Source organism: Stigmatopora nigra, chromosome 1 (genome assembly GCF_051989575.1).
Source record: "Stigmatopora nigra isolate UIUO_SnigA chromosome 1, RoL_Snig_1.1, whole genome shotgun sequence".
Taxonomy (NCBI): Eukaryota; Metazoa; Chordata; class Actinopteri; order Syngnathiformes; family Syngnathidae; genus Stigmatopora; species Stigmatopora nigra.
In genome coordinates this window covers 17640516-17784694 of record NC_135508.1, presented here as the reverse complement: position 1 = coordinate 17784694, position 144179 = coordinate 17640516, and the positions used below count along the sequence as shown (strand labels likewise).

At 40.9% G+C, this 144179-nt stretch overlaps 3 long non-coding RNA genes across 3 annotated transcripts; all 3 read right to left on the bottom strand.

Annotated features, from left to right (window-relative positions):
• Positions 1 to 12021: 12021 nt before the first annotated feature.
• LOC144206775 (uncharacterized) lies at positions 12022 to 29585 on the bottom strand. Its single transcript, XR_013328424.1, has 3 exons — positions 28880 to 29585; positions 22829 to 23083; positions 12022 to 12089 (listed from the first exon to the last, which is right to left on the bottom strand). It is a non-coding gene; the product is annotated as an uncharacterized LOC144206775 (long non-coding RNA).
• A 12176-nt stretch (positions 29586 to 41761) lies between these two features.
• On the bottom strand, positions 41762 to 57034 carry LOC144201037 (uncharacterized). Its single transcript, XR_013327253.1, has 4 exons — positions 56944 to 57034; positions 51538 to 51735; positions 42311 to 42430; positions 41762 to 42189 (listed from the first exon to the last, which is right to left on the bottom strand). It is a non-coding gene; the product is annotated as an uncharacterized LOC144201037 (long non-coding RNA).
• A 9255-nt stretch (positions 57035 to 66289) lies between these two features.
• On the bottom strand, positions 66290 to 138393 carry LOC144201030 (uncharacterized). The gene is made up of 5 exons (XR_013327250.1): positions 138328 to 138393; positions 119188 to 119270; positions 98928 to 98997; positions 68286 to 68382; positions 66290 to 67079 (listed from the first exon to the last, which is right to left on the bottom strand). It is a non-coding gene; the product is annotated as an uncharacterized LOC144201030 (long non-coding RNA).
• Positions 138394 to 144179: the final 5786 nt, after the last annotated feature.

Genomic DNA, 144179 nt, shown 5'->3' with positions numbered 1-144179 from the left:
AGCAATAAGACAGGTTTTGACACCTGACTACCCCCAAAATATGTTGGTTAATGGCCAAAAGGTATTTGGAACCTTAATGTGGAAAAAAATCTTAATGTAATTTAACCATTGCAGTTTTTTTTTACCAAAATGAATCTGTTAAAATGTATCCAGACTAATATAAAACTTTTGATTGGTGGTGTATATAAGCAGCAACCTTTAAGTTCTACCTCCTTGCAAGGTTTTGGCCAAAATTATAGATGAAGAAATTACAGGAAACACAGTCATTTATCAGGGTACCTTAAATTATTTAGTGTGCAATTGTGTCTGCACAATAGTTGCATTTTAGTTTGAAACATACACGAGAGATCCTGCTGTTTGTGCATCAATTATGCATAAATGCATATTTGCTATGCTTATGGATTAAATCCAAATTCTTCTCCAAGCAAATATTGTGGTGCATAGCGAATAAAGACTTTATATTGCACACGCTTGCTCCTCTTTTATGACACCTTTATTTAGTGTACCTACAATTTCTTTTGGCATGTTGGCTGATAACACAGCTGATCTTTATGTTAATATATAAGAGTGCTTACATGCGCTCACCTGTGAAGAAGTGTTGTCAGGAAATCTTTGGAAATCTTGTTGGTAAGGAATTGTGTCATCAAAGGTGAGAGTACTTACCAGCAAAAGAAATGTCAATAGACCATGCAAAACAGGTGACACAAACAAGATCACAAAATCACTGCAAACCTTAGAGGCAGGAGAATTGCTCTTCCAAGATTCAACAGTACAGTTTAATGTCTCTTCTAATGTGAATGGTGGCAGCCTGTGAAGGATGTTTTTAATTCCAAATTCGCACTAACATAAACCCTACAACGAGTCAACCCAAAACTGACATCCCATCACTGAAGGGAAATATCTTTGCCCTGCAGTAAGGGTTGCAAAGACACCACATTGCTATATGTGATGCTACAGCACATGTAGGAAAAGTAGTCCAGTGAGGTACTGTCTGGAAAAATAAGGAGAAGACAATAAAGTCAAATTGTTTATCCTTTTTGCTAAACAGCTACAATATATGAGGTGAAGAGTGTCAACTTATTTTAAAGACAGTGACACGCACTTGCAAAAATAAAACGACACGTGCCGTGAGCATAAAAGTAGGGCTCCAAAATGTTGTGGCATTCTGAAGAAATAATTTATTTGCACAAGGTATCAAGTCACATGACATGGGTCATTTTTAGGATAAGTGTTGATGCATAAATGATCACTTGCGTGTTGCAACGGCCTTGCTCTACAATCTTTTAATGGGTTCAGTTTTCACGGAGAGAAAGTCTCTTGATGTGCAACTTACTTATGTTGGTGAATGCCATGTTCCAGATTAAGAGTAATTACACACTTAGTGAAACCCAGGTCCACTGTGGGTCGGCACTATTTTATTTATCAAATGGTGAAAGAAAATTATTGGCAAAATGCTGATGTGCTGAAAGGTTCTGGCAGCTGATCTGAACCTCATTTAAGTGGAGCCCTGCTGAGGTTGCCTGGTGTTACGTCACACAGTGTGGAGATCAGAACTAGGTAGAACGCATGGCGGAACCTCTTGGAGTGATGAAACAGATCACTTGTGGAGGGAAGGGATGCTTTTAGATGTGCAACATTCTCATCAGCAGAAGTTTGATGCGCTAGTAACAGTTTCCTCACCATAAATCTAGCATTATTGGGGCCTTAGCAAGTAAATAACCACTACTCTTCATAGAACAGGTGAGCCGAATTGACCAGTTTCTCAATCAGCCTCGTTTTTAGCCGCACTCTCCATGGACTAAGCACGTGCATGCCTTTCCTCAGACCAGTGTTGACCATGTTTCCTTATTGATGATGGCTCACTAACACACTGTACAAAAAGTGTAGTGGCCATCAACATTGGAAAGGAACTCACAAGAGTCAAATTCAGGCGACAAATGTTCACACTGTTCTCTGGAGAACCATTATTCCTGGTGCAAGATCAAAGAAGCTGATCAGTCAATTGGTTTATTTTTTTCCAAAGCTGTTCTTCATTGAATTATATGGCATCAATGTTACAGCAGGAAAATGTATGAACATCCATTGCTGTCAGGCTGAGGGGCTTTGGGCTAGTGCACACCTGCATGTAATATTTAGCAGTGTCAGATATCCCAACCTACACGGTGTGAAGGTACCTGTTTGTCTCTGTTCAGGAGAAACGTCCATGCTTGGTCTGAAGCTAACCTTTAAAAGTTAATATTTTATTGGGTCGTGCTGATATGTTTTGAGAGCTCTCTGCAGAATCTAGTGTGGGTGGGCTAGGGGGGGAGTAAATCCACTCTGTAGAAGGAGTATTTCTGTACCTGTTCAAACATGCTGTGGTGAATTATTCATCTGGCCAGTAGGCATGCTTTTACCTCCAAACAGTGAAAATGCACCTTAGCGCACAAAAAGGGCGCCCCATCACTGAGGGGGGAGCAGGGGGGAATGTTCACGGGGGGGGGGCTCAACAAAAGTAACACTGCTTGTGGGAAAACATGGCTGGCACTTTGTGGCTTACCTTAGCCGAGGTCGTGATTGTTTTCAATTGTAAATAAGTGCTCTCAGACGATAGGAGTGGATGATCTATGTGCAGTGCACTTTCCCAGGTAAGCACTAAGTTTTAGATACATCTCACAAAGAAACAAAATCGAAGAACATCAACGAATTTTGATGTTCGAAGAAACTTAGTATCCCCCTCAAAGGAGCACCTTAATTACCAAATCACAAGCGAGACTTTAATGACAAGTGCTCTTCATGTTTCAATCACCTAAGAGAAGAATGATGAGAGAGGGAAAAAATCTCAAGATTGATTAAGGGGCTAGCAGAATAAATGACCAGATTGTGCATAACTTCACATTGCATGATTGTAATAATCCAAGTTTGTTTTTCAAGAGGCATGTGGTCATGGATCATAGGAAATACAATGTGGTCCACAGTGAATTTATTTTTGGGTTTGAGCAAGATCATGTAGTTATTGTGGTGAGTCACACACACACACACAACTTATTCCAGTTATCTGAACACAGTCGATTATATCAGAAGTGTCTTGTTTCAAATTTCCAACCAAAGAATGCAATTTCTTGGAAATAAACTACTAAAACAATGGCTCTCAGACTAATGAAACTAAACGTAAGAAAACGTGTATGCAAAAATCCTGTCTATTTGTCATGTCACTCAGTAGTAGTATTCTCTTGATCAGTGAAATTTGATTAAAAGTTTTTTTTGTGCACTTTTTTAGGTTAATTTTACAAAGAAAAAGACTATGGGTTGTGCATCAGCCCCCTATGTGATCAGGGGGAGCAGCGGGGAATGTTCACGGGAGGGCTCAGCAAAAGTAACACTGCTTGTGGGAAAACATGGCTGGCGCTTTTTGGCTTACCTTAGCCATGGCCGTGAATGTTACTGTAATTGTAAAAGAGTCGTGTATTTTTAGGGATTTTTAACCCATTATTGCATTGGAAGCTGGACATTTTTTTTTTTACTAATTTCAAGTCATTTCCTTCCTTCCAGCAAAATGTAACAACGATAATATGAAAGTACCTGCCACGACCTATGTGAGGATCAGAAAATGAATGGGAAAAAAACATGAATGATATCATTTTCTGAACTGCTTTATCCTCATTAGGGTCACTGGGGCTGCTGGAGCCTATCCCTGCTGACTCTGGCCCAGAGGCAGGGGACACCATGAATCAGTGGCCAGCCGATCACGGGGCAAAAGGAGATGAACAACCATGCACACTCACACCCATACCTAGGGGCAATTTAGAGTGTCTAATTAGCCTACCATCCATATTTTTGGAATGTGGGAGGAAACCAGAGTAGCCACACATGCAAATTCCACACAGGTTGACCGACCTGGATTTGAACCCAGGACCACAGAGCTGTGAGGCCTACACGCTAACCACTCGCTCCACTGGGCCTATATGAGTGATGTTTATTTATTTAATTTATTGTGTCCAGAGTAAAAATAATAAGCACTCATGAATGAAGCAAATCTTTGTGTGCTGACCAAGTACACAAAGGGTGTTCTGCTGCAATTGTGAACCCAATGCACGGCCCGTAAAATTAGGAAGAAAATGTCGCCATTTTCAGGCACACAAAAGCAATAAGGAGGTTTCTCGCTCGCCTGCATGTACCGGGGGCGGCTTTCTGCTTCAAAAGAATTCCTAGTAAATTAATGCACTACCTCTTGGGCTAATTAAATTAAAGGGGATCAAACCTACAGAGCTGCTTTTGTGGTGGACACAATGTTGTGCTTCATGCGCTTGTTGCTCCAAGGGGAATTTCTGCCATTTAGCCTTCTCACTGCCTGCAGCTCCTTGCTGGACTCGGCTAACACGGTCAAGTTTCTCTAATTTGCTTGAATGAGAAGGAATTATGAACAGATAATAAAAGAGTGAGAAAGCAATCCCAAGCTGCAGGCTGGGATGTTTGGCAAGAAGCTAAACTCTGTGGCACCTGTTTTTAACAATTATTTTTCTTTAAAAAGGCATTGATGAGTAAAATTGGAAAACACCAAAATTGATAATGGCTGTAATTTGTATTTATAAATATGTGCGGAGAGGCTTTGCTGCATAGCTTACTGGCTCAACAGCTAAAAACCAAGTGGCATTTTCACAATGCAAAGAGAGAGAGACATCAATTTATTTAAACTTCAAATGTTGTCATTTGCTCTCTAGCAGAACACATGGCAATTTATTTTCTTGTGTGAGGGTTTTTTTTTTAAGAAATAGGATTTCATCAGATCGCAGTGAAATTTAAATCATGAGGAATTAGATATTCTATGTAAATGTTTACTAGCAACATGGATTGTTATCCTTTTAAATGAATCTCTTTACCACAAAAAAAGCAAACATTTTTACATGTGCATGTCAAAATAGGTTGAGAGTAATATTAAAAATTAAAGAGAAAAAAAAGAACCACTCACCTATAGGGTGGTTCCATTGCCATTCACAAGTTGGCTCCGTAATTAGTAGCTAATCTTTGGTTTGGTTGAAGAGAGAGCAACCATGTGCTCTTTTCGGGACAATTTTGGAACCTTTAAGCAGCCTATCAATCAGTAGTTTACAATTTTTAAATTTTAGCATCCAAAAATCTTATTCAAATGTTCACTCTACATAAGTATAAATAGAAGTATGGGCCGCCCTCATTAATTTTATCATTGATAATTATAGCTCCAAACACACATATGCCTTAGTTAAGGATTTCAATATGTCATTGTGTTCAAATCTATCACAGATTTGGAATATCCCACAGACATTACAATTTGATTTGGAATGTTGAGACAAAATATTCCATCACCACATATAATAGCATGGTTTACACAAATTCTTGCCAGAGTCGGTATAACATGTAATTGTTGTGCATGTGCAGCCTACCTCCCATATGTCAGGAATTCAAGTTCCCTCGACACTAGATCAACACCTTCACATCCAAAGCTTTCACAACACCCTCATGCCGCCGCAGGAACTCTACTCCTTTACAGGTTTGGATGCCCCACGTATACAAAGACCCGGGAGACATTTTGAAACCTCACAGTCTAAAATCCCTTAAACCAGACCTGGGCACTCCGGTCCTCAAGGGCCGCTATGGGTGCAGGTTTCTGTTCCACCCGATCCAGCACAGACAGTTTAACTCAGACATGTCCAAAGTCCGGCCCGCGGGCCAATTAAGGCCCGTGGGCAAATTTTTACCGGCCCGTGGCCTCTGTCATGAAATCAATAATACACGGCCCGCCAGCACTGTTGACCACAGTATAAAATACATGAGTTGAATAAATTCTTAAATCTCAGTTCATTATTTTTTTTGTGATGGTCAAAATCACAGTTTGAATATGCAGTGATCATTGTTTTGTTTTCAGCACTGTTCCTACAGTGAGCATATAATAGTGAATAATATGTGATGTTTCACATGAACTTAGATATCCTTGATAGTTTTCTTAATTTTTTGTGGTTTGTGATTTCGGTAAAAACCTAAATGTAAAAAAAAAAAAAGTAAAAGTAAAAGTATGCCATTTGTAATTTAAAAAAATCCCAAAAGGTTAATTTGTATTTAATGTTAATGGTTCAAACAATGTCAGGCTAAATAGTCGGCCCGCACACATTTTCACCTTACCAAATCTGGCCCTCTTTGCAAAAAGTTTGGACACCCCTGGTTTAACTAATTAGATTTCTGCTGAAACAAGAAGCACCTGACTGCAATCCACTGATTGCACTTCTAGGACACCAGATTGGTGGAAAGGTTTCCTCTTATGGGTTAGAACGAAAACCTATACCCAATGCGGCCCTTTGTGAAATTAATTGCCCGGCTCTGCCTTAAACTCTCAGGATTCCCTCCATTGCATCTTAAAACTATGGTTTTCAAGCTAAATGTTGTAACTATTACTTAATAATATTTTTGTTTCAGCCAATCCGCTATAATATCGTGATTATCAGATCAAATTTCTTCCTCAGCCAATTACTTATACTACATGTTGTGGGAATCGAGACTTTATCCTATTCAGACAAGACAAGGCGAGAGCAAAATTGCTTTCTTTTTTGCTATGCTCCCACTATGGTGGGTAAGCGATGGTGTTCACAGGTTAACGCGCAAGTGTAAAGGTTCTGTGATCGGTATTTTTATTAAAATAATGCCCAAATTGGAAAATGATATTGGAAACTTTAATTAGAATTGTATTGCTCATGATGCATAATCTAGATAGCATTCCAGTTTACAATATTTTCCTTAATTTCAATATGCAAAATGTTATTGTTTTATCAAGTAGATGTATCCAAATATATATGGGTGAGCAAACAGTTCCTATAAATGTAAGATTGTGAAAAAGTGTGACAAAAAGTTAATTCCTAACACATTCTTTTGAACATATGTTAACTACATATCACACACTAAGAATTGTAGTACACTTTAATTGCACTTGGCCTGCCGTCTAAAGTTGACTCAAAATACTTCAAGCAGACATACTGTGGTGCATAGCGGTTATCTCCTGCTGCCGTAACTTCTTGAAAACCGCAAGCGTCCCAGTCTAGGAGGCCATCACGGGAAGTTCTGCTATTTACAGAGGAATTCATTTTGCTTTTGTAAAATACCGATCCAATGTACAACACAAAAAGGCTAGAAATGCAGTGAATGGCATTTTGTACAGTGACAAACAACCACAGCTTACAATTCTATGGATTGGACAAGTTTCTTGTTACAAAGGGAAAAGTTTTTATTTTTATACAGGAAACTATGATCATGTTTTAGGTTTTTTTTTATTTTCCGCTTTCAAGGCGGTTTCACACTTGCTATAATTTGAGAACCAGAAGGTGGCACAGTGTACAGTGTTAGTATTGAAATGATTATAATCCTATCTAGAAAGAAAGAAAAAATAAGTGAGCAAAAATTACTTTTACATAGCTTTAATAGAAAATAAATTGACTTTTATACAACAGGTTTCTAGTTATAAAAGTTCTACTATCAAAAGGTTTACGGACAAAACAAGAGTTTTGTTTCACATGCAGGGTGGGATTGGGAGTGTTAGTGGGTGAGTTGTCAAGGGGGAGTGGTAGAGAGATGGCAATATATGATAGAAGGGGGGGTTGATGAATATTATGTTAGTCGAGTAGTAGATTGTGTCGATATTTATTGTATGTTGGGTTCTGCATTTCAATATAGTTTACAATGCAGTTTGGGTATTTCTAATATTCATGAAAGTGCAGTGTTGTTTCCTCCATTAAAATAAATGCTAATTACTAATGTTGAGGTGCTCCTAAATGAGTTGTCTTCTGACATAAATTAATAGGATTACAATATAATGTTTTTTACAAATCTAATCCATTTTGCCCCAGCTCCTAAAATAACCTTGATCAGATTTGATGGTTTAGTCACAGACTTTGTGTTCAGTTTCTCTTTCATAAATGAACAAGAATGAACTTGTCTTACAATGTAACAAACATCAAGCTTTGTCTTGATAAGCACTCCTAAATGTATGATCCAAGAGTTGTCCCTGTTCATCATTCCACTTACTAGTCACACAATTTACCAGATTTAATTGAGACAATAAGTGTGTTGAGTCTGTTTATATCTGTGAAGTCAACACGATATGGATTAGAAAACCATGAGTCTTCCGTTCACTCGTTCAGGAAATTGTTCAGATATTAGGAGGCAGACAAACCCCACCCAGAACAACTGTCACATTCTGTAATGAACGAATACATTAGTGGCTGGTTGACATGTATGTGGATTAGCTTTCACTACAAATAGAAACACAATTTGGAGTCATGGCGACAAGAGACAATTATTGAGGTGACACCATATGATCTTATGGAGGGTTTCTCTAATGGCAGGAAAATCAGCTCCACCAAATCATATTTGATGACACAGACACGAGATCAACTCTTGTGACGGCACTGAAGGATGCTTCAGGCTGGAGGATCCTCTCCCCACTCAGAGTCGTGACCTTCTTGTTCTCACTTAAATCAGTCTACAGCTTGTGTGGCTCGCAGTATGTTGGCCTTTAGGTTTTAGAGCTTCATCCCCATCTGTGGAGGAATGTGAGTACAACAGACCACCTAAAATTAATAAATGTGCGTTCTTTGTTTGAACGTAAAGAAACATGTAAAGAACGCGGGTGAAGAAGCAATGATGACCGCGACTCCTTGTTAGAGGAAGCTGTTGGAATTATGCACCCTGAGCTTTCACAGACCAGCAGCTGTCCAAATGGCAACTTGCTGTCTAATCCGTAGAGAATTAGGCTCCTTCCTGTGTACAAGGGCCTCAGTCGGTCAGGGCCCCTGTCCTGTTTAGATGTGAGAGCCCGATAAACCTCTATGGCCAACAGGTCTGTTATGAGTGGGAAATGGCAAAGCAAGGGGTTGGGATGGGGGAGGCGCTTTCTCATAGCCAAAGTCAACCAGGGGATAATACCTCCGTCCTAATGGGGCTCAGCATGGGCATTATCGGCATCAAATGTTTTTTCCCCCCACTTCCTCTTTGCTCACGCAGAGTTTATCCAGACTCACCATTCCCTCGCTGAACATCCAAATCAACCCCCTCCAATCATCCACTCGCTCGGCTTCAGGTACAGTTCAGTAACGTGGATGGAATTGATGGCTGTGTTAAAGCTCCTTTTCCATTCCTTCTCCAAGTTGAAAGTTCTGGCCTTTTCCATGATAGCACTCCATGATCACCACTGAAACCATGTTGGCCTTTCTCCAGCGACTAAGCAATATGCTTTTAGAGTGATAAAGAAGGTAAGTTGGCAACAACATGTTGGCATGGTGCTCTGTAGCGGCAGCCTAGTACCTGTTCCAAATTAATGAATGGGTTTCAAAACATTGCCAATTTTTCCAACACAGATCACGTTATAAAAAATCATCGTCAACTGGTCTCACATATTACTGCTTTCTATCTGACTACATTGTGTGTGCTTGTAGGAATGTAGCTTAAATTAGTCAAAGTTGTAAGTTGGGAGTGTGCAATAGCAGTGCATACCTAAAAAGCAAGGTTGGTGAGTGATTACACGGTTGTTATGCAGCGTGGATGCTAATGATGTACATTTCAACTCGTCTGTCTGTCCTAAAACGAGAGATCGCACGAGGTGTTGTCACATGAAGAGAAATGTGACAAAACACACTTGTCAAAGATCTTGTATTTGTCAAACCCTCTGCACACCGATGAAGGCTATTAAAAGCAACCTAGGTCTGGAGTTATAAATGAAGACCTTACATTTATTCAATTTAGACCATAGTTGTTTGAGGTTTGGAACCCACACTACCCGCCTATATGGATGGTGGCAGTAAATAATATAAAAAAAAAGCAATGACCACGTATTTTGCATTGATAACAGAACAACGGTAGAAAGCCACATATCATTGGCTGGATGGGGAGGCACTGAAGAACCTGAGAGGGAAATGACATGTGTTTGCAATATGGTGACAGTCAGCATGATGAGTTAAAAGGAGAGCTTCATTTAAATGTGTCTAGCTAAACTGAAACGTGTCACTTGGTTGTTGGCAATGCGACGTGTGCACAGGAACATATTCTTCTCGTGAATATCAGCACTCCTTTTCTGACAATCCTACTGACCACAGACGACCTCCACCTTCTGAAATGCATATCAGTACTCCAACCACATATACATAGACTCACAAAAAGAAAGCAAACCGTCAGCTTTCATCGCACCCTATCTTTCTGTATACAGGACGCTGTCTGTCCGTTTCCTCTGTCAAATACCGTTACCCCCCTCTACGCTTGCTCTCTGTTTGCTTTACTGTAATCACTGCGCTGGCCCAGAACAGTGTGGGTGTGCTGGCAAGCGCACAAAAAGCAGGAGAAGGAGAAGTTACATGGGAACTGAGTTAAGGTTGAATATTTATTAGAAGAAGCCATCTGGCGTCACAATGTCTGCACAAAGAGGGCTCGCTCTCGCTATGTAATAGTCCCTCCTCCTTCTCCTGCCCTGACTTTATCTCGCATTCTCGCTCCCATTTTCTTCATCCAACACCCCTCTCAGCCCCCCCTTCCACCACCCGCCTCTCTGCCCAATCGTAGAGAAAATATTCCGCTTCAACCACATACTCGCAGTGCTTTCACATAATCACAGTGTTACAGCATTTCAAAGAGGCTAATCAAAGGAAGGAAGATATTTTATACTGGATGGGTTACTTTGCAACCTGCGTGTGTGCATGTGCACGTGTATAAAAGAGAGGGTGTCTGCGTATGTGTGTGCATGTGCACTGGTGCTGTGTCAGAGATGTTTACACAAGTCTCACCCCTCACCGACATGAAAATGTACAGTGGGTGATCCAACGATACATACAGTACAAAGTAGAGGGACTGAGCACATTTGTAAAACACATTTATGAAAGTAATTTCATTAAAAATCATCACAAGTATGTCTGATTAGAATGGTTTATATTAACACTTTCAATCTAAACCATACTCAAGAATATGATCACAAATCCTTTTGGCAAATTGGTTACAGCTAAGCAAGTACATACCAAGTCTACAGTTCGGATGATAATGGTCAAAAACTAGTGTTACTCTGCTCAATAGTGTAAAAATGAATATTTGAAAGTAACGCAAAGTGGAGGAGTCACGTGGAGGTGCCGAGTTGGATGGAAAATCTCACTGGTTCTGCCATAGTTGGACCGATAGCATGAATTGGCATTTGAAATTAATGTTGCTTTGAGCTTTTTTTGTGTGCAATGTATCTTTCTCTTTTAGTCTAGTGAGGTGAAAATATCATGTGCCAAAATAAACAGTTTCCACCTTCTTATCTATATACACTACTTTGGGTTGTCAATCAGAAATCAGCAGCAACGTTAGAATTGTGATAGGATGTGAGTCTGGGCTAAGTATAAAGTATGTTTGTTTAGGCTGAACTTTCTCATGAACACAAAGTCATCTTTTGCCTTCCACCTTTTAAGTTTGCTTGGGCAGACAACCACTTTATTACTTGTGTGTATGTGCGTGCGTGTTTGCAGCCAACAACAACAAGATCTCACACATTTGATATCATGTTAGGTTACAGCTAATACGTAAACACAATATTTATTAAGAGCCAAAGGAGGGAAGGGGGTGTTTTTAATGCTTCATTTAATGGTGATCAATTATGATTTATACTTTATTGCCATGGGATCAATTACGGCTTAAGGCAAAATGATGTGGAATTCTTCAAAAGTAAATAATGGAAAATATTTTTGTTGCAACAGCACTTGTTATTGATGGGAAAAAGATGAAAAGATTGATGTTTAAAATGACATTTATTTTGTATATTATGGAGAAATGTTCTTTTAACTATCTACAATCAACAAACACTACTACAGTACAACACTTGACATTGGTGACGTTGAAGCAGCTATAAAAAATAAACTCAACTATTTTGGGCTGTTTATTGCTTTTTAAAAACTTTTTAAACAAAAAAGCATACCAATGTCACAATGCTGGAACGGAGGCAGTAAAGAAAGGTTTTGAATGTTTTACCTGCCAAGTGGTCACAGTAAAATATATGTGCTTTTATTGTGTCTTCTCATTGGCAGCAGATGAATCGACTCCCACGCACTTCCTGCCTTTGCACGCAGCCTCTCCTGCAGAGAACAAACTTTTGAATTTATCACAATAATTGAGAGGATTGTTCCACATTAGGGGAGTTAACACTGCAGGAAATAAAGCACATTAGATTCAAATACATAAAGCATTTTTTTTCTGAAATGCTTGCCAGTTTGCAGGTACACACCAGGCATCCCAATTACGCTGGAATAAAGCCCAACTAAATTTCCATCTCCATTCAAGAATACTAATGCGTAGTCTTACGAGAGGGAAAAGGTGCCAAAGAGGTATAAGTACCTTGCCAGCGGCTTGACAAATGGCACCAATTAAAGCTTAACTTGCTTGTTTTCTCATAACATACATGTTTTCATAAGTGTGGAATCAAATAATTGCTGCTGCTCTTTATACCAGCAACAATAAAGGGGGAAATATGGCGGCTGCAGGATACTGTTGAATATTTTAGTGCGACAGAGAGAATGTGGCAGAGTGAGATGCATTGGTGACGTAGCTTCAACAAATTCACCTCGTACATTTTCTCGGGGTCAGGCAAGTTTGTGATTGTAAATTTGGTGGTGTTACAGATTCTCCTCCAAAAACAGTTTGCATTTAAAAAGATGAATAAATGAAATAAATCTCACATGCTGGACAGCCACCAGGCCCAGAAGGCAGGCTGTGAACAATGAAATGTTAGTCACTTAACCAATCAATACAGAGTTATTGAATTAAATTCGTCCAGCTTAAGTAAAATAGTTGCGGCAGTTGTGTAGAGATTAGGACTAGGAGAACCGCTCGCGGTGTTTAAACTTATATCATCATCTTTTAATGAAATTACTGTAAAACACATCACACAAGCGTACACCACTTCAATCAGATAACACACTCATGGTTTAGCTGAAATCAAAGCAGGCCTATCAGGTGTGATTTGAGCAGTCGCTAGGAGATTCCAACTGAGTTGTCGCCACCCCGCTAATGATTCAATCGGGCCGCCTCCAAGCTTCCGACAGCCTCACAAAATGAGGTTGAGTCTTTTTAAAAGGCCCGGGGGTTAAGTAACTCTTGCCTTGACATCTTCCTCTGCTAAATTGAAGGAAGCGCTGCGAGGTGTGAGGATTAATTGCAAATAAAGAGGTTATTCTCCAAAGAAATAGGCCACTGCTCCCTCCTCGTTTGCTCAAAATAAAAAGGTCGCAGGTGCTAATAGTAGTTTGAGTCTGTTGTGTCTATGAGCAAGTCATTTCTGGGGCCAGGCGTAAAGAATTCTCAGAGAAAAAGTGACTTGACTGCCAAATAAATGTGCGAAACATCGCTCTAATGCGAAGCGGGTTTCATTGTCTTGTTTATTCAAGGTACAACCAGCGGGCCGCTCCAAATAATTGGCCAGTTTGCGGTCACGCTCAATGCACTGTCCAGCGAGTGTGTGGTTGACACGTCGACCCGCATCTGTGCCCCTCGCAGGAAGTGGGTCGACATCAAAGTTGCTTGTGTGCTGAGAAACAATGAGGTTTCACGTGGCTGAGGGAAAGTTTGCAGTTGCAATGGAAACAAAAGATGCATAAATTTGATCCAATTTAACGTCACACTTCCTTCTTTGACTCCCAGTGAGCCAAAATGACCCGATGGCAGTACCTCTGCCGGCACATTGTGCTTGTGATCTTTGGTCAGTGTAGCACAAACAGATCAGTACGGGCCCAGGAATATGAAAAAAAATATATCATCACAGGAATTTTGCTTTAATGGGCAGATTTTGCCTAACAAATCGGAAACAAATAAAAAGGACACAGCTCTTTTTGAAGCACACAATATGAGCGGGTGTGGGTCGCTTCTCCTCTTTTGATGGAATTGATTGATCTGCAGCGCCGCCCACTTCTTCTCTTCTGCCTTTCATGCTGTTTGCGCAGCACTTGCACAGAAGTTCTACACCAGCTGTAAATTATTCATTTCATCCGTGGCAGCGCCCTGTCCTCGTCATTTGATCAACGTGCCCATTCGGCTGGGCCCCGCCACCTCGGAGATCCTCCCTCTCCTAATTACTGCCGTAATTGTTCAGGCATCTCCTCACCACTGGAACAGCGAAGAACGCTCTCACGCTGCAGCGCTGAGGCCAGAAATGAGTGCCATGTGGGGAGAGACTGCAGCCGACCACAGCAGAGAGTTTGAGGTGGCGCCTTGACGCCTGGAGCCCGCCGCTATGGCCCCGGGGCTGCCAGAACCACCAAGACTCAAGTGTTAGATTTGAGATCTGCCTCGCGGCCTCCCTTCTCTGATCCTAGCGCTGATTTATATCTGGGAAATGTTGATGACAACGTTCTGATGTTTAACAGGACGAGAAAACGCTGTGGGAATGGACCATTGTTCTACTCTTTAGCGGGGCTGCATTCTTGTGTCTCGGCGGGCATGTCATATGCTTTATCCTCAGTTCTGTGGGCCAACACGGGCCTTTTAATCACAATGTGACATTTGCCAGTCTAATGATGGAGGCGTTGGAGTCAGTAAAATCTGCTGTCTCACCCTGATTTAAAGAGTCGTAGCTTGTAAAACTGCTTTATTAGCTCATAAGGCTACAAACGTTTCCACCCTTTAAATGTGCGTGGATTCATCTGCATGACAGCAATGCTTGCATACACGTTTACTGACTTAATCATGCCTTCCTCTCTAGATCAATTACTCAAAGAAGACTAAATCGTGAGCTACAATTGTTGCTCAAAGCTTTTCAGTTCGCATGTGCTCATTACAAGAATTCTTCAAATGACTATTAATTGCGTCTCTCATTTTCTGAACCGTTTTATCCTCATTAGGGTCACGGAGGGTGCTGGAACCTATCTCAGCTGACACCGGTCCAAAGGCGGCGGACAACCATGCACACACTCATATACCTAATGGTAATTTAGAGTGTCCAATCAGCCTACCATGCATGATTTTGGAATGTGGGAGTGAACCGGATTACCTTTGAGAAAACCCACACAGGCCTGGGGAGAACATGCAAACTGCACACAGGTGGACATGATCTGGATTTAAACCCAGGAACTCAGAGATGTGAGGCCGACACGCTAACTACTCGCTCCACCGGGCAGCCATTGTAATTGGGTCATAAAATAGAAAACATTAAAAGATAAAAAAAAAAATTAATAAAAAGATTTGTGAAATATAATTGCAATTGATTGAGAGTTTTGGAATGAAAGGATCACTTGAAAGATCCTGCACTAAGACAACCGTGCACTGCGACCCAGCCAGTGACCATCGTGGAAGATCACAGTGACCTCGTGAGAAGAATGTCACCAACTTCCTGAGAGGGAGGCTGAGCTCAATCAGCTGGGCCTTTCAAGAACATCCAAATAGTCCTGACAAGCCTAATCATTGGGTTCTATCCATCTTGTTTAGATGCAATCCAGTCAACACATCGTGTTTCTTGTTCCTAGCTACAGCTTTAACACGTCGATGCAAATCAGGCGCTCCTACTGGCTTCCAATGACACATTTTGGAAAACACACTGTTCAAAAGGCAAGAAGGATTCATGTGTCACCGTAGTAAATATAGTCCACATGCAGATAATTTAATGCCATATAATTAGAAAACTATGCTCTGAAAGTGCATTTACTGCACTTATTCACGATGAAGAAGCTTAGCGACTTTATGTTTTTCATGTGAAAGTATGTCTTAAAACCAGCCACTTTGAGCCCCGAATGGTAAACAGGACATGCACATGCTCCACTTCTACCTTCCTGTTGGTGCTGCTATCCGACATAAGCCCATTTACAACAGTTTCACACCACAACCTCCATTTTCAGAGGTGCTTCACATTTTGGACTAGTGACCTTTAAGGACCAAGCGATGACTTTGCTAATGAACTCACGCTCTTAGCGAGACTGTCAGGGCTGTCAACAGATTTTGCTTTCTGACATACCCGAGAACTGAAAAGAAAGAGGAGGGAGGAAGGTGCAAAGGTGGAGCTTTCGTCTTTAACTTAGTTCAAGCATAAAATTTAATCATTACCATGCTTGACTCTAGTGGTGGTGGCAGCGTTGATGCAAAGTGCCAAAACAGACCGACGGCATTTTACATTGGATAAATTTCATCAATGTATGATGACAATAGAAAAATTCAATTCAATTCATATCAATTCAAATGTGCAATGAACCTTTTAGGAAGATGTCAATGTTCCTTGTAGGTCTTATTCAGCTGATCTAACATAACTAGTAACACTTTGGTTTAATACATGTTATAAAATTGTCATTAGAAGCATACTATATATCCATCCATCCATCTAAATACGTACATATATGTGACCCTGACTTTCAAAAACAGGATGGTCAGATGGATATAAATATACAGTTTATAAAGACTTTGTTTTGAGATTTCACCATTCAGTTCAACGAAAAAGTCTCCAAAGTTCGACCAATGATGTGTGCGCGTATAAAAATGTGTGGTTGTGTAATCATACATTTAGATTTGCATTGCCTATTAATAATACCACAGAGAGTAAATTTACATGTTGAGGCAACTGAAAATGAACTCATTCTTTTACATAATTGGTTTTCAAAACAGCAAATATAGGAAAGCACATGGAAAGGATGAGCAGGATGGGATTCAAGTTGAAGAACTGCAATGGCATGCGTGTGCTGTCTCCGTGTATGCATGCATGCGTTTGTGTTGAACATAAATGGGCCTGTTAGCAGACTTGACAAGCCACTGATGTTCCATCAAAGCAAGCGGTGCAGCAGGTACAGCATGTAAAGGCTTTGCTTTGAGAGTACCTGTCATCACCTATCAGGAGATTACCGCCCTTTCCACGCAGCCTTGGTGCTCAAAATTGCGCTTCACTACCGTCTGTTAAGTGATACATCAATGAGGTACACATCCCAAACCACAGCCCCACATAGTATTTGTAATTTTTAAACAAAGAAACATACAGAGCGGGATGCCATATATCCCAGCATCCTGATGATGACATCTGCTTCCACTAAATGGACTGACAAATGTGGTGTGTTTCAGGTGTGGTGATATTCATGTAAGATGGGGCTCCTGGTGGAATTCTAGGTTATGTCTGTGTACAAAAGGACATCACATTCATGGTTCAATCAAATCTCACTGCTTTGACACTACCATCTAGTTTATGAATAATGGTGTTTGCAAATGAACGTGCATAGTGTTATGTTAGATTTGACAGAGGGCCAACCAGAAATTGCAAGACATATTAATGCAGATGGAACAAGAATAGAATAAAAAAAAACTAAATGATGGTTGTTTCTGTAATCCTCAGTGACCCGTAAGCACGGCCCGTCTACCCTCCAGGCGAGTCTTAATGCGCTCTGGTGTCTCTTTGCACCGAGGTGACGTGTGGAACTCCATAAATGTGATTTAGAAGGTTTGTGCACGGAATGAACAAACACAAGAGCACAGATTCAGTATCACGTCAGGCAGGATGAGGAGGAAGGTTGGCCGCGCCATAAGCAATCAGAGAAAGTGGTTACTTCTGTAACCTTTGCTTGTCATGTGTGCACACAAAAATGGAGGGTGAAGTGTGAGACGGCACTCTCTACATCTACAGGTAAAACCTACAGTCAGAGGTAGTAGTAACAAATATGAGCTCAACATTGAAGATAATTGCCACTTATCTGGATGAAACAATTGTCCTGCCACATGATCAACTTTTTCTTTCTTACACAAAAGCAAGCACTTACGAGCAGTGTCTACATGCAGACTCGGCTAAATGATGACACTGATGACTTTCTACAGGCTCATGCAACCCAAATCAATGCTTCAGCCATGTCAAAAAGCAGCACAGCCTGTACTGATCCGCTCGGTAAATGAGAAAACAAAAAATGTGCCCTTTTGGCTGCCGGTTTGGACTAAATCACACAGTACTGCAAGACGGGAAGACAACTGACTTAGGCGATGGGGGAACAAAAGGCGAGATGGGATTATTGCAAGACGGTGACCCTGTTGGACAATATTATGTTCCAAGCAGATGAAGAATATAAGGCATCATCGCTGATCGGATCATGCTCGCATCAGCCGTCAGATTTCTCTAGTACATGGCACATTGCTGTCTACATTCCTATAATTACATTCCAACTTTGTTTACGTCAGAAATAAAGGCTTGCTGTATTTCATGTATGCTTCATTTATACTAATCAAAGAAGCATGAAAATCTTTCAACATCTCCCTCCCATTTAGTATATGACTTTTATTTGGCACATTAATGCCTTTAGAGGCTTAAAATATGGCATCCAGGCTGTATAAAGTCAGGATACTCATAACTCTAGTGTTTTGAAGGTAAAAGTGGAAAGCAGTTGATTCCATGCTGGCTCTATTTTTAGTCTGACATCTGAAGCATCCACGGAGTCTAAATGTGGGAAAAGCCTGTCCGCCTTCCTCCCTATGCGTCTGATGATTCCCAGCAAGCCATGTTGCAGTTTTGTGTGTTTGTGTGTGTGTGTGTGTGCGTGCACGTGCTGCTGTGTGTGGGTGTGAGAATATATGCGAGTGTGTGAATGGAGAGCAGAGGACTGTGGGAGGACTTCCTCTGTGGATCCTCTCTGTTTTCTTTTCAGAGAATGACATTCCGTAGCTGTTTCACTTTTCAGGCAGGAAGTGAAAAGCATCCCATAATGATTAAAACCAGCAACAGCAACATATCTACTCCTGCGCCACCACAGAGTTTGGAGTGTTGACACAAAGTCAAACACTGGTGAGATATTGTTTAATAAATCTGAGTTACTGGACAAATAGCATATTCAGGTCTGGGAAAGAGCATCACAGACTGATTTCGGAGAGGAAAACCTCACTCAAGTTCCAGGCCGATGCTCTCACAATAAAACACAACTTCCGTGCGGCCTATTCCAGTTTGTCAAAGCACAGTCTGGCTGTTCTTCAAGATACAATGTGAAGGAGGTGTGATGCCACTTCTGGACCTGTGTGTTGCCAAACACTGAACCGTTGGAACAGGTTTTTTGGATGCCATGTATCATCTACGGCGCTAATTAACAAAACAAGACAAAACATCTCATTTTAACTGAGTCAATATTGCATTTTGCAAAGTAATGATCCTAATGAAGTAACAGAATTTACACTCTAACTAACTGCTGCTTTACTTCTGAATGCTGTCATTGGGTGGCAACCTATTCAGGCTGGCCATAGTTGCCTACAGTTACAAGGCTGACTGCTGACAACTGATGTGTATTGTCTAAACTTGAATACTGAACTTTTTAAAATTACAATATTTTACTTGGCATTTGAAAAATAAACAAGAGTTTAACAAGAAATACGGCAATTCTCTCATTCTTCCTCTGATGCCAATCACAATTATCTGTGACTGAATACTGAATAACAAATAAATGTATTTGCAGTTGTTAATCCTGGTTGTGTCTTGTTAGTAGACCAGCTTCTACACCTTTTTATGTGCTCAATTTTTCCCATTTTTACACTCGGAAAACTTCATTAAATCAGGCCATAAATCACAAAGCAGCTAGTAACATTCTAGCAAGGAGGCAAATCATATAATTAGTGATAATGAGCAAATGCAAGAATGAAAGTAACTCCCTTTGCCAAGAGCAAAAATAATCGAGTGAGCGTTTCTCTGCAGCTGCTGCCAAGGTGTCACTCAGTAAGCCGTTCGGACCAGGCAGACATCTTCAGCTGATCTCTGACCTGCTTCTCCCTCATCTGCATATGTAGCCCGCGTGCGTAGGCTTATCTGAATGTTCATGTATAAGTGCTCCATCTCCGTGTTCTGGGTTTTTATCTCTGATTGTATGTATCCAACATTAATAGCTATCAACGGTAAAGAGGTCAAACGTCAGGAATGAAATACTTGATGGATGTCAAATATTCAAATAGACATGCAGAGAAGACTAAAACTCTCATTTGTCAAGTTTAAGAATCCAAAAGGCTAACGCACGTTGGCGTCAGTTTAACCAGGATCAACTGCAAAGGATTTGCATGTGTGTCTGTGTGTGTTTTGTTAGGTATCGAAGGGAGAGGTGGGATTGTGGGGGCTGAGGTTTTATTTTTAGGGCTGGCCACCCTTCAGCACTGCAAAGTATTCTTTTCTAAAAAATGTATGAACGTTGGAGGGTTTTCAAAACGCTGCACTCATGCATCATGAACGAGGCTCCATAACCCTTCTCATGGCTACGGATCAGGATAAGTGAAATCTATCCTTGTTTCCCAAACTCATGCTGAAACATTGCAACAATTTGTGAATTATTGAGTAGGGCACATATGTGGCCTGATGATGACTCCGTGCAAGTAAGCCTTGTTGTTGTGTTGAGAATAGAAGGTCATTAAATTAAGGTAAGGGCAGCCTCATAGTTCTTGGGTTTAGGGTTCGATCCCAGGCCGGTCCTCACTGTGTGGAGTTTGCATGTTCTCCCCGGACTTGGCAGGCTGAAAACCCTAAATTGCCCCAAAGTATGAATGTAAGCGTTAATGGTTGTCTGTCTTCTTATGCCCTGCGATTGGCTGGCCACCAATTCAAGGTGCCCCCAGATAAGCTTGATGCCTCAAATTAGCTTACAGGCTACAGAACCTTCCACGGCCATTGTGAGGATAAGTGGTTCAGGAAATGAATGAGTGAAATGAGATGTGATTTTTTTCATACTTGCCTGTGAAGATTCCGTCTTTATAAGCAATTGGATTGGATTGGATTGGATTGGATAACTTTATTCATCCCGTATTCGGGAAATTACATTGTGGCAGGTAGCAAGAGGGTGATTAGACAGAATAAACAGCATCAATCATTAAAATCATCAAATCATTAAAACATAAAAGCCGCAAAACACAAAACGAACAAGAGTGGACAAAGCTACCGTGGCCGCCGGCTGCCGCTTAAACAGCGCCATTTGGTTGCGGTAACTGAATCGGACTCAAAAAGACATTGTAGAGTTGGACAAAAACTGGAACCCCACAGAACAGCAAAGCAAAAAGCACAAAGTACAAAGCAAATCAAAGTAAATGGAATCATCAAATCATTAAAACATAAAAGCCGCAAAACACAAAACGAACAAGAGTGGACAAAGCTACCGTGGCCGCCGGCTGCTGCTTAAACAGCGCCAATTTGGTTGCGGTAGCTGAATCGGACTCAAAAACGACCTTGTAAATTGGGCAAAAACTGGAACCACACACAGGAAGTCTTCCACGAGATGGGGAACTGCTGCAGACTGTGACCAAGGTGGAGAATACGCTCTTGCAAGCTTATTTGCACAGTTACTCAGTAGTCTGAAGCTGAAGAAAACAGCACCAGGGCAGAAAATCTCGACTCCGTCGCTGTTAGGGGCCTACAACTCTTCCATCCCATCCCACGATGGAATGGTTGGTCAGAAGCGTTGCCTCTTCTCCCAGCACTTTTGTCCAGCTCCAGACCTCCGGCGGTACCGAGGTGTTGCTCCTTCTGCTGCGTATTGTGACAGATAGTTCCATGTGTGTGACAGCGTAGGCATGGCTGGCTGGTCCCCCGAACAAAAAAGAAGTGGCCGAAAAATGCCAGGCTAACAGAACAAGGAAAGTTGTAAAAACATTTAAGTAAAAAGTATAAAGTACAAAGTAAAGTAAAAAAGAATGCTTTAGGAAATATTAAAATGTCATTTAAAAAAAGATAGAAGAGCTGTAAAACATGAAAAACATAAGAGTCTGACACCCTTGGTGCAGAGCTACTGCCACAGGCTTCCGCTTGAACGGCGCCATCTTGGGTATAATTCAAAACATTGTCCACCTCCACAGTGCAAAGTGTCAATGATGCTCCACTCAGTATGTTTGGCTGTTGGAATGATTTTAACGATGATGTTAGGACGAGACTGGGTGAAGGTTTACAATTTGGACACTTTGTATGTATTATCAGTTGTGGATTTTAGAGGTGTATCTTGGATCTAGAGTGTAGAGCACCATTCAAAGAAACGAAAAAATGAAAAGTAAAAACTGATAAGATTGTTTTTGATACATTAAAAATGGTCTGTTTTCCATTAATTATAATGAAGTAAAAATTATATTTTAGTTACTACATCCCAAACATGAAAAATGTTTCCTCCATAAGTCTACAGTCAGCATGGAAACTGTTTGTGGGTATGACTATGACACAAGTCGAGGTCTGCCGGTTGAGTACATATTTAAACTGGATCTTTACTTGGTGGGGGCAATGAGCCACCCAGCATCATTCACGAGCCAGTTACAAAACGACAGGCCTTTACAGGTGCTTCGTCACTGTCCATCAAATTCCACTGTACAGTAAAAAAATCAATTTAAAGGTCTGAAGCTGAGGATGGGTCAGCTGTTTTTTGGATGGTTTGTTAAAATGCAGCACATTGTAACATTGTCTTGCCCCAAAAAATACCCACTCCATTTTCCTATCAACCAAAATAGACAATAGAGCTTACCATAATTGTAATTAAGTGTAAGTTATTCAAAATTCATATATAGTTCTCCCCTTACCTTTAAACAGAGTGTGATAAAGTGAATCCAACACTGTTCAAACAACCCCCTTTTTTTGGTCATAGACAACCATAAAATTATACTTCTTGGACATATAATTTTATACTTGATGGACCGAGGGAGACAAAACCTAACTATCTATATAGTTCCACACAATTAAAAAGTAGTTTCTCATGTGTACCATGGAATAGTTAAGTTTGCCCAAGTATGTTAATATCCTAAGGGACCATATGACAACATCAAATCATATTTTGATGAGTCGTGTCGCCTGCCAAGTTGTAGTTTCGAATGGCTCTCATTAAAGAAAAAAGAGAGGGCAGCTAAAATGAGGCCACCATGATGGACCGTCACTCACCTTCTGACAGCAACCTCCTCTGCCACTTGTGCTCGGAGGAGTCCAATTGATTACACAAGTGCGTCGTTGTCACAACGTGGCAGGGGCTCGCTTTAAACGCACTCCTGGAACTGTCGGATAAATCATGTCAAACACCACTTTGCCGTCCCTCCTTTGCGGGTAATTGCGGCATTCCTGTCCTCCTGTGGACGTTCAATCCCTCCATTCGTCAACCAATTGGCTCCGCCGGCAGCAGGGAGGCACTTCCTGTCAGAGCTGCAAAAGGGATCTGATATTTAAGAGGCACGGGAGATCAGATATCTATCAGCGCTTCTACAAGCGCACATCAATTGCAAAGAGGGCTTGATCAAGATTGAAAGGAAAGTTATGACTCTGCCGTGATGAGTACATCCTTCTTTGTTGCTAGAAAGGAACCTGACAGGATGAAAGGTAGGCTATGCGAGGCAGAACCTGAGGGGGGTCTGGAAGTGATGAAGGATAAGATTAAATATTCATTCCAACAGCATTGCTCTTTGTCAAAACCTTTTTAACATCTACGGTATGAGCTCAGGGGGAAACAGGAGAAAAGGTAGGTCCTTAAACTGGTTCTGCGCAAAATATAACAGTAAGAAGTTATATCTTACCTGAACTAAGTTGGCCTTAACCAGAGTACTTCTGCCATTTGATTCCCGTAGCAGATTCCACAAAAGACTCTGCCGATTACCAGGCCATTGACTGTAGAGGGCCGAGCTAAATGCTGGAATTAGGTTCAATCTATATTATTCTCAGAGGGCTATTTGATCATAGCCAAGAATGGTATACTCAGGTTACATAGAGTAAATAATATACTTTACATTAAACCGGAAACGGGCAGCCCGGCGGCTTGAGTGGTTAGCATGTCGGCCTCACAGCTCTCGGATCCTGGATTGAAATTCAGATCGGTCCTCCTATATGGAGTTTGCATGTTCTAGGGGGGTTTGCGTAGGTTTTCTCCGGGTACTCCGGTTTCCTCCCACATTACAACAACAACTGAAGTCAGCTGGGATAGGCTACAGCACAGCGTGTTTTTTTTTTAATGTTTATGTTTTTCAAACGAAAAAGTCACTGAACCCACAAAACGTACTGCAACACATCAATGGGTCAATATATTGGCTCATGCAGTAATGCAAGGTATAATTGACATACATAACTGCATAGATTTGTCATTGGCCTAAAAAAATGCAGATGACAGGAACTAAAAAAGTAGATCATGGATCAAAAAAGTTTGCTCACTCCAGGTTTAAATGATTTGGCAATGCTGATAAAAGAAGTGTTGATGATGGACCATGCATCAACCCTCCCTCTGTCGAACAACAGCACTAGGGCCAAATGTCGAGGAGGTAACATACTAAATCAAAGGGGCAACAGGAGAACAAGGGTAGGGAGGGGACTGTGACGAGTACATAATGTGACCAGTAAATCCTAAAATCAAAACTCAGCATCCTATGCTTTCCAAATGCACTGCTGTCATAAAAGCATTCCCATCGACAAATGAGTCTGCGGGAAAGGTCAATAGTTAATTGAATAATCTATCACCTTGGGATGGACAGAGCGCAGCATGGCACGCAATCAATGACAGGCGCATTAAAAGGTCAGCCACATACTGCCATGATAAGTCACCTGGCTAATGTTTTCTGTGGTTGAACACGGCAAATGCTTAACTACATTGAACAAGTACGTCCTAAATAAAATACTTTGTGAAAAAGTATGTAAATGTAACAGGTGCATGTGTATCGGTGAAACTCAGCACACATATTATGTTCACTTAATGGTCACCAGAATTGTTACCCGTGTATGTGGAAATAGAATATATTTGAACTTCCCCACAATGGCAGTTTTTATTGGTGCACCCTGTTATTATCTGTTCCTTTAAAGAATCACATGCAGTTAAAGTTAAAAGATAGTGTTCCTCCAAATAATAGATGGAAATGTTTGAACAGAGCTTGCTAGTTGCTATAGCTATTTTCGTTTCTCTTGCGACGCAACTGTAATACCACGGGGATGTGAACTAAATCAAGGGGTAGGTTACTAAATTGGACTGTGCAAGTTTTGTTGTTGGTGGTAAGAAGTGCTGTTTAGTAGCACCACCTGTCAGTGGTTTCATGATAAAAAGGCTTTTTTTTTTCTTGAACACCGAAACTGGCAATTATTTAAGGAATCCTATCTATCAGAGTAAAGGACACAATTTGAGGATGAAGTTATTGCAGGCACTTTTTAGAGCGAAAATACTGTATGTACACCATGGCCCCTTACACATCAAAGTGAAAAAAAAAAACACCAGGAATTTTAAAGCATTCTCATCTGACTCAAACTCTCATTAAGTTTTATTTTTAAATGAGGGAAAAATAATCATAAACTCATCACTTGTTTATACTTTAGCATGTGTTTGTGCTTTTTGCAGTAATGCATCATAAACACTTGTTAAGAAGCAAAGGTGGTGCAAAGTCGTAATGTGACATGTGACCTCTTTATTAAACACAGATGAATTACATATCCTTATAATGCCACTTTTCTGTCGCATGCACGCGAGCACGAAGTGTCGGTCACTGCAATGTAAACACGCAGCTTCCAAGAAAAACACAATAATTATGCAAATCTGCGAGGGAATAATTATGGCCGTATTCATTATTTATAGCGCCGACTACGAGCTGAATGTAGCTTTCTGCTTTAATTGTGTGTGCGTAGAATTATGTCATTTATTTCAACCATTTCCAGCACAATTTCATTAGAACGGCAGGCGAGAAGGACGGAGATTGCCAATTTGCTTCTGGCACAAGCGTCATCTTGTGTGTGTGCACGTCTAAATGTTTACTTTCCGGGCATATTGCTTCATGAGACCCACAGAAATGAGTGAAATGAAGGAGAATTTCATTGATGTCGTCACAGAACCACACAAAGCGCCTCATTTTTGCCAGTAATTGGACTCACACTTGCATGTTTGTTTCAAGCGGTTATGACAAAGAGAAAAGTAGAAAAAATGAGCAGATAGTAACATTTCTCATTATTGCCCAGGAAGTTAGAAACTTTTCCATATAAAGACGCTATGAAGTACAGCAGGACAGCCGTATCACATCAATTTTTTTGTGATTGGATCCATCTCAGAAACAAGTTATCCTTTGTGACAACTGTTTGTCATCCCGTGAACTGCGACTGTCACCCTGAGCAGCTTTCTTCCCGATGAGGCTTTAGACAAACAATTAACCATGGTCCGAGTAACGTAACCTACGATGGGGATGCTTTTACTAGCACACGCAGTATTGAGAAAGTCAGAAACTGATTATACTACTCAGCAACTATTTTTATCATTAATTCGCCAAGGCACATGAAGGCCAGTGTGGTGTTTCAATGGGTTAAATGGAAATTAGTTAAAACTTTCCATCTCTGGCTAGCCTATTTGACCAATGAACAGAAGTGATTTCCAGTTATAAACTATACGATACCAAATTAGATAATATTCTGGAGCATGAGCATGAATTTGTATTGATTTTTTTGCCCATTTTTTTTATATTAACATTGGTAAACTTGGAGTGTTGTTGGCTCACAATATATGATATAGTGGGGAAGTTTTGATACTGCAGGGTAACGGTCCTGAGTTTTGAGATGTTATTGCTGCATCTATTGAAGTTTCTAGTTGTATCTTTGGTTTGCTTCTGGCCGGCCATAAACAAGCAGCAGGTTATGCAGGGGAATCCCAAGACATTGCAGCAGTAGCATATTATTTTGGTCAATGATAGAATGATGACATCATTTTGTCCTTTAGCCTTAGCCAACGAACGACATTTGTCCGAGTTCTCTGCTCTGTTGCCGAGTTTTTCTGTTGATCCCAAAGGGGGTTACTATGATTGTTAGCAAGAGTCCACTGGTTCGTCGACACATCAAAACTCATCGTAGCCTTAATAAATGTGCCTATCTATACTATGTTGCAACAGAAACAACCCTGCCTAAAAAGAGAACTCCATAAATGGTCTGGGAAAAAGATGAATATTTGAGGTAAGGGCTTTACTCCAACAAGCAGTTGTTGTTTGGGCTTGGTGGTAGAACAGCTCCTAATCCATCACCTTTCCGATTTAACATTCTTTACAGCAGAAACATACAGAAGGAAAAACAAACACTTAAAGATATAAAAAGGCTGATTTCACCCATCGCCCTACCTCAACTAAGTCTTTGAGCTGGGATCTAGGATCCTCTCACTGTTTTAGAATTGCCTCAGAGCTCATTCATAACGGTAGGTTGCTCCCGGTCCGTGTAAGCCGGGGAATTGAATGAGGAAAAGGTAGACAGAGAAACGAAATGCCTCCTTGGAGGTCAGGCCAGCAAAATTGAAAGTCTCAGGTATAGTGGAGGTTTAATAAAATGGATAGAATTTCAATTTGTCCTCACCCGGTCCCCTCACACTTAATGTATTGTTCTTGTAGCTGATGTTGCGATCGAGTCGGTAGCTCAGGAATACGCTTTATAGGCACAAATAATCGTAAATTGAGAATGTCACCTTTAAGTCAGGGCATTTTTATTATTGTTAGCTGTGCTGTTGAGTGGCTCTGATGCTTTATTCTCACTGGGATACTGCACACGCTGCCGGTCTCTCCTTTCATGTTGTTTTTTTGCCATCTTTATCAGCCTCTTGGCAAAAAAGGAGCAGGGAGACTTTAAGCTAATTCTCCGCTTCTCTGCCAGATGCTATTGGGTGATTGATGGAGGATGGTACACTTTGAAATAAAGCCATCTATTAAGGGTGCACTTACATTATGCAATTGGTAAAAAGATTTTGGCATGGCAGTTCGTTTGACTTCCATGACTACCTGAATCTTGAATAAAGCACAGTACATTTTTTTGGGGGAAAAATACCAACATGGATTGATACGTTTGGTTTATTGAAAGGGTTTTGGGCCCGCAGGGTTTTAAATGTTTCTAGGAATCTTCACTGTAGATGATGTACGTTGATGAACTTGTTTCTTATTTTGGATATGAATTTCTAGACATCTGTACACAGTTCGAGGATCCAAGACAGACCTCGTTACCACACATCTACCGTAAGCTGTTTATTTAGCTGTTATTTGAAAATTACACAGACCCTGTGTCATTTATGGTGGAGGCTTTATAGATATTTGCACAACAATATTAACTGCTTCTCCTATATGTGAGAGAAGAATGGCTCCTGGGAGATATTACAATGCAATCAGCATCCAGGTACGTGTCTAATTAAAATCTTGGTACCTTTGAATATTGACACATCTTTCTGCCCTTTTTCCAACACGCGTTTGCGACAAAACCGAGTTGAGGGACAAAACATTCATATATTTAAATGAGATTTGCAACACTTGAGTGACTTCACCGTGCGCATGTGCTTGTGAGATGGACCTGTTTATTCCCGATCTTATTTTCATTATAGGAGAGCACAAATTAACGAAGGAGGCCCTCTGTATTTGCGTCTCCATGTTAATTGAGAGGAGTAATTTTAAGAGTGCGCGATGCTCATGCCTAGGAATATTGCATTCTAATAAATTGAGCAACATTAGCAAGTAACACAGCTTATTACGAAGAGCAAGGTGGCGATAGATTTAACTGCAATATACCTAATCCTGAATATATTATATATTTGCATGCAAAAGCTACACACTAGATTTGAATATTAATTGAAATATGCAGATGGAAGTTGTGTAATTATTGCTGATTTAGAAGTATAATTGGATGAAAACTTTTTTTTATTGGACTGAGCCGTGCCTAGGTTTAAATGTGTATTCATGGCTGAATATGCTCAGCCCAAATTAAACACATTTGGAAGCTTTACCGGCGAGGCGACGACGACAACAGCAAATGACCCACAGAGCAAGAGGGCTGAATGACATGAATGAAAAAACTCAAGTCTCAACTTTTGAGCTCTTTTACAGGATATGATCTCATATAAAGAACAAATCACAGTTCCTCATCTGACAAAAGAATGCCAAGACGCATCAGAGGATCACAAGTTTTGACACTATCCACTTGCTTTTACAAAATCAACTGCATGTTGGGTCACACAGGACGTTAATTCACCTGCTTTGAGTTGGGGACCCATGTCCTATGTTGCTTGATCCACCTCCATCTTCTGTTGTCAAAACTCCATGAATCTTGACAGGCTGAGGCTGGTGTTCAAAGTGACCTGCTGGAAGCCACTACGGCTCCACACTGAGTATCCCCACCATTCCTGTCACACTGAGGGGAGATGCAAGAGGACCTTAGCTAACGCCTGTCAGAACCGTCACACCACTTGACAAGTGGCTGGTAGAAGTATGTGGCAAGACCTGTCACAGTGAGTCCCCCTTCCATCACCAACCCCTACCCCAACACTTGGCGGAAACCATCCATAAGTCCTTTTTCCATGCTTGTTCACACTGCTCACCTTCTTGAAAACTCAGTGCAGGCCACATCAAAGTCCAAAACTTGAAATGACAAGATATTTTAGCAATGAGATGTTTCTACCTCACCTGACCCATATCCATATTCAAGCCTGGCGTAGACACGATGGATTGCTTTGGTTCACTAAATGTGAATTATAATAATAAAATAAAATCTATTATTAACTGGCCTGACCTTAGTGCAGGCAGTATGGGACTAATGCTAATTGTTGATCTCTTTATTTGTCCTCTGACTTACTGGCGACCAGTTCAGGATGTAATTCATCCTTCTTTTGCCCAGAGGAGAACTAAGTTATGCTCCACCACCCTATAAACTTGAATAGCTGCTGTTTCAATTTGTTTATTGAAACAAATCCTCCTGCTGGACAATCCTTGCTGGAATGGACGGGTCGTACAAACGTAACAAGGGAAAATACATTAAGATTTTCCTTCAATTTTCAATTGACTTTTAAAAGAATGTTATGTTGCAGTTTGAGGTCATGAAAACAAAAATTTGACTTTTGCTGGGTGGTCGAAGACCAATATACTTACACGTGGAGGGAGGGGATCCGACACAGACAACGACAGACGTGGAAGAGTAGGAAGTGAGAGTTCCTTATTGTATTCAGTAATCTCTCCAGCGAAAGGGTGAGATAGCAATGAAGATCCCCCTGGGGAAGACGGGTTCCCTGATAGTTTTCTGTTGTTGTTAATACTGGCTTCACCTTGACAACAATAATACAGAAACACACCCACACAATCCACCCGCAGGACACTGGTAACGCCCCAAAATGTCCTCCCTGCGAGTGAGAGAATCACCTTGATTAAACTGGTAAATCTCACTTCATTCTTGCTGTTGAATATGAATATGCAAATTATGTGGAAATATAATAAAGCCTCACCCTTTCCACATTCTCAATGACTGACAGAGCAGATGAGAATTGAGTACATATAGATAAATTGATATTTCAGGAAGCCCTTGTTTTCTTAAATAAAAAAATAATAATAAATAGGCCTTAAAGAAATGCAGGCAAACCCTCCATAAAAAACAATTTCAACTGCAGATTAAGCTAATTATTTATTATGCAGGTGTCAGACTGAATGAAAAGGGCTGTTGTGTAATAAGGAGGAAACTCCATTTACACTTCATGCTGTCAGCAATGGCACCAGAGAGATGAGAAATGTCTAAAGATCTCAGAAGAAATAAAATATTTACACATAATAGGTGAGGGCTTCAAGATTAGCAAAAAAATGTCTTGCCTGAGTGTGTATTGAAATACTTAATTGTGTAATCTAGTTAGTCCTGACATTGCATTAGATGTACATTGATTCTATTCATCTTTTCATATCTTGATGAGCTTTTAGAAAATGGAAAAAATAGGTACTACTAGTTATAGTGGCCATTGTATTTTCTGAACAGGGAATTGGGCCTCGCAAACACCTATGAGCCGTCGTTTGGACACCCTTGCTTCCGTGAATAGTTTCATAAAAACTCATAGCACACAAAGAAGAGAGCATTTTTTTTAACTTACTGCTTGTTTGAAACATTTAACAGCTAGGCAGCTTGTGATAAATTTGTATTCACAACACTGACCAATTTTGTTTCTTTTGTGCATTTGAAGCTTTTAAGACATGGGTTTGCATGTGTGTGTGCTTGTGTGTGTGTGTGTGTGTGTTGGCCCACATGTGCACATCCATGATAGCCGCTACACGACATTTGGGAAAATAAACACCTCTAGAGGCTAGTACACATCCACTGAGAAGGAAGTTTGTTAAAGCAGGCCACAGTGCACTGGTCAACCCACGCCTGCATAAGATTACAAGGTGTCCAAACTCTGCCAAGAATCCTTGAGGTGCAACACATTGGGAGTGTGTGTGAGAAAACAGTTTGAGGGTGCGGGGGCGGTTGAGGGGCCTGGTGGGATGGGAGGGGGAGCTGGGGGCCCTTGCGGGTGCTGAGGCCGGAAATGTTGAGCGAGACCAAGGAACAGTGGGAGAGTGACCTTTCACAAGACAGCTGTTCTCTCTCAGGTGCTTGTTCTCAGCCCAAGTGCTTCAGCCATTATTGGGCCCCACGGGACCAGAGGGAGGCCCTAAAAGGCTGGGAAACTACACTAGCATAATCCATTAAAGCATACTCATGGCGGGTTTTTATTTGTGTTATTTTAATGGAGACACAACGTCAGAGATGCAGAATCATGTTAAATAGCATTTTACCTATAGGAACCCATTGATATAGGCAACCTTGTATCTGTCTATTCCAGGGGTCTGGAACCTTTTTGACAGAGAGAGCCATAACCAATTCACATGTTATAATGTTATTTCTTGAGAGCCATTCTCAGAATTGAATATATATGACAATGTGTGATTTTTTGGGGTCATTTCACCACTTTTAAAGTACAAAAAGTCTCTGAATTATTTTAACAACATTGTTATGCTGTTGCTAACCAATCAGTATCAATGACATTTTGCATGCAGAAGAGTAATGAAAAACTACATCTTGATTAAATTGGTGCTAGAGGTAGATCAACGCCAGTGTCGACGTGACGCCCCTATTGGTGCGTTTGGGACTCAGTTCTCTCAACAGTGATTTCCATATTTTACCTCACAGGTTAGTGGAGAGCCATATGCACTCATTGAGTGAGCCATAGGTTCCCTACCCCTGGTCTATTCTATACCACTAAAATATGTATATTAGGGTCACAGGTAATCCTGCAGTCTGTCCCTCTCAACTCGCAGAAGCAGCCTTAATTGTTTAACTGTTGATCACACTGACAAGTAACACTCACATTCACACTTGTGGGCAATTTACAGAAAGGATTTTGGCAGTTCTGCAAATATATAAAGGCTAGCATGCTGCTGTGGCAAATGAGGAGGTCAGGAAATTTTGAAAGAGGACAGTACACAGTTTTGAATACCATGATACCATTAAATAACAATACCAATCAAACTGATATTATTATCTATTTTAAAGATGGAAAACTCACATCATGCATGGAGACATTTCGGTACAGAAAAGTACACAAACATCTGTATGTGACTATGTTCTCGGGTAGTATGGCAACTGACAAAAGTGACCATTTGTCAACCACAAACTATGTATAATCACTATCTATCTATCCTTAATTCATGTTATTTTTTCAATTTATGATAATTACTATATATACTTATAGTTTTCATAAAAGTGTATTATAATGTAAATGAGGCTAAGTCGTGTTCATTAATAAATGTTGCTGTGTTAAAACAATCAATTCAAGTTCCGTGTGATCATTCTAAAATCCCTGGCTCTGATGTGTTGATTGAACAGTAAGTCAAAAGCTCCTTTTATTTCGTTATGTTAGGCTACAATGAAGATGTTTTTGAAAAGGCCAACAGCTTTAGGTGAGAGCTTGCCAGGTTACAAGAGATTTTCTTTTTTTCTCCTTGCAAAAGTATTCAATCTTCCGTAGCCTGAGGGCTGAGTAGGTGTTCAATTATTAAAGGTGTTTGAACAAAAGGCTTTTCTAAGCCTGCTGGAGCCACCAACTGGACATTCCCCTTAGTATTTGCTCGATGTTATTGTCACAAATTTGTTTGTTTCCCTCCCTGTTTTTGTGCTAAATTACCCCCAAAGACCAGAAAAAGGCTTGTTTTTAAATGTATGACTGAAACAAAGCCCACACAAGTTTGCATATGCATACCAGCACATGTAACCACTATTCAAAGGAAGTTGGGACATGGTTTAAACCAAATAAAAATAGAATACAGAGATTTTTTTTATTATTGTTATTTTGTTTAATCAAAGCTCAAATTGAGAAAACGTGATAAGCATGACTCTATCGCACCTCTCCAGGAATGCCATATAATTCTAAGTAAATTAATATATAATAATTATAATAATTCATTAAGTTAATCAGTTTGAAAATTAGATACGCCTTTGTTGTGTAAACTACCAGGTAGATATTGAACATGATTCGCTAATCATTGCAAATGATCACTTATCCCCACAAGGCTTGTGGGGGGTGTTGTAGCCTATCCCAGCTGACTTCAGGCACAAGGTGGGGGGACACACTAAATTGGTGGCTACCGAATCACACGGCACAAGGGGACAGACAACCATTAAAGCTCACAGTCATGTTTAAGGGGAATTTTGAGTGTTCAACCAACCTACCTTACAGTGCCTTACAAATGCCTGTTTTTTTTTTTTGTTTTTTTTAGCGGGGCCTTCAAAATGGGGAAATGTATTAAATACTTTCTACTCATGCACCACCAAAAGACTCTGCATCTGGAGCAACCAGTCCCTTACTCAAGGAGACTTTGGTGATGGTTACACAACTCTATCAGATTAGTACATATCAATATGTATCCCACGAAAACCTATATGACAACTGCCTGTGAGTGAATTGGCATCTCCTGGCATCATCATCCTGTGAAAGACTGCAAAAGCTTTGACCTGGTGAGATCAGCGCTCACAGCTTATTCCCCAGAGAGAACCTGGCGTCAAATTACCTCTCTGCCTTGCATCTCCCCTTTCTCTCTTTCTCTTAGCCAGTTTTGCTTGGAGGTTGGAGACAGTGTTAGGTTATTGGGCTTGTACTTGCCTTGACCACAGACTGACAGCTTGCCCTGGGCCCCTTGCGGCAGAGTCAGGGAGAGGTGAATGCTACTATCTTTACTTGCAAATCTATCCCTGGGGACTACAGAGCCCTCACACTATCCCCACCTCCTGAAAGAAAAATTCAAAAGGCCATTTTAGTGGGGGGCCTCTTCTACAGTGTCCCTTTTCCTCACTTTTCTCGCCATGCAAAAGGATGGTGAAGTGCGACAACACCACTGAACTTTTACTCTTCGAGGATCTTGCTTAAGAAGAGGTAGGCCTGAATATGCGAGGCTTCTCAAAGCACATGCCTCTCTTAAGTGCTAATTTAGGTAGGAATTAGAGGATAATGTGCATTTTAAAAGAGGAAATCCTTTGACTTTCCTCTAGCTATGCTGTACATTGGGTAATTGGAGCCAGATGTTGCTCCATGCAGAAGCACAAGAAATGTGTTTCTTTCCTCGGAGAGAGGCGAAACACACTGAAATTCTGTCATCATGCCGTCTTTTGTGCGCTCGCACAAACTCCTGCGTCTTCACCGCTTAATCACATTAGATTTAATCGAAGAGGAGGCACATTATGCGCTTTTCCCATCAAATTTAGTGGCGTGACGAGTGGCGTGCAGAATCGGCGGGTACAAGCTATCCCAGAGTGCTTTGCAGCAATGGCACAGGACCGGGAGAGGAGACAGCGAAGGATGAAAGGGAAACACTAATAATGTCTCACATGTGTACTGGCAAATTGTCTGCCAACACCGGCAAGCGAGGCATTGACAGTAATAAGCAGCATGCACTATTTATGATCACAAAGACGGGCCGGGGAGGGTGAGCGCTGTCAAAATAAAAAAACATGTCAATCTGTTGCCTGTCTGCTAACGTACTTTTCTTCATGTTTGCATGTGATGTACAAAGGCAGGGAAAAACCACATCAAACTGGAATATTTCTTAAAGTTCCACACTTCTTTAAAGGGAGGGGATCGGAATCAAAGGGAATATCAAAGTGGGCAGAAGTGCGCCAATGTGGCAAAGTAAATATTTGCGCCTAATGGTTTGCGAGTGCACGTGACGTGCTGGTGCAATCGTGCGGAACGCAAGGTGGGGAAAACGGTTAGGTAGGAAAGAAAATGAGGCCAAGTTATGTTTTAATACTTCATGGAGCATTGAAAATTCCCTATGAATTTCCCCAACTTCTACCCGCTCTGCACAATTATGCATGTTTATTCATTTTGATTAGTAGCGATGAAAAGTCATGTTCGCCAGGCGCCCAAGAGAAGAATATTTGTGTCACTCACTGAGTGACAGTCCATCAGACACACATGAAAGACTCAACTTTCTTCTTGTTTCCGCTTTGTACCTACTGGAACAGCAGGTAACGGGAATATGTTGAATATTTCACTAGTCTCACAGGATGTCATTCAAAGGAAGCAAAGGAAGAGTTGATTTAACTGTCTGTGACACTGGTATGAGCTGCCTTGAGCCTTCATCAATTGCAGAGCCATTACTTTTAGCCGGGTCTTGCCTCGGAATTTAGCAACGACCACTAGACGGCGCGACCCTACAACCCCGACAAACCAAAATTTGGATGTCATGGCACATTATGAACATGCCCACACATTTCAAGAGCATACCAAACAGGTGGGTAAATCAAAGAATGAAAGAATAGTCCCGTTGCTAAAAAAAAAAACATGTGGGGGGAAAACTCTGAGGGGGAAGAAAACCAACAACAATGTAAGCGGAAGTGTCAGTATAAAAACACCCCCTGGTGTACTTCTGAAACTGAAAAATAGACAAAAATGTATATTTTCATATCTTAAGTGTATTGTATCATTCCTCTGTCCTTTCAAAATTTGTCAGCATTCAGTATCGCAAACAAACTGCTTAAATGGAGGGTCCACAAAGCCACTGTATGATAACAAACAAATGATGCTAGTTCATGAGAATAAAACAATGTTTTGGATCCATTTCTTGTTCAATGACGTGAAATAAAAGAATTGCGATGTCAACAAAGTTTATTCGATAACATTTGACATTTTGTGTCACCAATGATATTGAGAGTGGTTGACAATCAAAGCGACATGATCCACATCATTGAAATTCTTTGGAATGTTTACACATCCCCACAGTGGGAATAAGGCCACTTAAAGGTGAGGATAAGTTCCAAAAAAAGTGATGTAACAGGCTGCAGCGTGGGATACAAAAGGGGAGGGTGAGTGTGCTGGGGGGTAGAAGAAGGGGTGATTGGTGCTAAAGATGGTGGGGGGCAGGGGGGGGGGGGTTCTGAGTTTGAAGCAATGCTGTTGGAGAGCAAGGCAGCTTTGGAGCATAATAATAATAAAAAAGAAACACCAATTTCCTTCCCACAGCTGAGCACCTACAGGTCATTATTTCCTCTGTTGGGCTGTAATGTGAAAATCCCGAAGCCCTGGCTTGGAATACTTCCCGCCACTGGATCAACAGTAAATAATGACTCCATTCCACCGCTATGACCTCTGGCAAAAAGAACAACAGTCCACAAGTTGACATGGGGAAGTCAGCGAACATGAGACACGCATGTTTCATGTGTTGTTTCCATGAATCTCTTCAAGCGACCCGGCTGTGAGGAACGAGAAGAGCATGTAAACACTGCAACTCCTGAGGCCGGGCTAATGAACGTGGTAGGACAGGAATAGTTCGTGAACTAGCCAGGGCCGTGTTCCAAAATATCTACTCCCACACAGGTCAGTGGACTTGGCTGCATCCAAAGTGGTGCTGGGGAGGGAGGGAGCTGCATAAATGCCTGGGATCTGAGGAAAGAATTTGACGGGGCATGGGAATGGCAGTGTCACAGCGGTCGCCAGAGAACACTCTTAAATACGCAGCAGCCGCCGCAGCCCAATCGCTCCTGTAACATAACAGTGGTGCTCCTGTACAGCATCAAACTTGAGGAGTTTGTTTTGGAAGTACGAAAAGTGTTACTCTAAACAAACGCAGTGCCAAACCAGAAGACTGTTTACTAGTGTCAGATAACAAATATCTTCTGGGAAGCTACTAATCACAATGGACTATATAACCACGGTTCCCCTTGACCTTTGTCAGGTACTTTGACCTCGCGTGGAATTGAACGGAGCACCGGAAAAAGGTTGAGAGAAAGGAAAATCATTGTTCATTTCTGTGTGCACGCCCCCACCAAACCACCACCACCACCCAAGTCATAATTGAATTCAAGCATTTCCTGACAAGGAGGGAGGTGCCTCTAACTAAGCACAGATAATGCGCTTATAATTTATTTCAATTACTGGCGTCTCAAGGAGGACGGAGCAGTTAAAGGGAGAAGGCGGGCAACATTGGGAAGAGGTCAACTAAGAGTCTAGTGCACCAAAACTACCCTTGTCAGCTAAGAAATGTCAGAAACTTGGAAATCATATTTTTGGTTAAACTTCCACTTCATTCAACATCTGTTCTCACAAGCCGAGTGACCATCTCATTTTATGGTCATTTAATAGACGATATTCCTCATAAAGTCGTCCTGAACTTGGTGATTTTGCAGTGATTAGTCTGCAATTAGAGCACAACTATCTGGCAGCTTTGCAATTAATTATCATAGAAAATATGCAAATTCACACTGATTTCATGGCCCAGTTTAAGGAAATAAATCTGTAGATGTGTGTCACGGTGAAGAGTGACAAAAAAAGAGGGAGACTAATCACAAAGTGTTAATTGAAAAGTGGGCTTCCAAACAGACACACCCTGGTTATTGGCCTTTTTGTTGCACCTATCAGCTGCTCAATATGCTAATGAGATCGGCGCTCACCTTGAAACATGTCACTACCTCTTAAAATCTTTTGACATGTTTTTAAAAAGAATCTCATAGAAATGGGGATGGTGGCTAATTAATGTTTGATGACGCCGTCTGTGTGTTTTTGAGGCTGAGCTCGTCTCACAGTTTAAACAGCAGGAAAAGTGGAGGCGTGAGCGCACAAGGGGAGGAAATGGTTTTCCACGCAATAAGATTAAAGAAGTTGTGAATTCAAGAATTCAATTTGGAAACTTTAGTGTGTTTAAAATGCTCTTTTGTCAAGAAAAGAAACTTTTCTCGCCACATTTCCTCACAAAACCCACCCCTCTCTCATAAATACAACTACAGCCCATCCCATCTCCCATTTTGCGTTTCCTGTGTTCTGGATTTTTTTTTCCTGCAGAAGGCGGGCTTCTTCATGGTGGGGGCAGCGAGACAGAGACCCTGAGGTAAGGGTGCAACCACCCATGAACATGTCTGCATTATTAAAACCGGACAGCGAATCAAAGTCTGGATCAGGATTAAAACCTGCCCTGAGGCAATGAGGGTGATCAAAAAGACAAATTATAAATCTTTAGAAAATGGGGAGAAACCCGAACAGAGTGAAAGGAAATACATGAAACAAACGTTCTGAATAAAGCGTTTTAAAAAACGTTAATACATTTACAACAGCATATTCCTTACTGTCATCCCCCCAAAAGTTAAAAAAAAATATATTTATATATATATATATATATATATATATATATATATATATATATATATATATATATATATATATATATATATATATATATATATATATATATATATATATATATATATATATATATATATATATATATATATATATATATATATATATATATATATATATATATATATATATATATATATATATATATATATATATATATATATATATATATATATCTATATCTATATATATATATATATATATATATATATATATATATATATATATATATATATATATATATATATATATATATATATATATATATATATATATATATATATTTATATTTTTTTGTTTTGTTTTTTTTTTTAAAACTTTTCCACTGTTTTGGCTCACCAATTCAAATTCCTAATCCTAGTGTCCAGCGACCAGGTCTCGTCTTTGCAATGTGTCCTCATGTCCTTGTTGGATAATATCATCGTAGGTGAACATGACAGATTGTGCTTACCTACCAAATCCGGCATTAGAACCATTTTTTTTAAAGCCTCTTACATGGCAAAAATCAAATCTGTCCCGTACTGAGTGAGCGCCAGATCGACTCAGGTAATGGGAGCAGGAAGCTGACTACATGGATCTGCCACTGGCTGCGCCTTTCTCATCGCCACTTTATTTCTCCATCATCTATCATTTGCAAAACACACTTTGACATGTGAAGTCATTAATTAGAGAGACAAACAGATGAGAGCGAGGGAGGTTTTATGCTGATGCCAGGTTTCTGAGGTTGAAATGGACCATTGGGCTTAAACATGTTGATAGTGACGTTGGGATAAGCTCTCTCTCTCTCTCTCTCTCTCTCTCTCTCTCTCTCTCTCTCTCTCTCTCTCTCTCTCTCTCTCTTTCTCTCTTTCTCTCTATCTCTCTCACTCAGTAATTCCTCTGGTCACTGCGGTCAAACTCTGGCTCTATCTCATATCCTCAGTTTCTCCTGCACATGCTGGATAGAGCTAATGTGTTTTAATGCCCTGGCAAGGATTTTCCACTCAAAATAATAAGGAAAGCCTCCTTATGGTCAGCGATGCAGGTGCCTAATAATATATATCCCAGCTGACTTCGGGCACGAGGATAACCATTCACGCTCACAATCATACCTTATTTCCTGCTTTCACCTAAATTCCTTTGAAATCTCAATTCTGTGAATTTTGCAATGCTACCTGAAACAACCTGTCTAAATTGTACACTTCTGTCACAATCAAGCATTCTATTACATGCTTGGCAGTGCAAAAATGCCATTTTTTTAACAACATGACGCACCTTGTAGACTCCCAACAGGTGCCTCTTGGATGTGAAGGCAGTTAATGGGATGCCAGCTGGCGGCACTGAACTCTTTTCATGACCGCAACATGAGTCAGCGAGCTGTGAGGAGCGAGCTGAGCATGAGGGGCAGACAGCGATCCGAGGACCAGAACCTGATTGGGTTTCAAAGAGTTTGGCAGGGCCTGCTACATAAGGAAACCTGCCAAGAGATAGTTCCTGTGTACTTCCACAACGGAAAACGGGAAGTTTAATCAGTGCTATATTGAAATGGTGATTTCCTGTAGATGCATGCACACACACAATCGCTCTGATTTGCAGGTTTAAAATTTCCTCTGCACATATTATGTATAACCCTAAAAATGTAATCCATCAGGGATCCCAATTACTTATTTTTCATGTCACCGTAAAAAAAGTATGCTTGCTGGCTTTCACATCCAGGTACGTACGTATGCAACAGAGAGAACATAAATGAGCCGTTAGTGAAAAGGTGAAAAAAGGGATAGGGCGTCAAATGTCATCAACAATCAAATGATGATTCAATGCCTGTGCATTGAACAGTTAAAAGGGATTGTCAGGTTGAAATCTAAAAGGAAAACAAAGAGGTCCTTTATGAACTGTGGATCATAAAACTATCATTTTTTTGTTTCACGTATGTTTGAAATTTGGGTATCAATTGGATATGCATCCGATGTGACACCAGCATGGCTGCAAACAGCACATCTACCAGACCGATGTGGAATTTAAGAGCAAAAGACGTCTTAATTGTTTGACAAAATCAATAGACACAAAAGGAGTCAAATTACAAGTTAGTGGAAAAAAGACAATGCAGAAAATCATGAGATATTGTAAAATTACTGTGTACTGGTTCCTCCATGTGGGGCCATCTTTATTTCTTTAGTGTTTTGTGGACATGCCTGCCACTCAACATCAAATTTAGCGATGTCACTTTGTAGAAGAGGTACTTTAAAATCAAGACAAAAACCTAGTTATTATTTAATGTATTAAGTTCCTTGAGAACTTTCGAGGAACACTAAGATGCTAAAGTCAAACCTGCAATGACAAATTACATCTTGCCATCAATATTCATCATTTCTGCCTCTACAGTCTGACTTCATTTCCAGGCAAAGCAGCGATTATGTCCTTGTAAGAATAAGGATTAATATGCCTGGTTTTAGCGATTTACCTAACTAAACCTGCCTTCTCCCCCACAGGAGGATAATGTGTCCGTTCTGGCCGTCACTTGCTCCAGACTTGCCCTCAATTTGCTCAGATTTGATCTCCAGAATTATAGCTTACTAACAGTGGCTAACAGCTGCAACAAGGAGGGCTTGTACTGCATATTTAATGGCATGAATTAAAGATAACCAGGAGCCTGCCTCCTGAGGGCATACAGAAGTGGATAGGTGACGTACGATACAAGAGGGTCAAGGCCTTCCACTGCCCCTCACATCTATCGGTGTACAGAAACAATGCACCAACCATCCTAATCGCTTCACAATGCGCTACAAATGGGAATTAAAAGGTCAGGCTGTCATTTAAATTTTTTTATTTTTATATTTTTTTTGCGAGCCAATGTAATTCTTTATTTCCTTTTGTCTCCAAATCAATAACTAATCGTTGTGTCGGAAATGCGGTGCAAGTTAGAGCGGAAATTATTGTTGGGACTTTATAACGACCCACCCATTAAGTATTTTCCCATGAGGCAATACAGTCCATCAGTTGCCATTACATGTATCTTTGTTTGATGTCACACACAAACTGTCAAAATTATTTAAAGGATAGAAAGTTTCAAATTACATATTCCAGTTAACAGCTCAAGTTTCACATGAGATTTGGTATTAACATTTCTATTTGTGTGATTTTAGAAGCTCGATTTGAACTGGCAGCTCTGTCTCATCCCAACACAATCAGCACAGGCCAGTTTAATCGTATGTCACAGTGTGTGTTTTCACTTTGTCCAAAGAGGGTGGCTTTCTTCAAACATGCAAAGACTAAACTTTATGCCACCAATTGTGCCATGAAACCCTTTAGGTCTCTTTGAAGCCAACAGTGGAGCATGGCCAAGCTGGTGAGTCTCAGGTGCAGTGGTTTTTAGCCAGACAACAGATGTATAGAGAGCTCCCACAGCACTGATCCCTATTAGATCGCTGCAATTACTCCCCACAACCCTCACGGCTAACTCTGCTTCAAATTAGCATCTGGCCCCCCTGAGGCAAGTGGCACCTCCCGTTAGTGCAGACCAAGGTTAATGCCAGGTAAGCAGGTCAACAGGCGATTGGGTGATAATTATGTTTTGACTGTCTGACCTGGACCATTTAGCACTGGGGGCGGGAGAGGGGGGTTCTGTTTGTGTAAGGTACAGGAAACCACCATATCCTTTTCCTCAGCCGGCCCTACTAGGACCACAAGCACATTCTTTAGATCTCCATGACGATGAGGGAGGCACTATACATCCTCTTGTTAATGACACTGATGACAAGCACATACCAACGAAAGTGCTCAGGTTTAACTTCTGATTGTGGATTCTATTACAGTAACCTCATTGGATGACCTAGGATACAATCCCCTCCATTTCTTAGACACTGTTTACTTGGAGACGCTAAAACTAAATGAACAAAAAAGGCCTTATTACTATTGTGTTTACACGACAATGTTCTACATTCAAAAGAGACCACAGTCCCACATGAAAATCATAGGGTATTCATGCCATGACAGCCAAAACAAACCTTTCCTTGGCAACGCTCTCCTCAGGTCGAGTTGTGTGTACAGGCGGCCCAGCGACCGAGGGGTTAACACGCTGGCTTCACAGTTTTGGGGTCGAGGGTTCGATCCCACGTTGTTCTTCACTGTGTTCGGAAAATCAATGAATTAATATCAGTAAAATGGCAAGGGCACCTTGCCCCTTTTCTCTTTGGACGGACGACAAATTATAACCGCTACATTGAATTGATAAGGACTATAAAACATAACGTCAATTAGGAGCCACGCTAATCTAATGGCAAATATATCCAAGAAAGTCGTTTGAATTGTTTTTTATTTATGCATAAGTTTTAAGTGCAGTGTTACAAGTCATAATTTGCCATTTAAACATGTTTATTTATTTGTGTAAAAGGAGAAGAAAACCATATATTTTTTTTAAATTTACCAAAGAATCTCAAAGAAACATAAAAACTGTCAATAAAATGAAGACATTTCTTTGTTTGTTGACAATGCACCCTATAGTCACTAAAAAGTCCACAGACATTAAATTGCTTTTGCCCTCATCATTTTTTATTCATTTACAGTTATCCCAGGGCCCGTCATTGACGTTCAAATTTGGATATTTGATTCGAAAAGTGGTTAAAAGAGGCCATGGAAATTAAGCCAATGCAACTGTGGAGGAAAGACAAGCAAAATTAGGGAGAGGAGAACTCTCGCAAGATGAGTATCAGCCCACGCCACACTCCGAATGAGTCATATGGCCAAATGAGCAATGAGCGTCGGCAACCGACTATGCCGATGGCAATAGTCTCCATAAAGTCTTCGGGATCGTGTGAACCAAACCACTATAGTGGTTTTCCACCTTACTTGCACTGTTACACTCTTCTTAATATGACATGTGATATAATTTATTCATGCAGTGTTTAATTTATAGAATTTCAATTTTTACTCAGTTTTTGGATGTCTTCTTAAATGGGCCAAGAGCTGTAAAGAGGTGTCATTGTGTAATGCATGCTGACAATAAAGATCCCTATTCCTTAAAAGTTTGGGTATTTCTGCTTGCATACCATAATTCTGCACCAATACAAAAGAAAGCAACCTTTTTTTTCCAGTCATTCCAGATTTTTGTTGCAGCGTCTCTGTTTATAAAGCCCCTTATTGACTCTTCGGTGCCTGGTCAATGGTGGAGAATGGGAAAAAATAAAACTGAAAATTACCAGTGAAGAAAAACCTCCATAATTGCAGTATTGTTTACAATGTCGTACAGGTGGCCTGGCGGCTGAGTAGTTAGCGGCTCGGACTCACAGTGGGAGTCCTGGGTTCAAAACCTGGTCGGTCCACCTGTGTGGACTTCATATGTACGTGCTTTTCCTGTGGAAACCCTGGTTTCTTCCCATATTCCAAAGACATGCATGGTAGGCTGATTGAACACTCTAAATTGTCCCTAGTTATGAGTGTGAATGTGAATGGTTGTCCATGTCATTGTACCCTATGATCAATGCCACCGATTCAGGGTGTCGCCCGCCTCTGGCCCGAAGTCACCTGCGATGGGCTCCAGCTCCCCCGCGACCCTAGTGAGGATGATGCAGTTCAGAAAATGAGAAATCCCACAAACAAGCCCAGGTAGTGCCACCCTGAGATAGCAAAGTCTTTAATTGCATGACAATCCTCTTTTCTTTTCTTTTTCCTTACTTTCCTGTGGCATCAGCTTGCAAGGAAAAAAAGAGACATGGAAAGAAAAAGAAAACCGACAGCTAAAAGAAATCTGGTCGGTCACACAAAGAAGCAGCTGAGTTTTTTTGTTTACTGTGTAAAGAGAAACCCCTGCCCTGCTTGAATTTGGACCCTAATTACTTTTCTTCCAGCCTTTACCTGACTCAAATTCCCTTCTCTCACCCTCATCCTCTCAACAGTCTTCTACATATTTTACTTTGATTCTTCTCATCACTTAAGTTGCATGTTCGACACTTTAAACACTGGAAAGTCTGTTTGGCCCACATAAGCTGCCAAGTGTTAGAATATTTCTCTGTGTGTTCTATGCCGCCCTCACCAGTTGGCCCAACCTGGATCATGTATACAGCCCTTCCTGGAGCTACAGTGAGTATCTCGTTAAGGAAACTATGTTGGCTGCAGAGGGTTGAGCCAAGCGTGCTGGCTTATCATACAAAGGTGTTTAAGGCAACCCTCAGGTTTGCCTTGGAGGAAAACTGCAACTAAGCCTCTGATCTATTTCCCCTCCATCTCTTTTCTTGCTGCCTCTGTGGTTAGCCGCCACGCTCCGCTGAGCCGTGTTTGTTCCCCTCTGAGAAAATTTGTAAGCATACTGTACACAAACTTCGGACAAATAAATGAAGAGAAGAGAGCCAGCCAGATAATTGAGAAGAAAGCGGGCAAGAGTGGGGGCAGACTACCGGAGGAAATTATGTGAGGATGGGGGCGAGCCAGGCTCCAAACAGGTATGTCTAATTATGCACACAAAATGCTACCTTAAAACAATGTGTACCTTGCATCTTGCCTGAGCTCTGGGTCTCTTGCACCAATTATAAATGACTCAGCAATCTATTTTTGTGTTTCAGTTCAAATGCTAACATATTTTTTGCATCTTTGAACATTGTCAAAATGTAACTCTTGCCCAGTTTGTACCACGCAGTTCAGCTTGGTATTTTATATTTTTATATGACTCATTAATACTTTTCTCAGTTATGTTTCTTTGTTCTTATTTGGAACAAAATCCAAAAAAAAGGTACAAAATGTTCATGCATTCCTATGTTAATGTGAAAAATTCATTTTTTTCCGTTGCATTAATTGTGGACTACTATGTATCACGCTATTACTATACCCACAATTTGCCCCGAAAGCATTTGAACTGCTTAACATTGGCAGAGCTGTTAGATGCAAATAATTTAGAAGTGTTTTGCTTTAAAATTCCCACAAGACACCTCAGGTACAGGAGTTCCACTTTAATGACTTTAGCTTTGATGGGATTTTCTGGTCTCTGTCATATTGACGTGCATCTGGGCAAAAGGCAGTCATGCAAATAATTAAATTGGAAATACTCTGTATTGGGGAGTAAAAATCAATGGCACTCATTGTGAAAGACAAAGAGTCAGCTTGTCGGGCAGGTAAAACAATCTCTCATCGACAGGAAAAAAATGCAGGAAGAAATGTAGTTGGGTGTGAACTCGAATAACACAAAGCCTGCATGTGCTATAACAATATCTGCATGCCATTAAAATCTGATTGGACTCAGGTGGCTTATATTAACCTGGGAAAATCGAGGGAACATATTGTCCCCTTTAAGCACTGCTGCATGCCAGTGATGACGGTGGCAACAGTCGTGGGGTAATTGAATTCCAGGCCGTCACACCTACGAGCTTCATTGAGATTAATTACTTGCCTCGACCCCACGCATGCCTCCGAGATCGTTTAAGCTCAGAAGCGTGCAGGACAGCTAACCCATAGAAAGAGTGGGTGGCCGCATAAAAGCTGAAAAAAAGGACTGATGGTATCACTTGCATTGTTGTGTTACAATTAATTAATTTCAAGGTGATTACACATTACCGTGGAAGCGGTGAGTTTACCCCTGCAGACGACAAACGAAATATCATTGGGTTGCGGTGGTGCAGATAAGCAAAACAATGCTTGAGGAAACATTCTAATGTTTTCCGGACAGACTAATAATAAAGGCTAGTAATCTAGATATTCATTTAGCAACATATGTGTTTAATATACCTTGTAGTCAGCCACACACAACAATTGCATATTGCCCTTAGCTGTGTTTGCAGCTGTGACCTATAAATCCCGAACATGTTACCATGTCAACGTTAAGAAAAGGAGTGATGCACTGCAACATTAGTAGTGTTGCAACCAACTTTAGCGCAAAAGAATGAATCAAAACAAGGTATAAAATGAGAAGCATTCCTTGTAGAAGTTGCAGTTGGCCACATAAACAAATTGCAAAAAAAACAAATAAATAAGTAAATAACTAAATAAAAAACTGCTGACAACATTTGAGATTTACCACTAGATCTTTGTAAACTCAAGCAGATGTTTGATGGAATTATGAATGTATTTAATTTGATGAAGTGACTCACTAAAATAAAATAAAATCATGCACAAATATTTTAAAATAATCATTAGTAGCAGCCCTATTTGGAGTTCGGGTAGAATAAGATGGCAAATAAAATCCTTAAATCTATTATTTGCTACCTAAAATTGTCTGCAGTCACACAAGTCATGACACTATGGGTACTTCCAGTTGAGTAATTTTAGTGTATAATTAATTGAACATATCTACGAAAATCTACTTGCTGAAAATCTGCACCAACAGAAGATGTGGCTGTGTGCAGAAATGACCAATAACATTTCAACTTCTGTTGAATAGTCATCATTATAAACATGATCCAAACTAAATATTTACCACAAAAAAAACTGGTTTATGTCTTTGGGAGGATTTTCCAGAAATGTCCTTATTGGCTAAGCCGCCATACAGTGAGGACCTAGCTGGAGTAGAACCCTCAGCCCCAAAACAGTGAGGCCAACACACTAACCACTTGTTCACTATGCCGCCCTTATCAGAGCAATCTAATTATAAAAAGGCTTCAGACCACAGATGAATACAAACAAATTTCAACTTCATTCAATAATAAAGAGAAAGGGAAGTCCAGGGCTTTCGGCTTTGGCTGACATCCTGCGGTTAAGTGGATGGAGATAGATAGATGGACACCGTGAACTGGGCTTTTATCCAAAATAGATGAAAAGACAGATAGAGGAGGAATTTCTGACAGGTACAAGCTGTGAGAAAAATATCTTGTATTCTTCATGTGTGCGGACTATGGGCACAATTGTAAGATGGAAGCTTTTTTTCATGCAAAGACGAACTTTCTTTTTTTCTAAGTAAGAGAAAAGTGGTTTCACTTTACATTCTTGAGGCCATTTTGCTCTCTCCGCTGACTAAGAAGCAGCAGCTTGATAAGGGCGTTAACTACACGCAGGCTAATTGCATGCAATCACAGGCGGGAATTGACAAAGGGGAATTCAAAGGCATCCGGTTAGAGATACCTTTCAACCTCCCTCACTTTAAGGATCACTTTCACACAAATCAGCAGTTGTGACATAGTTCATAAGATGGGAGGGGCTGATGAGCTGTGTCGGGATGCTTTCATCTAGAAATTCAATGATATTAGTATTGTAAATGCTATCTAACTCCACAGTAAGAAATTCCATAAATTGTAGCACTTTTTCGAATGTACATTCTATACCACTGATATATTTAGTTTACTTTATGCAATTTGTTTTTATTTGTTGAGCAATGTTAAGCTTTATGATATCCACGGTACCAAAAACAGCATTGATGGGTAGACAAGAAATGTTGCAGTCATGTGTGTATGCCCTCTACGATATCCTACAAATGTTGCACATATTAGTAGCTGAAGTAGCAGTTCAATCTTTATTTGTTATTAGTGTGTTGGTACGTATCGGACCTCCAAAACAAGGAGATAAGACCTGCAGGAGTGTAACTGATTTCACGTGCAAACTGCTCACTCAGTCATCTTATATTCGTATCTCACCCTGCTTGTTTCCCGCCTCAGAGCCCCTTGGGTTCGCCTAGATAACCTGAGACGACAATGAGAATGCAAGAATGAGCGGAGCAGCCGTCCAGGTCTTTAGCGCTACTGTTAACGCGAGCCAGGTTCTCTGTTTTCCCCACTAAATCAATAAGAGCCGTCCACTGGGGTCCCTTGGCAAGCCATCTGGACTCAGATCCGAGAGCTCAGGTTGTCCCATGGGCCTCCCCCCACCCGCCACCCAACCCTGTACCTACAACGACCTGGCACGGAGTTAATGGTCCTACCAACCCAGACTCCCCCCATCATCTTCGTACTGCCTTCTGTCTCCTCAGCCACCTTCAATCTAATCTGTCCGGCTGTGACTCAAATGTCAAGCCACCTGGGAAAGGCAGCTGGTCTCATGCAATGAGAACCATCTAAAATAGTCCCAGCATGTTCTGCTTTGAGGCCCATTGCAGATTTAAGTTTTCTACAAGTTTCACAGAGTGGGAGGGTGGCATTGAGGTTGCGTTCAGGCAAACAATGAAAATAATAAAGTGAAGGGTAGGAGGCAAGGTATGTAAGTCAGAAGGGCATAATTCCAAAAATGGTTTTGTAATTTGAAAAGAAAATGGTTACCACATTGGAGCATTACTCTTGGTAACAGTCACATTCGAAAAGATCTCCTATAAAACCCAGAAAAGTCACACTGATTGTGTTGACAGTTGACCCAAAGCGGACTATTTTGGGGCACTATTAAAGATGAACGATACACATCAGGTATACAACCCAAACATTTGGTTATTGGAGGAAGGAACGCAAGCCAGTGAAAGCGGGGGAGAGATTTGCATCAATACATTAGCAGATAAAGATCCATCTGGATCCACTGAAATGGGGTGGGGGTAGTGGGTACGTTTGGCATCAATGCAGAGCCATTGATTGTGCGTCCCATTACCAGTATATGATCCAATCTAAAGGAGAAGAAGAGATGTGAGGCTTAGAGCAGGTCTGCCATCACATAAGCAAGACATTCTCCTCTATAACCACTCGGGGACAATTTGGGAGTAATCCAAACAAGAACACAGTGCACCGCTTGGGAGAAAAGCCCAGATTTGTTTGGAGGTATTTAGAGAAGAAAAGACAAGAAAAAAAAAACACAGATTGCCTTCTTACAAAGATATTCGGGCCCCCACGGGGAAATACCAGCATAAAGGTAGCAATCAATATTGAAACACAAAAATTAAGCATTTAAATTTGTAATTAGGGAGCAAGCACGTTTGTTCACACCTGTACGCCGTTGAGGCTGCCAAAGCCGGCGCATCTGGTCGGTTCCACCTGCCAGGCACCTGCTGCCGTCTCAATGGCGCCTGATTGCATTCAAAGGCAGAAGACTCTTTTAAGCTTCTTAGTGAGCAGCCCCCTTCATCCTCTCTCCCACACACTGCATTATTTTCTATTTATTTGTATCTGCTCATTCCAGTGCAGGTGCCTCGCAGTAATACTCAAGTGTGCCATACATGAGTGAGTCTTTTATGCCTCACTTCCTGCGTTTGTCATTTTGGCAAAAGCAAGAGGATTAAGGGTTAGGATGTGTACCTCCTTCTTCTTCCTTCTACTTGGTTCCCTCACTTTTAACAGCATCCTTCGAAATTATTTGCATACCAAATTCTTTAAACCTACAGTGGTTAGAAAGAACGGTCAGTTCAGGTTTTTGTTCGAGGAATAAATGAAAACTATTTTAATCATCTACTGTTGAACAGACCATGACAGACCGCCGACAAACTGAGATCAAATGCACAAATTCACATTTGACGAAGACTGACTCAACTCAACTTTTTTTTCCAAAAGCGCTGACATTGTACCACACTCAGACTTCGAATAAACGAACGTAGGTATGCTTTTGAGTGATAAATGAGCAAGTCGAGTACATTTTGCCAGAGGATCTCAAAAAATGTTCAATTCAGTACTTGATGACTACTCTGGAACCAACTAGTGTCTCATACTGTGAGATGATAAAAAACACATCCAGTGAAGAGCCTGCTCTCATGTTCAAAATACTTGAATACATCACCTGTTCTAAAAATTGAATGCAATGTATATTTTGTGCTGAGTTTCATCGGCCTCACAGTTATAGGGCGAGGATTCATTCCCAGGTCGGTCCTCACTGTGTGGAGTTTGCATGTTCTCCGCGGGTTTGCATGGGTTTTGTCCGGGTACTCTGGTTTCCTCCCACATTCCAAGAACATGCATGGTAGGTTGTTGGTTGATCACTCTAAATTGGCCAAAGTTGTGGCTTTTCCTCTTCTTGTGCTCTGTGATAGGCTGGCCAATAATTCAGAGTGTGCCCTGCCTGGTGCCCGAAGTCAGCTGGGATAGGTTCCAGCAGCCCTTGGGAACCTTGTGAAGATAAGCAGTTGAGAAAGTAAATGAATGAATGTTTTTTTTAATTACAGGTTTTTAATAACATTGTGCCTGACTGACAAATCTTTTAGTTGAATGACCTCAGAACCCTGCTTCCTTCAACCAGTGTTGTGCCCCTTACGACACTCTCGGCTTTAAGGCCACGAACACACACAAAAACAATTATTTGAGAAAACTTGCTCGCTGGTTGCAAGTGTAGCAAATTTTATAAATTCAACAGAGTACACAACCCCCCTTCCCCACCCCCACGTTGGAAACTAATGGTTTCATTCCGATGTTGTTATGGAGATTCAACAGTTAGAGGGCCGCCATAAGGGTTTGCGTGAACCTGAGTCAGATGTAGCCCGGCACCACTGCAAGGTACAGCAGCTTGCTTAATGATTCTTAATCTTTTCTTTAATTAAATTGTGCAGCCAACCTGAAAAATCAATCTTAATGCAAATGAGAACTCCTTTTTTGGCATTTGCTTACCGTAATGCACTAATAAGGTTAATTTAATAAAAATCAGTTCCAGTTTTTAGAGATAATTGGGTCCCACCCGATCTGTTTTGTAGAAATGTTTGTTTGTTGGAAAGGAGACAAAAAGGCTGATGAGATGAGTCACCTGCCATGGATTAACGGTGCATGTGCTTGATTATGTATGTGTGTACTCAATGCCATCAGAATAAAATCACTCGAGCCAAAGGCCAAAGTTCGGAAGGGAAAACTGCTTTCTGAGCAGACCAACTGAAACGATACATTTAATTATATGTGCAGAGCAAAGATAAAGTAGGATGAAGCTTTAATAAATGCGCCAGTATTTCGAATGGTTTTTGGTGGTCGTAAAATTGTCGGTTCAGGTTGAGGTTTACAGCAGCATTGGAAAAAAAAAACATTAATTAGATTATATTAGCTGCAAGGCTTAGTGCGGATTAATGTGGTAAAACGTGCACAGTCAAAAGAGAAAGCTAGTGTACCTGTATGCTTCAAACCTGATTAGCTCCCATGGTATCCAGAAGTGAGTGGCTTGACAGCTCGTGTTTGTTGTCTACCTGGCGGTTCAAGAGTAATCTCTCCATTGTGAGAAGATTTAGATGTCGGTGTGGGTTTCTCACAGCTGTCAGCACACACAGACACAAGCACGTGCTGTCTGCCCTCGTCCCCGCCCCCCTCTCATGTCTCCCTGGCTGCCTTGTACAACTCCTTGGTGCAAACAAGGCTGTCCCGCTCCACTGTTTCTGACATTATGTGTGTATAACAGTCTAGGTAAATAAGCGAATATTAACTGTTGATAATAGTTGTACCTTATTCACATCATTCTCCCCGGTGGCCATTCATATTGGTATTGTTGACAAGAGAGGCAGGAATTAGAGTGGAGCATGTCAGAGGCCCGCTGTCATTGCTGGCGTTGTCCAGGGCGACAGTTCCCTTGTGGATGTTGAAGACATCAGTCAGTGTCTTTTTGCCGCATAATTCCCAGTTTGCTGAGAATATGAATGTGCCTGCAAAGCAAAAGTCAATTATTCAGAGGAAGTTTTCTTAAGGTGAGGGAAATATAAGAATATTACTCGAGAACACACCAGGAGATCCAACAAAAACTGATAACATGAATGTTGCAACCCAAGTCTCAGACCTGGAACCTGGATATCTGTTCCAAAATAGCCTTATCAAATCCAAAGTTTCTTTGTCAACTTCTAAACATGTGCCGTCCCATTCGTAGTCACTAATTCACAATTCCAAAATGCTTGTGAGGATATACATTACAAACAATAAACAAATAAATCAATGAACTATGCTGATTTAGTAAGAAGAAGCCCTGAGTCAAAGATAAGTGAGACCGCCAGGGTACATCACACGCCATTTTGATCGCATAGGTTTAAGCTTCAAAACAAATCAGTTCATTTGACACTTCTTTTGTTGTTTTAGCTCTAAAGAATTCCAGGATAGCTCACCACACTCACATAGAGAAAAATACAACTCGTATGCCTGATTCACCTTGATTTATTACCACCCTTCGGATAAACTATATGCAAAACACAGATAGAAAAATGTGTTCATTCCTACTGCAAAACACTAAAAGCGTTATCAAAAACCTGAAACTAAAGTACCTCAGGTTTGTTCAGCAGCTGACAAAAAGATCACTCTTCCTGTTAATATTAATCCAGGAATACCTGCTCCCAGCATGTGTAATCTCTTTACGATTGCATTTGGGCGGGAGATGTTGCAGCTTTGACAGGTGTTCCAGCATTAGCATCCATTAAAAACAGATTAGGCATTTGCTCCAGTTTTTACCACTCACACGAAGCAAAACGGCTCAGAAGCAGTGTGAATTGCTTGTAGCATACTACTTACTGACGTTGTTTAGAACCTTTATGAGCTTGGCTGTGTTGCATATTTTCTCTATGAAATATTTAGTGTGCAAATAAACTTTAACAAATCATGCATGGCTTTCCCCAAATTTCCTCTTTACTCACATACGACTGATTACTTCTGACCAAACACTGTAAATTGGGTTAACATGTTCGAGTCTAGAGAAGGGTTAAAACCAAAAAAAAAAAAGGAACGTCACACATCGAAGCAAATTTCACTGTGATTTTTACAAGCGGCCCAGCGGCTGAGTGGTTAGCGCACCGGCCTCACAGTGGGGGACCCGAATTAAAATCCAGGTCGGTCCACTTGTGTGGAGTTTGCATGTTTTTCCAGGTACTCTGATTTCCTCTCACTTTCCAAAAGACATGCATGGTAGGCTGATAGGACATTCTAAATTGCCCCTAGTTTTGAGTGTGAGTCTGAATGGTTGTTTGTCTCTTTGTGCCCTGCGATTGGCTGGCCACCAATTCAGGAGGTCCCCTGCCTCTGGCCCGAAGTCAGCTGGGATAGGCTCGAGCACCCTGTGCGAGGGTAGTGAAGATAAAGCAGTTCAGAAAATAAGATAAGATATTTACCAATAAACCGTAAGTGCCTGGACTGTGATGCCTTGAAACTCTTTGGATGAATACATAATCGAATGAAAGATCAAGTCAAATTATAATTGCACACCCACCTCTTCCTCCAGCTGTGGTAATAGCTGGCAGGTCACAAGCGGGCAAAGCGGAAGCACTAACATTAGGTCACAGATGCAAGCGCCTATAATGAGGCCCAGTAAGGAGACGCCATAATACCCTTGCTAATAAGGTATAATTGTCTCATTGTAATCAAGTTAGGTGCAATTTAGGAGGGTTAGCGGGTGGGCCTTTTGGACTGATGCTTTTTTTTCCCCCCTTCCCTCCGGATGCACCTCCGCAGGGCTGAGAGCAAGCTCTGTACCACAGAAAGCATCCGCACATCAGTGGGGCTACAATTCTTTGTCCAGATGACTATTAATTAGACAGATGAGTAGGTGATGAGTGGCACAAGAGGATAGAAGGAGAAAAAAACAACAGGGTATAAAACACAACAAAAAACGAAATTGGTCCGACTAATACATTTTCAGCCTGCCACATTAAAAGTGTTAGAGGGAAAAAAAAAATCGAATTTTACCATAACCATGGTGATCTTCTATATCATTAAAGTGTTTACGTAAATTGTAAAAGAAAAAAGTTGTTAATTTCATTATAGAACAGCCTGAAACCTGCAATCCATTTAACAATATAACCTATGGCAATATTAGAAGGGAAATAAAACACTGTGGTATAATTTGACGCTACTCCACAACAGGGAAGATCAACCGACACATTTAGATAAAGTAAGAAAGACAAAGAGAGGTGGCATGCTGCGATGACCCATCAATCAGCCATGACAACACGCCACCCACCTACTTACTTGTGAGTGCACGGTGGGACACTGCGAGCGTAAGATTCACCAAACCTATATTCTCCTTTTAATTCGGGCAAAAAATATTGATTGCGTGAAAGCTTGGTGCGGGTAGAGTAAAGCAGAGGTGTCGTGAGCAGGGAGGGGTGGCTTTAAGGGACCTGTGAATGCAGCTCCAACAGGGGAGTTCAAGTGCCTCTTCTTTTAAGCTCCTCTCCACACCGTCTTCACAAGACAGTTATGAGCGATCAATAAAGTTGATTAAACTGAGCATATCAATACTACACATGCTTTGTTCAGGAGAAGCCAGATATCAGTGATAAGACTTTTACCTGTATTACATTTTTTCTAAACCTGAAATTAGTGCGTTTGGCCTCCAGTTTCAGTTAAAGACGCCAATATGCTCATTGGTGAAACGGATTGTAATAAAAAAAACCCGGAGTGTAGGTTGTTTGGCTTGGAATTGGTAGTAATAAGTCTAGGCTGGGAGAAGCTTATTTTCACTTGAATTTCACTTGAGTATATTACATTTTAACTTGAATGGAGGGTGTCACTAGTCTGTGTTGAAGTGAAGAAAATGTCAGCTCTTTTAAAAGTTTGGAAGTTTAAGGAAAATTTGAGCTTGGAATTCTCCTCTATTGAATAAACATTTTTACATCCTAGAATATGGACGACTGCATGTCATCGAAGAGGTGACGGAGCACGCACACAGCGATGCAGTCAATATCACTGCTGCATAATAATCGATCACCATTTGTACAAGTGGGGCAGGCGGAGGCGTCCGATCAGTGCAAATTATTGTCACTACGCACCGCCGTGCTGTGCAGTCAGCCGGACGCCATGGTGCTGCAAGATAAATGACAAAAGATTCACAGGAGCAAGATAGCAGTTAGTCATACCTGGTAGTGGAGAAAAATCTGCAGGGGCTGGGGATTGGGAGGTGGGGGGTATACATCAATAGAGGAAGGAAGGGAGAGGTGAGTGAATTTGTGTGGAATGTTAGTAACCTGTAAAGAAATCCCCACAAACCATTTGAAATATAGTACAAAGTTACAAAGAAAAATAGAACAAGGAAAAAAACGGTTAGAGAAAAAAAGCATTGTCTGTGACTATTGGCTGGTTGTCCACCCCGTTACAAGTAGCTAGGCTCACCTGAAGGCTTCAGTTGGTAAATAAAAATGTCTGGTGCAAAGTGAAAGTGCATGTCTTCTGAATTGGACAGTTTTTTTGTTGAACTGATGAGTAATGAATATAACAAAGAATTGTATGCAAAATGAGGTTTCATTATCATTGTTGGGTGTTCACTACATGCTTTGAGAAGGGCTGGGGATCTGATAAAACAAGAAGCAACAATAATACCTAATCTCGATTATAGTGACCTTTTTTATTTGACTTCTATTGATGATTGGCTATTGTCCCCTTTTTTATTCGAGGAAATAACGACGATGACGAAGATTACTGACATTAAGCTATTTTCAATATAGTTCAAAATATATGTGAACACATACAAGACGCCGTGTGTTATGCTTTTGGTTGAGTTAAAAGTAAAGTGCTTTGTGCTGCATTTTGTGTGCCTGGAAATTATTATATAATTGAATGTGTTTTAATGGATTGAAATAATGGAATATACCAACATATCCTTTAAGAAACAAAAACCTTCTGTAATACAAAAATGTTATTTTCCTAAGTGCACAAATGACCCTGCTAAATGTGAATGCATAATTTATTTAGTTTTTTGGTTTTGGTTTAATCATTTTTTGGTTTTCAATTTTCATTGTGGTGCTTCGCTATTACTTTGCAACACAAAAGTACTCAGAGCAATTCCAGGCAGTTTCAGCGATCAAGATACATCTCCAGAAGTCTGTGCGGTATTGTATCAAATGCTCTCATTGATCTTAAAAGAGCCAAATGGATGGTTCCCATTGATTGGAGATGCTCTGGGTCTTATTAAACAACTGTGAATGTCCCTAAAGCAAACGACAGGGACAACTTACCTAACATCTGACTAGACTCCATTGATTTCTTTTCTTCTTTCTTGGTTGTGTTTGCATGCCCTCTGTCCCCCAGCACCACATCCCTCCCTGATGCTTTTGCAGCATCACATAGGCTACAGCGCCGCCACAGCTGCTATAATTTGCGACAGCCCATCTCGCTTCCCTCCGGCTCGATACTGCATCGTATGTGCAGGCTGGCTAATAGGAATAAACATTTCACCTTTGTCTAAACAATTGAGTCGTGCCAAATCCCCACTGTGTCGCTGGGTCAATGGGTGACATGACAGGCCTTCTACATGCACAAATGACCATGAGCAATCAATAGCACCTCATATTTACTAATGAGGTAACTCAGGTGCAGCGGTAATTGTTGCAATAGTCACATCAAGCTATAACTAATAAACTGTCAATCAGTCTTCTTGTTTTGCAAACAGTGGCATACGTGCATTTCAATTAAAGGGTTCCATATAAAAACTTCATCCCACCTTATAAATGCTACCTGGGTATTGTGTTCCCACCAAGCAGCTTTTGTTCGGGTGAGAAAATCAGTTAGTGGTCAGGCATCCACTGTAATCACGGTGGATCATTTTAACTCATCCTGTTGTCCCCAAGGCCCTCCTTTCAAAATTACTAAGCCCCGGATGTGCTTTAAAACACTAGAGTTCCAGACATCGGCAAAGGGTCTGACCCCAAAAGAGAGCAGTTAAATATGACACACTACTCTAAACTGCCTGAGCAACCATAACTTATCGCCAAATTGAAATATAAAAATACTATATTGGCTGAAAATGCATATAAAGCTAATGATTATTCTGTTTAGTGCACTTGATTCAACTCATATTTTTCATAACAGACAACATAATTCATTTCACAGAACTTTGTATTTGCTTGTACCTGGTTAATAAATTCCTTCCATTTTTATACCTGGGAGTATTTTGAGATCTTGAACAAGAAGTCCGCGACAAAGGTAAGGGAAGTTCTTCTGCGGAATAAACTGAACAGAATTCACAATCTGTGGGCAAAAGGGAAGCCAGCGGAAGAGAGAGAGAGAGAGAGAGACAGAGAGAGACAGAGAAAAACAGAACAGAAGGCTTGAGTGACTGGGGGATGGATGACAACAATAGCTCTACATAAGCAATCATATTTCATGATGAAATTGATTGCTCTGCTCCAGCTGATAAAAAACTAAATGCAACAACCACAGTGAGAATGACAAATAGACATACCTTATTACCATCCCAACTGATGATAAAAAGACAGTAAAATGTAGATCCGTGAAGTTTTAACCAGCTGTTCATTGCAAAGCCTTGCACACTTAAAATTGTTTAGTGCTGCTCATTCATTTTTGAGTGGGTCAGGTCGACGCTACCAAAAGGTTAAAGTTGTTGGTTTGATTTTCAGCTTGCTGAACATAATTGAAATCCTTGTCGCTGTTATTTCAGACTTACAAGCAGATTGCTGCATTTCCTTCAGCACCTGTGCAGCGCGTGCAGCAGATGACACCATATTGGTCCGGCATGCTCCACTTGCCCCGATGCTGCGAAGGTACCGCGAGGACAAACGACTAAACACGCATATTCATCTCCACCCGAGCACGCCGACAGACGCAGCTGTGCCGTCCGGCGAGCTTATGGCAGCGTCATCATACTTCAATTACGAAAGGAAACATGGAAATTGAGTTAAATTGAAAGTAAGAATGCTTGAGGTTATTTGGATATACTTCAAAAGCTCAGGCAACAGGAAAACTGTGTGCAGCTAATGCAGAAGCAGGTGATGCATCCAAGACAGCAGGCAAGGTCTTGTTTGAGTTTCAGGGCTTGGCAGTCAGGTGAGAAGGAAGTCATTGGGTAGCACAGCCTTATAAATCAAGCATTCCTGCAGATCTAAATTATACAGCAGGAAGCTGTTGCAATAGTGAGTTAGAGACAGCATGTCAACAACATTTGTGGAGTCAGGATCTGTTTTATCCACATCTGATGGGGCTGGCCAAATAATGGGCTTGTCTTTATTTGATAAGTCATTTCAATCATATCATAAATTATTCAAAATTTCCGGATTTTAGGAAACAAGATGAAAATACAACGAATCGTGAAACTGGATGAAATATAAAACCTAAATATTAATAATACTAATCACTTCTACCGCTTCCATTAAGATAAACACAGTCTTGTAAAAATTACCTCATTATGATGGAGATGCCATAGATGGAAGAATAACTCCACCTGGAGAAAATCTCCATCCTTGTGGTGACTTACTATTCCTGGAAGAAAAATAGACTCAGCGTATTTTCTAGACTACACATAAGCCACACTTTTTTTTTCATATTTTAGCTTGTAATACTCAGGTGGGACTTATAGATGTTTTTTTCTTTCTCTCTGTGACCAACGACAAAAACAACAAACAGGCTCAATTTAATGGAACATTCTTAATATTCATCTAAAAAAAATTGATACATGATATAAAATCCAGGACGCCATGACCCTTCCGCATGGCCTACAAGATGCAAATGGTAGGAGGTAAGCTTATGGCAAGTCTAATGTCAACAGGGGCTCACTTGAACCTGACCAGCCACTTCCTGCTTACCATACATGAAAAAATTGTAACTCCTCTAGTTACACAGCTCCAAATGGAGAGCCAGGTCAAAGGATCAATCAGCATCATGGGAAGCTTTTAAAGACTTAACTCCTCTTGCAGATTCAAAAATAGGGTTGACCCATCTACTCGCTAGGACGCCACAGCGCTCCAAATTCTCTAAAGACATTTCAAGTGCTCTCGAAACAACTGGATCCTTTTCAAATGAGGAAACTCCTGTATCCACTTGACCTTTGCTCACATTCTTTATAAAAATTTAGTGGATGTGGCGATTAAAAAAAAAGAAAAAGCTGCATCCACAAGTGTTATGCCTAAAACCAGCACTCACCAAGACTAGAAAGATCAAGGCAATCCAAGTCCAAAAAAAAGCCTGGGTTCTGAGAAGATGCCAAGTATGTGACAATACCAGGACCAAGACAAGGAGAAACTGCTACTTGATAAAGTTTTTTTCTTTAAATAAAAAGTTTAGATAATAGACAACAATCAGAGAGTTGTGAACTAAGTATAGTTTATTTTTTTGCATATTTTTGCACGGCAATAATTGCTTTGTGAAACATCATAGCAGAACTCTGAGCATTTACAATTTAGGTTTTGATGTGGCAAGTGGATAGAGAGGTACCTCAATTAGAGGCACTTTGCTTCCTCCTCTTTGGTCAAATGCCTCCGTTTGAAAGACCCTTTGACAGGAATCCCCCTACTCCCTTCCTCTAAATACACAATGGGATTGTCGAAGTCTACGAAGCAACCAGCCGGTACCTAGATAAAATGTGCGTTCCGCAGCGTGTGTGTAAAGGCCTGGGGTTTGTGGATATAATGAGAGGAAATTGTGTCAGCTTAAAGTAACAATGTCACATAACATCGAGCTTCAGAGCAGCAGAGGAAAGCAAAAATGCTGGAGATGCAAAATAATTTGATCCCTCTCAGTTTTAACATATCAAAATATTGTAATTTAGGGAAATGTCACAGGCAACATGAGATGTTATCTTGACAAAGACATGAAGAAGAAGCAACTTGTTCAGGTATCACTAGCACGTGGCCCCCGCCAACGCTGCCGCCTCGGCTCCGAGAGACAATTAGCTGACACCTGTGTGCGGCAGATTGCACTGGCACATATCTGCTTCTCCTGTCGCCTTCAACACCGCCATCTGGTCTGCATAGGGAAGGTGCCGCAGTCGATATGTGGAAGACTGACATTCATTTTGACCTTTTTCAAGCATCTGTTGTTTGAGACTTCTGTATAAATGACTTCTTTAAAAAATATCTACAGTACGTTAATTTTTATTGCTTTTGTCCAAATATGTATTTTGTAATATAATGTGCTCTCTTAACCTCAATAAGACATGACATCTCAGATATGACTTTGAGGGGAAGATATAGAAATATATTCCACACAATTTGATGTTGAAGTCATTAATTCATTCATTTTCCGAATCGCTTATCTTCACAAGGGCTCTGGTGGTCCTGGAGCCTAAACCAACGAACTACAGGCAAACAGCGGGGGACACCCTGAATTGTTCGCCAGCCAATCGCATGGCACAAGGACACAGACAACCATACATGTTCACACTCATACCTAGGGCAATTTCAAGTGTTCAGGTTTAACTTTGTCAATTCAGCCTTTTACATATGTTGTTTTGTCCTTATCCATTTTGGATTTTTGTTTTGTTTTGCTGTGTTTGAACAATTCACAATAAAATGAAATATTCTTTCCACTTTGTTCATAAAGGCATTAAACATTTTGCCAGACTAATTGATTCTGGCTATTTCCAAATGGTAATATTTGTCACCAGGGAAAGCCTCACAACATTGACACATTTTCCCTTGATTGGCCTGCAGGGAGCTGGCATCTCTGGCTGGCCAGAGGACGCGTGGGGGTGGAGCACCGATGCCTTATGTCATTGTTATCGAGTCACCCTGGATGCGAGCGTCACCTAAATGCCGAGTAAATGCTCCTACTCTCAGCTACTGCATAAACGCAAAGTGACCAGCAGATCGTGGAGGATTACAAACATGACATATTAACTTGATCCTAATGTGCTTAATATTCATGTCTGATTGCAGCACGGGACATGAAAGAAACTGATTTATTTGATCATCTCACTTGTACACACTCCACTTCCCTTTCCAATAGGATTCAGGTTCCATTGGAAGACGGGATAGCTCCAGGCATAGCTCACCACACCGGATCCAGTGATGTGTTCGAGCACGTGTTTATGCGCATGCAGCTCAAAAGAAAAACATGTGAGGCATGGTCATGGATCGGACACCAGCCACCGTACGAGGCCCAATTTTACCAGCCAAACAAGAAATTGAAAACAGTCACCCTAAAAAAACACTCAATTTTCATTTTACGATATACTAGTTGGGCGGTCTTGTGGAAGAGTGATTAGCAATTCGGCCTAACAGTTGTGGACCTGGGTTCAAATCCAACTCGGTCTGTGGAGTTTGCATGTTCTCCCTGTGCCTGCGTGCCAGTTTCCTCCTACATTCCAAATACATGCATTGTAGGCTGATTGGACATTCTAAATTGCCCCTAGATATGAGTGTGAGCATGAATGGTTGTTTGTCTCCTTGTTCCCTGTGATTGGCTGTCCACCAATTCAGGGTATCTCTCTGGCTCGAAGTCAGCTAGGATAGGCTGGCAGGATATCTGTCCATATTTATTTTATTTTATTTGTTTTCCATGAGCGGGAGGGGTGATTTCACATGTGGACTCAACAATACTGTGGCATTTTTTTTAAATATTTGCAGCATACATATCCAACAATAGCCAGATGCTAATATCTTCAATAGAACCTGAATATATCAATCCACTGGCACCATGTACAGCTGTCCTTACTGGTAGCATAGTGCACTTAATACTTGTCTCAAAGATACACACTATGCGCAAGCTTTATTTGCTCATGTGTGTCATCTGCCTATACACGGGCCCGTTTGTGCATTCGTGCACAGGTCAGGTCTTGGCGATGGGCTCGCTGGATGCTTTTCTGTGTGTAAGATTTCAGGCCGGAGGACCCCGCGTGTACAGACTGGAACAGGTAGTGGGGGCGTCATGCATTATGCATGTTAGATTGAAGGCGGGGTAAGCGAGGAAGCTGGGTCAGAGGTGTACAGTATCGTCTGTGGGCTGGCTGGTCAATGTCGACTTTCATTTCCTGGCAGTGCAGCTTGGGGAGATGCTGCGCTTGAAGAGCGCTTGCTGTGTAAGTGCATGTTAAAGTCAATCCTCTGGTGTGCTTAGAAAAGATAAATACGGCACATTATAGCACAGAGCGATACTGTGCGTTATATTCTATGATATTTTATATTTGTCAACAATCTTGTAGTCTAACAGAGTATGAATATAAACAAAATGTATTTAAGCAGAAATTCTACTTATATATATATATATATATATATATATATATATATATATATATATATATATATATATATATATATATATATATATATATATATATATATATATATATATATATATATATATATATATATAAATATATATATAAATATATATATATATATATATATATATATATATATATATATATATATATATATATATATATATATATATATATATACACACACACCTGTGAGGGTAAGTGGTTTAGAAAATGAATGAATGAATGAATTAATGAATGAATGGAATGCCCTTCTGATGCCAAAGTACGGTATTATACAAAGGTATTTCAACTGCGTCTATGATCATTTCCTGAAGATACCCCTATACATAAGATAGTACTACCCCACTGTTTGTTGCAATAGAAGTTGCAAGCTTTTTTGTTATTCTAAATGTAAAATGCAAAGAAGCACTTGAGATAAATAAATAAATTTTAAAAAACCAATAAAATTCAGCATAAAGTAAAAAAACAATTCAATGATGCCTGATTATGTAACTAACACTGTCAGTCACACAAAGCGTATGGGCCTACTCAGCCAGAAAACAATGAGCAGATGGTAAATTCGTGAACATAGACGTGGTGCACGCGGCAGCCATAGTCTTGCTTTAGTTTTACATTCACATAATTTTTTTTCATGATTCAAGTTTTGCTAAAGCGAGCGAGTCTAAAACCCAAATCTATTCTAGTGGAGGTACATGGGGAAGATTTAAGGGCTGAACAATGAGTACTAAAAAGAGCGTATCATGGTTGTGGTGTGAGACGAACACAAAAGCAGAAAAGCACTGCCTCCACACAACATCGAGCAGTCACCTGGAAAAGATGACCATTTTTCTACTTGAGCATACTGGGGAGCTTGAAGGGCGGGCACCTAAGGACACTACACCTGGCACTGTATGATGATGTACAACAATACTTGTACTCACCCTACCTGTGCAGGCTCGTGTATGCGTCAGTGATTGTGTCAAAGATTGTGTTTACATGCATGTGCCTTGATGGGCAAAGATGCAATAAGAGGTGCGAAGAAGAGGCAGCAGACAGTACAGGAACAGACCTGCATAATGAAAAACTGATCCCCCATTGATTCTCTTTCAACACCTCCATGTAATTTGACTGGAAAAAGACATCAGCCAGACAAAGAAACTTGTTACTGAGCAGTTGCATTCAAAAACTTTTCAAAAGTTGTCTCTCAGCAAAGTCTTTCATTCAATCTCTGCTTGTTTTGGCTGGCCTGACACGATTACTTTTCAAGCTCGGGGGGTATTGATTCCAAGTTGTGTAAAAATGTTAGAACTTCACACAAACTCTGGAGATGGGGGGGCTGGTGAAGAAGTGCCACCTTTAGTACCTTCAGTGCTGTCTGCCTCCCTCATCCTTCTACGGTGAGACAGAGGGTGGGCCAAATCTACAAAGTAGAATGGTGCTTTGAAAAGACTGAAATTCAAGTCGGTTTAGGGCAGGAGGGGGATTGAACAGTCTGTTTCTTTATTATAGGGTGAAGGGCAGAGAGAATCAATGTTGACACAAAAAGCCCACGATTTATTACTGGAATTCAACATGGATGTTTGAACTTAAGATATGCCAAAGTAGTAAGGACAAAATGTACATAAAACATTTGCCTGTTAATCAAAGTGATCCCATCTTGGTGACAACTTGACCAAGAGAAAAGAATCAGCAAAAGCAGAGAATCTGAGCCATGCTGAATGCAGAAGAGAGGCAACTCTCTTAGTTGTTCTGAAATTAAAATCAATCATTGCTCTCTCTAACAGGATGGCTCCAAATATGTTAGCTTCAACCACATGAAAGCCTGAAGGAGGGATTTAGCTGATGCAGAAAGACATTAAATGATAGAAAATAGTCATCTAATACCTCAGCAACGTAGAAATGCTGTCTATTTATCTCTTTAGCATGGGAAACACTGCAGGTCCGCAGGCAGAACTGCATCTTTAGACACATTTTGGCCTAATTAAAGCATCTCAAATCAGCGGCCACGTGGGACGGTGCCAAGCCCTGGGTTAGGGAGATGCTCTCTGATGCTAAATGGATAAAGGATTTGTGACTCCAGTCTGCTCACATCAAAGCTAAAACACAAGGGGAAGATGGTGGAAGGAGGCGGGAAATTTGCCTCAAACCCGTCCATGTCCGGTAAACTCTCAGATGAGACAGACTCGAAGAAAGACAGAAGTTTGACTTCAGACTGTTATACTGTCTTCTGCTCCCTCTAACAGGTGGTAGCTAGAAGGTTTGGAAGTTCTGATCAGAAGAAAAGGAGTGGGTTGGCCACGAGGTAAAGCCCAAACTCTAGAATCTCCAGCTCTGTGATCTCACTCCAAGCTGGCATCCATACTATCAACAACGGAGACTGCAGATGTTCCTGGGCTACCCGTTGCCTCAAAAATGGCCCTCAGCTTTCTTGGCTCCCCTTCCTGCCTGAATCTGTATTTGAACGTGTGTATGTGTGTTTGTTTGCTGAGTGGGAGGTCCTGTGAGCAAATCCTTATCAAGGCCTCTGTGACTGTAAGACGCCATGTCAAGTCTGATTTCTGAGTGGTTATTTCTTTTTCTTGGCTGGTTAGACTAGGGAAGCGGTGTCAATGTTGGATTTGAGCATCCCTCCTTCCCAGTTCCAAAGTGACGCCCTGGGTCACGACTCGCTGACGTGATCAAGCATGAAACATCGACATTTTTGGTGACATTCTAAATTGTATAAACAATATTAAATGCTAACATATTGGAAGGTAACAGTGGAGACTTGGAATTTCATTGTTGTAAAGATTTGGACCTTAGCAAAGAAATCATTGATGGGGAACCGTCATCAGAAGTGATGCCATTTCATGTTTTTTTCTTTGTTTACGATTTTTACATTTGAGGTTTTATTTAATCCTGACGATCGCACAAGAGTCACTTTTCAATTGCTTCACGGTGTGCCGATGCTTCACCAGGTGAATAATCCCTAATAAAACATTCTATAGAGCAGATGTGTCTGGTTTGATGTTTTGCACTGTTAACTGCGAAAATTACCAAAGCTACCTGAAGTTTAAAAAAATAATAATTTAGATAATATTTACATGGACTAGACAGACGTGTCCTATGCTACTCTACTGCGTGTCAGGACAATTTAAATACCTAAAACGTTGTAAGGACACCAATTCAATGGTCAATTGTAATTCAAAATCAAAGACCACTCCTCCCATTTATAAAAGCTGTCATCTTCCCTGCATAAACCAAACAACGACAGAGCAAACACCACCTGTTCCTCAATGTGTGATGGTTTTAGATAGACAGGTGTCAGGCCACCAGTTCACTACATAGCAAGCAATGTGGCAGGAGAAGTGAGAATTTATTGCAAAAAGTTAAAGTGGTTTATCTGTCATTCCTCCAAGTTGGTGGTAGCAACCCCAATCACAAACTTTCCAGTTGTAAAAGACGTCATTTCATTGTGCTCTGTGCTCCATCCCAGATTAAACTTGGTGTCTTAAGCTCTTTGCACAGGTCTACGCCTGGGAGTGCTAAAAAAGACCTTGGCTCGTAAATTAATTAGCAAGTAAATCTGGCTTTTGAGATTTCCCACCTCAAGGCGGGAGGAGAGATATTTGTCAGCCGTTAATTACTGTCATATGATGACGACACCTTCCCTCCATATTGTTGACAAAAAGTAGAAGGTGGCGATGGGTTGATTTGCAAGTTACCTGGTGTACAAGTCCATAAAAATGAGTGACATGTTGCGACTGGCCTTTGCCTATACTGATTTAATTTTTAACTATGTAATGTATGTAGTGTCCCATTTGGGGATATACTGAAAAGGGTGACAAGCATAAAACGAGACAGTATAGAAGAAATGAATAAAAAGATACATCTGGCATTTTGGGTCACTATTTAAGCACGGTGACATTATTGTCATATTGATGTGGTATATATGCACTGCAGTTTATATTAATAATATTTTTCGTTAGTGAAGCAGTGGCTGTAGTATATCTTATTAATGGAGAATATAGTTGAGCTCTGAGGACATTTGATGAGAGGTTGCCATGCAAATGCCCATATGTTTTCAATTGCTTAACTTCAATAAATTAAGGTTACATAAATAAATGCTTGACGTATAAAATAGTTTTTAATTTGTCCTTGAACCATGCAGTGTAAATTCAAATAGCAAATACATTTAGAAAAATAATGTTGACGCTCCAAATGTTCACCTGCATATAGTTATAGAAAACATTGCCTGTCAGAGTGCAAAATATCTCTGCATAGGCAAGAGTAAAGCTTGCTGTAGATGAAGAATTCTGGGGTTTTAAGAAAAGAATTTGACAACAAAGTACAGTGAAGAAAATGAAGTGTCACACTAATCCAAAAGTGTTACCTCTTATGCATTTGTTTCAATGAGCATGCATGAATAAACAACAATAGAAAAAAATGTCCAAAAAGCTTTCTAGTGATTTTTTTCTTTTCTTCATGGAAAAATGAAATGAGCTGTCTTTAGGTTGTTCAACTCTCATTTATATGTATGATATTTTGTGAATACGTGTTGAAGCTATACGAAAACTGACCTCCAAATTATACCTTAAATTAAAAGGGGTATTCAAAAGGGGCGAACTTTGTAATCTCTAACTCTTTTACTTTTCTTCAGACGACAAACGGTTTAAGCGCATATGACACTCAATAACCGGTGAGCATCTACTTCACACATGTCCGGGCCAAAGGACGGAAGGCTGCTTGGTGCCTAGCTGATATCCGTCTCCATTTCTTGGTTGAGTGCTCTAGCAACTGCCACAGAGGAGGGCTGTGCCGTTGCTCCTCCTGCCGCTCCCCCTCAAACCATGGCCCAGGAAATGCTAACCTTTTTTCACCCCTCCAAAATTGAATCAATAACACTTTGGCCGCAAACGTGGAAACACTGCGTTGACATTAATCTGACGCCCTTCCATGCTTGACGCTGTGTTTGCCGCTTGGCGTCTGGCATCCGTTCAGCAGGGAGGAAACGGTTAGCTGACTGTGATGGATTGACTGGTCGGCCTGCTGCCTCTCCAGTGTTTTCTTGACATTGTGCATCTGCCAGTGGCTCTGTGTTCCCTACAAAGCAAAGATGTTGATTCCTCCAAATGAAATGTGCAACATTGGTTACAGTCTGTTCCAGAAATGTTCTTTGAATCCCATTGAAAAAAGCTGCTCAATCACTAATATCTCGGCCATTCTTTTGTAGACTGTTGCACACCTTATGTCATTACAAAGCATCTAGACTAAAAACAAACACTGATGACTAATTGTCCAATTCGCACTCAGGCTTCTGGGAAATGTATGCCAATCGTCATCATCTGGAGTGTTTCGGGGTCAAAAGATTTCCTTTTTGAGCAATGCCTTTTGAAAATCCTACATCCTGACTTGATTCGAGCATTTTCATCCTACCGTTGGCTCGCTGCGTACTTGTCAAGTGCTCCCTGTCCTTCCTGTGCTTGCATTAGCAACACTTGCTATCAACGCAGCAGGCCTATCCGCACAAACACAGTGTAAGCACATACAGGTGCAGCTATAGAAGGCCTTGCTGGCACTGGCAGGAAACAGGTGTCTGTCTATTGATAGCTGCTTGGCGGGGTGGTGGGCTGCATCGAATGCCTGCTATGAAAATCAGGTGGCTTGATGTGTGGTCCCCTAGCACACAAACTACTAATTGTTATCAACACTCGTGAGTCTATTTTTGCTACCCAGGACCAGATGGTTGCAGCTTCACTATACAAAGAAAAGAAAGGGAAGGTGCTTTGGCATTTACAGTGGGTTGTTTATTCCTGATGAAACACAACCTCTGGGACCTCACAACACCTGGCTAATAGGCACAGGATGTGGGTTAACACTTTGGCTTGAGTATGCATGCCATTGAAATCTAATGATAGGTCCACATTATTGCAGATATATGTGAGCATGTGCATGATTATCACCGGCATTTACTGTTAACACATAAAGAGTCATCACCATATTCCCCCTGTGGTTCTCAGATACCATAAACCAGTTTTGGTAAAGAGCAGTCTTAGAATACTTCAAAGTAACCGAGCATGGGTATCTCTAGCTAAAGTAAAAGGTTAAAACAAGGCATGTGATGTACGGAACATAGCACACACCACGTGAAACTGACCCAACCAAACTGGCCGCCAATTTCTGGATGCCCAAGAAAGCGTGAACAGGAGGAGCTGGATACAGTGACAAAATAATTTTCCCACACAAAAGTCCCACACATATTATCCAAGAGTATGATAACTGTCTTGTGTAGATATTTCATTTATTCACCTGCATCCTTGTAAAGGTTGTAGGTGTTGCTGGAGCCTATTCCAGCTAACGTCGGGCAAAAGCCAGACTGGAGCCTCGACTGGTTTCTCAATCAGACCTGGGGCACAAAGAGAGACGATTCAAACTCACAATCATGTCGCCACCGGCGGAGATCGAACCGAAGTCAGGCGAGTGAAGTACTAAATCATCAGACCCCTCTTCATTCATTTCACAATGCACTACACTATATTACCAGAAGAAATATCATACGCTGTTAATTTGCAAATTATTAACATAATAATAACAATAATAATATTAATATATATATTTTAATACTTTGAGAATCACTCTTTTACCGAACACAGTCGTACGACTTCACAAATAACGTAAGACAGAGCCCCCAAAGGTAGATAGGCATCACTACATTCTAGGGCAGATAAAAGTAAACAGCGAGGGCATGAAATCAATAGCTAAAGCCCCCTAATCTTCCAATTAAAGCTCTTAAGTGGCTGCGGTGACTTTGTAACTGCGATAAGTGCAGGTTGCAGTGAAGAGCAAGAGAAGGGGGAGGGCAGGGTGAAACCTACACAGGTACATCTGTTACGGGTAATTAACCTTTCAGCGGTCTCCACGCTCTAAGCAGCTACGTGTCTGTCTGTCTGACGGTTGGACAGATCAGTTTACCCGTGTGTTTTCCCACTGATGAAATGAGCAACAAGGAGATAATTTGTCTGAACAAGCATGCAGGTGTGGAAATAAGAGTGCACCTTTAATTGGAAAATAAGTACTTGTGTGCGGCAAGGTGAAGTGAGTATGTGCGCCTGCTGTGTTTACACACCAGTCAGAGTGGGTTAAGTGCACCTTTCACACTTGTGGGAAGTGAAAAGGTGACGGAGGCCAAGAGGAGGAATTGTTGTGCATACAGACCCACGTGGCGGCTGCAAGCAGGTAATAGAGCAGATATAATGGGAGCTAAGTACCTGTAACCCTGAGAGACATCACAGTACACAACACTGAGTAATTCCCCCTGTTCCATGGAGCTGGTCCCTCAATAACTTGGAGTATGTCTGCTCAGGGGGGCTTGGTGTTTAGAAATATCAGGTGCAAAAGGGTGTCAGCTGCACTGAGTGCCTCTTATTGATCCACCAGAGGGGGCGTATCTGGGTGCGGGTGTGTGCAGGTGGGAGTACATGTGTGTGCAAAATGGAGTGGCAGGTAAAAGACAACTACCTGATTCACCAGTAGCTGAGGTTGAATCTTCAGGGTAACCACAGATACTTCTGTCATCCCACAATAAGGGAAATTTGATATTGGATAGTTATTCCTGTTTTGAATAAATACTTTGGCATGTTCTTGTAGCATGTACAGCATTTACGATTGGTTTCAAAGTATTAATGCATACTTTAAAAACATTTATAATTCATTTAGAGAGATATATTGAGACGGAAAGAGCAAATCAAAGATTTTGGGGGAAAAAACAGCAGTACTAAAAGCAGACTCCAAAAGAACTGGAGCGCTAAATTGTGTGGGTTTTCTATATGCTTAAAAACTGAAACACCACCGTTATTCAAAAAGAAGAAAAAAAGTGTGTTGTCTGTAGTGTGAAAATTGGGAGTGTCAAAAAAGTGGAAACTAACACCTTCATAGCCATCTACGACTGTATTTTCTAGACTATAAGGTGCATTTAATCCTTTATTTCTTACCAAAATTGGGAGGGCATATATATATATATATATATATATATATATATATATATATATATATATATATATATATATATATATATATATATATATATATATATATATATATATATATATATATATATATATATATATATATATATATATATATATATATATATATATATATATATATATATATATATATATATATATATATATATATATATATATATATATGAATTCTTGTTTAATGACCTTGAACCAATTTTATTGGAGTGTTACAGTTTTATATTGCAGCAGCTGCATGCTTAAGGCACAGTCAGCGTTTATCAAACCCCAAATAAAAGTAATGATAAATAAAAAACAATAATTATAATGTTAAAAGATAAGTAGGAAAGGTAACAAGCAATAGAGTGATGTGCCCCATAGTCCCTAAAATAGAATAATCCGAAATTACATGAAAATTATGCGAAGAAAAATTATTTACCCTAAAATATTTACCTACAATGCAATAGTCATAATAATGTGCATGTAGTCTAAATCCACAATCACTTTCACAACTACAGACAAATTAGAGTCCACACAATGTACTCTCACAGAAAACTAAAACAAATTAAGGTAAGAAGTTCGGACTAAGAACCTGAACCCCAAACCTATGAACTTCGAGGTAAATATGCTCTATTCAGATTCAGGAAAAGAAGAAGGAAAAAAAAAACAAGTGGGTAAAAAAGTATCCCATATGATGATAAACCTGTATTGCAAACTTTTTTGAAAAATTTAAATCATTTCACATATTGAATTGATTCACCAAATAAACAGAGTGAAATAAAATTAAAATTCTTAAGTGACATCTCTGATTGTATTTCTAGAGTATTTGTACCCCTGAGCTGTTCAGGCAAACGTCATGTCGATGAGAACACATGATTCAATTAGCGCGCGTGTGTGTTTGTAAGCACGCGCGCACACACACACACACACACACACACACACACACACACACACACACGAGTTCACACATGCATGCACTCCTTGCTCATGAGAGTGTCCCATTTCTTCTGGATATCTGCTAATTGTGCATTTCATTTATGCTCAAGTGCCTCTTTTAAGGCAAAACAGATAGTGAGGGTTGGGGCGCCGAAAGCAAAATGCCAGCATGAGGAGAAGAGACAGCAAGACGGGGGGAAAAGTAGCGTAGATAAGAAACAGGAAAGACAGCTGCTCTTTTCCCTCTCATTTCATCCACTTATTGGTTAACACAGTGGAAAGAAAGTAAACGTTCAAGGGATTTCAGGTCTTCCGCTAAGGTAGATGTCTAATTCAACTCTTGTGTAGTATTGATTGTGTCGGCTGCCACCAGGGAACCACTGGTGCTAGGTAGACAATGCTGAGAGTAAAACGCCTGGTAAAAGGCCGTGCTCCATCATCACTCCCCAGCTGCTGATTTCTTTACCCTTTAGAGTGCATCCCCCTCAGGTTCTTCACAGTGTGATGGAACACCTTTGGAAATGCACCACGGTGTTGGCACACTGCTCACAAGGAAATGTAGCAAGTAGGTAAGCTCTGGCCGAGCGCTGATTCAGCCACACTTGGACAGCGGGCTGCAAGCAAATGAGGGTGAGATGGGATGTGGGCGAGCATTTGAGGCAGGGGGATGGGCCACATGGAAGAAGTTGTACATGGAATGAGAAAAATATGGATTTTAGTCGCCATGACAAATTGACCTACACTGAGTGGGAGGAGTCAAGAAGCTTCTGAGGAGAAATGTGCTGAGATGGAAGGAAACCAGTGCTCACCATTAGACGCACAATTCCTGAACCTTTACAAACCTACGGCTCGTTAGATAGAAATTCAGCTCTGCAAGCAGGAAATCACGAAGCCAGGCAAACCGTCAAACTTAAATTGAGGTAGTCTGAACTTAAGTGGAGAAGGTTCCAAATACACATTCCTAAACACACCAAGCAAAATATTTTTTTTTAAACTTAGGATCTCCAAATAACCAATTGTGTTGAGGTTTCATGAATATTAACACAAGGGTTCTCTAACTTTCATGAACTGAAGCAAGGACACATCCTCCTAACACTGCAGTAATGCCTTGACATACAAGTGCCCCAACATACAAGGAATTTGAGATACGACTAAAATGTTTCAGCACCACGAGCAATTGGCTGGCCATTAATTCAGGGTGTCGGCACCACCTTTGCGAGAATAAGCTGTTCAGAAAATGAATTAAATAATTTTCTGGTGCAACGGGCTCCTACACTCCTAGCGATCAGCAGCTAAGAAAATGAATAAAACAACTAATATTGTGATGATACAATAAGCGATGCAGCAAGCCCTGGCTGTGTGATATTGACCGATGCTGATATTGTACTGGTACAATTTTTCTTTTTAATTATTAATTACTGGATACTAATTTTAAAGACAATTCTTTGCTATCAGGTCAGGCACTCCTTGACCCATTGGCTGCCTTCGACAGTGCTGGACTTCCACTCCATTTTCAATGGGAGGGCTGGCAGGGAATGAATGAACATTTCAATTCACAGCACAAAGGCTCATTGGAAGCAGCACAATTGGATGTCTATCACCATTTTGGGAGGGCCAACAACCAATCCTTTTTTTAAGCGGCATGCATCGCATCGCTGGGTGCTATCTTGGGAAGGTCAACAACCAGATGGAAACGAAATCACAAAGAGTACAAATTGCGCATAATCAGCATGTCATCTTTTACAATACTGATGACTGTGCCTATTTACCTCATACCACTGCCTGAATATCTAAATGTCAACCTGTGTAATGAGGCATACCTGAAAAAACATAACCAATTTTATGTCCGAGAAAGTATCTACCCCTCTGTGCCGTGTCTACGATCAGCTGATTCTGTTGGTTGTTATTGAGACATCCTACACGTAAACACATTTGCACATTTTGTTAAAAGGTACTTGTTAGCTGCCAATAAATAATCATTACATACAAAGGTAAGAACATCAGGAGGTGAATGTGTGGCATTGTAACCACAGAAGCATAAGTACAGAATGTCACAATCATCACCAGCTTGTGCACAAACTGCGTGACAGGAAGGTAAATGTCACCCAAAGACTACGAAAACGGAAAATCCCCAGCCAAGCGTTAAACAGGTTATCACTTCCACTCAGAACCCATAAATCAAGTCCAAAGTGTGCAGGAGTCAAACAAATGCATCATTGTTATTGCCACACAAGCTCAAGTGTTTGGCATATGTAAAGGTGGCTGCTGAGGTCCCCTCTAAGCGCCGCCTGGGTGACACCGTTATCGCCCTAGTGCCACAGATTGGCACCTGTCACGCCGCATTCAAACCTCTGTGAGTAACACTGACAGGCGGGTCAGCATGACCGACCTGAGGTACTACCCGTGGGTCCCCTTGGCAGCTCTGTCTGGCTTGGCGCAAGGAGGATAACAAAACACAGAATGCAACTCATATTTAGATTTATTTTTGCCTTACATTTCCTGATGTTTTTCTTCTTCTTTATTGTAATATAAAGTTTAGATGCAATAGGTTTGTAGAACAAAATGCCTATTCTTGGAAAACCCATTTTAATGATGAATTTTAATAACAGAGCTGAGCTGGTGTATATGGTAAAGGCATCAAATTCGGACGTATTACCTTTATGTTGAGCTCTCCTTATTGGGATTTTTTTTGTTAAGGAGTTAAAATTCTGACTAATTTTCTTTCTGCTTTAATGCAATGTATCCACAGTATATAAACTTTTCCAAATTGGATTCAAAATACTCCCTCCTGGGCTTGTTGATTCATTAAAGGATTTAAGGATTTTTCAGAAAAATGCCATTGTTGCTTGTTTTATTTGTCTAACTCCAAGTGGCGGACCCAGCGTGTCCTTATGGAAAAAGACAAGAGCGATGATCGATGCCAATTGCGTAATCAGGCGTTATTTGAAGGGGGTCGTTGATTCTCAGTCCATCAAGGTTATGAGAGAGGCACACTTGTCACCGCATGATTTATTATTGCCACGAGCAGAGCGACCACGTCACGCAGAAAATAGGGGATGGGGCGATCAGGCCGAGGTCCCGCCGTTTGTATTAATAAGTCCAGACGGTACGTGTGAGCCACATTTTGGAAATTAGCCTTGAAAAATTACCATGTCATGATCAATGGTCATCAAATGAGTCTATGGTTGGAGCCTGCCTTTTGATTTAAATGGTATTCATGGCCACGTTGGAGAAACAAGTGGACTGCTACACCAAACATTTTCATCTTCGCCACTGTGCAGTCGAGTGCGTTGAACACGTCTAAGCACCTTTGATGGGTGAGGATGAGCCCCCTGGTTTTGTTGTTGAATTGATGGATTGTACAAATTTAACACAAAAAGAATCACTTTGAATGCTTATAGAGGAGCAGTGCAGCTGCTTTGGCGAAGCAAAGCCCACAGTGACTGATGTCTATTTACAAACAAAGGTGCACGGGGACAATGGTGTCAGCCTACGAGAGCACACTGCTATATGGGAGACGAATGGAGCAGAAACCGCATTTTTCATCCGATTGCCGTCTGTTTGTGGTCCACTTACACACACTACACAACAGCGAACACATGTAATGCATCACGGCTGGATTTGTGACAGCGAGGTAGAGGTAATAACTTTAGGAAGCCGCGTGCACCTCTCAGTGTGCTCATGTCAGCCATTGATCTGGCAGCTCCTGACAACTCATTTCATTGCCATGACACACCATAATGGAGCGGCACGCTCCAGACCCCTCGACTTATTCCGGGCCTCGTGCTCCAGCACGCAGCTGTCAGAGAAGCTAGTGTGTTGGCCGCTCTATCGATCTGCCACGGGCGGGCAGTCAGAGAGGCACTGAGGCCATTTACTTGTAGCCATTCATGCTTCCTGTAGGACTTGCGTGACAATTCATTCATGGAATCCAACCTCACAGCAGTTTAGTTTTCTACATATATGCATTGTACACAAGCCATACTTTGCCCTTTCGCAGTCAAAATGTGAAAGGACAACACGCCATCAATCATGCTGACGTGGACTCAAGCTATTGAAACTGACCCTGCAGGTCATCGTGATTCCAGACAGTTTCTTACTTTTTTCGACAGGAAAATGTTTCTTTTGTGTTAAATGCTCCACCTCTCATTTAGCGAAGACTTTCTTCCCTGTGCTTGGCAAAACTACCTTAACTGCTCAAAAAGAAATGAAAAATGTGGCTAATGTTTGGCAACATATCATGAACCTTTTTTATATCAGGTGCTGTAGGATGGAGTATATTTTCATAATTAGTGTTAATTTATCTGGTTCAGTAATTATTGGATATTTTCTGCCTTGTTCAGATTCAGACATCCTTGTTTTACCGGTTTTGTTTGTATGTGGTTGAACTCTTGGAAGTGCTTTCCAATGTGATGCTTCCACATGTGCCAAATATACTAATTTTGACTTTTTGTAGTTTCTGCCTGTGCTTGTAGGAATTTATCTTTGTCTCTGGCCTCCTCCCACATTCCAAGAATGTATACAAGAATAAATTAAGAATACAAAATTTCACACGAGTATGAATGCATGTTTGTCAACATTTGCCCGGCAATTGATTGGCTCGCGACCAGTTTTGGGTATAACCCCAGTACTGCCCAAAGCTTGTGATGATAGCCTCCTTGTCTATTGTGTTGCTAATGAGGATGAATGAAATTTATAAAAGGATAAACTTGGCAATACTCCAATTAACAAATTTATTCAAAATGTACAGTAATCCATATTCAATTTGAACTTACATTTTGTTGCCAAATAATTCATGTTAATTCTTTAACAATAAAGGAACATGGTAATTATATTGGTGTTTGGAAGTTGACACAATTAGAGCTACCCATGATTCCGCTGGATAAGTGCCCCGCCTCCGTCTGTGTGTTGTGTTTGGTGTTGCCGCCCGGAGGCAGTACAGGTCATTCTGATTTCTGCGCAAGTGTTGAACCTAACACCTGACCCCCAGGCTTAAGCACAGATCCAAACCCGACATGACACATGAATCCAAACGGGCATAAACACAAACACTTCCCCCATTTTGCTGCCATATACAACTTTAGGTGAAAGAAAAATAACAACTCAGCTGCATGCTCAGTGTGACAGAGAACACCTGAGAGGTAAAAACAACATAGGAGGAAGAACGTGCTGATGATGAAATGCATGTGTTTGTCTGTGTGAATTGAAGTGGAGGTCAGTAATGCAAATTGCCCTGTCACTTCATGTACTGCAAGATGGTGAGATGTGCATGCCTGCGCGAGGTGAGCGGTTTTTTTTGTGTGTGTGTGGGGGGGGGGGGGGGGTTGTCTTCACAGTACACAGTCATGCACAAACACACACATTGCTGGGTCTCACCCCACGGCTATGCTGAGCCTCAACCTGAACTTGCGGAGTTCGTTTGTTCCTCTGCATCTGCAGCAAAAAGAAATAGCCTCAGGATATGTCAAGTGTTTTTGTCTTCTTTCCTGCCTGCCTGTTCACTTCCAGTATAAACCTCTTCCTTAACATGCAGAAAGGTAATTCTCAAGAAAGGAAGAGCTTCTGACAGCCAAGCTTGCTTTTGAGGTCTTCCCTTTAGTTTTTGTATGTGGAGGCAATGAATGGCAAAAGACCGGGCAAATACGAGAACAAAAGGACCAGCATTATGCCTTGCAGGCAGCAATAAAACACTTTGCGGTTTAATTTTTCAGTAATATATTTTTAGGTTTTTTTATGTCATAAAAAACAGAGAGACATAGGATTTTAGGACCTAGTGACTGACCGGATTACAACATTTGTTCTGTTTAGTTGTGTCTCATAGACAAATCTATTAGAAGATTATTTTCCTCATTTTATTCATAAAGTAATTAAAAGAGAAAATACTGAATGTATGAGTATAGATTGCCACATGCCTCTTTTTTAATTAATAATAATAATTACAACAATAATAACTGTTGATTCAACAGTATTCAGTTGTGCCATAGTGCCATGATCACATTGTTATACTGGAGTACCACTCGGTCCATACAATTTTCTATAGACAAGAATGTAACATGCGTGAAATTAGTGAAGTAGAAACGGTCCAAAGTCTGAGCTGACGAGCGCATCTGATCCATTAGCCCAGGAGCTTTAAGAGAGCAAGTTCATTAACCACGTCGGGGATTACCCGCTAGAGTCGAGGCCATATCTTTTCAGCAACATTTAAACCTTTTACACCTTTTCCCTCCCTGAACCGACATTCTGTTTCTTCCTTCTCCTTCATGAAAGACACAATTTTTTCACCTGAATGGTAATGAAATCAGCCAATTTGGCCTGAAAGTTAGGGGGCTTGGACAGATGGCATCGAAGCATGCACTCCTTCAAAAGGAGCGTGCGGCTCCCAAGCAAGGCGGCGTGAAGGGAGGAAGTTCCGCAGGGCTGGGCAAATCTGTAAAAGTGCTGGAGCTGAGCGGGAGAGCAAGTCACCTCATCACGCATAGATTTTACAACCTCTGTTGCCCTAATCCTGACAAGCCGTCTGCTATTAGGGTAGCTGCTCTGCCGACCTTCCCACCTCCCTTCCTTTCTGAGTGAGCCTGACTCTGTAGCAGGAATCTCTTCTGTCTGTCAAGAAGGATGCAAAATGTTCATTTGCTTGAGCGTAATCAAAACAGCAACGGGACACTGTTAAAATGGTGGGATTTAGTTTCTCTTTGTTTTCCAAGTTCAATTAAAATCAATTTTACGATTTCGGCAGCCGTTAAAGGGAGCCCAACGTAGCTGAGTGAAGACGCTGGGATCGAAGTACAAGCACAAAGACAATAAATATGATTAGGGAGGCGCAGATGAACACAACGCATCCATTCATGTTTGCTTTTAATTAATTGCTTAATGCCAATATTATTGCCTTAATGTGATACTAATTAAAGGCTAATTATGTAAACGATGGCTAACTATAATCATCACGCTCACATTAGCATCGAAACATACAAGAGAAGGGCCCACCTCTAATAATTACCTTAAAATGTTTACATTGCTTTGAAATGCAAACAGTCACAGTTTTCTTTAAATTAAATTTACAAATAAATAAAAGAACAGTTGCCCTTCTCCTCCCCTGCACACATCAACACACACCCTGCCTATCCTCTACCTCTGTACTTTCAAAAAGAAACATCTGTTGAGTAGGAGCAAATGTCAGCTAATTATTTCACCAAAGCATGTTTTTAATTGATCAACAGGGGAACAGCTGTAGAGTGGATCCTAGCTTCGGCAATAGGGAAAGAAAAAGAGGCGGGGGAAGTTTGGAGGATGAGAGCAGGGGGGCTGGAGGGCAGTGTGTTGGGAGGACCTTTCAACCATCTTCATCCTGAGAAGAGCTTTTGCCTGCTGCTGCTATTATAAACTGAAGCAACAGCAGCAAAGTGGCAACCTGCTCGCGGACTCAATTGAGAAACTCCCCAGTTAAACCACTGTCCATATGTTGAAAGGTTCATTCTGCACAACTAGTCGTGTATTATACTTTAACCGAAGGTCAGGTGTATTCATTAAGCCATCTCGACACTCTCTCTCGGTTTGCTTATCCTCTTTATTATTTGGCTCAAACAAGACAAAAAAATACCTTGGGGTTCATAGTCAGAGGTGCCAAAAGACATATGCTTTTTTTATGCCATTCCTTCCAGGTAGCTCAGTTTTATCGGTGGAAAAAGCCAAACGGCTTCAGGGGTGTGATTCATCCTGAGTGCTTTTGTGTTCCTGTCACATCCAGGTACGAGCAATGTAGGAAAGTCAGAGCTGAGAGAGACATACAAATCTGGGTTAAGCTCCACCAATGCCATTCCCTGGGGCTTGTAAGGAGTCTGTTACAGAGAAGCCAAAGCGCATCGCCATGTAACTGTGAGACTTAAAAACACCAAATAGACATAGCCGTGGGCCATTCCATAGTGTCCTAAATAAACCAACACAAAAAGAATCAGGGCAAAGGTTTGCACTGTTCCAAATGCAATATTTCCAAGTATTTTGGGGCACAGGTGCACGCAGCAACGCTATAAAGTCCCGTGTACACTTGAAGAAAGGAACTACTTCAGAGGAAAGTGGAGGAGAAGCTGGCAACCGTATGGACTGCGGGAAGCTCAAGCATGACTAAAAAGTACATTCAGCGCTAGTCAGTGAATTCTGCTCCCTATTTGTCACTGCCACCTTGGAGAGCACCAAGCATTAATAATACATGGAGGGCCAGAGAATCTATTAGAGCTACCCTTGCGGAGAGGAAGCGGCAAGAGCTGCAGTGGTGAGGGACACAATATCGGTGTGCTTCCTGGGTCCTGGCGTGAGTGTCAGGTGTGCAAAATAGAGGTTTAAGTGCATGAAGGGCAAACAAAATAGTTATTGTTTCAGATGAGGGACTACTTTTTCTTTACTTCAAAGATGGCAAAAGAAAAGTGTTTTGCAACAGAATGTAAAATGTGATTTCACGCGAGTTGTAACATTCCATTTTACTAGTCTAGACTTGCTCTGTGATGACCCTATACATGCTAGCAACTATTGGTCTCAATCTGTCCAGTATTTTTGACATTTTGATATCTGAAGTGCGGCTACAAGACACTTCTGGATCAGAATGTAACATCACCCTAGGTGTCCCAAGGCCATACTTAATTACACCCCATATTATTTTATTTATGAGTGATCAGGGTGTTGCAAATGTATACACAGGCATTTTTTATGACTAAGTCAATAATTGCCTGGAAGCAATTTGCCAAGAGCATGCCAGCTCAATGGAGAGGACCGTTGAAAAAGTGTTGCTTCTGCAGTGAATATTTAGCTGCAAATGGCTATCGTTACAAATGGGTCATGTGTCAAGGATGTTTGAGTTGAACCTGTTAGCTGTGCCAACAACATGCCCCGAAGGCCTTTTTCCGACCTCAGTTACAATTATCATTAGCTGAGCAAGTAGCCTATAATCTCCCTGTCCCCACACCTTCATCCCAACACAGTATCTTGAAATGTTAATCATTCTCCACATAGGAACGCTCCCTACCATTCAAAGATGAACATATTTATATATTACTCATTTTGGTAGGTAGACTCTCAGAATTGTAAGGTTGATGAGCTAAACGCCTCTATGCCACCGTGATTGAGTTGAGAATGCTTCAATGAAGAGGGTTTTTATTTTTTCTTCTATAGAAGACATGCCTGGCAGCCTTGCTCGATTTTGGCCAGGTTGAGGCTAATGGAAAAAAGGGAGAAAGAGTACCATTTGTTGCTTCAGATGTGCTGCTAATCCTCAGATCGAAGCTCTCTTGCTCTCCAAACTTGTGAACGCAGCCAAGACACTAATGAAAGTGGGAGGCCGGTAGTCGCCAGGCCTCAAGCCGTAGTGTGACAGAGCAGGTCCATCTGGTGCGTGAAAGTCCGCAACACACTCACAGCGCTCCACGTGACCGTACCCTACCCAAGCGTGCTCACACCTGATAGTTGCAACTTTTAACCAACATTCAAGAGTCGCACACCATTGCCGCCAGCACGTCGGACAGTCACTATGCAGGCCATTTTCTACCAAGAGCCACCTGCTCAGACTTGGAGGAAAACCCGTCACAGTGCTTTACTGCACAAAAATGGGCAGGGGGAGGGTGGGGGCGCTATGACAGCAGATGGTGGAAGGACTGAACGGCTTCCGACATCCTGTTTAGCCAAAGGAGCAGAAAGATACAAGTGATTGATGTCAATATCTTCTAAGCTGAAACAAAGTCAAGAAGCTTGGAAGGTGTCACTTTTCAATAGGCTTACAGTGAATCCAGTGAAAGTCATTCATTGTAAATGATGTGTTGTGATACATTGTTAACTTCATTTAACGCATCCTACTAAACATCATCAGATGACGTGCTTCAAACTGTTTTAGACAAGAGGCAAAATAGTTATTAATACATTTATGTATGGGCAAACCTGAGAATTCAGAAGTATTAGGTCTTAATTTGTGAACCCAATGAGTCTGAAGGAAACCATTGTAATGTAACTAGAATTATGTGATTTGAAATTTAACTTCTGAGTGTGTTTTTGTCTAATTCTATTGCTCTTTTGCAAGCTAAATTCCAAAGATGGAAAACTTATTCAGACATCATAGTGGTTTAATCAAAGTTCAAGCTTATGAACATGAAAAACATTATCAGAAAATCTTATTCAAAACATTTTTAAAAAGGCAAACATCTCTTTTTGAGCAAGCGATAGTTGCCAGTACATCAGCCTTGCCACCACATGTCTCAGCAGTTAAGCAAAACTGACCCAAACTGGGCTCTATTGTTAAAAATCCTTACATACTTAGTCATTAGTCAGCACAGTTTAACTGGTCAAAAGAAAAGAATGATAAATGCAACCAACTAATTTACATATGGGATTCTAGAGTCTAGACACAACCAGGGGAAAAAAACAAGTATATGTTTTGTGGTTTTCAATCACCAAACCCCACGAAACATTTTGAAACCGACCTGAGATATAACTGATAGGTAGGTGGACCTTAAGTTTTTGATTTTTTCTCTCCATTTTTTTTTCTCTCAACCACATTGGTAATGGCAGAGTGCCGATATAGTGAACGATTGGGTGTAAAGGCAGCAGAAAATGCATGCATGATTTTGACGCTCATTCTTTTCATTGAATTCTGTCTTCTTCCCAAATAGGCTCAGACCTTCACATTTCACAACAGGGTTTTTGAAAGCTAATTCACTATAGAATCAAAAGTCCCAATTTAGATCTGTTTAATCTTGTTAGTTTTGGTGAGAGATGGCAAGCAATGCTTTAATTTGCATTAAGGTGTGGAGGAAAGGATCAGAGAGATGTCACAGATAACACCGTGAATGTATTCTTAGAATAAAACAAAAGGAATGACTAATCGTGTGAAACTGTGCTAAAGCAAATAAAGATGCATACAAGCCACTTTTCACCTGCAGCAGAACAATATAATGACAACTCAATTAAATTTGTTCTTAAAGATGCTTGACCTTGCTTTCAAATAGCTATAAAGAAAAAAGTTATCACTTTTTTAAACTCTTTAAAAGTAAATTTGTCAAATGATCACATGCCGGCTGTAGAGGAAGTTGTCGCCTTCAAATGTGTCATGACGGCCGATGTGTATGACACGGCGAGTACTGCTCATCACTGAACGTGAAGACCACTTGCAACACTCTGACAAGCTACATTATTCTTCGAGTGTTGCACTGTCACGTCCTGTGACATCTATGCACCACTGCGACCCAATTTGGGGCAACTAGATCCTTTTCATACGCAACGTCAAGCGACATTGATAAGTCACAAACTGCACACTTTGAGAGTGCTGTGGAAAAATGGACACTTTGGCTTTTTTTATGTCAATCACACATGCAGTTTAAAGGCAGTGTTTCAATGCAGGAAAGAAATCGACAATAGTTTGAAATTTCTTTCAAAATACACAAAAAAACAAGCACCCTAACATAATAACAAACATTTTTGTAAATAAAATATAAGTGGAAGAGTGTTTTTATTTTTATTTTTTTTTCCAAGTCTATGATCGTGAGTGTGTGAGAAGCAGAGAAGCAAGGAAGGAGAGCAGGAGTGTAAGAGAGAGAGAGAATCATACAACTTAATCATGCATGACTGCAACCAGCGACGCCTGGCCACAGTTTAAGGCCGCAAGTGTAAACAAGGCGGCACAGGCAGGAAGGTGTAACGACGGGGATGTTGTGGATGTAAGATGCAGGTCGTAGATAAAAGGCGTAATGACAACAAATGAGCCGGTATTATTACAGATGTGGAGGATAACGTGCTAAACGTGGGAGAGCGCCCGAGGGGGAGAGAGGCCTCGGCGGCGCTAGTTTGTTTCCCTCAGCAACAGGAAAAAGAAAAAGGAAAACAGCAGCTTGTAAATGGGATGGCGCCCATGCTGTTCGCAGGTTACCTCAGCTTGAACGAGTCATGCCGTGCAGTGCAAAGCAATGCGTTACCTTCATGTCAACTTTACGATTTTAAAGAGGATTACTGTAGGGCAACCCAGCGGCCGAATGGTTAGCACGTTGGCCTCACAGTTCTGGGGTCGAGGGTTGGAGCCCAGGTGGGTACTCGCGGTGTGGAGTTTGCATGTTCTCCCCGGGCTTGCATGTTTTTTTTTTCTTCTCGAGGTACTCCGATTTTCCCCCAAATCCCTAAAACATGCATGGTAGGCTGGTTGAAGACTCTAAAGTCTGAGTGTGACAGTGACTGTGGGTGATGGATCTGGCATTGGTCAAAAAGATACTCGGAAGCGGTGCCCGGTGTGGTTGCTCCCTTCGCTTAGCAGCGAGGCCCACCCGGCATCCGGCATTTGCTTCCTTTCCTTTCGCCGCCTAAGACGTACTCTGAGTGGGCTGGCTATCCACGGAAGATCCCGGAGGTCTCGAGATGTCCTCGGGGATATCGTAGGTCCGCGGGTAGGTCTGTTGTCACGAATATATTGCTTCTTCTTCCGAGAGTAATTAAATCTCGGCGACTGTAGAATAACGAACGACACCAAACTGGAGAGCCGCTGCACCCGTGCACGCCACCATCTTGGATCCAATGATTGGTTGTCCATCTCCTCCTGCCCTGCGATTGGCTGGCCACCAATTCAGGGTGCCCCATGCCTCCAGCAGCCCCACAATTCTTGTGGGGATAACCAGTTCAGAAAATGAATGAATGCCACTGTCTCATGTGAACATCCCATGGTTCAGCTGGAGGAGACATGTCTCCACTAGAGGTGGATTCATATGAGAGGGGAAAGAATCTTGAAAGAGTTGTTGTATCCAAAGATACGAGGTCTGACTCCTAAGCCCAAGAAAAATAAAGCCAGCAAAGGAGGAAATGTTGGCTTATCGCAGCTCAGGAACACACCAGTCTTCTTGCAGCCTCCCACACAGTTCCCCTGCTCCCATAGGCAAGTTCAGCAGCGCGTTATTATGCATTCTTTTGAAGCCAGGAAGAAATCTGATCAGATTTTCCCATGTTTAAGTGTAGCTTACCTTATTAGTGCACATTATTATGTCACATGTTGGCAGGCTGACCAAAGAGCCAAACAGCGAGAGCCATGTGGGTCGAGAGGCAGAGGACCAACAGGAAGTGTTCTATTTCTGAAGATTGCAAGTCTGAGCAAATGTCAACTTTGACTTCTGCTCATATCTTCCTTCCGCTCAGCTAGACCTGGCCAACCACGTGTGCTGCCAATCAGATCTGAAGAGAGGCCCACGCCAAGCTTGTAGTCACCCAGAGGCAAGCTCTCAGGTTACTGTAAACCAACTGGTTTGTGAAAATTTAATTGAGAGTTTGTTTATGAATGTAATTCACTCAAGAACAACAAGAGCTGACAGGAAGGCCTAGAAGCACGTTCTGCTTTATTATCTTATACACATCATTTTGTGCTACTGTGATCAAGTTGAACACGCTCGTGACGCTGAAAAAAGGCCAAAAAACTTTAATTTCAAGTGTGGCAAGGAATTGGGGAATGCTTTAACCCCATCCACGTTTGAAAAATAGTTCACAGCCGAGTGAGAGTTTGCTCAAATGGGGTCATGAACTCAGAGAGGATAGGGCACCTAGCCTACAAGGGTCATTAGTCTGCCCCCAACCATTCTATTATACAGAATTGTATTTAATGAGTCCACATTAGAGTGGAAATTAGAATTATTTAGCCAAAACCCGATAACATCCATACTAACATGCCTGTCCTTTTTTCATTTTTTTTTAATCATAAATGCTCAGTTTGAACTTCAGTAGGTTGTCTTGAGCATGTCTCCATTCCTATGAGCATTGAGTTCCTGCCATAAGATTGAATATTAGAAATTTGCATTAAATGAAGAGTTGGACATTCATTCATTCAGCTTCTGTACCGTGCATCCTCATAGGGGTTGTGGGGGTTACTGGAGTTTGTCCCAGTGGACTTTGGGTGGAAGGCCGAGTTGGGTGGCACAGTTGGACAATTGTGCGTGATAAAGTGACTGGTGAATGAATATAAATAATAGTATGTGTGGGTGGTGGGGGTGTATACTGTCTCAATAATAATGTAGTAATGTCATAATAATTCAATTCCAATGCAGTGTTCTGCCAAGACGATTCAAACTGCCTCTGGCCACAGCTGCCAGCTCTTATTCCTAGATAGATCACAAACCACATCAATCTTTCCGGAGGAGTTCATTTGTGGGCAGCCTAAGATGGCTAGCCAGGGTAAACAGGGTTTGATGAATGGGAGTCAAGGTGTGCAGTCACCTGGAGCCACTGGGCTCGTCTGTGTTTTCACAGCTGTGGGCCGCCTTTTTATGTTGGTCTGATATGTCCGCCTGCTGCGAGTAACAGCTGGAAAATACACCTTCAAACACAAGCGTTGGTGGAAGTAGTCCAGGGGTGGCACAGGCCACCTCCAAGGTAGGAAACTCGAGACAGTGGAAAATGATTACAAAAAAGGGGAAAGCCTAACAAATATCAAAACAAAATATATCAAGTTTTTCCTGAGTTCTTTGATTACAATTGTGGTTTAATACCCCAAGCTTTAAGGTACATACAGGTGTGCAAATTATTTAGCAGCTAAAGTGTGTGGTTGTAAAAAAGAATTGCAATAAATGAGCTCTTTTGAACTGTGGGTGGCACCCGTGATGTGAGAGTAATTTCATGATTTGAAGAAGAAAAAAAAATCTTGTCGACGCAAGAGTACAATCAGGCTCTGACCTTCCTGAGTTGCCAAGAGGGCGGGTGAGAGGGTGGGTGGTATGGAGAGACATGGTGATGAAGTGTAGTCCGAGGTCTCAACAGCACCATAAGAAGGTATTGAGCATTGAGCCGCAAGATCATTTCTGTACTTTAATTTACTGAAGAATATTCAAGTTCCCAAGGTCAGCTTATTAAAAGGACAATAACATTTGACTTTAACAGGTGTTAAAAAACAAATATAATTGTATTACATTTAACGACAGGAAAAGTAACCTTTTCTAGTTGAGACAATTAACTGGAGCCCCTACACTAACACACACAGACACACACAAAAGTCACCCCTTTCCCATTGACACCCATCTGTAGCCAAAGTAAGGTCTGCTGTGAGTTATGTCAGCTGGAGCGATTACTAGCGATGAGGCCAGCAGGATAATGAGCAACAGATGTAGGTCGATTACTCTTATGCTGCCTTTCATTTCATCTTTTAACATTTGTCGTGCTCCTCCATCTCTCTCTGTGTTATTTAGCTGTCCTTCCTTTCATTCGGCACACCTCACTTTCTCTCTGCCTTCGTTGACCACACACAGCTGTCTGGAATATGATGCAACAAAAGTACTACATGCTAAAGTAGAGTTGCGCTCAATTATTATGTAAAGTCATGTCAGTAACTTTGTAATTCTCAAGTATACTTTGACACCCAAAGTATAGACATGTGATTTATTATTCGAACAGGTGCGGGAATAAAGGAACTTGTTTGGAGAAAACTGTGACATATCATATATCTCAGAGGTGTAACATTGCTCACTTTTTGCAACAGAGTAATACACTAATTGATATACAAAGGACATTGTTTAAACATAGAAAGAAATGTTGACAAGCACCTACAGGCAGTATTAGATGGGTACAGCAACATGCAAGAGTCTGGCCATAAGCTCCCATCCCAAGAGTATTTCCAGGGTTCATCCAAATGGATTCAGAGGCCTTTCCAAATAAGCATGAGTGTTGTGCCAAAGCAGCTGGAAAAGCTGGCAAACCTGTTGCCAAAATGTGTTTGGGTCCTTTCCCAAATGGAGCCATCCAACAGCATCAAGTATGACACTACAACAGCACAAGCTCTGGGAACGTGTGGACACAAAACGAAAGGTATGGAAAAAGAAGGTCCTCTTCCTCAGCGAGTTTCACCCTTGATCTGATTGTTGGTGCACCGGCAGCTCAACTGATTCTCTTCACCATCCTCATCATCTCCATTATCACCTTCATGACAAGTACTGTTTCAGCATCCATCAGTTGCCAATCAACCAATTTGAATGCAAGTTAAAACAATAGATGAAATGAGCGTTATGTAGCCCAAAAAAATCAATTAATCATCAGCAGACAGTAACATTACCAAAAAGATACGGACTTTGCAAATGCAGGTTTAATATGTACATAGAAAATTGCATTTAAAAAATTAATTGCTACTGGCCTTTTGAATTTGGCAGATGAAACAGCATCGCTTGTTCTAATGCGTCTGTCTGAATGAACACAGAGCCAACTCAGCAGAGCAAGGAAGTGTCATGCTGCGGCTGCAATTCACATTAAAAAATAAAAATGAAGGAAGCTATCTATTCGGTTCGAGAATTGACGAGTTCATTGAGCACTACCTCTTTCTCAAACCACAATCAGGAGAAACTTCAATGTATTGTATATAGATAATAGAAAAGGTGTTTCCACCAAAGCGTTGAATAGACACAACCGTTTGAAAGAGTGGTAAGTAGTAAGATATCCAGCAGCACAGCTGAGCTTGTGGTTGGCAAGCTTGCCATTGTTGTGACATAAGCGGATACCTGAAGAGGACGTTAAGTTACCCTCCAATGCAATAACAGCAAAAACACACAAAGATAAAGTATTGCCCATTCACACTAGTTGCTCACCAATGCAGATTTCTGAACTGTATTTACCATATGAAGTAATATAGTTGAATCCAATAGTATCATACTGCTCTGTCCTCATAACTTTAGTGAGTAACTCGGCTAACCTTTTGTGAGGCATAGTGTAGATTCTGAAATTGTCCACATATTTAATATTATAATGGAATTAATGACAATAATAATCAATTACCATAACAATTAAACAATGTCCAAGTATATTTTAAGACTCAGTTTTAAATGTAAAAAGTTATGGGGTTATGTTATCTTCTATTGCTTTAATCACCCTTCAGGCAAGAAAATCCAGCAACCACAAAGGGTCAAAAAGTGCTCTATTGTATAAGATGACCTTGTAATAAATAAATTGGATGATATTCAGCGTTGTGGGGTACTCATGACACACATGACTGAACCAACCAAATGTGAGGCACAATCAAATTATTGTAATTTATTTATCATTGGGAAATTGCAGTGATTGCGTATTAAATCATGCTCCATTGCTAAAATGATTGCAGTCTGTCTTTTTCAAAATATTAAATCATGAATAAGACAACAATTTGATCTAATAATTCCTGTTTAAAAAATGTCCAATTACAAATAAGCTATTTCCACCTTTGTTTTAATTGGGACTATTTTAAACTGCCCCCAAAAATGAATAAATAATAGAAATAGAGGTTCAGATCCCACCCGTGAAATGTCTACGTACGACTGACTGGCAACCAGTGTCTAGACTGCCTTTTGTCCGAAGCTCCAGGATAGGCAACTTGGCCACGGCCCTGGTGTGGGTAAGTGCTATATAAAATGGAAGTCTGGTAATACAAAACAAATACTGTGACAAGAGTTTCTGCCTCCACTCTTCCTCAGACTGAAGAAAAAGACAGGTCCAAGGTTAACCCAGGATAATCGAAATTATAGTAATGTTTAATTCAGAGTTTTGAGTAAATTTGAATAACCCAAATCAGTTCAATTATTTGTCAAAAGTGTTTTTGGCAAAAGCACAAATTGCCAAGGTCCAAACACGCCACAGTGGCACCAAATGAGCATAGTAGGAGTGACCAAGATGAAATCTGGCACGCAGACTTTGGCTGATGCGGGAAAGGTCAACGGCGGTTGCGTCTTTGGAGTGGAGAGGGGCGTATGTGTCAGTGGCTTTGACGCTTCACTGACACATTGCTCAAAGTGCAGCGTCCACATCACGTTAACTATTCCTCTTTCTTTCTCCCCTCTGCTGTGATAAAGACGTTTGTGAGTGAGGCGAGTGACTAAGTGGCCAGTTTTTATGGCGAGCAGAGAAAGCATCCCTGTTATCGTAGGATGCTCAAAAGGAAAAAGGACTCTCCGGTGAGAACTAAAATTCTCAGTCAGGCGAGCGAGATCAAGAGGCGGCCAAGGGACCCGGTTGCGCGGTTTCTACCTCCAGCAGAAGATCCCTCTCGCTCCAGATGCTTCATATGTGAAGCTATTATGTAGCGGCGTGGCATGACGCTCGGGGTGCATGTTAAAGGCACCCATAATAAGCAGTGGAGCACAAGTGGGTGAATAAGGCACCATAATGGGCTCGGACACTTGTCACGTTGCCTCTTACTCACACAGAATAGGGTGAGTTGCCAAATGACCCGCTGCTTTTTCTTATTTATGTAACGCAATTACGCGGTGGCTATTTGCATTCACGCAAAGATTCACATTCTGAACAGAGTGAGGTGAACCTTGACAGAGTGTCAAGTGAAGTGTAACACAGTCAGGTAGACGTGGCACCTCGTGCTCTTTGGTGTGAGTGAAGTCTCAACACCTCTGGAATAGACTTCCCATATTAGGGTGTTTGCACTACATTTCTGTGCACTAATTAGTGACACTGAAAGCAAATGCACATAGATTACCCCGAGGGTGAAACCTTTGCCAACGAGTTTCTTATTGCAGAGGCTGAACAACCATTTTACGTCTCTAAATGTTAGAAAGGAAAATTGTCTTTGAAGGGAAACGCTGCTTTTTGTAACTTCCTGTGTGTATGTGCAGTTTTCATCCGCTTAAACCCCAGCGTAATATCTCAGTTCAGCGGACTCTACTTTACATATTTTATAAATAACCAGGAGAGCAATATTAATTATCCTTGTACAATTTAATGCACCGGCTGCTTTAACCTTTCAGCTTGGTGTTAAACACCGACATAACAAGGCATATCCATAGCAGCAAACATGATTTGTGACAGGAATACCTAATTCTTGTATTTAAATAGCTTTGGATGGCAATCTGCACATATTTAAATGCGACCACCCCCACCTCTTCTCCTTCTTGCCTGTCTCGGGGCCGTTGTTTAATATTCAGGGATGATTTTTTTTTTTTTTCGTCCACATACATTTTGGTTTGTGTCACCTTAGATTAAATTATTACCGTTTTGCAGTCTTTCGGCACCAGCCCGGGGCCCTTATTTACTGGAATCAATGGAACAGTAATGAAAATCCATTTTTCATCGTATCAGCCACCACTGTCTTCTATTTAGTTAGCTGTGTCTAAGCAAGCAATTCATTGTGCGTAAATGCCATCCTGAGAAGAGGGCTGAACCATGCAAAGGGTCAATTTATCCGCCAAAAGTGACATGAGACCTGATTATTGTGTCAGTTTAATCAGGAATATTGAGATACGGGACACAAGTATGGATAAGTCAGACAGCATAAAATAACATCATTGTGCCATGCTAGAAAAAGGTACACTATTTCCGTGTAAAGGGGATTTGCTGGCACCTAGCTTTCATATGTAGGGTGTGAGGAGGCGGAACCAGAATGTAGAGTTCATTCTCCAGGTCACAGTATATAACAACGGGATAATATTGCACACTTGCAATTTTGCATATTGAAATATATCCATCTCAGGAGCGCAGGGCGGCTGCCATACATATTTAAATGGCCTTGTTTATTGGCTCAGTTTGCAGCAGTGTGATGAAACAAGGCGAGGAAAGAAAATGGGGAAAATGGGTGGGGTCATTTGAGGATGTGTCACTTCTGTCAACCTGGCCGACATACGCGAGGAAGAGTTTGTTTCATGTAAACTGTTTCGAGTGGAAAATTGTCTATAAAATAATGTTAACCTCTGCAGCGTACGTATTTTAGTTTATAATATGAATAATGATCTCAGTGAATTAGCATTCCCGTCGGCTCTGCATGGTGCAACGCAGAAAATGCTATTTTATGGATGTTAACCTTGTGGACATTTCGATAAACGACCAACCAGAAGATTAAATTTACTAGCCCTCATCAGTATGCTAGCTTTTGTCACAAGTACTGTGCTGCCATTCTTAAAGCAAATAGAGCAAAATGAGTTTAATGTGCTACGTGTAAATGGTACTGAATGACTACTGGCATTGTTTATTATAAGAGAGTGTTCCAACACGTGTCTTTTTGTATCCGCTACAGAGGATCAAGAGGAGCCCAACATGTCACATGATCCTATAGGTTCTTTCAATGCCAGATTAAATGTCTCTACGACTGCATGGCTCTGTATGTGTATGTGTGTGCATGTGAAACCCTCTCAACCTTCTGTCTTACAATAAAATTTAATAACTGAATAAAAATGTAAATAAAGATTTGTTTAAAATGAGTTATCCATGAAATAATTCACTAGTTGGCCTCCTCCTCTCCATCTTCGAGCTAATATTGGGTGGGGAGGACTAACATCAAGCTATCCTGATGTGGCATGTGACCTTTTGAGAGACGCTTTGAGAGGGTTGATTAAAGACGTATTAAATTTGTTTAAATAAACCTCCTTGTAATGGCACATCATTTGTAAGAAGCTATTAGTGGAGGACTGGTGACAAAAATGCTGGGGTGTGCCATTATTTGCATCAAAAAGGGTCACAAGGATCTTTTCGGAATGAGCTGCATCAAGAGAGGCTTGACACTTCCATAATTTCAGGAACTACTCAGCACTGTCATACCATGCTGATCAAATTTACAGGGATGGTGGTGGAAGCAGGGTCATCTAAAAAATAAAAAAATAAACTGTACTTTTGACAGAGAGCTCTTGTGAACAGAATGCAGGCATTGACGCCTTTGATGCGAGCGATTAGTAGCAACAAAGCACTGCAAACAGTTATTGTTGCATTTGTTTACATCGATAAGAGACAAACAAGTGAAAGAGCACTTTACAACAATGAAAAAAAAGTTTACGCTGCTGCTATGTCTTTTTAAACCTCATTAAATCGGTTCCTATTTGCAGAAAAAGATATGCAGTCTCTATTCCCTTACTGCCCAAGTTACATACTAAGGCTAAACAAAGTTTTGTTTTGAACATGATAGGTGAAGCATCAGTAAAAGAAAAATAAATCAATGAATTCCAGATTTGAAGAAAGTATGTCTACAAACAACTTGGCTCATTTAGAGTTTTTTGTTCTTTTGGACTTCTGTTGGTTTGATCCAGGAGGAGTTTGACTGCACTCACCCAGGGGGGGAGTAAAGTGAAGCAAAATCAGCCTCTTTAGACGAATGTCCGAGACTACCATAAAGTGGGAGGATGCTCAGCAGACCGTGAGGCTGAAGCTTAATGCACTGACAGGCAAACAATTTGGTGAGAATTTGGAAGAGTTAAAAAGAAAAACTTTTCAAGGCGGATAAAATATGGGCCAGGTAACTTTCTCCTCTAAATAACACCTTTTTTAGTATACAGAGGGAAATGTTCATATAAAACGAGAGCACAGAAGAGAAACAGAAATCTGCTAATGATGAAATAAAAGACCAGGTTGAATTCCCATCCTATGTATTCTAAATGCAGGTTCTCACTGTGGGACCTCAGTTCTGATGCGGAGCCAAATATTTCAACAAAAGGTCACTCTTAGGTCACAAGCACCAAGATATACATTAGGCAGGGCATTAAGAATAACTTATTATTTGACAGTGGTTAACTTTAAAATTGTAAGATGCATGAGAATCATTTATAATGGCACTCATCACCATTTAATTGCCATTTACGTTGTTAACTAGAGGCTAAAATCAGTAATAGTTGTTAATTCTGCTAGTTGAAACCTAGGCAAGCAGATATTATACATTGGTCAAACAGTCTCTCCGTATGTTTGTGTTCAAGAGAACAAAGAAATAGACGTAGATGATATGTTCTTGATATGAATCGGAGAAGTTGATTAATTTTAGGTCATGTGGTCAAAGGGCCAAATTGAATTTGGCTGGATAGACAGAGAACTGCATGCTCAGAGTGCTCCTCCAGTTTTATCATTTGAAACTAAAAGTAAACTAAAATGAGCCACAGAAAACATATCAGTGGTACGGATTAATTGGTTATGAATTTTAAATAGAGGTTTCATTCTATTTTGTCATATAGATGGACAGACGGGCAGAGAGAATCATAACACATGTAATTCAAAGTTACCTTCTAGTGATTATTATTATTATCATTATTATTATTCTAATAAATTAAACATTTTTATTTGGTTTCATGACAAAAAAATGTTCGGACAGTACTAGTTTTTCTATCACCTTTTTAAAAAATATTTACAGTAATTAAATCTACAATACCCAATGTTAGAGCGAATCATTTACAGAATTTTTTATTGTGTGGCCACTGAACCCGAGAACTCAAAGGATCCAAAAGTAATGAAAAGGTGTGTTAAAAAGAAAAAAATGTAAAGACAAGGATGAAATGACTGAGAAAACTCAATTCCAAAGCATTCCACCACACAGGAAAAATACTCAGGTTGGGTCAAGGTTGGACTACAATGCTAAAAGGAAGTATATATGGATGAACTTCCTTCGCACTGACACAGTCTGAGAACTACGATCAAATAGAGCTCTGAGATTTGAAAAAAAGAAGGTAAGATTAATGAAGACAGAAATAAACTGTAGGTGATGAGATGCATTCGTGCATGTGCGGCATGTCTCTTCAAACAGATACATGAACACAAACCTGGCCTGGAGCTACACATTTTTAAAACTGCACTAATTCATGCACACATAATTCCTTGGCAACAGTGGTGGTAGAATATTAAAGCAATGCATTTCCTGTCGATGGTGATGCTACGCTACTAATCTTAAATGTGCAGTTCAGTCGAACATGAAATGAACATTTTCCTCAAACTATGTTTCTCAACGAGTATCGTCTGCAAAATGAGCTTAGTTAAATTCATCCTCAGTGACCCACACACCTAAGATGCAACACGAGGTGTGCGCGCATACAGTATCTTAATATTTGCATTCAATACACACTTTGTCCAGGGTAAATGCATGTAATGACCAATTGGTCACACAGTAGAATAAACATGAACATACTTTTCTATTTGCATTTGTTGTACTTTATCTCGGTGTCTCAACGTGCAAATATCGGCCAGTTGCCAAAAGCCTTCCGCTCACATCACAGACACACACAAGAAAGGTGGATTGAAAAGAAATTGATTGATAAACTGTTTCTTCTAAACGAAGAACCCAACTATCATTAGAAATGTCACTATGGTGCCACCCAGTAAGTGAGGCCAAAGGTAACATTTCCTGCTTTATTGGACTCGCAGGCATATGGACCGTTTATATCACACAGAACAAGAAGGAAGTGATGCGTTTATATTGTGTAAACCTCTCTTAAGCATATAGGACACTCCAGCTGTTTCAAGTTTACCTGATAGATATAAACCATGTCCAAACATACTTTGACAGTTAAAACATGCTTTCTGGAAATAGTTGAGAGATGTTTCTCAATGGTTACGATGAATTTGTCCCATTTGAACAGTTGATCATCAGATATAATACATTGATTTATATTTAATATTAATATTTGAGTCTTTTGAGTTCATTAAGGCCGTTGTTCAAAAACTAAATGAATTGTCAAAAAGACAACTTGCCTATTCGGCACTCCTTGTATTATTTCCAGTATATGTACTGTTGAGCCATATTACTCCGTGACGTGTAATGATTCCCATGTTGTGCTGAATCATATTTCTAGTGTTATGGTTGTCAAAAGAAAAATCACTTTGCCATGTATGATAGCATGACAAAAGAAAATCTATAAGTAAAGAGTAGTTTAAATATTTAAAACTAGGTATTATGCACAACTTTAGAGTTGTATTTGACCCCACAAAGTGTGATTGAAAACATTTTAGAATGCAGGGTATGTTTTCGTATTGAATTCTCCTAGTCTAAAGACAATTAGGGTAAACTCTAAATAATATAAGGATGAAATTCAAGTGTAAATACAGAACATCAGTAATCCTGCTTTTAAAAACAACATATTGCCATCTTATAATGGCATGTCTAATTCAGTTGTAATCAGCGGACACACCTGAATAAGGAAAAGGAACCAAGCCTTTATACTGTATAATCTGTAATAGAAGTCTAATTGTTTGTGAGGAGAACAATGCATCCATTGTGAATGTTTGGAGGATGAGAAAGGGAGAGAACAGTAGAGGGGAGCTCCACCTACAGGCAGAGGAATCTGCCCTTGTCTTTCTCTTTTGTATACATTGACCCCCTCTCTCCACACACACAAACACATTTAGCATAGTAGATTCACACCAGCCACTAATTCAACAGTATTTCTTTGCCCTTTTGGTTTACTGGTAACACAATTACTATGTATTTTAAACAACCATTTGAAAACAAATTGAATGTATGTGTCGAATGTTGAAAGGATGTGCATATATCATCTGAAACATAAGCAAAAGAACATATTGACAGAGCTTACGAGGTATGAAATGATGTTAAAGTCAGTGTACATTCATTTTTTGCTAAGTAAAAATAAGACTTTCCGTTCCAAATGCAGAAAACAATTGGGTTGTGTTTATCAGTACAATAAAATCACAGCATCATTTCACATTACTGTGGCTCTTCTATTTTATTATAAACAAAAATGTGCTAGAAAAGTCAAGTTACGATCAGCGTTTAAAGTCCTATTTTTTTTGGTTATATATTTATCGATTTATAGCCCAAAGCTGTATGGTAAAATTAAATGAAGTCCTAATTATTTAAAAATTGACTAATAAGCTGCACCTGACGAACTGAACCCTTCATTACCCAGTGAGTACAACAGCATAGCGAACAGTTAAATTTGAAGAGCAGAGAACCCAACTTTTAGCCTGGTTCTCCTCCACATTTAAAATGTTTCAGGCAGGAGGCCAATTGGTGCACTGTCAGAAGTCAGTACAAGAGTCTGATAGCAGACATTTAGATACGTTAGGAAACATACAGAGTGAACCAAGTTCGTCATGATCTACTGACTTGTTTGCAGTGCTCCATTTGATCTGTTAGCACAAGCAAGCAACAGAGAAGGCAGCATGTGTATCACCTTTAACTTCAAAAATCCTCAAAAGATCAGGCTCTCATAGCCAGTATCTACTGTGTGTGCTACATCGCTCTCGCAAGTAAGTCAGCTGTGATGTCGTCAGCTGATCCTCCCTGGCAGAAAGTGAAGCCAACATTGCAGGACAGAGCAGTAATTAGAGGCCGGGCCTCTGCCTGACAGAAAATCAATGCTATTTTTCCGTGTTATCAATTAAAGATGTGTAATTACAAGCATGGAGAATTGCCAGAATCACATGCACCTCCGGCTCACTTTGACCCTGGCACCTGCACTGACGAATGGAGGTGTGGCCAGCTGTACTACAGCATCCTCCGCCCCGCAGCCTGCCATCAGCACCTGCAAAAATGGATTTGAAACAAGGGCAGCTCCATCTCCAGCTCGCCTAAATGAGCAGATGGAGGCTTCTGCAACGATAATTGCCACATTACCTGCGACTGCTATGACAATCAGGAACAATACAGACGCTGCTAGCCAAACCCAATGAAACATGACGCCCCGCTAATGCGTCTCAATTCTTTGTCCCTTACCTAACACAGCAAGGCATTATTCACTTTTCATCAAGTGCTCTGTGAAACTGCAAACTCACTGTCCTTGTCCTCTTGTTTCTTTCTTTTAAGTGCCTGTGCTCAGTGATGTCTCTCTGGGACTTTAACTCTGCATGCCTCCGTCTTTGTTTAACCAAAGAAGTTTGACTCGGGCTGATGTGCCTGTTATTGGCCAAATACATCTCAAGAACAAAAAGATTTTCTTCCCACAACTTGGATGCTTGCCAGAACTCCGACTTTGCTAAGAAAAATGAATACAATTTGGAGCTTTCTATTGTCTGTTGTATTGTCGTCATTGTAGAAGATATACGTTTACAGATGCATGTGCTGACGCAGAATGAAACTTGATCTAATTGGCTAAGCAAACGCCCCGAGGGCAGAGTAGATAATGGTAGCTCGTTAATTAAAAAACACATTTATCATAACCATGTGTTTTACAAGCATGTACAGATAAATAATAATTTATTATTATAATATATTTAAAATATTTCAAATAACATTTGAACACTTCTCTAGCTTTTTATTTGTATATTTTCCTTTTCATGTCTTTTTAATGTGTTTGTTTTCTCTGTCAAAGACAAAAGTGGGACAGTAAATTGACACCATCCTGAGACCTGATTATTAACACTGAGTTTACAATTACTAAAGTCCCCCCGAAGGGTTTCTTCAATATCTCTACAAATATTTTAAGGTCTTCAATGAGGAATATGTTTACTTAATATTGTGTGCTGGCGCTTCCGCTTCCTTAGCTGTGGGGTCTCCACTGCGGTCCTCTCTTAACGTGCTTATAAGTGGGAGGAAACCTATAACTTCCCAGACAAATTCTCTCAGGAATTCCTGAACGGTATGGAGAAAATTGGATTGGTGGGAGGCCTGGACACATGCAGGGGGTCAACGTGGTTGTTAAAGTGCATCTTTGCTCACAACATAAAGCTACAAATTTATAGACAAATGAGCAAACGTGAACGCACGCTAGGCCTTTGAAGACGAAGCTTGTGTTGTCTTACAAGAGGATTTGTCTCCCTGTCTCATCAGCTCGTGTTTCCCAGGTGGAGAAGAGGCTTTATGTCTTTTATCACACGCCATAAACCTCTGCAAACAAAATGTGATTTGTTCTTTATTCTCCAAAGCGCCTGGAGTGTTTTTCTTTCTCTCTCCTGATACTTTGATTATCCTCTAGTCTGTAAGACATCAGAATGGATTGGCTCGTTGCTCACCAAAGAAAAATAAGGTGAAATGTTCTCAGATCTAAGTTGAATGGATGAATGGCTTTTTATAAAAGTCCACAACATGTTTATTTTCAAAGCATCCGCCACAGTAGGTTGTGTTTGACACTGATCGAGCATAATCATCAGAGATCTCACACACAGAAACGGGCAAACACACACTCACACAGAACGCACCACCCCAACCCCCTCCAGTGCAAGTGGAGCTAACCACTCCAGGGAGCTGGAGACTCAATTAATGACATACAGTACATGCAGCACTTGAAAGATGTCAGGAAGAAAGAAAAACACAAGTGCACAAATGCACATTAAAGGGCCGGCCAAAAACACAAACTACTATAAGTACAATATATGCTTTTGCCTCCACCTCTGGGAACATTCAAACTTTTTTAGATTCTTCACCAATGTGGACGCAACACAAAATGCCCTTTGCAAACTACAGACAAAAGATTTTGCTAGTTAGCCGAAAACTGGATGATGGCCAACTGGATATGTATTTTTTTCCCTTTTATGCACATAATCATTGCATCATTTCAGTTCACACCAAATGTTATCTATCACAAGTAATATGAACACCTACTATGAATGTGTGACATTAAAAACAATGCTTTTATCTCATCTCATCTGATTTTCTGAACCACTTTATCCCTATTAGGCTAGCAGGGGGTGCTGGAGCCAATCCTAGCTGTCTACAGGCCAGAGTCGAAGGACACACTGAATCGGTGGCCAGCCGATCACATGGCACGAGGAGGCGTACAACAAAGCACATTCGCAACCATACCTAGGGACAATTTAGTGTCCAATCAGCCTACCATGCAAGTTTTTGGAATATGGGAGGAAACCCGAGTACCCGGAGGAAACCCACGCAGGCACGGGGAGAATGTGCAAACTCCACACAGGTGGACGTGACCTAGATTTGAACACAAGACCCCAGACCAGTGAGGCCGAAGCCCTATGCTTTTATACGGTTGATATAATATGTACAACAAATCACTCTTTTTAAAATCAAAGAAAGCAGGAATGTATTAGTTTGGGAATTTTATGGTTTAGATTTATTTGCCCCCTTATTCAGTTTGTAATTCGTTTTAGGGTGATTTGATGGTTTGTAGTAGTTTTTTTTTTATACTTTTCTAAAAAAATTCAGTTAAGTATTAGTTTTAGATGTATTAAGTTCATTCTTATATTGTATGTGTAGGATTCAAAAAGAAAGAATGAAAATCGATTTAGTTCTTTTGAATTTTGGATTTTGATGTAATTTTTTTGATTTTTCTGATTCAATTAAACGAAAAAAAATGTTTTCAATTCTCGCTTTCATCATTTTGATTTATATTTTTTCCTCGACACAATGTTAAAATGTGATCCCTCACTCATTGACACTCACCCGCTTTAGCTGTTCCTCCATGGATGGTGGTTACTTGCACATCCAGAGCTCAAAGGTCACCATTTTCTTCCTGGCAAAAGGGGAGAAGAGTAAAACATGGATCAGGGGGGCTAAAATCTCATTTAAGAGGTTGACCCTCGTGCGTACGTGTGGAGGGGGCTTGAAACGGTGGCAACACCACAGATGATGTATAGTGTTTCTCCCGAAAGAAACCAAGACTTGTTCTTGTACACACACCCGGGTCACCAAGCACGGGCACAGTGAGTGCCCAAGCAGTGAACACATCATAGATAAGCTGAAACTAACATGAAATAATAACAAAGAGAGGTCAGATCATTCCCACATATTGCGCAGGTCAGAAAGGGAAGCTCTCAGCTTGGTTTCTATTAGAAAGCACCGATTTCTATCTTTTCCTTCTCCCCTCCGAATGCAAAGCACCAATGCTGCACTGCTCAGTGACTGCGAGGAGAAGCTGTGTTGTCAGGAACAGAAGGGACCAAAACAGGCACAATGAAGCCGTGGCTGATTTAAAAGCTCAGAACATCTGCAACAGTCCTTAGGCAATTGTTAAGCAAATGAAGTTGCTGTTAGTTTTAGAACTCATGTGCTAAACTTTCACCTCCAACAGCTGGAACTTTGAATGCATACATTATTAATTAAAGTAGAAGTCTTCACAGAAAAGTAACAAGTCTACTTTAGAGAGCAGTTCGTCTCCTGGTGAGGATCGAAAATATCGAAGACTGTAACAAAATCCTAGTTCATTTGGCTGCCAGGTTCTGGTGCTTTGTGGTACGTCTGTAATCAAATAAATGCCTCGACTGCGCTCTGGGACGATGTTGAGATCAAACGTCAGGGGCCCCTTTGGAAACCTGGCGTAATTACAATGGGAGGAGGGCTGTGGTTCAAATATTTATCATACTGTGATCCTTCCACAAGATCCGTTTCACACAAGACCAAAGCTCTGACGGGCCTGACGAGCTCCCTCACCTCCATGCATGAGACAGGAGCGCCAGAAGCCTGAATGCAACCATGTGGGGCTGATTACGTGGGGCGGAGTGTTTATGAGTGACCCAGATGTGAGCTGTTTAACACGGCGTGGGCCACACGGCACATTTTTACAACTCAAAGTGAAGACCGACCCACACGTTGCCTATCAGGCTGTTGAGACGTTATTATTAAACACATAATGAAATCTAGTCATCACTAAAAACTGTTTCTGAGGCTTTTTAGAGAAAGTAACAGTGGAAAAAAAAGAATAAATTAAGATATTCATTTATTTTTGTAACGGGTTCAATAGTGACCAGAAGGTATATGATCACATGGTCAGTTTAGCAACATACATATTACCTTATTGTTTAACAAAAAGAAGATGCATTTAGCAAGGTGGTTGGAGCCCTGTGAGTATCTGCGAGCCTGAGGCCAATCACACATCTCAGAATATGCTGCTGTCAATTTAATAGTGTTGCCCTATGAAAGGGTGAGAGATCAGGTGACAGCGGTATAAATAGGCCATCCGCCATCACCTCGTGGCAGCCAACTCCTTGACAGCATCAGAGTGACTGACGAGGGCCTCCGATGTCACTCACAATCAGGACATTGTCGGCTGAAGGACCTCCGAGGACGATGCTGAGGTTCACGTCTGCATGCTTTGAGGCGAAAGGGGTAGGGTTCGTGAGTAAACGTACCTGAACATAATGTAACTGCCAGCTTTCTGAATATGTCAGACCACGGGCAAATCTATTTGGTGTTTTAGAAAAGCTCTGCAGATATATTTAAGTCAACTTGAGAACAACATATCGCTGCATCACATATGTATGCATGAAATGTACACAATATATGCACACGATGCAGTAAATATAAACATGGTATACGCACACTATACAGGAAATAAACTCATGAAAACACTGCAAACGGAGTGCAAATTTAAAACCAAAGAGTCACACACCGCCCATGCCCCATTCTATTCAAAGCAATTATGGCTATCTAATCAACTGACTGCGAAATTACAATGGCTGTGTGAATGAAACTTCAAAAACAGAAATGTCCCACTTTGGTGAGTTATGTATGAAGGACAAGTAAATAAATGTTGGCTCGAATATACCAATTTACCAGGAAAGCAGCATGAAAGCAGCTTTTGTTTTCACACACAACACACAATGCATCAAAATGTGGTTATCACCAATCCATTCATTGCCTACCGCTCATCCCTTTCATGACCTATCCGAGTTGATTCTGGGAAAAAGGCAGTGTGCAGAGTGAATTGGTTGCTGTCAATCACGGGGCATACAGTACAGTACCACAACTGATAATCATTCACACTTGGGTACATTCTGGAGAGTCTGTAATCAACTTAAAATGGAAGATTTCAAATGTTCCCAGAAATGATCCACCATGTCATAAGAAAGCAAATGGATTATGAATGAATTCATTGGTAGAAAAGGGGACTTCAAATGATATAGAGTTGTAAAAGCCTCAGCTTGCCTAACTTGAATTTGGTGAGTACGTGATTGTGACTCACTTGTAACAACCATGACGAGGCAAGCAGGTGCATCTGATAAACTGGTAATTAGTGTGCTAATCTGCCACTAAACTGCTAATTTAGGACATCACCAGCAATTTCTACAGCCTTTCTGTTTAGCGTTGTGACAATCGCAGTGTGCTTCCTGAGTAGAGTTCAGTCATGTTCCTGTCTCATTTTACTTCATCTTAGTTTATAAATTGTTAGTGCTTACTCCATTATGCCATTCTCCTGAAATCCCTAGCATATTCAATGCACCATTTATAATTACTGCACCAACTGGCGGCTGACAAGCCTCATCTGCCTCCACAGGAGGAGGTTGTCTCTTTGCTGAGGTACCTCCGCTGTGGCGACGCCCTCCCCTTGTCACTACAAATTCCTGTCTTTACCTACGCAGCCGGTGGCGCAATCAAATATGGATACATGAGGTGCTTAAGGAGAGCGCTGTCAAGACAAACAGCAAGTGGGATCTCTCATGCCTAAGTGAACTTGCCGGGAGAAACATTGCTGCGCGATAGGTAGGCCAGGTTACGTTGTCAGATATGTGATGCCTGGGAAGAACATTAGCCTTCTACTAATGTCACTTTGATGAGTTGACATTGTGGCAAACATTCATTCATGTATTAAAAAACTCCCTGGTGGATACTGGTGTATGTGATTTAGGCTATTGTACCTTGTTCAAGTCTGTAAACTAGAAATCATGGTTTCATTCATTCCCCATTTAAATAGAAGTTACTTCTTGGTTCTATTCATATAGAGGTTACGGACTCCAGTTTTTACAATGAAAAATTTTAAGGCCCAATTGGGCCCAACATTGACAACAGTGCAGAAATTAACAGTGGACAAACAAACAAGACAATTTAACTTCATGGTGATGGCAGTTATAAAAAAAAAGTTCATTTTAAAATGGCTATTTTCCCCCCAAATGGACAGTGCATCTTACAGTACAGTGACCCTGTGTGCATCACGATCCAAAATCTGTAAATGTCATGTGACTTTGATGAGCTCTGCGCTCAAGTGACTGGGAACATTTTTTGACCAACATGCGGACAACATTGGTTTGGATAAAGACTCAAAAAATGTCATCTACAAAGAGATCGTTTAATTTGCTATCAGTTTTGTTGAAGCAACGCGGACATCGAGCAACTGCGAGAGAATTCACAACCAGCAAATCCGAAGTTCACAAGAAAGAAGCAGAAAAATTAGAATCACCAAGTGAAAATGACGAAGCTGTTTCCTTGGAAACAAGATGAGGTGACCCATGTTATGCTAGCATGTTTTCTTTTACTGTTACAAGGCATCAAAACTGACTGACACTGATGACAGAGAACCCGGCGCGTGCAAATTTGCCTCGTTGGTGGGAAATTTTAACTAGTTGGAGTGATCTGGCCTGTATCCTGATACTAGATGAGATCGGCCCCTTCCCCAGTTCACCATGATGTATAAATTTTCTATAGTATTTGGCAGTCCTGTGTATTTATACTGTCCTTGTCAACTGAGGTTTGTTGACAGATGGCTCCAGCAGGCAGGTAGCTGGTTGCAGTGGAGTGATATCTTTATCAAGGGCCCTGTTGTCTTCATTTACCCCGCATCACCGAATCCAGGATGTCTTCTTGTCCGAATGTCTTAACATCCTTTCCTTCTGTCTCGCAAAAGTGAGCACATGGTTCATGCATAAATCAGCAGCACGGTGATCGCAGGTTGTCCCTGGTGCACCGCCTCCGGTGATCTGACTACTGGAGCCGTGCCATTATGCTGCCGCGACGAACCAGTCACTACTAAACAAATATGAAACCGCGCCACTTTGTGTCACAAATTTTTATATTCAACTGTGCTCACGTGGAAGCGAGTGAACCTTTGTTACCCATCTGTGCGCTAAAAAGGTGGAGGAGCCTCATGGGACAGGGAGCATGTAAGTCATTTCAGCCATGCACATCACACTGCTACCCAAGATGCATTATCTCTGTGCTTGGTTCAATCTCAGTTTCAAAAAAGCAACCATGAGATGCAGCCTCAATTCATCAAGTATGACTTGAATCATTGCTTGTTAACTTGATACTCTCAATTGCGATCAAATTTGATCATATTTAGTTAGCCCATCAAACAATAAAGCTGTTCACTTTCAGTGGGCCTTTTTGTGCATCACATTTGTAAACTGAAAGTGGGTCAACTTTGAACTGGAGTCGGTGATGGCTGTAAGGCAAACACACACTAATATAAAGAAGAATATATGAATATGTTTGCAGGGTAACAGTTCCTTTAGACCCGTTGTTGGTCCACCCTACATCAGCCTGACACAACTTCCAGATACATAAACAAAAGGATTTCAGATCATAAATAATGTAACGGCAGCACCAGGCTGCTTTGGCAAACACATTTGCATATTTGCAACAAAAAAAGGCACCAAGTGATCAGATGGAAACAAAGTATGTGTTGCATTTAGAAGGTGAAGAAGCTCTGGTTTATTATTTGTCCACACTTACTGGTCTTTGCGTTTGGATTTGTCAGCTTGAAATGATTCTGCATCTTATTTGCTTCATTTTCTTATTATTTTACATGGTAGAGCCAGATCACAGAGCAAGTATCCCACTGTAGCCCACTTATAGTGTTTCTGTACACAAATAGAGATAATCAGACTTCATTCGAGCCCTGCAGCTTTTCAGATCAACGCCACAGTTATCCTGAGTGATTGTGTGCGTGTCCTTTTTCCTTTATAATCAGCTTAGAGAATCTTCTTAACAACAATCGTACATTTTTAACACTTATATTCAACACTGATGTTGGGCAGAAGAAACATTACTGTGGAATAGGTGGTTAAGCTGTGAAATATATCAATTCAACCAATGAATAAGCAACACAAAGCTTACACTTTTTAGACGCTGATAGAGAAGCAACTGGTTGTGTCAAGTAAGTTTGATGCGTCCTCAGCAGGTTAGAAATAATAAGAAGGCTTTGCAAACCATGACAGATAAACAGTAAGCCTAGCTTTTATACTGCTACTTCTTTGGAATGTCACATTCCCTCATATTATTGGTGTATGAGGTACAAATAATATAGTTATTTTGTCCATTGAAATGGAGCTGTCACTATCGCAAAGGAAATCTAATATAGTATGAACATGCGTCTTCACATTCTTCTTGTCATGTAGTATTGCTTGCATTTCATAAGGGAAGGGACATACGTGCGGGTATGACGTGTGCCAGCCCGTCACTGAAAACCCGACTTACCACCAGCAGCCATGAGGGAATAGTACACACATGCATACAAACTCTTCTTTCATCTTGTTAATGGATATTCCTTTGCAAATGCTAGGGAGGCTACCTGACTGCAATCCTTTAAAGTTTAATTCACTCTACATTTAGCCATGGTCATAAATACCATATTAGGGAGCGTGCAGCAGCGTGTTTTATGTGTTCCCTATGGCCGTGCTTTTCTTTTAATGAAGTCATTTGCAACTTATGAGCAAAAAAAAAGGCAGATAAAGTCATATATTGGATGGACTAGATCAGTCAGACTTATTTGCAATGTGATTGTACATTTTCTAACAATGAGCATACTGCCAATCAGTTGGGTGAAAGATCCAAATGTTTTGCCATTTTTGCTTTGTGCCATTAGCTAGTAGTTTACTTTTTAATTATTGACTTAGTGAAGTCGCTCACCTTAAATCAGGCTTTAATTTATTGATTGATCATTGTGCCTTCAAAAATACTTGATATTATATCCTCAACAACATTAATAGTTATCTTTTGATGAATATGTTTAGAATGGGACAAAAAAATTAAAGAGAGGAAAGATTTAGGAAATTATTACATTAGAAGCTATTTGAAAATCATTTCAATCCACATACTCTCTAGCAAGAGATATATTCACATATTTCCATTGAAATCTTATTTTTCCTTACCACTATATTTTATACTTCTCGTATTATTTTAGTAATGATGGTGTAGTGGTGGCTCGACAGTGGCAAATGCTCGAGTCCCGCTGATATCGGTATGAATGTGAGTGTGAATGGTCGTTTGTCTCTCTGTGTGCTCTGCATCAGGGATTATTATAGCTGCTATGGCCATGATAAACACTTCTTATCAAGGACATTTGGGATTGGGAATAACTAGATGTTCCTACCAAAGACATTGGACAACTTATGATATTCCTAAATATTGCGTCATACGGTTTGTGTGTTCATCGCTGTACACTGTAAACTTTTTTCTCATTGAATCTGTGACAAGAGAGCATAATAGTTGCATACACTATAGCACATCTTAAGAGGCAGTGCTTAGCCTTTATGTTAAAGTCAGGCATAGCAGATGCAAATTTATGGAGCAATTGTCACCTCTCTTTAAATGTACAGAAGTCCTCCAGAACACATGGTGCCATACCCCATCCGCTTTTTATTCACAGTGAGTCTCTCATCAAAGTTATCATGAAGAGCTTTGAACTACACTGTGACGCCACCTCTTTTGTTTCCTCTAATATCCCTGGAAAATCTGGTTAAAATTTGAAGATAGAAGAGCGAGCCATTTTCTCTTGAACAGATTCCACACTGTTTTCACAGCTGTCTCACTCTTGGGATGCCACTGAAGGCAGGAGTGGGCGGAGTTAGACAAGCTGCCGCAATGTGTAAAGATGAGAAGGGATAAAGCAATAGATTGGGCGCTAAACACAAAAGCATGCTGGAAAAGAAAAGTGCTTGAAAAGTGAGATGCTATGCCACGCTCTGGACGCAATAAAACCGCTGAGCGCTCAAATCATTGTTAGTGTCTCACTCAATGTTTAATGCAGAATGTTGCATCACGCGGGAGGATGCCAGCTGCTCCCAGGTAATGTCCCTCTCATGCTGTTATGCCTCTGGTCAGCAGCCAAACATAGCAGCTGTCCGTCCAACAGCAACCAATAAACCCTGCCACCCCGTCCAAACTGTGCTTCTGTTCATAAATAACAATATGCGAGCTAACATGGTGGCCAATGTCAGACATGGTCAGATAAACACAACAGAGGTCACCGTTGCCAACTCATCTTCACTTCAATGTAATCTACACTGTTGGTCTACATTACCAGCCGTGTGGGAGGAAGCGGACACACCTTTTGCTGCCCCGAATCACCGGCGGACGCAGACCTAACGTGATGTGACATCTCAAACAGCCATCACAGGTTTCTGACTATAAATGATTCAGTGCATCAACTTTAGAGACGTAGAGTTAATGCCATGTCGGGGGCAGAGATCTACAACTATGACTGCCCCTCAAGGGGATCGACAAATGGGCCCCCTTGTCACTCTTGCAACCCAGTCACCATTAGGAAGGAGGTAAAAGAACAACGTAATGACTCCGTGTCCAAAGGCAAAGTGCTACACGGTAGCTTTTATGTGCACAGCAAACTTATGATACTTTGCACTGCCACAAAGCATTCAGTGCACTAACAGCATCTCCGTGTCCCTCAGAGAGACCTAATGTGATTTTAATGACCCGATGCTAGCGAGTGGAGTGCACAAGGTGAAGGTGACAACACTGTTGTCCAATTTCATGATTTTTGTCCCCCTTTCAACTCTTGCCTCTCCCTTGGAAACCTGAAGTGAGGTTGTGTCAAGTATCCATACCTGCCCCACACCAACATTTTAGATGTAGTTTAAAGCACTGAGTTAAACACTGGTAAATTAAGTGGAAAGAAATTATTCATATGTTCTTCAGATAATCTGAAGTGGTCAGTAAGCCAATCGAATCTCCTAAAAAATGACACTCACAAGGAACTCATTTATGTAGCTAATGTGTTTTAATGATTACAGAGAGGATGGTCTTCTAGTGGACATTCTCTACTGTGGCTATTTGACCACTCGTTACCATTCAATGGCGACCTCAGACAAATGTCCAACAGGGATAGCAACAGAAGCACAAAGTGCATGCTTGGTCACACAACGCTGCAATCACTATAATGTTCTCCCTGTGGCACAAACACATTAACAGCCTACAAATACTCTTTTCATACTTCAGCGTATTCAGTATTGGTAATGGGGCTCAAATCAGATCAATACTTGAAGCAATTACAACTTCCTCCAATTAAAGCCAATTACCAGGTTAAGAGCCTTAATTTATCTCCCTCAGTTGTTTCTCATGACGTATTTTTATGTTTGGGAACGCTCGACTTGACTCTGGCAATTCTCGGTCATGTCCCGCCCCACCCAGACTGCCAACCTGTAAAGGAAACATGCAAGTGTGATTGTAGAAATGACACTGTGATCTAAGCTTTTAATTAAGAAACAGAGCCAGAGTGTTTTGCAAGTCGAATCACTCAACCAGTAATGCCCGCGTTGTCTCAATTACAATTTCCATGATGTAGAATAACAACATTATGCCAGAGCAAGACATGCATTCATATACTAGTAATTAAATAAAAGCCAAATCAGGATCAAAGCTGCTGCATTCATTCAGACGGATGGCGACAGCATTGACCTCTTGGCTGACACTCAAAGAGACAGATCCCAAAGGTCGCTGTCAGAGAAAACATTTGTCACTTTTCTTTATGTAGTGGTCCCTTTAGGAGGCAGTTCCATCAGTTAAGTTGATCTTCTTTTGGTTGCCTTCAATTGTCACATGTTTTATTTTGCAAAAAAAAGGCTGAAATTGCACTTTGCAATGCGCACAGGAAAGACTAGAAGAAAAACCGACTTGACCAAAGATATGCAAACAAATATAACATTCTCTAACTTTAAACTATTAGTGCCTCCCATATTGTTCATCATTTTTAATGGAAATTTACCCATGGTAAGTAGTTGGGGGGGGGGGGGGGGTAATTAAGTCTTGAACAGACAACTGTCTGAGATGTCTCATAAATCTACGCCTCTTCTTTTATTCTCTGGAATCCCTGCAGCCTTATATTGCCTAAAGATTGAAACTCTGGATGAAATTAATGCAATCAAGTTTGAGCATTCTAATGTTGTCGTATATTTGAGTAAGCCTGTTTTGAAAGTCGCACAGGTATATTTGCGTGCCGATTCGTTCCCTCCTCCGTAATGAGACCAAATATTTTTATACATGAAATTATTACTTATATTATTCCAAACAGTGGGGATATGGTAGATGCAGGGAAACATAAGACTTGAGACAAAAAAGAAATGTTACGTAATTCGACATGCCTGAGCCCTTCCACCCATGCTGGAGATACTTTTCTTTAAGTACAACAGCATTTGCAAATTGAACCAAAAATGTTATGTGTTATATAAAGAGTTTGAATTCCTTTCTACAGAGGTGTGAGCATGGATGGCATTAGGGAGCACCCTGCCTCTCGCGCAAAGTCAGCTGGGATAGTCTCCAACTTCCCAGCGACCCTACTGAGGACAAAAAGTAAATGGTTGGATTAATTGAATTGATAGAGTGCATTCCAGCACACATCATGAGTGAGACCTTCATGTAGCGCATCAATTTCTGAGGTCTCTATTTCATGCGTAAATCAATTGTTGATGTTCTCCCCACAGGCAGCTCACAGAGGTCAGCCAGATGGAGATGCATCCTCCCACATGCTGCCAAGCCATTTACCTGCATGGGCCCCTGCCCTGGATAGAGGCTGCACTAGCAGGGGGTGTGGCAAGGGCACTTGTGTGTCGCAGCGTGCCGCGCCAACGTTAATGGACCCGCACACCAGTCCAGGATGGATTGCTTATTTTTGCCCAAGTTGAGTCATTAAAGTTTCATTAATGCGTTGTCCTGGCGCTAGCCTGCGCCACGGCCTACGGGCTGCAACACACTGATGAATATAGCAAACTGGCACCTCTTGGATGTCTTCTGTCAAATACTGCAAACTCTATGCACTCCTAAGTGCAATAAAATAATATATGATTTTAGTTAAAATCGGGTTTGTATTTTTGAGAAATTGTGACTTGCAACACAGATCTCTATAATACTGAACAAGGCTAAATACACAAACACTACTGGCAGTTTTGACTGAATTCCTTAAGATTTTATTTCGGACGGCAGGAGAAAAAAAATCATTGCAGTTACAATTTGCAGTGGTGTGGCAGGGCCAATAAACAGAGGCAGCAATAAAAGTCCATCTGTCATACCCTCTCTGAATTTGAGGGTGATTCCTTAATTTAATTTACAGTGGTATGAAAACGTTTGCCCCCCTTGAACATTTTCAACATTTCCCTTACCAGATGATTTGTTGTATGGATCAGCAATTTAAGGTAAAGGTTTTTAGAAATTGTGAAAAGAAATTAAAATGACAGCTCTAATTCGATTTTACATGTACAAAAAATTTGGCAATAAAAACGTACTGTCTTTTACCATTTCCATCCAAATAACACACCAGGGAACGCCTACTTTTTGCAGTATTTCTATCTGTGAGAACAACTCAAAATAGCACTTACATGCCTGTCATAGATTTCAGCTGTCAGTTTCCACTCTGCGGAACATTCATTCATTTTCAGAACCGCTTATCCTCACAATGGTGCTGGAGCCTATCCCAGCTAACTACGGGCACTCCGGGTAATTCTGTTTTCTCCCAAATCCCCAAAACGTGTTGGCCCAACACTCTAAATTTCCCCTAGGTATGAGTTTGAATGCGTATGGTTGTCCGTCTCCTTGTGACCTGTGATTGGCTGGCCACTATATCAGTGTTCCCCGACTGGTGCCCATAGTTAGCAGGGTAGGCCCCAGATACCCTCGTGACCCTTATGAGAATAAGTGGTTCCGAAAATGAAAATGACATCTAACACATTTCTTACCTTTATTTTTATTTGAATGAAACTCATTAATTTTTGGTTGTTGCAAACGTTAACTTCAAGGAACATTTGTCCATGCACATACATTGGACTGTTCTGTTCCAGGAATTGGAGCTGCCAAGGTATTGCCATGATTGTGCATACATGTCTACACAAGTCTGACACAATATTCTAATTAGAGGCATGAAATAGACATAGATGTTTATTTATTGCATCCTGAGTAAATTGCTGATGTGAAATTAGAGCTAATTAAGTGCTGTATTAATATGTGATGCATAATGGCAGCCTGTGTGTTGGCATACACAGACGTGTACATACTGTAGGTAATCATCATATCTGTGTCATTTATAAAGCTTTTGATCTGCATGATAATATATGCTGTGTGCTCAAGCTGCTGCATATTAAAATCAGTAATCTTTTACAGAAATTCCACTGCCTCCAAATAGATATAATCAAGCATCAAAATGTAACTTTTAATATAGTGAAATCTTACGTGTAAATAATAAAGAAGAGACAATTCATCTCTAATTACTGGACCAATAATTTTTTAGGTAGTATGTTCATCTGTCATTGCTTAACCGCTATTGCAATGGGAGGAAAGCTCAAAGTAGTACAGAAGTGATGAAAATGAGGCTTCATCTGATGTGTATGTGACATATGAAATGGTTTAATAATAGACACTTAGTTGTGCCATATGGTCAGACCCACCTGCCAAGGTACAAGGACTCCTAACACGGAGGTAAGTGCTCAGACATGACAGAGAAATCTCCTGACCAATGAAAGAGAAGATAGCTCTGGTTTAAAATAATGGCCTGAGTGCCTGTTTTGTATGCATTAGAAAACCCAAGTAATTGTGATGGTGATGCACCTGATACCTGGAAAACAAACTGGCCCAACTCACTCAAATTCAATGGCATCATCGTTCAGGTTCTTCTATGACTCAGCAGCACTTATACAACAACACCACATTCCCAAAGCAAATATAGGTTTAACTTAATTACATTTATTGCATAACATGTTTTACTTTTCATTTACTCTAGTTTTCCTGAGCATATTTGTTCATCATGACGGACTTTTTTAGTCATTTGACCATTTTTAAAGTACAAAAAGTCTCTGAATTCTTTTGACAACACTGTTACGCTAATCAATGAGTATCAATGGGAGTATGCATCCGGAGGAGTCTAATGAAAAAACTAGATTATGATTAGAGCAGCGCTAGAGGTAGAGTCGACCATATTTTTCACACAAAATAGCAAAGAGCCATATGCGCCCATCAAAAGAGACACATTTGGCTCCTGAGCCATAGGTTCCCTACCCCTGACCTAACCCACAGGTTGATAAACAGGAAAGCTTCAAGGGAACAAGGGTATATTGGCATTAAAAAAATCCTATATTCCTTTAGTTTTACGTCCAATACTGATATTTTTATTTATCCAATTATAATAATAATTATGCCATTGTTTCCCCAACCCCACACATGTATAGTGGTACTTTTACGAAACGTATATTCCTGAGGTTGGTTAATGACCAGAATATTGCCCCTTTAAATAGAAATGAGAAAAGGCTTATTTTTTCATATTTTTCATGTGACTCAAATGGAAAAAAAAAGTATTTCCGGTCTCCTGATGTTTTCAAGACAGCCGCTGGCATTGATCAGAGCTGTACTGTCGGATTCAAGCAGGATCTGTCTTTGTTGGCTTATTATTCCAATAATTACAACCGTCTAATGTAGAGCAATAAACAGTCCGTCAGTGCAAGCAAAGTCTTCCAGAATAAATCCATACACTGGGTTCTGTCAGCCTACACTCGGTGGGGAGTTCGGGAGTGGGGGAGTCTACCGATCGACCCGATGGATCTCAGATGGACAGGAAGTGTGGGCTTTGAGGGATGTGTGGTTCCAGGTGGCCAAAGGAGTGTTTTGGCAGCCCGACCTGCGCAAAGCGAGCGGGGACCTGGAGTAGGTGGAATGTTAATCACGGAGAAAGGAGAACATGTGTGACAAAGGGAGCGGATGGAAAACACATGTCCCATTTCACACTTATTTACCTTCAAGAGGCAAGCCCCCGCCAGATTAGAGCGGGAGGAGATGGAGGAGCGGCCGCGGCAAAGGTGCAAGCCTTTAAAGTTTCCCACTTTGATGGCCACGCCAGCTCTTTGATAGCGTTTCAAACATTTGGGAGAGGGAAGACGAGACCTTGAGAGACAGGATGGCCGGCAACTGTAAAAACAACGACCTGCAGAGCGAAACGTTTCGTTCTTTGCTTAGCTTTCCTGCTTATGGGATGTCATCACGCCTGTTGATATCTCTAAACTGTTTAATCAACGTGCAGCGAAAAGCAACAGTACTCATCTCGTACGTTGTTTGAAGCATATCCTCTGTTCTATTTTTAATGGATGCAGCCGGCGAGTTTCCCCTGAAGGGACAATAAAGGCAAGCAAATATTCTGTGAACATCTTTCATCCAATCCTGCTGAGGCTGGAAGTCCTACTTACAAACTAATTTTCCACCACAACTAACAGAAATCCGCGATAATGTCATACATATTGTTTTGAAATTTAATGATGAATTGACCTGTTCGAGCTGCCCCTCAAGTGGACCGGTCACTTTTCACCATCACAAAACGTCATTGAAAAATTACATTAGCAACTCCATATCACAATACCACATCATTATCCAAATCGTACTAAGGGTAAGCAGATGAAAGTAAATTTCTCTCCCGGTAAATTTCTCTTATATATGAAAGAAACTTCAGGCATATCCAAAAAAAGTGGTATCTGTTTCTATCATTCTCTTTTGTTTGGCCTCAACAGAGGTCGGAGCTAAATTCGCAATTGGCCAGGAACGGCAATTTCACAGCAGATTTTTGTACAGTTTTGCATCATCTGAAGCAAGATTAATCAGTCTATTATTAGAAGCAGGAGTGAACAAGAACTAAAAATATTATCATACTTTTCATATGTGAGTACAAACAAAGCATTGTCGCCAATCATCTTGCTGAGTGTGAACCCGCCATACTTCTACTCTCATGGAAACTTCTCTACTCCTGCAAGTGATGAACAAAATGCAGAGCAGAATAATCTGTCACAATTTAAAGAACCACAGGATTTTTAATTCAACTACACTTGAGCCTGTGGATGCTCCTAAAGGATACACACCCAACTCTCCTTTTCTTAGTGGGTATGATGTGTGGATGAAGACTCTCTTCCTGCCATAATGACTGTACACACAAGATTTTCAAGGGCCCGCTCATGACAATCCCATTTTCTGTGTAATTTCATGGTTGTCTTCTTGAATGAAGATATTGGCTGCTCTGAAGCACGAGGTCAGACTCTGCCTGCTCTGTTTTCTGGATTGTTCCGGAGTATGTTTCCCCTCACTTGATGAAAAGTAATTCATCATTTACACCCCTGAATTCTGCCACTTTTTATTTCCCCCTCCCCTCCCCACAGTGCTTTCCATTAGCAACTTCTTTCACGTCGCCATCCTTTTTAGTTTCCAATGGGACTGAAGATAGATGCCTTCAATACGATAGCACAGGTTAACACGCTCCTGGCCCATAATACTGTTTGTCACCTTGCTACCTCGGGTAGGCAAATTCTGTCACAGCCAGCATCCTTCAGTCTTCCTAGAATGGAGTTGGCACCCACTGGAGCTTGCGAGCTTAAAATTGATTCTGCTTTTTCTCCTTGAGTCCTGCCAGGTTGTCTTTAGGGGAGTTCTTGGCCTCCAGCCAATCACAACTTTGGGGAAAGAAACACCTTAGGAAATTTTCTCCATGCTGCCAGAAGGGGGCAAAGGTTTCTGAAAAATCAAGAGAAGAAGGGGGGGTCTGTTGCTAAGAGACTGTCTCCAGTTCTCTGCCAGAGTGAAATTAATTGACTCAAGGGCCTCCTAAACTCACTTTTAATTGTTTTCATGTCACTGACGGCCTTTGTGGACTAAAAAAGTACACACATGCTCTTTGTGTCCCTCTTGCTTCCTCCACAGAACGTGAGATTTAGATTCCTTTTATCATCGCAGCCGCGGTGAAATAATTGGACCCACACATATGTAGATTCCTTTACATCTTAATGGTTAAACATATGTAGACTGGTGCATGCAGGCGCCCACATTTATTAGCAAGCAAAATAAGGACTCACATGCCATCTCATTGGGCCAGATGCTAACATCTGCAGGGTGTCCAGAGGCCAATCAGTGAATCTTTAAGGCAGAGGAAAGTATAACCCTTGAGACTGGATAGAAGACAGAACTAGGTTCTCTCGGGTCTGACTCTCCCGCAACCTTTTCTGAGCAATGAAAAATCCTCACATGAATCTCGGAGAACTAATTCCAGAACAAAAAAAACTTGAAACAAAAAGACATGCCAACAGGGGCTGAAGGTGGAAGATCATTTGTGACAGTCAGGGTGTGTCATAGGGGCCTCTTCATCATCGTAATGTTTAAACTTGCGACAGGTGACCTTTTTTTACATGCACATTAAATATATGATAGTACCTGGACTTAGTTTGAATTTGTGGCATGACCTAAATTGACACCTTAGTCATATCCTCATTCCTCATTGAAATGAATCAAATTTGAAATAATCTGTTTGAGGCATCTAAAAGCCTCCTCATTTTGTTTCATTCTGAGCTTTTATAAAGGGAGATACCACTAGAATATGTAAAAACAATTACATATATGTGTGTGTGTGCTAGATATTACAAAGTTTAATCATGATTAATCGCATGTTTTGATAGTTAGCTTGCAATTATATTTTTAAATCAAATGCAAAAATGATCATACATTTTGAGTTTTGAATACCTTACATATTAGAAATTTAACCCACAACTCAACAGAGTTGGGCAACTTTACATTTGTAAAGATGAATTAAACCCCTAAATTAAATTAATTTCCCTAAATAACTAAGAGTGTCAAGGAGGAAGAATGATCTACACGTCTGCTCACAGTTCTAAGATCAAGGGTTCAAGCCTCCGTAGTAGATCACATCAGACCAGCAGCATTTCCTGAGTGTCTGAACTCATCTGGGACAACCTAAAATCTGCTTTTTAAAGGCTCTGGACCCTTTTGCATGTGTTCTTGCTTGTCATGTTACCTGAATGTACCTCATTTCTGACATTAAAACCCCAAATTAAGATTTACCTGCATCAAGCCAGCATTATGATTCTCTTTTGGCAGTCTGAATGCCAGTAAGTGAAGATCTTAAGTGACACCTAAGACAAGTCGTCATGCTGTTCGTATTTTTGTGCACATTTGTGAAACAAATTTTGCCTAAAAAAAAGTCTCATTTAGATTTCACTGTCTCAGTAGTCCGATACTCTAAGCTTATAGCTGCAGTACAGGCCTGCTAGCACGCATAGAAAAAGCTCAGTGTGCATGCTTGCCTCAAGATGTGCTTTTTTTCTCACGGCTGATGAAAATATGGCTCATGCCCTAAGACAAAAAAAAAATGATGTGCACATCATCACCTTGCAGCCACAAGAGTACCCAGGTGGCACTTGGGAGGCAAAGCACTGCATCAAGGGAAGGAAAGTATCCCCCGATCTGTGCGTGTTTACGATGGCTTGAGTAAATTAAGGAATAGAAAAGAAATACACGGACAGATGGATGTTTGGCTTGAGGCAGGGTGTGTCCCTTAGCTATGTTGTCATGTCAGAATGACAGCAGCTGCAGGCCAGGTGGCACTCAGGTGAAAGTAAAGACAGTTTGTCAGATAGGCTGCGGTTGTATCAAAAAAAAAAAGTCAAATTCATTCCATAACCAAGTTTTTAAACAAAATTTACCTATTAAGGAAATCTTTGTCTCACTATTGAATTAATTTCAAATGCCATCTGTTTCACCTCCCTATAACGACTGCCATTGTTATGCTTTTCATACATACTATATATAAATCAAGTGAAGACGTTATAAAATGTAAACCAAAAGACATTTGAAAACACAGCACAAAAGCTGTAGATATACATATAAAAAAATAAAGAAGGCAAGATCAAATATATACATAAGAGTTCATGGGGGTTCCAGCTCTGGGAAAGAAACCTTCTCTCGGCCTGTTCTTGCTTTGAGACACCTGTATATAAACATAAAGACAGGGGTCCTGTTTCTTGTGTACTTTGTCAAAGACAAAAAAAGAAGATACAATGTGCGACCATTGATAGGAGGAAAAAAAGAGAATCTTGTACATTGTTGCTGGAAATGAGATGCCTCAATGAGAAGAATCATCGATACTTTTAATCATTGTTCTGGTAGGCACCCATTCAGTCAGCTCACCATAAAAATCAGGCCGCTCACCCTATGTCTACGGAGATTCCAACTACAAACTAAAATGGAGAACCTTGATAACATGTTGACCGTACCCCATGTGGTGTGGATTTAACCAAGGAAGGAGGAGTTCAATCATTTCAAAAAGTGTCCAAACTTCAACTTTAAATAAGCCGTTTGTAGGGACACACATAGTAGACAGATTTACCTTGCACCAACACCCCCATGCCCAAGGGATATAAACCAGTGACTGATTCAAAGTGCAAGGGGTTTGAAAATCTGAGGTTATATTTGGTGGGCCACCTGAACAGTCCTGGATCTTGTCAGGAGCTTGAAATTTGCTTTCCGATGTGTCAAAGCTATTTATTAGTCATTGCAAACAGTGCCCTAACCCAGCATCGGTCGCGCCTGGGTGGGGACCATTTCATCCCCAGCCACGTTTGTGTCCCTCCATGCTTTTGCGGAAGATTTGTTCCAGAAGCTTTGCTTGTACCTGCTAGGAGTGGGTGCAGGTGATTTCTAGGGTCTTGCTCTACTAGGGCAAAGGCAGGTTTCACAGTGTCTCAGTTGCCATTAGCATCTCATTTCATACTATTAGCTATTATAAGCCACACTACTCTCACCTCATGTTCATGTTTTTCCACCACTAACAAGCCTGTCCAGCAGTCGCAACCGATAAGACATATGTGCAGGTGGAGAATCATCCTCATCCAGTTAGTACTTTCTCAGAAGGCAAAGCTCCCCCAGTGAGGGGCTGATGTGATGCATACGAGACATACATGCGATAAGCTAAAGCTCATGGGATGATGAACTTGTTCGCCGTGGTACACCACCATCCCACAGCCGCTGATGAGCCATTGATACATTTAATTAGGGAGGTCCATTTCCCCCCCTTCCCACCACTCTCCAGATTCACTCCATGTCATTTACACCAGAACTGTGACTGAAGGCGGGTGGGGTGGGGGGTAAAGATCCCCCTACAAAACAGAGATAAAGAAAAAATGTAATACTTCCACATTTTCCAGTGGCCCTTTCATCATTATTCAAAAATTAGTTTTTAATGCAATGGAGTAGCTCCAATCATGTTAAGGTCTCTGTGATCCAGATAGTATCATAATTACAATTAGATTACATTACTGCAATCAGAGAAAGGGGGATCGTTAAGGGAAGAAATATAAATTGCTTTAGTTTTACAAGTACTGAGCAAGCAAAAATTGGAATTAATCTCCACTTATACATCTTCCCCCTTACAAAACTGCAAAGTACGCTGAATTCTTCTGGGCCATCAATACAAATTAAGACAGAAGTAGGAAGCCTCTCCACACTCTTTTTCTTGAGAAAGTTAAGATTGAAAGTTTTAGCCACAGAGCAAATTTTCACAGGAAAGGGGATTTTCGTCACATCGTTTTACACCCTATCTGTGAATTTTCCAAAAATAAAAGATACGTGCAGAGAACTCGATAACCATTGCATCCCACTAAAGCTAGAGCAAATCGTACATTTTGACAGACGTTTTGGAAAAATCTGAACTTCTGTTGTAGGGATACATCTCCTGTTCCACAATTAATAGTGTGCAAGACATGGATCCTGATCAAAGAATTTTAGGCGGACTCACAACATTGGTTGTGGACAGTGACCCAAGACCTATTATACACTGATCTGAATTACACAATTTTCAAATACATAGGTATTCCAGAAGAAGTTTTGGGACGTGTCCCAAAACTCTAGTATATTTTAAATTATTGTTCATTAGCGTGGAGGGAAGTGAATCCGATGTCCTGACCGTCCTCTGCAGCGGTCACATTGTGTCGGATTATCCCAAAGTGCAGGATAGAATAAAATACAAATCACCCACAGACACAACTATGAAGCATCAGTGAAGCGATTAAGATTGAAGTTGGCAAATCCCTGAGCTGCTAATGAATCAAGACTTTTCTTGATGACAGCTGACTATTTCTCCACACAACAACAGTTTTGCTTAATTGTACTTGAATGAAGACTTAAAGCGCTTTTTCTGTCCTGGTCTGCTTGCATGCAGCAGCTTGTGCAATTAATAATGCAGATGATCGCCTTAGTTTGCATCCGCAGAACTTTTTCAGGGGTTCTGCCCATTTGGCCACATATCAATTACCTATTTATTCCCTTCTTAGGCCACGACTGGAGATTAATGTGTGCCTCTAAATTAGCTCACATGCCAGCCATTTATCAGCTCTCAGAACAATCCTGCAGATTCATCCCAAGACTAAGTGGCAGAATATTCATGAAATGGTGAAAAAAGGGTAATTTTGTTCACGCTTTGATGAAATAAAAAGAGAAATTTCTTCTTTCGCTCATTTACTTTGTGAGTTTGTGTCATTGTTTTGCTCATTGTCCTGGCAAATCCTTCTTAATTTAGCTCAACACACAGACTTATATTTACGGCGAGAAAACAGGGCGATACATTACGCTCCAACAATGTGATAATGGTGATAGTGCGGCGCATTGTGCTTGTTTGTAAAGCCGTGGTTCAGAGGACCATAATGGACCAGCATTCAATGGGTGACTTCAGTAATGAGTTCGGTAAACAAAATGAGTTTCTGAATTTGTGCATGAGGGGTATACAGAGGGGCTTCTGGTCCTTAACACTGCAGTTTTAATCAGGCATTGGGAAACGGGAGTGAAGATGTTATGAAAATGCGCTGCTGGCCTTTGTTCGGCGTCTGTCATGGCATTGACTTTGCTGACACAATGCTACAATGCATGACGGATCAAAGTAATTAAAGTTCCAATAATTTACCTTCCGCTGTTGTGTGTCAAGTCTGCCAGACCGGCGACTCTTGGGCCTATCATTGATTTCCTGGCCGCTGTCTGAGCGCCGTCCTGAAAAAAAAAGGGGCAGCTTTAATAACACAGTGATACAATGCCAACGCTTCACGTTTAACCACTGATGATTATGGACAGATGATGGAGATGGGGACACAAGAGCGTCGGATAACCACCAATCTTCAAAAGCTCAGTGAGGTCAAATCACAGAACGCTTCTTCACCTTGTTACACTTTTCAATCCAGGGGGAAAAAACGGCTTTACGTAAATCCGCAGGAGCTTCAGGCTCCGGTACACGACAAGTGTAACACCGTGGCTCTGTCTCAAGCCCTGATTGACAAACTCCTGACGTGGTCACGGCAGTGTCACTTCAGCGCTACATCGCCCTCTTTCCGCCCTTCAACAGTGACAATGTGTCATTGTGGTCCTCTAGCAGGTTCTTGAGGTGTATGGTACGCATGGAAGAGGGTGCTTGTGTGGCTTTGAGAATTTTATGAAGGCTTACTTCCTGAGCACATCTCTCCTCCCTTGATGAAAGTTAAATGGTTGAAGTATTCCTGTTCTGAGACATGATTAGCGTGTCACACATTAAAATGCCACATTTAATAATCCCATCCTTCAGGCTTTACTTCCTCACCAGGTATTAGCTCCGATGGAGAATAATCCTAAGCTAGTTGGAAGTGGGGAATCCAAAGAAAGATCTTGGCACTCTGCTGTTTGAATTTTCGATCTGCATCAGTCTTACAACGCAGACGGCGGCAGAGGAAGCAGAGCTCCGGCGCTTAGAGCTCACCGAGGCGCCGCCAGGTTCTCTTCCTAATCTCTTTTCTCTGCAGACATAAGTGATGGTGATTCTTTTCTGCAAACAACTTGTTTTCTATCACATTCTGAGGTTGAAAGTTTGTTAGCCTTTTATCCTTACCGAAACTCACAAATTCTCACCTCCGCCCAGAAAGTAGCGTTTGCGTTGCTTCTTTAAAACTATTTGTTATAAAGGAGGATTATGCAAAATTGACTGAATCGATTTGTACAAAATGTGCGAGAAGTGTGGGGCTCAGCGAACAATGCATAAATGCTAATGACAAAACTTTGAAGTAGGTGTCTATGAAGGATTTGGTGCTGATCCAGATCGGCACAGTTTAGCCCACTGACCGGCATTGCAGTTATTTAAACATTGGATATCATGAATTCATTATATGTATAATAGTTGTATATTACTTAATAACCTTTTATGACCAACACTAGTGAAATTGTACGTTGCTACAATTTTATGTTTTGTTTTTAGGGGACAGGGGTAATGCTGATAAGGGATGCAGGATTTTAAAGCAACACAACATTTGCATACAATTCAAACCTAGTTACACCTGAAGTCCAAGCGTTGGTAGGCCGACACAACAAATACCAGACACCCCAACTACAGAAAACTTAGTGTATGCAGTCAAGTGCAGTGAGGAATACGCATACAAATATCAAGAGGTGGAAAAAGTAGGGATACGGATACAATTATGGAAGGTTTTAAAAACAATAATTAAATGGCCATGGCATTGGAGCCTATCCATTCCTCTATTAGTTTCATATGTAAAGTGTGAGTGGAGACATTCATGGTTTGGTTTTAACAACGGAAAGTTGTCCATGCACTGTGTAGTGAACAGTGCAAGGGGCAAAATAAAACACCATTCTGTCAGACCACACTTTAAATGTGATGTCAAATTTTTCTCTTGCATGAATCTTTGGATTTGTTTCTATCTTGGGGCAGAGGTCAGTGCCCTGTAGCTGTGGCTAATTGCCATCGTGCAGATGGAACACAGTTGTCATTATCTCTGGTCATGTGACTATGTTTATGAGACATGTTTTTATCATTTGCGACACTTCACAACAATGGTCCTACAGTGATAGGGGAACTCCTCTGAATGTCGCCTGCAGCTGAAGATTGTCAACAAAAGTATTCTTTGTTTCAGAAATATATTTAGCACAAATAATTGGACATCATGCTGTTTGTTGGCTAAAAATATACATCATGCATTCCCGGGATTTAGAATTAGTGACATCTTCTTTTGATGTGTTTGAAAGAAATAAATAATTCCAACTCTAATCTTTGTAAAGGAGATACGGTCATTTACACACACACACAAAGTCTAGTGACAACAACTTTTTTTCATGAAAAAGTCTGTTAGTAATTGGTGAAAGATTCCATATTGACTGGGAAAGATAGCCAAGCAAACATTGAAATTGACAATTATTACCATAAACCTCTTAAGATGTATACCATTAAAAAAAGTTATCTAGCAAAAGCCTTTCATTTAGTTTTTATCAGCATTCAAATAAACTAACAAGCATTTCAAAGGAGTCGAAGTATCAATTCAAAAAAATGGCAAATGTGTTTGTATTAAATCTTCAGCCCAAATTAATTTTGTATGTCATTTTAAGACTAAAAATGCCAACTTATATTATCATTCGCCACAAATACATGAAACTGACTTATGATGTTAAATCAATAGCCATTAGATTAAAATACTCCAAATATCAATTGGGAATAAGCAAGAAAACCCCTAAACAAAATTGCCAAATTCTAAAACGATTTGCTCCTGACTGTGAACTCCAGTTAAGCCAGCGCAACAACGGGCCCTTCATACAAAGGACAATATGGTGGATTGATGTCAGATGATGAGTTAAATGCAGCTGTTGTTGTGCATGTGAATGAAAAATGGTTCTAAGGCCAAAGTAGAGACAGTGAGGCTTCTTTTAGTTTGGACTGTCCAAAGGCAGCAGTCATGACAGGATGTGAGTGCACCACTCACGAATGCCGCTTCTGTTCTGCCTGGATAATAAACAAACAGAGTTGTAAGTGTGGTGAGTCCGAAAGAAACATGACTGCACAGTTCATCAGAAGCCAGGTGGCAGATGACGCTGGGAGGAGAGCAAATCTGTTTGTTGCATCGATGAACATTGTCCATGCACGCCGGGTCTGGCTTGATGTGACCTCAGGGCACCAAAAGTGCAGAAAGACTCCATGTGTTCCGTCCGTGTGTCCCTTCACGTTTTTCCTGCAGGCCAACATGTTGGGCTTTGAGAACATTCAAAATGTAAGCACCACTGAAGCAGTTTATTTGGGAAAAGTAGAAAGGAAACAAAGCATTTCTTCCACTCATCATTTGTGACAAAGCACTAGTGGATTACGCCCAGTAACCATGAGTTATTCAATTTCCACCTGGAGGAGATTACCGCTCACATTTTGCATATTAGGAGCGTATCTGCTCGATTGGACATAATTCACACCTCAACGGAAGCTTACACCTGCTTGAGGGAATTAGGGCTGAGGCCTTCAATAAACGTTTAAACCTGTCTGACAAATGAGATAAGTGCATTCATGACCTGTTCCCCCTCTTCAATGCCTTAATTCCATCTGAGGGATCCCTCCTCATACCTGCGTAAAACAGCGCTGCACCATGCTCTGATGGGGGCCCTTCGGGCCTGCCGGGGCGTCGTTTCACCGTCAGAAGCAATTAAAGAATACTTCTGATGAAGGTCGCCAATCGTCGCACACGGTAGCAAGACAGACGGTGTTTGAGTGGAGGAGGAGCGTGAGGTAAATGCTTTCCATCATCATCTAATTAATGTGTGTGTACAAGGGAGGAGGGCTCGCAAAAAGAAATGATCTCAAAAAATCCAATAAAATACAGTCAGCGCTTACTTCCACTGAGAGAATTTCTCCAGGTCAAATGCAAAATGTAACTGACTAATCATCCGCACCGTGCAAACGCCAGCTGCGACCTGTGCTAGGATTATCAGTCTCATGGACCTCGTAGCAAGCAAGCAAGCTAAATGAAAAATCTGCTCAGAGCCGGAAGGAGGACGTGTACAGATAAGAAGGGAGACTGTTTACTAAGAGCTGGGAGAGAGCTAGAATCATTATGTGCGGCAAAACTAGACAGGAAGCGTAGACAAGACCAATGAATTTACATAATTCATTTGTGACAAAACCTCTGGGCTAATTCATGTCATTGTTCCGTGTACCTTCTGTCCCGGGGTAAAGTGGGGTAAAATGTATTCCCGGTTATCGTGGTATTCCTGATCCGGTAGAGAACAATCACATCAATGCTGGTCCTAAAGCCACCTTCGGGCATGATGGAATGATATAAAGTGCTTTGGTGGGAACAGAGGTCAACTGCGACTGTCGTAATCCTGTGAGCTTCACCAGCAAGCAAAGGCTAATAGATCTCTATTAGCACTCTATTACCAACATCTGTAACAGTGCAGCCGCCCGCCAAACATGGCTAACAAGGGCAATGTATTTGGAAGTCACTGGCTGGCTCCCTCCGGACGCCGCCTCTCATTACGGAGCTATCAGGACCGTTCTGTTTGCCCGGACAGCGCAGGGGCGGGGGATTGGGGAGAAGATGCCGCGTGGGGTTGAAATAACAATTAAAGGCCTCAGTGGCAGGTCTGCCACAAAGCTGCTGGGGATTTTTGGCTGATCCCCAGAGGTCCCTGCAGGGCCAGTTGCTCTCGACCCTCATCCTGTGATCTGACAGGAGACAATGCCTGAGTTGAAGGTTAGTTTATTATTACGAGGCCTAATTCACTCTTGACTCTGAGATTTAGAGTCAAACGTGAGTGGGAAAATGCATGAATGATTTACAAGGCAGGGGATTGGTATAAATATTACTGAGGAATGCCAGCGAAGTCTCCTTGCCTGATTTCTCAAGCTCAACTCTGGTCTTAATCAAATAAACCTCGGAGTCTTAAAGGAAACCAAACCAATTCTGCTTGCAAAATAAAGTGCCTTTCTGCGAACTAGTTCAAAGTGATTACTCTGATTACAGTTGAGTGCAGCAGCATTAGACACGCTCTCTGTCAGTGATATTTTCATCTTGACACGGGTCTTTCTGAACCGGGGGATCAGGGTGACAAGAGTGCTGATATTAAAAGACATAGCTCGAGGGCGAGAAGACGGGCCCTATCTTTGGAATAAAAGGTTACAATCACTCCCTGTGTTTTGATGGAGAGAGTTAGAGGTGGTGGTCTAAAGAACTCTGTCTCCATAAAAAAAAAAAGCTCAACGCTGAAGACACTGGCGCCCGCAATGCCTTAAGATATACACATAAAAAAGGCGGAATTCAGTCCATCACAGCCTGATGCTGACCGCATGTCGACTGTCAAACAATGTGGAAGTACTCTCAGCATGATGAATCCTAATCCAATTGGCACTGGAGCCAAACTTGTAAACTAATCTATGTATTAGCCAAGATGGCACAGAGCGCCTAAATGCTCCTCTGGAACCTGGAGCTGTTTGTCGCCCGCCAGCGATAAGAGCCGGCAAACGCAACGCATCATAGAAAGCGGGCTTAGCTTCTATTCTTCTTCACTGGAATCACTTGAGTCCATTTATCACTCTACCTGTGTCTGAGACCTATTTAAGATTAAGGTCAGAGGGGGGGGGGGGCGACTCCCCCTTCTTGGATACTTTTAAAATTCCTAAGTCGAGAGGCTTAGCCTTTCTCAGCGCAAGTCTTCATAACAATGAATACTCGAATATTTTATGTAAGAATAGCTGACAGGAGATTTTTTTCCCTCTTGCTATACTTGCTCCCAGAATAAAAATACACTCGTTTTGACTGCTGCTGATGGACATAAATCCCACCCAATCACATAACATGCATATTCCATATTTGCATTCTTCACTCACGTCTTCCAAATTAAAGAAGAAATAAACCTTTTCAATATGCAGCCAGATTCTCCTGCTTTTCTAAAGTCCTTGATTCTGTTATGATCCACCCGGCCAAGTTGCACAATATTCGACGTCCGTCTCGCACTACTGCAGTAGCTGCCACATCCTCTCTTGTAATTCTGACTGTTTTGTCTTCTTCTTAAAACAGTTGAATTATTTATATGTGTGCACTAAATCACACTGCAAAGATACAGCCTTGCGTGAAGTGACACAAATCATGAAGAAGCCTCGTTTCTGTAATGAGTAGTTTGTGTTAGTCTCACATTGTGATTCATTCACTGTGCGATTCTTTCACAATAAAAAAAAAGGATGTCGTTCCTCATTTAGAGATAATAATATTGCACCAATAGTAATTGCTCACTAAAAATAATTTACGGTAACCTAAATGCAGGCACGCAGATGTAACTTGTACCTTAAATATGTGAATGAATTGTTGCAAATGTAGTGAAATGGTCATCCATTACATAGTAGGACAAACAGGCTCTATAGTAAAAGATTTCATTGTGGAAAAAAGGTTGAAAATAATGAGGCGACTCCAAGACGTTTCTCACCAACAATCGACATTGCAGAATACACAAAAAAGTCACAATAGATTGGAGGTTAGCGTCACGAGCCTCCACGTACAAATCATATGCCTTGCAGTCTTGGCTGCTCACCACAAGCTGGTGCTCCAGTAAGCTGTAGGTACAAACAACGCTTTATATAATATATAGCTAAACACACCTTTTGGACCATTGTGCGATTCCTCCCTAAATTTTACACAATCTCGGATTGCGTCCCGGATGGCAGCAGCTTTTCAAGTCAAAGCCACTACGGATGGAAAAGCATCCAGTGCATTTGGTCCGATAATTAAATGGTTTTCTCTCCTATATTCATCACCAATTGTTTTTAATTATTTTTCATTCAGCATGATCTTTTTTTTAAAGTTCAGTCTAAATTTAAATCAAGAGTGACGAAGAAGCTTAAGACGGGGAGGCCAAACGGCTGTATTTGGGTCATTGTATCTGTATCGGGGACTCAGGGTGATGAGAAGAGGGGGGGCGCAATTTGTAGGGGCGAGTGGGGGTCGGGTGTTCAATGAAACACAGCAATAAATATGCCAAACGGCTTTCTTCTGAAGGAAGGAAAAAGGAGAGATTTACATTGAGCATATAATACTCCTGTGTCTAAGTGATATTTAGGCTAGTGTGGAGGAACAAGCTTCTGAGATAAATTGAATAACAGACTGCCCCCTATTGAAGCTCAATATTAAGAGCGCAAATATAGAATTAATTTCCCCTCACTTCCATTTTTGTCAACGAGGGGGAGAAAAAGAGAATCGCTGTTAACCTTATTTAACAATCATTTTATTAGCAATGCAAAAATTTTCATATCTTTTTTATCATTATTATTATTACATACGTTCACTACTTCAGACTGACTTTAATGTCTCGGTTTGATTGTGGGCCAAAAGTTGATTCATATTACACATGTCAATCCTCACGGTACTTCATTAGCAAAGTTCACATGTAATTTCACTCCGATTTCATGTTTAATGGTCGCTATTGTCACAGGTTTCAAACAAGGCAGTTCCCGCTCCAGTTCTTAACCATGGCTTCACCGTAATATATGTCCGTGTAATGAAAGCCACTTCAATTAACGCAATCACTTCATGTTCAAAATGGAAGTGCTCAGTAGCAAATGACAGCCTAATCTCTGCCGTGTTGGATTTTGCCTCATGCCGCAGGAAAATGGGGAGAAAAGTTCATTTGGGTACAGTAGTTAACAATACCTCCTCATCACCTTCAGGCCTTATTTAAATTCCCTATTGAAACATAAACCCCTATTTTTTTTGTTCTTTGTCACCCCGTCTTTCCAGCCTCCATCAAAATGAGGCAACCTAGAAGCCTGGCTAATTAAGTGTGTGAATATCTGGACCCTAATTAACATATTTGTGAGACAGGGAGGGCCCAGCCAGAGCTGCCATGTTTGCTCACAGCTTGAGCTGCGACGCTCTCTCAGCGACGCACATGGAAGACAGGGAGGCTCCAGGTCTGCGGGCCCCTCCAAACCAGGGAGAAAATGCCAGTAATTGCATGACCATCTTATTATCCCATTTTGGTTGCAATTCACTGATTAGCATTTTGGAATATTTTAAATTATAATCCAAGAATTAAGGGATTTTACTTTATTTTTTTACCCCCTCTCCCTGTCCAATTAGTCCTAGTGATATACAGGAGTCTGCCGAGGGTTTGTGCATGAGCAGCCAGGTATAAACTCGTACACGCTTGTATATCTATTTTTCACAAGTAATATATATAAATCTAACATTTGACCTGCATTCAAAAATGTTTCTGAAATATTTGACATATTTCCTCTGACTGATTTGAAAGCTACAGCGCATTTGTACATAGCGTGCAGCCAAATGAAATGTCACGACATTTTATTCAGATCTGCTTCAGACATGAGTAGTTTGATATGAAAAAAAATATATTTAACATTACAAGTCATCAATCAGATGCTGTTTAACTATTCTCCAACACAAAGTATATGATTTCTTTGACGATGTTAGAAATGCAGAAAACTCATAAAGCAATGACACTAAGTACACGTGCATGGTTATAAAAAAAGCAGACAACCCCCTTGCCAGAAAAAAGTGAAATATTCACCCACTGATTGTTATCTGAGACAAATATGTTCCACTTCCTTTAATTGAAGATTGATATTTTAATGTCAGCTTTGCCACTCTGTAAAAATGGGCTTGTCTCACAACCATTATTGACAAGCTTATGGGCATTTTCCATGCTGCGTTTTACAAGAAAACCATTCAAAATGCTTGGCTATTTTTTGAATAATCGACGCCTGGAGGAAAGGTTGCGACTGCATGATACATTCAATCATGCGCTTATTGCAAGGAAATAGAAGGCAGTGCCCTCTGCAAAGAAACTTTCACCAAAGTTTTTTTATGACAAACAACAAGGGCACGTTTGTGATCAGGACGTGTCAGTTAATATGAGAAGATGTCGTTCTTTCCAATAGGGATAATATCACCAGTCGCACACCACATTGTGGGCCACGGCGTCTTTGGTTTCGTTCTCAATGCCACCCGACATTTGTTCATTCTGTCTTATATTTCTATGAAAAGTTAAAGATGTCACGGGCATAATCTGACAGCAGAGGTTTTAGTTAAAGCAAACGTGTCATATTGTACTTCTATTAGTAGGTCGCCATTGCACTATTGGTGACATGAGAGTCAGTGGCGTGTCACCTTAATTTAAAGTTAAGTACTGTGACAGTTTAATATGCCAGCGAGATGAAAGCCGCTTCTGTTTCGGCGCCTCGTCAAACCATTTTCAAATGGGCGATAAATAGGGCTTATTGTTTCAGCAATCAAGAGGAACTGTCTGTCTAATGTGCTTTTATTCCAACACAGAATAGCAGCCAACACCCCCCATCCGCTGCCACCTTCTTTCTCTCATATGGAGATACGGTGTTCAAGCTTGAGCGGCGCTACCTAGAGGTTGAAGATTATGCTTTGAACACAGACTGAGTCCCTGTCAGCCAAGGGTTGGGCAGAGCTCTGCCGAGCCAAGAAAAGGGTGGCTGGGGGGAGGGGGACTTTGGAAGGTCGAGTCTGAATCCAGAAGACAAATCGTTGCATCATTTCTAAGCTTCTTGTCCCTCTGTCGAGCCACAATCTCAAACCAGGGCATTGAACTGTAGCCGTTTATTGGAGCAGGTGAGTCAAAAAAAAAAAAAAAAAACACTTCTTCGCATTTATCAGCTTCATTATTTTAACCACTTGCCCTGGACATTTTTTCCCCAAGTCCTGTGAGGGCCACTGCCTTCGCTTGTGACTACCCAACCATCCTCACATTTCCTAATTCCACCGTTGCCGACGGACAGCAACGGCTTCTGGAACCCATGGGTGTCCTCTGACACATCATTAGCAGTAAAGGAGGTGGGAGGGACACAGGTTGCTTGCTCAACAGAAACCCATTAAAAATAAAACGTACTCCTGTGTCTGCCAGCTACAGGTGGGCAATTTTGACGGCTGTACAAAAAGGTGCCGAGGGGATGCTGGTGTTGAGATAAGGACTATTAGGCCTGCGTCGGTGGTGGTGTCGGGTCTGCGCTTGTTTTTCAACAGCCTTTTCTTTCTTTTAGACGAGGTGGAGGAAAAACGAGGTGCCGTGAAGCTTGAAAGTGTGCCTGACATCTGAAGTCTTCTGATAGCTCCCCGCCATGCTCAGGAAAAAAAATTAACTCTGACATGCGGATCGAGCCTCAGGAGCTTAATTACATCAAAGAGAAAAGGATCCTTGTTAGATTCCACCCAAACAAAAAAGAAAGAAAATGATCAGGACTTTTCAAGGCTTTGTTTGACATTGAGCAGACACGACTCTAGTGTGGGAATCAAAAGTGTACAGCGGGAGGAAGTTTGTCATGCGGAGAGGCTCGGAGGAAGGAGAGCCGGGATTATCAAAAGACGACGAGTTGTTCGAGGGTGACACGTCACTATGCGGCGATGACTTCGAATAACACGGCCCGATGTCTGGGCAAGAAGCTGCAGTGGCTCCTTGATGGCTACAAAAGAAGGTAGAATGCTCCCCACCCGTGCTTCCCCCACAGCCATCCTATTGACAGGGATGACAATAGTCCCTTGACACACCATTATTCTTGACCGTCAAGCCGACATCAAACAGGCAGGGAGCTGTCCCTGTCAAGGCAGCGAGACCGGCCGCTCTACATGTACAGTGTGGCAAGAGAGTAGCTTGTTACAAACGCTGCTCTCCACCTTGCTTATTGGGCCAGTGCACTAGCCTCTAAGGAGTACTCCCCTGAAGAAAGGGCTAGAAATAGGATAGAAGATCAAGACGTGAATTGTGTAACTACTTTGAAGGGAGCGGGCAATAGTCCCCATGTTTGAAGAAACCTTGACTTCACACGAGTCAATTGAGGCCTACCAGATAATATCTTATGACCCCCTACTTGACATCAACGTTTAGTGTTTCTCGCAGAGTTGTTGCTCCTGTTGTTGTTGTTTTTTTCCTGTTTTTTGGACATAGTACAAGTATAAGCTCAGGCCCATGAGAGTTTTGAGCAAGTTTGTTAAAAAGCTTGGCAAAGTGAATTTGCAAGGTTACTAGGAAGATATTTCATCACGAAGTGACCCCAAAATGAAGAAAATGTTTTAATTGATTCAACAATTATCTCAAACTTTTTAATAGATCTTGGTTTTCATCAAAATGACCCCATTTATTCATGTATCACAAATTATTTTGCAGTTCCCTCGGAATCCAAAGACCATGTTCATAGTTCTACTCCGCAATGCATTTGAGAAATGATCTCACCTTTAATATGAAGGCATCAATTGATACATTGCTGCTTATAATTCTAAAAGGAACTGCCACAAATTTGAAGTACAACTAATCAGTCCCACATGAGCAAATTAGCTCATGCCAAACCCTCATGCACCTAAGGTTGAGCCGATGAGGTTTATTACTACACAGCACTGCTCCAATCAAAAGACTCTTAACTGGCTCCAGGCAGCCACTTCAGAGCCGTAACCAATCACCTTTCCAAATATTTGCACTGGTTCTGAAAGCAAGAAGTGGAGGCGAGATGAGAGGCTTATATAAGCATGGTGATGTGTGTTCTGGATACATTCACGCCGAAGGCCTAAGGCTACTGTGGCATGAAGACAAGGAATAAAAACATGAAATAATTTGCTTTAATTTACTGTATAAATTCTCTTGTTCCTCTAATTCCACCAAGTGTGTACATTAGATTTGGGAGGTATATTTTATTCATTTGCTCTGGCAATAGAAATGATAGACGAACACCCTGATGACATTAAAATGTATAAATTGAGACGCATTCGAAAGAATTCAGAAAAAAACAGCAATCCTCTTTGATGGGAGTCTTGCTAATAGTGCTCTGTACCTGTGATATCGAGCAATTATCCAGTTGGATAGTAGTGCAGTGAGAGATGGCAAAAAATTTGAAACAATTTAAGCGTATAGTCCAATGAAAAATGCTGTTCTACTTGACAGCAGAGGGTACAATTAACCTATTTCTCCTGCTGTATCTCAAATTTATGTAAATGAATGTGTTCATATTTTACATCAAATATGGAAACTTATGATATTATTGAGTGCTCATGTTTTTGTGATATTTTCTTGGGTGGTGTACCGTAAAATCTGACATAAAATCGATTTTTTTGCCACAATAAAGGTGGAGGTACATGGTGATTGACAGTGGCAACAAACAAAATATACAGTGTGTGACTCGTGACTTGTATGGTTTCTACACTGTTCACACTTTCACTCTTAAAAAGAGACAGCAGCAGTAGGTTTCAGGGGAAAATAATAATAGCTAGCTCCCTTAACCTTCGAACTACGCGCAGACAAACATCAGTCCTAGCTTTGTTTGTCACACCGAGGCCTCAATAATGCCATTGCCTCTTGCGATCAGTAGCCGTTTGGGGGGAAACATGTGAACTTCCCAGCTCTGGTCTTGTTTTGGTAACCGATGTCACATGGTTTCTACAACAGAGCATTTTTTCACAGAAAGTATAGTTCTTTCTTATATACATTATTTCAGAAATTACTGTTCTCCTGATCGCTGATGGTAAAAAAAAAGGCCCTGACGCAAATGAATTGATTTTTGGTTGAGTTGAAGGTTAGTGTTAGTGCTCTCGGTTAGCCATTGCACATTGTGTAACTTCTGAAGTTTTTAGAGACAAAACATTTGAAGTTTATCTTAGGCCTGATAACGGATGCCATGACATTAAGCGCCAAGTTTAACATCCAATAGAAAAAGATAAGAAAAGCCAGTTATATTTGTGGTCTCGTTGGTCGATCTGCCATTTACAATGATAGATGTACAATTCATTTCAATTGCAGTGATTGGCTGTAAATGCAGAAGCTCATTAAGGTCAAACGTTTATCAATACATCGTGTATTATATACTGTATGCTATAACAACAAAGTTAACTGTGTTTTCCTGCATCATAGGGTGCAAAGCCTTTATGTACAGTTTTAAGATCTACACAATAAATTTAAAATGAAATGAAGTGCTATTTTCCAAGAGGACCCAACTCCTCTCGGTCATAAAACATAGTCTAATTGGATTTTCATGCCATTGCAAAGCTTGCTAGAATCAAAGAGATTCAAAGATTCATCTCATCTCATTTTCTGAAACGCTTTATCTTAGTTAGGGTCGCAGGGGGTGCTGAAGCCAATCCCAGCTGTCTACAGGCCACAGTCGGCAGAGACACCCTGAATCGGTGGCCAGCCGATTAGCGGGTACAGGGAGATGGCCAACCATGCTCACTCACACCCTTACCTAGGGGCAATTTAGTCCAATCGGCCTACCATGCATGCTTTTGGAATGTGGGAGGAAACCCATTCAGGCTCGGATGAAAACTCCACACAGGTGGACCGAACTGGACTGGAACCCAGGACCACAGAGCAATGAGGCTGAAACCACTCACCCTACCAGGCCACTTGAAAGTTTCAGTTAATATAATTATCTTTTTATGTTTTGTTTACAGATGCAATATATCATATAACTAGTGTCTGAAATTGCTACGTTCTGGATTATTGTGAAAATTTAGACTTGATACTTTATTTGTGCAGACAGCCAGGCTCTTCTTAATGTTTCCATTAAAAAGGAAGAGAAAGAAGCTCTATTCATTGGTCTGAGCAATGAGTTTTCTCCTTACAACATGCCGTTTAACTGACCACACAAACATCACTCAGTGCATCTTGTGGATCAGTGTTATTGGTGTGCCAGGAATTAGGGTACAGTGGAAGGTCTTGTATTTCCCGTTGTCAGAGCTATCATTATTGTAATTTTTTTCAACACATTTTTAAAAATAAATTTCTATGGTGTGAAAACAAACTAACTCTATGTTGGGCTTAAAGAAATCATCTTTAACAGCGTGGTTATGGCTATAAAAATGTAATCAAAACATCCCAAAGTCCACTGAGTGATACATATATTAATATCTAACTTTAACTTTTACTTTTTTTTTATTGTCATAAATTAAATGGCACTTTAAGCATATCCCAGCTAATTATGGGTACCAAAGGGGGGAAACCCTGAATTGGTGGCCAGCCAATCACAGGGCACAAGGAGACGGACAGCCTTTCATGCTCACACTCATACCACACTCAAGATGCATGATTTTGGGATGTGGGAGGAACCAGGAGTATCCAGAGAAAACCCATGTAAGCCCGGGGAGAACATGCAAACTCCACACAGTGAAGACCCTCGACCTGAGAACTGTGAACCTGATACGCTGACCACTCAACCACAGAGCCGTCACTTTAACTGCTTCTCCATAAAATTTAAACCAGAAACAAGGCATTATGGTGAGTTGTAAAACCCTTCAAACTTTTGTTCAATCAATTTTCAACTTTGAAATCCCATTTCTCAATAAAAGAATCAAGCATTTGCACTAGAAAGTTGACAGAAGAAACAATACATAGATGGTTGTATTGTGTTTGGCCATGTGCCATAGTTATGGAACCATACGAAGTACAGCGTTTTCATGGATCCTCACTTTCAATCATTTAAGTAAAATATCTTCAAGCGCTCCTAATTGCATTCCGGTTTGAGTTGTCCGGGTTGTTTTGAGGAAATCCTTAATTTAAAAACATGTACAAGTTCATGTAAGCAAGTGATCGAGAGTTACCTTTTACATATGAACATCTTTTTAATTGGCGGGAAATGGAACGAGAGTGTCAGGAAGTTTGATGCAAGATCAGCGTCATTTGGCGACCTCCTCCTTTGAAATCCAATAAAAAACAAGTAGCTGCAGGCAAATGGACCAGATCGGATTGTTTACACTCAGAGGTCACACACTATAGTGCATCATCTCCAGACAGCCACGAGCAAATCTTATTTTTCTTCCCGTACATGTTTGAAACGCTCCTTTTGTTTACCCTTCAGCAGCTTCGACCCAAAAGTGCAACGTCTTGCAATTACTGGTGAACTTTTTAAAGTATTCATAATTGGATTGGGCTCAGAATAAAGTTTTCTTTATTTTTTTTCTTTTAAATAATGTTCATGGCTTGTGAAGAAGTATTTGGCAGCCAACGGTCATTAAGAGGAGTCCCGCCAAGTGAAAAGTTGCACTCTTTACCAGAATACACACAAACTCAAGACATAAATACTCAGCAGGGAAATGTTGCTTGCTCGCCTGAACTATCTCCAGCTCTCTATCATAATTTCATTAATTGCCCCGGCAGTCTATGATATCACAGGATATGCACTAACCATGAAGACGGCAAACTTATGGAGCCAAATGTGCAAGAAAACATTTTGTTTTCTACAGTCCCTGTCATATTCTATCTGTTAATGAGAAAAAAACTAATAACCAGAAGCAAAATGTCACTGCTTTGAGGCAAAAAATGGTGTTTTCAAGTAAATTGAATGTGACTTTATTTATTTAAAAACTAAAACTTTTAAATGTATTAATTTCAAATTTGCAGCATCGCCTTCATTGGGTGTGATCAGTGTGGTGTCTCATGCAGGCTTTCACACCCAGGGTTTGAAGAATGTACATTTAAGAATAAAACCTTGCGTCAGAAGTGAATGCCGACTCCGGCTTCAATTTGCTTTGTTACCTGCCACTGCCATCAGACGGTGAGCCACTGGGGGCCATATCATGGCCATCTTGGCCCTCGCGGGCCCTCTTGCACCACAGCCTTTAAAGCGGTACGAAGCCATGTGCGTGGCCTTGATGTTCGCCTTCTACCCTACATGCAAAGCTATCATTATCCATGCCTCTTGACAATCGGCAAGCCTGTCTTTGTTACATCTGCAGCTCATTGCCGTGGGCTATGACATGACTGCACGGTTGATCTCGCCTCCTTTACATATTGCACCCAGTATCTCTCTTTCTCACCCAGATTGTGAGCCCATTTGAACCCCCTCCATTCGACAACTTGTAAAATATTGTCTCGTACCTCGACACTTATATCCAACCTGAAGCTGTGAGGCGTTTGCTTTGAGGCTTAAGAATCAATCAAATGTGATAACCTGGACAGTCAAATACAAATTGCTATTCACTTAAAGCTTGATACTATGGCCAAAATCCAATCATTGAACTGGCAAAGTTAATTTGGAAGACAACTTCCAATTTTATGTCAAATGTTGTGATCTATCAATTAAGCGCAAACCTTTTTCTAGCATGCGGTCACTCCCATTTATATTTCAGTAACGTGGAAAGCTTTTAATTAGCTTCATCAACACTGCCAAAACTCCTGACCTTCAATCTGCAGCTCTGCTTGATGTCTGCTTTGGATTTATGTTCCTCAGAGTTTCCTCTCCAGTATGTGGATCTCTTAAAATTCTTCAGCATAAATAACCAATTAATGCACATTTGAGAAAACGAACTGATTAACTCTGAAATCCAGGATGTTATCATTTCTTATTTCTAAAATTAACTTGCAGAAGGAAACGTTAAGCCACAAAACGAAGCTGCAAGTCCGATGCTACAGCCACACAAAGAGTGTCCCTGATGGAAAACAACATGCCGCGCTCATTAATTTACATTGTCTTACAATGGAGCGGCAGTTAAGGCGAGCCGACACCAGAGGGCCTGCAACGCTTTGGCCTCATGTCTGCTTCTCCAACCCCAGAAATGAATAATGGATGTGCTCTGTCCGTTTTAATTTGGTGCTAATTAGGTCAGGAAAGTTTTGGGAGAGAAAGGTACAGTCCAGGCCACGTGGTCGGGTCTCTCAGCAGGCAGCCACTTTCATGTGGAGAGTGAAAGTGGAGTGCCGAACAGAGCGGGCCGAGGCCGATGCCAGCAGCGGCAGCAGTGTGGGGATGAAGGGCCAAGGCTGGAGACAAAGATAATAAACCCAAGAAGTGTCAGCCTCTGAAACAGCCACCACCAGGGGGATTTCAACTGCGGGCCGTTACCGGGCGCAAAGAAGAGAAAAAAAAGAAAGAGAGCTGTCAGTCTGTTTGTTTGGACAGCAGCCGCTGAGAAATAATTATTCAATTTTAATTACAATTGGGGTAGAAAATATACAGCAGTGTGGCTCGGATGGTCTCCACCAACAGATTGGGGACAAACAATGCAGTCCACAATGCACCGGAGCAATGTTATCATGCTTTGCACACTACGAAAGTAAAGACCACATGACTTTGATCAGACACAAAGTGCACTTTGGAAAACTTAGGTGGCTCTAGTTGAAGTCGTCTGGCGGGAGCAGTTGAAGAGAAGGGAGGGTTGCGGGGGACAGATGAAGGTGACAGCTATGGAGGTTAACCTCAATTTCAAGTCTCAATAGGGTTGGAAAATCCCGCCAGGGTAGATATCACTCTGATCTTTCACATCTAGCTCCAAGACATGGTACCAGACGCTGCCAATAATATCTCTGTGACAGAACTAAAACATACTTCAAAACGACACCACATTCACATCATAACTTTGCCTCGCAGAACAATTGTGGGTTCTGTGGAATAAAGACCTGCACACATTTGAATAGCAAGATCTTCTTGAGCGATAGCATATGGTTTGATCACACACCTGACAGAAAGTCAAGGAGTTCTTAACATACGCTTTGCGTTGACACCTAAAGTTAACACAGTGTGAGATGCTACGTGGGAACATTGAGTAAAGTAGTAAAAGAAAGTGGAAAGAGGAAGTGATCTCCCCCTCTTAGCTGTATTAGTCAGTGCCTGGGAAACCTGATGTTTATTTACTCTTGCACTAAAATGGACGGAAGCGGTGGCAGTAAGCATTAGACGCAGTCAAGAGAAGATTCTATTCAAGCCTGGTTGACAATCTCTGATTATTTCTGATAAAAAAAACATTTTTTTATTTCTGAGTAAAATTGTTATTGGGTTTGAAGAAATAACCCCACTGTTCCTTGATATACAAAGGTTTGATACACATCTGCACTTTCCTAACAAATCAAATAAACCCTTTGTGAATTAATACAAAGAGGCCGAGCGGACGTTTACCTCTTCTGGAGCAATTCTGAACGAATGCATTGAATTTCAAATCAAGTGTGCATCAGAGAATAATCGGGAAGGGGGATGTGAGAAATGTGGCCCAAAAACAGTGTTCAGTTCCACTTTTTGGGAGTTATTCGAGCCCAAACCTGTTCCCGGGATTTTAATAATCTCCGAAATTTTCTCATCCACAGTAAGAAGAAAAAGTAAAGATATAATCCCTTTCCCTGTAGAAATTGGCTGGAGGAATGAAATGATTCGATGACCCGGCTCCACCATATTCAAGGCAGTTTACCTCTGCAATTTAACTGCAGATTTTTTTCTAGGATTCAACTTCTTGCCATGCATGAATCGCAGGTTATGCGCATCCTTTTCAATGGCCACGCACCCCAGCGACAGAAATATAATTATGTTTTACAAGTCGACTCTTATCTTTAGCCGCCTTCATTCCCCCGCTGACTGGCTGCGTGTTTCGAGGGCTTTTCAGAAGCACTTTATGCTGCACAGGTTGCCAATCCTGCGTGTAAATGACTATTGTATCGTTCAAAAGGTTTCCATAGCAGGCTGCTAAAAGTAAACACGCATGCAACATAACCTCCATTGAACAGATGCGAGTGTGTACAACACGGCACTTAAAATTACTAAAAGATGACGTGTCGCTATGCAAAATATGACTTTAAATAACTGAGAACAGCAGAACCGAGCAAATTCAATCCCATTTGCGCTGTCACTCCCGAAATATAAGAGCCACATTGCTGAAAAGGACAACCGAGAGCCATGTCTCAAATGCTTGAATGCTTCCAAATTGCTCCTCTCCGGCTCCCTGTGGCGATCCCTCACACATCACAGGTGTAAATTCGCGTAAGACCTTATGTCTACCTCAATAACTTATTGACTTATATGAAATGGGAATGTGAGAGTACCACGGACAGTATACGTGACATGCAGCAGCGCTTTGGAGTTGACATGTGTCCCAGCAATAAAACCAATGTATCACCTTGACATTATTCATCCAATCTGACTGAAAGCGCAACAGCAGAGCAGACATACTACATGAATACAAAATGGAACAAAAAGAAAAACCCCGCAGGGAAAAATGGCCTTCATGCCAAAATCGAATAAACGGCTGAGCCGCAATCAGGCCAATTAAGCAGTGTAAAATGTGAGCGGACAGGTGTCTTCAGGTAAACACAACTGTGATCTCTCCTCTGAGCTTTGTCTAATCACCATCTATTGTGTCTTTCCATTAGCCGGCTTTGTTAAGATTCCCTTGTAATGATGCGGCTTCGAAGGCAGCTTGTGAATAAAATAATAAAATCCCCTCCAACCCATCTCAGTGTGAAGAGGCGAGGGAGACAGGGAGGTAGAATGTAGAAATGATCCACATGAAATAAAACAAACAGTATTTGTGAGAGAAAATACCTGCCAGGCTGCTGCCATGGTTAGTTCTCGTCAATCCCTGGGGAAGTACTCTCCTGGGTTCCTAAAACATTACAGCAGAAGAAGGAAATAAAAACAGAGGCGGCTCAAAGCTCTACACAAATGATCCCACCATTGTTAGATAAATTGTACCAAAATAAGGTGAGAGGAACACCATGGAGATGAAACCATTAAAAGAATTCTACATTTGACTTCAAGAGCTTCCTTAATAAGAAGATTGTTGCAAGAATGTAAAAACAGAACACAAACAATATACCAGTTAGACTACCCTGATCAAGAGACCACAACTAACATTATTGCCAATATTTTACTTTAAATAATAAGAGAACACACTCAAAGTAAAAACTGTGTACCGAAAAAATATTAGTTATTATTATTACCGTAACTGCACCATTCCAAAACATAGAACAAAATAATAAAATGAATACAAAAATGATTACAATTCTCTCTGTGTGACATACTGTATAAATTGAAAAAAAGGAAAGAAAAACAGGAAAGAAGAAAAGAAAAGGGAAAAACATGTTAAAACATGTAGAATCTGATTTATTAAGATCCAAAATAGCAAGGGAAACATTAAAAGTGCTAATGGCCTGAGTGCTATAATTGATCTGTCATGACGGAGCATAACTATACATTAGCAAAGTTTGAAGGGTTAGGTAACTCATTTGTCACTCGGCTACAGATTTTGTGACAATTTAAATCCCTGGAAAACCATGTTGTAGCATTGCAATAGTAACTCATTTATGTTTCACCCTTCCTATTTTTGTGTCAACCAAAACTTTTCAGTAAAATATATTGCAATTAGAGCATGAATAGCCTTTTTTCTGTCTCTTAATCTATACGACAATTTTGACCTTTTGGTCGATGTATGTAATTCTGGGTGTGCCTAGTTTGTAGCTAATCTTCCACATTTATTGGCAAGCGCAATTGAGTTTGCTCACATTTTTGCACTCACAAACCTTTACAAAATCAGACCTAAAGTCCTAAATTGTTCTTCAATAATTGATGAGGGAAAAACATTTGAATTCCAAGTAATTCCTTTAAGGGTTTAACATGGTTTGAAATGTTACATAAACAGCAATGGAACAAGAAACCAATTAAAATGAGCTGCTGTATGATTTGCTAATTTAATCAGAGAGATTAAATAAGACCTACCCACTGAGGTTTTCCCGGACCAATGAGCTACTTCCTGCTGGTAAAAACTGTGTCTGCTTGCATGTTGCCTCTTCCAGCAGGAGCCAGAGGACAATATTGTTGGGGGCATATGGAGTATATGTGAATTATAGAAATAATGCTCTAACACTAACTTGGAAAGGGCCTCTACTTCTAGCTACTCCTTGCTTCACTACCTCCAGGAAGCATCTTATTATTTGCAAGTGTTTAAAAGTGTCTGGATTAACATAAGCACCTCCACTATTGTGTTCCTGCTCCAAATACACTTATCTACTCAAGCTCTTGTGGAGAGTACAATTGCCATTTTATCAGGTGAGCAAATACCTCCCCTAACCTCATGCTATCACAGAAAATATGCTTTTCTCAGTAGTTCATATTTATCATATTTAGAATGTTTTTTTTAACAATTCTGTTACATGCACAATGGTAACTTGAGTGTAGTTATATGCAAGACCACTGCTCTTGTATTTCTGTTTGATTGTAACGTAAATGGCTGAAAGTGAATGAGCAACTGAAGCGGTAGCTTATTTCTAGCTCTCCCCTAAATCCAATGTTTGTGTGTAATGATTTGATCAAAGGCATCAATCAAAAATGGAGCATTCATTCATTCATTTTTGCGGGGGATGCCGGAGCCTATCGGAGCTAAGTGCGGGCACCAGGAGGGAGGCACCCTGCCAATTTGCAGCGCACACGAGACGGACAACCGTTCACGGTTACCCTCAAACCTATGGGGCAATTTAGAGCGTTCCACCAGCCTACCATGTATGTTTTTTGGATGTGGGAGGAAACTGAAATACCTGGAGAAAACCCTCTCAAGCCCGGTTAGAACACACAAACTTCACACAGTGAGGACCGACCTGGGATCATACCCACGACCGCATAACTGTAAAACCGACGTGCTAACCACTCTTCACCGAGCTGCAAATAGAGCATCATTTTAAGTGGAGTTGGAAGTCAAAGTACGACTGCACACTGAAAGGCAAGATTTGAGGGTGAGGACCATACATTTCTGTTATCACCTGTTAAATTTTAGCCAGTGGGGAGTCCCCACACATACCCCTTAGAGAAATTTATATGCATGTTGCAGATTGCAATGCTTGCATCTCTCATGCCCAGCTGGTCCTCATATGACCTCTGAGAAGAGGAAAGGGAGAAGCTGGCACACTCGGCATTGCTCCGCTTCAAACCCCCATTATGTTTATACAAATTGTGCGCTGGTATGGACAAATGATGAGGAACGCTTCACCTAAAATGTCACTACACAGACGGACACTTCAACGACAAAGAAACGTTTCCAGCTTTCATTTGTAATGACACATTTAATTTAAATTAAGTATGGAAACATTTTTTAATCTGTTGCAATGATAGCATTCACTAAAAAGTGTCTATGTTTAAGGAAAAAATGTTTTATACATACATATAGACAAATATATATATATATATATATATATATATATATATATATATATATATATATATATATATATATATATATATATATATATATATATATATATATATATATATATATATATATATATATATATATATATATATATATATATATATATATATATATATATATATAAACCCAATTTTCCTGTGTATATTGCATGTGAGGAATGGAGACAGTGTTTTTCAAAGAATTCCGTCGCTAATTAGGTTCACTGTTTGCCAGCTCATCCAAATTTTTCTTGACTGGGGCAAACGGAGAGAAACCTCTGAGCCAAAGTATAATATGGAAGTTTTCGGCCCCCCTCCCTCCTTCTCCATCTGCTACATTTGTGCACAGAAGCTTAATTGGAGCTAAACCTTGTCAAAGCCTCCTCCACTGAACATGAACAGTTTGAAATGTGTGAACGAGAGACACAAAACTTTTTTGTGCTTACAAAACGACTATACGTACGTAGTCTGATCAAATCAACCAAAACCAAAGGGGTTTTATATTTTGCCTTTTACAACGGTATCATTTAGTATGTTGGGAAATATGTTAAATGATCAAAATAATATTATTGGTAACATTGGTATTGAAGTCTTGCATTTAAATGAGAAAAAAACAACCTTATTTAGGAATCTCAACATTGTTGATCCATCTTAACTTTAATGTCAGCTCTACCTTTGTCTTATCCGACGTGGACGTTAAGATACGGACTCCACTCGAGCGGAGGCTGATAAACAATTTGTAAAAATGTCTGTTTGGTTTTGTTTTACTCAGTGGACTCAGTAATGCATTTTGTTTTGTTCCGAACGTCTCTCCGCTGTCAGCGTTTGACGAGCATTCATCCTCCTGGAGTTCGGCAACACTTAGACACTCACCATGATAGCTGTGCATTAATGTCACTCACCGCTGACTGCCGCACACACACACACACACACACACACACACACACACAAGTATGCAAGCAAACACTCCTTAGGTCACAGCTTTGCAGGAACAAATATTTGTTCATTAAGTACATATTTTTCCTGCGGTTTTACATTGTGGGCATTCTAATCTGACTACCATTTCCATAACATATATTAGTCCGTTGTGTTGACGGTCATGTAAGTACTCAAGCTCATCCTGCCGCCTTTTCATATTTATGTTGGCAGTGATTTAAGATGGACTGATTGTAGGGATTTAATTACGGGGGACACAATAGGCCACACAATTCAGTTTTCTTCCCTCACCATCTTGCGAGGCGCTGACATGCCGCACACTCGGCTGCACACTGCCGAGGAATGTTTTACACTCCAAATGAGCTGTGCTTGCAGAAGAATTTAATTTGATCTGCCGCTGTAATTGTGCTCTCAAAAAAAAAAAAAAAAAACGAGAGGATGGGAGTAGAAAGAAAAAGAGAAGAGGTAGTAGTAGATGGGAGGGTGGAGGGGTCGCGGTGCGTGCAACTTTAAAATGTAATATGCACAAAAAAGTAAATTAACTCTAGAGGAGAGGCCCTTGTGATGTGTTGACACTTGCGCTGGGCCGTCTCCCAAGGAGCCAAGGATGATGGGGGAGGCAAGGGGGATACATGGAAACGAGAGCGTGGGGGCTATGATAAAACACCACAAAGAAAAGTGTTATGAATTTTATTAATGACTTGCAAGACAGTATGCAAAACATCAAAGGTCCACGGGAAAGATTAATGACCCTGTGTGCGACTGTTTAATTACACCCAGCTAATTAGATTCTTGACCACATTTTTAATATCTGCATTCATACAAGACGCCTAATTGAGATTCCACCATATTTATCAATCTTTCAAAAAAAGAGGGGGGAAAAAACAAACCTTGCTGGTGATTTTCTTGTTCTCATTTAAGGAACAATTAGAGCGCAGTCAGGTTTTTAGCAAATTCCACAGGAAAAAAAGTAGAGCTGTGAAGGATGCTTATTTACTCACTAAAGAGGCTTTTGTCTTATCAAACTGATCTTTGTTTCTAATGAACTCGCTAATAGACTTATAGCGAGCTCTGTCAACTCTCCTTGTCGTGCCGTAATTCTCTTATCTGGACCTGAATTGAGGAGAGAGGAGCTCTCAGAGGAGCCGTACACCATCCGTGTCTCCGTTAACCAACATTTTCCTCTGCAGGATAATCCTAGTGCTGTTTACCAGAACATACAAATACACACACGCATACACACACAAAAACATCAAAATGAATGCCTTTGAACTCGCACTATCAACATTATCTCGATGTTCTGTCCTAGTCTCAGTGTTCTGTGACCCTGTTGTTGTTGTTTTTTGCTGCTGCAATAATTGCGGTCGGATTATTCATCCACTAGGTTCTATGCCTGCAAACAACTTTCACTGAGAAATCCTGCTGATGATTTCGGTTTCTTAAAGGTTTAAAATGCACCATCTCTGTGTCCGTTTTCCAGTTATTCTGAAAAAAACAGCAGAGAGTTGCCAGAAGTCGTGTGATTTAGAATAGCACCATCTGCTGTGAAAATTCAAGTACTGTACTGCTGTGCAGCAAAACAACATTCAAAGGCACTCACAGTGCAATTAAACCAGCCTGTGGAGCTTTGATTTGAATGCATTAGTGATGAGGATAAACGTAAAAAGATCCCATTGTTCCCCCAGTGCAATTTATTCCCTTTTCTGTCTCCTTTTTGGCCTCTTTTCCAAGTAAACTCAGAGTGTCGGCCACATTCCCTGTCTCCTCTCTATTTGTTTCCATTTGTCTTCTTGTCTAGCTTGAAAAGAGTGAGATCTAAATAGGACTGGATCACCTCCCTGGCCGGCGTTTCATTAGAGGCAATTAGAAAGTCGACGCTGCAACGTCCCATAAGGCTCAGCAAGAGGGAGGAAAGACGTAGCCTGCATTAACGGGTTGAGATGAAGTATGTATGACAACACTTTCATCAGCACACAACGGTTACTCACCGAGTGTCAGAGGTACCATTCTGACAATTATGACAATTAACACTGTCAAAATAAAGCCATTAGCCTAGCGAGAGGGCGAAGCAGTACACTTAATTACAGGGTTTTCTGTACAAATGGATTCCCTTCAGACCACGTGCACACCGGAATGGGAAAATGGAATAAGATAATTATAAACTCAGGGCGAGGGTAAAGGAATGACATCTGCTGTTGTCTGCGCACTGGCCTCGGGTCGCTGTGTGCTTCCTGTTGGATAGGCCCAGACACACACACATTCGCATACACACACACACACAC